General features: G+C 44.1%; 1 protein-coding gene and 1 long non-coding RNA gene across 4 annotated transcripts; one reads left to right on the plus strand and one right to left on the minus strand.

The window, feature by feature from the left end:
- Positions 1-10,243: 10,243 nt before the first annotated feature.
- Positions 10,244-14,032, minus strand: LOC125634344 (uncharacterized). 2 transcript variants are annotated; one of them, XR_012667875.1, is made up of 4 exons: positions 13,902-14,032; positions 13,001-13,138; positions 11,337-12,903; positions 10,244-10,823 (listed from the first exon to the last, which is right to left on the minus strand). It is a non-coding gene; the product is annotated as an uncharacterized LOC125634344 (long non-coding RNA). The 2 variants fall into 2 exon arrangements; XR_007355883.2 differs by having other exon boundaries at positions 10,244-12,903.
- Positions 13,364-69,157, plus strand: FDX1 (ferredoxin 1). Of its 2 annotated transcripts, none has more exons than XM_075127233.1 (4): positions 13,364-13,636; positions 43,668-43,792; positions 55,604-55,733; positions 66,741-69,157. In XM_075127233.1, exons 1-4 carry the CDS (start codon positions 13,455-13,457, stop codon positions 66,853-66,855), a joined length of 552 nt encoding a protein of 183 aa, XP_074983334.1. In that variant the 5' UTR covers positions 13,364-13,454; the 3' UTR covers positions 66,856-69,157. The 2 variants fall into 2 exon arrangements, with proteins under 2 accessions (XP_074983334.1, XP_048700872.2); XM_048844915.2 differs by lacking the exon at positions 13,364-13,636 and adding an exon at positions 14,044-14,228.
- The last annotated feature ends 58,266 nt before the right edge of the window (positions 69,158-127,423 follow it).

Raw genomic sequence — 127,423 nt, forward strand, 5'->3', positions numbered from 1 at the left:
AAAAAAATTTAAAGTAGTCCCTCTTTAAATCATAAAGCAGCAATAGAAGTATATCGAAGATACAGCCTTTCCTATCCATCCACACAGCTAGAACACTCATCATATTGTGTCTCAGTGACTGCAACATCTTTCTCTCTGGCCTTGACAAATGCAATCTTTCCCTGCTTATACCCATTCAGAATGCTGCTGCAAAGATCATCCTCCCAACATGTTCCTTTGACCACATCACACCTCTCTTTGCATCTCTCCAATGGCTCCCCTTCTCTATCCTATCAAACATAAAATGCTTGTCTTCATTTTCAAGGCCCTTCATGACCTATCCCCATCCCACCTGTGATCTCTCATTCACTATCAAGATATCTACTCCCACCTCCAGCCAGTGATTTCAGCCTTCATGCCACATTTCAGGAAATCTTGTTATTACAGAAATCCACACCTTCTAATCCATTTATGCTTCAGCAGTTAGTTTATATAATAAACAATTTCAAGTGTTATTATACAACTGACAGAGCTTGGACCCATGTTTCAGAAAACCTTGTTAGATATGCCAAAATACTGCAAACTTGGAAAAATTTATTTGAATCCAAACTTGCAACTCTACTTCATAATTAATTGTGTCACAAAGTTCGAAGCTTTACCGGCTCTTAACATGCTCCTCAAAGAGCTCTTGCCATTCTTTATGGAAGGGCCCTATCAGAACTCTAGCTAGGGTTGTTTAAAGTTAACCATATTTGAGAGGATAGTTTTCATTCTCCCAGCCAGAGATATCAGAAGAGTTAAAAGCCTACATTCAGCCTCAAGAAGCAGTTATAAATACCTCAGAGACTGAAAGAAAGTCACAGATAGATACTGATTTACAAAATAACCCATATAACTGGTAGTTGAGGTCCATGTTGTGCCTTCTTATATCCTGTTTAGGGTGTTTTGCTGGAAAAATATAGATGGCACAATAGGCCATGAATAATATTTTTGTAATTTGTCTGTTTGTTTCTGTAGCAGTACAGAAAGCAGTAAGGAATATTAAATATAAATTAACTTACTATACACATCAAATGATCAAATTCCTTAGACACACATGCTAGGCCTTTAGATTGTAAGCTCTTTGGTCCAGATACTATCATTTCTCTATATGCAGCATCTAATGGAGTCTTTACCTGGTTGACTCTAGCAACTACTGCAATATGTGTTAATACTACACCTTTGCACAATAACCATCAGCTTTCACTCATTTTTGTTCTGACATCAAATAGGAAAACAACTTTCACAAAAATATTGCGTGCGCACACACACACGATAGGCTCTTTTAGGAATGCCTCAGCCAGTGAATTTTTGTAAGGCATGCAACAACTCACTTGCATGCCTTAGGCAGTCCAAAATGGCATCCTCCATGCAGCATGACCATGCACATTCTACAAAATGGCATCCTCCATGGGGGACAGAAAGAATTATCTCATGGGCCAGATCTGGCCCACGGGGCCACCAGTTGGACAACACACAACTGGTCAAGAACGCAATGCATGCCTTGTATACACAGACGGCATGCGACTGACTAAGGCCCAATACTTGTATCATATATGTTGGCATAACTATTGGCTCAGGTGCCATTATTCCAGATATATATCTGTGCAAATAAGAGGAGAATAAAGCATTTTAAGGTAGTAGGTTGTTTTTTCAGCAGTCGTGTAGTTATATTAGTGCTATTAGCGGTGAAAAACTAGACACTGGCATTTTTCCACAATGTCTTATTAGTATTGTGATAACCCCAGTTATGGATCAGGGCCATACTGTGCTAGACATGATACAAACACATAACAAAACAAAACAAAAAACAGAGGCTGTCCCAAACTTGGATTGTAGCTTCTTCCCAAAGCGGCTATAATCCAAGTCATTTCACGTGCTCTATTCAGAGCAGGTTTAAAAGTAATAAAAATCCTCACTTTCAGTCTGGATTAGAGCTCCCATTATTGATTGTGTGATGCAGCTGTACTGTTGAGAAGAACTGCCAGTAAGAAAATTCCTCATCTAGACAAGACCCCAGGAAGTCACCCTAAACAAAGAGGACCAGCCTCTGTTCCAGGTGTTATGATGTCCCAGGCAATTTGTCAGAGCCCCTAAATAAGACTTTAATTTTGATAACATTTTACTCTATATTTCTGTTAACAAGATCATCCGGGACCTGCAAACTTGGATCTAAACTTATCCAGCACAGTCACAAAACTACTAGCTAGCCAGAAGTCATTTGTACAGCACCTAGCACAAGCTAATCTTGATGGGCTTCTAGGCACTAATGCAATACAAATACAATACTCTGAGAGTTCAATCCTGCATACCCTTAAACCACACAAGTAGTCCCATTAGTTTCAATCAGACTTACTCATTGACTAAATATTGCTGAGGTGAATTATGATTGTAGGACTGGCAGCCTAGTTCTTAGAGGTTTAGTTTGAATTCAAGATATTTAACCGGTATTCAAGCTATTTTTTAAATTCCTGTATGTAGTTACACACTGAAACTTTGTATATACTGTATAGATGACACAGAGAACCTGCTGGGCAAAGCAATTATAACAAATCTTAGTTTATTTTTCTTATCCCTATCTAAAGAAAAGATTCTCTTTGTGCAAATAAAATTAACATAATACAATATTAAGAGTACACTTAATCTATGGTAAACAATATGTCATTAAAATAACATCTCTGATAAAATTTAAGCACTCAGAGTTCCACTGAGCCAATGGAAGATCGGGAACAGAACCCAGGATTCCCAACCATTAGACCTACAAAGCTCTGCTTCCTACAAAGCAGAAAGTCTGATTTTAGGCCCTGAGCCCACGAACAATGATGCATGTGAGTAACTTTACTAATGAGTAGTCCCATCTTCTGTTGCACCGTCTAATTAAAACATAAAATCCTGAAAATTAAAGCAAGCCTTGTTTTAATATTTGCATCAACCACTGTATGATAATATCTCACAATCAAAGTGATTGTCCAGGTCATCTGGCTTTTCACACAATGGAACTGGTCATGTGAGTAAAGTTGTTCACATGCTTAAGCGTTTGCAGCATCAAAGACTTTGGCCTTTTCTACACACAAGGGTTTGTACCAATTTAACTACATTGGACCAATTTATGAAAGGATGTGATGAAAGGATGATGTTGACCTTGTCACAAGCATAGTTTTATTGGCTTCAGAAGAAAGAGAAGATAATCTGGGTAGTGACATGCCTACTATTTTATCCCTCACCAAGATCTGTCCTTTATGATACGGGGCAGAAGATTAACCTCTACTTTAGTTCCCAAGAAGAGGAGTTCTTAATGCTTGATCCTCAGCTGATGTAAGTCAGCACAGCTCCATTGATTTCATGAGGATTGTGCTGAATCTTGTGCCCGCTCAGGAACTAGCACACACTGAAGTATTATGTCCTGAGAACCTGAGGGCAATTTCTAGTAAGCAGACATTTTGGGGGGACAAGCAATGGCTAGGATGCCTGTAGAAAACACACAGCAAGATAATCCAGCGTGCAGTCTCTAATTATGCATCACTTGCTATCACACCCTGAAGTTAGTTTTACTGTTGCCTTTAGACATGTAGGAAGAGAGACTGACAATATGTTCTTATGTTGGTTTGAAGTAGTGTTCGCTGTCCACATTTACTGCCCATAGCATTCCAATCTATCAAATACTGGTATTGTTTATCTGGAACATATGGACATTATGTTTCTTCATCTGTTTTTATGATTTAGCAATTGGAGACAAGGGAAGAGATCTAGCAGCAGGTGAACTAGCCAGCTCTCTACAGACCACAGGCAAGTGCTCTACAGCAGCGGTTCTCAACCAGGGATCTGTGGCGCCCTGGGGTTCCGCGAGCCCTTTCAGGGAGGCCACGGAGCCCCGCGGCTGAAACCCGGTGCCCCGAGCCCCAGCACCCCCCACACTGAAGCTGGAAGCCGCACTGGGAGCTGCCCCTGCCCATACACAGCCCCTAGCTACCCCCTGCCTGCACCCTGAGTGACTCCCCTGCCTGCACACAGCCCCTAGCTACCCCCTCCCTGCACCCTGAGTGACTCCCCTCACTTCACACAGCCCCTAGCTACCCCCTCCCTGCACCCTAAGCGGTTTTCAAACTTTTTGAACTGAGTCCCCCACTTTGAGTTATATTTTTTGGTTGCATCCCTCCACAGCCCAGACAGATTGGGTGGCCTCCTGAGTGAGTCAGGGGGTGAAAGTGGCGCTCCCTCCTTGGACTCTGCTGTGCGGAGCTGGCTCGAGCCCCGTCAGGCCTTGCCCCCCAAATAGAAGTAAAACTATGCCTATGCCCAAGGATCCCTCCCACCCAGAGCCCCAAGTTCCCTCCCCACCTCTGCTGGGCCCTGGCATTTTTATAGCACGTTGAGGGGGCCTTAGAAAGAAAAAGGTTGAGAACCCCTGCTCTACAGGCTACAACAGATCGCTGGTGCCTCCCCGTACTTGGAGAGGGGATGGGAGCACAAACTAAAGGGGAGGACATGTGACCACCCCACATATCTCCCCTGCCCAGCGACCTCTCCCGCCCTGCACCCAGGGCCGCAGCGCTCTCCCCACCCCATGTTACCTGCAGGGAGGGAGAGGGGCTCTGTCCGTCTCTCCCTGCACCTCCCCCCGAGCATGTTTGGCTGCTCTCCCTGGCAGCCGGATGGGGAGCGGGATGAAGCCACTTCTGCCTGAGAGAGCCTGGCTGGGAGGGAGAGCTCTCTGAGACAGAAGTGGCGCCATCCCGCTTTCCCTCCCATCCCCGTCCTGGCTGCCAGCTGAGCAGCACAGCATGCCAGGGGAGAGGCGCAGGGAGAGAAGGACAGAGCCCCTCTCTCTTCCCACCCCCAGCAGGCCAATCTGGGGGGGTCACTTGACCCCCCCCCCCCGATGCCCTCCTCTACGCATCACCTCTGTTTGAAAATCCACTGCTTTAATCTAGTTATGATCAAGCCTTTGGCCTGGTGCAAATACTCCTGTTGATTTCTACAGAGACAAGTCAGAGAGACAGACATCTGTGGAAGATCTTCACAGACATGTTGCAAATGTCCTGGAGAGTAACTGAACAAAATGAAGATTTTGCCAGCCCAGTAATCCAGCACAAAGATATGGAAGGAAACTAATCCACTATTAATGCCATACTTAACTTTTCGCAATATTAGGTTTCCACTGCAATTTTGACAGTGGGAGCCCCGGATGCCCTGGGGCTGAGAGCAGGAGCCCCTACTGTCAGCTCCATGCAGCCGCTGTCAGCCTGGGTGGCCAACAGCAGGAGCTGTTGCGTTCCCACTGTCAGCCCTGGGCCCCTGCTCTCAGCCCTGAGCGGCTGATAGCAGGGGCTCCCACTCTCAGCCCCAGTTGGACAGTGTCAGCCTCGGGCGGCCAACAGCATGAGCCCTGCTCTCAGCCCTGTGTTCCCACTGTCAGCCCCAAGTCCCTGCTCTGAGCCCTGGGCAGCTGACAGCAGAAAAGTAATAATGGACTTTATTACTGCAAATAATAAGGTTCAATATTACTTTTCTGCAATTTTCCATAGTTTGTTTGCAACTTGGCTGCAATTTTTTGATAATCATCCTGCAATTCAAGTAGGACCTTATCCACTATTCAAAATCCACACAGCCAAACAGATACGTTTAGCGGTCTACACCCTAATAAATCATAAAGAGGTACTCAAGGTGAAATGAGATGAGAAACATATAGAAATGCTAGCTGACAACAAAAATAGCTGTGATCTGATTTCTGGAAATACCTTTAACTTCTTCATTGCATAACTGAAAAGTTAAGGATTCTTTCCACCCTAATAAGATACCGCTCTACTCATAAGAGCTCTTAAGTACCATAGTTTCTCACAAAACCGGGTGATTGGGCAACAAAGTGGCAGATGAAATTCAATGTTGATAAATGCAAAGTAATGCAGATTAGTTGGGATTATGTTTCCATATACATAAAACGATGGGGTCTAAATTAGCTGTTACCACTAAAGAAAAAGATCTTGCAGTCACTGTGGATAGTTCTCTGAAAATATCCACTCAATGTGCAGCGGCCGTCAAAAAAGTGAACAGAATGTTGAGGATCATTAAGAAAGGGACAGATAATAAGACAGAAAATATAGTATTGTCTCTATATAAATCCATGTTTCACCCATATCTTGAATACTGCGTGCAGATGTGATCGCCCCATCTCAGAAAAGATATATTGGAATTGAAAAAGGTTCAGAAAAGGGCAACAAAAATGATTAGGAGTATGGAACAGCTTCCATATGAGGAGAGATTAATAAGACTGGGACTTTTCAGGTTGGAAAAGAGATGACTAAGGGGGCATATGATAGAGGTCTATAAAATCATGACTGGTGTGGAGAAAGTAAGGAAGTGTTATTTATTCCTTCTCATAACATAATAACTAGGGGTCACCAAATTAAATTAATAGGCAGCAGGTTTAAAACAAACAAAAGGAAGTATTTCTTCACACAACGCACAGTCAACCTGTGGAACTCCTTGCCAGAGGATGTTGTGAAGGCCAAGACTACAACAGGGTTCAAAAAAGAACTAGATAAATTCATGGAAGATAGGTCCATAAATGGCTATTAGCCAGGATAGGAAGGGATAGTTTCCCTAGTCTCTGTTTGCCAGAAGCTGAGAATAGGCAACAGGGAATGGATCACTTGGTGATTACCTGTTCTGTTCATTCCCATTGGGGTACCTGGTATTGGCCACTGTTGGAAGACAGAATGCTGGGTTCGATGGACCTTTGGTCTGACTCAGTATGACTGTTCTTACATTCACAGACACCCTATGTAAAATCCTGGCCCCAGGAAGTCAATGGGAGTATTACTGGGTTTCACTGCAAGTCCCTATACAGTAATACAGTTTTCTGACCACACAAGCCACTAAACAATACACTGCACTCAAATATATAGGAATTTGACGTAAGTACTAGAAGTTCAGTTGTTTCTTTTATGTATATAGAGTGTAGAGATATTAGACCAAGTTTTCTGTTAGTAACGGGGCATGGCTCCATTGACTTCAGTAGAGCTATACAAGTTTGAAATAGAATTTGGCTAGTTTTCAGACTAGAATACTGCATGATTTTGTTACGACTGCTTCTCTGTATGGAAGAACAAAGTCAGAAGAATAAAGTAATAAAACAGATTGCTGCCTCAGCCGTTTTGAGATTGCAGTAATAGTTCTGTGGCTTTCTAAATTCAAAATGGTGCCAACATATTGGCAGAGAGCCCTAAAATGGTGCAAAGAATACCCAGGGTGTCACAGATATTTACAAATGCATTTCTCTACCTCTACATGAGAACTGTGACAAAGCAAATGCAATAAATTTACAGCATTGTTTTACCACTGTCTGGGGGATTGCCAAATAGTTGAGAAATATTAGAAGCAGCTGCTGTAATGCTCCAGCAGGATGAGATGTGCTGCAGAGGTTGGGCCCACACAGTGTCAGCTTGGCATAGATCAATCGACATCACACGTAAATGCTAGAGAGAAATAAAAAATGTGACAAAGTCAGACCAGACAGCTATAAGAGTTGTGGAAGTCAAGCATATCAGTCCTAGAATGGTGCAGGCCCTTTTCCTATTAACGGAAAATAGGTTACCTTAGGTCAGCGAGCCGCAACTGAATCCAATTAAGGGCTGCCTGTGACCTTTAAACCCCCCTCACCCCCTGGCAACAGGGATGAGAGATGAGACACAAGTGGCAGTAGGGAAAAAAGGCTCCTCTTCTCCGTATAGGGGAAGCTACTAAGCTCACTGACTGGGGAAGGACTGGCATCCAGAAGCTAGCATAACAAAGCAACACCGTACAGAGGGGGCAGGGAGAAGACTATTTTCCTTTCTGTGTTATGAATTTGTTTCTTTTGTTTGGTTGAAGAGTACTGCTTGAGCCTACCCTGAGGCCCACCTTGTAAATATTGAAAAATAAATACAAGGGAGAAATAGAAAAAAAATTTCTGAAGTGGGACTGATTGACTCCAGGCCCTCCCGCTGCTAGAGGAAGAAATGCTGGACCCAGTGAGGTAAAGGAAGTGCAGTGCCACAAGAACAAATTTGCTTCAAATGCCAAGATGCAGTTCTCAGTCTGAGTTTCCAATAGAGGGCTCAGACAGGCATCAGACAGCCTGTCTTGTATTGCAAGGGGCATACCCCTCAGCTGTTCTTAATCTTGCCCTAAACGGAGGGGGTTTGGGTAAAGCCAAGAGCCAAATACAGTACTGCCAACTCCAAGCGTTCAAAAATCATGAGTCAGGCCCCAGAAAGTCATGCTTCAAAAAATCATTACATTTTAAAAACAGACTTTAAGTTCTCTTTACTTGGCTTCTGGTTTGAGCCTGTAGGGTTCACATTTTCAAGCTTCTTTACCCACATCCATTAGAGCTGAAAGCTACTTTTCTTTAAACGGTTAAAGTTCTCACATGATCCCAGACTCCACGAGCTGGAGCGTTAAGAAAACATACACCAGATGTTGCAAGAATTGGCAGCACAGCAAGAACCACCATTTAATATGCTGATACCGTTTGCGTGATCCCAAGATGGTAGAGGGAAGGAGCAATCCCGAGTTACCTCCTGTTCCAATTACATCACTGATGGGACAGCCACGCCCTGTAAACTGCAGGACTGTACAGTGTCCCAAGTGTCTGTGTACTTAGTGCTGACCCTTCAGTAGGTTTTCTGAATTTTTATTAGAGTATCCACAATTAGGTAGTTATGGGTGTATTGTTTTGAATGGATCTTCAGACACTTGAGTGCTTCATAAATGAGCTCTATTGCTGAAAATATACATATATTGGGTTATGTAATGATAGCATTTTTGTTTCCAACATAGCTTTCGTGACTTTATTCACTAATAAATAACCATAAAAGTGCTGGGTTTTTTTAATTCACAAGTAGTCGCTTCTGACCAGCTATATTAATGGCAATGGGTTGGAATATCCCAGAGTGACATTTCCACTAGATGCAGGCTGTATTCCTTGAAGGAGATTTTCTTGCCAGTTCTCTCCACCCATAGTTCTCTTATGAAAAAATATACTATTTAACCATTATAAGTCTTTCATTTTCTATTGCTTGAAATTTTTTACTCCATACACTACCTCGGAAATGTAAAATACTGTTTAGGGGTGTTATGAGCAAGGCATATCCCTTTCTTAGCTGCTATGATGACCCCTGGCAGAGATGCAAACCTCTTGCATGGTAGGAGACGTCACTCATGCACAGCACCTTTTCTAAACATCTTCTGCACATATTTAATGAGCATCAGCTCAGTTAGACTAATACTGACTTGCTGCTTCCCAGATCACTATTTCTCAATAACCAGTCCGTGGACCAGCACCAGTCCCTGAGATCTCCCTGACACAATTTAGGAAGGCAACAAGCTGGTCTCAGCTTTTAAAAGGTTGAGAAACACTGCCCTAGAGGACCCTACAAGGAACTACTTTTCAGAGTTCAGTACAGCCAGGCAGACGGAGCCTGATTATTCACTTTCCTACTAAGTGAATGGAATTAAAACTGGTGTTATGGTGCAGACAACCAGATACACAGTAACTACAGTCTCCAACATCAAAGGACATTCACTTATTCTTTTTGTATTGTTTGTGTGTTTCAGTGGAGGGTTGTAAGGATTCATTTTTGTCGAGTACCACCATCACAATGGTCCCTTCTGGCCTCGGAATCTATGAACTATATCTATTACAGATAATAAGGTTTAACCAGCAAGAGAGAAATAACAGAGGAAGCATTGACAAGAGGAGTGAGCATTCGGCTGAAAGTCATGGGTTTGTAGTTCATGGCTGCCCTGCGCCCTGTGCAGTCATAAACAGGCCTTTATTGTTATTTCCACTGGAACCTCTAGGTGCTACCATAATCAGGAGTTCAGACCACATTGTGCCATTATTACATACATTTCTAATAAAAAAAAAGATGATACCAGCCCCCCAGGAGTTTACAGAGTGTGGTAGAGGTAGGACCACTGCTGGCTTCCTGTTTTCCACTTTTGCCCCCCCCCCGGCCCCCACCAATTACATTGTGCCCCCACATAATAAAATACATGTAACCCTTCTGCCCGTCAGAGTTGGCAGCGACAAGGGCTGGGTTCAGTATCTAGGGTTTCCGTTTCAATAACACAATGCAAAACTGGCTGGAGTCACCACCCAGTAACCTGGGACAATTACATACCACCCCCCTGGGCGCCTCCAAGAAGCAATACTTCCCCTCTCGCAAGCACAGAGTCTGAGTGTAGCAAAAGCCTTTTAATAAAGGAGGGAAACATTGCAGCATTATGTGGGGGAAACACCACAAACATGATTCATAACACCAACCATGAGCAAAAGACCCACCACAAGTAAGTTTGGCAATGTCCTTTTCCCCTCAGGGTCTTAAGTCCAGCAACGCAACATTCATCCCCCCTCCCCCTCCAGTTTCTGTCCTTGATCAGTTCAGCCCCCCCAGAGTTCAGAAGTTCATCTGCAGAGTTTACCTCCCAGCCTGGGTGGAAGTGGAAGGCGGTATGGGGGAAGCATCTTATATGCTCCGCTGCTTGACAGCCAAGTGCCATGCCTCTCCAGGGCTTCTGCTGCAGTCTTCACCACCAGCCACACCTCTCGATCAGCTGCCCTGCTAACCACTCCATTCGGCTAGATGTCCTGCTGTCTGCTCACAAACTTGTCTTCAGGCCCCCTGCCCTGCTTAACACAGCTCTCAGCAACTTCAGCTCTCAGTGATTTTTAGCTGGTCGTAGGAGGGAGCCTCAGTGCTGGTACACCAGTAGCCCAAAGTAGGTCTAATGCTTAGACCTAGCTGTCACTGATTTCAGCTCTGCAGCAGGTAACAAGACTCCGAATGGAGCCAAAATTAGCTCTGTTATTACACCATTGAGAAAGGAGGGGTCAAAGTAGCGTTTCAGGCCCTCAGAAGGGGCCCACATAGATATCCCCAACCTCTCTTAATTCACTGGGTTTTGGAACCCATGTCCCTTGCCTAGCAAGTGCTACTTAGTTGAGGGCCAGTCCCTCCATCATAAAATGCCAAGTACAGTTCTACTGTCCTTGATTCACATAAGCAGGATAACAACCCTTTATTACTCCTGCCCCAACAACAGAGAGACTGGGGATCCCACAGCAGCCAAAGTGACCATTTGGACAAGCAGCCCATCAAGTTAGGCAGGCTGGGTGTGCCCATGCAAACAAGAGTGCTCACGGAAACGAGATCAGCCCCTGAAGTCCTTTTCCACAGCTTACCATCAGATGTCAGGGTAGAGCTCATTCTGACTCTGCTTACATCCACACAAGATGGACTTTTAGAGGGGAAAAAAAAACTACTTAAACTTACCCAAGTTGAAATTTAGAGCTCTCCTTAATGTCTAGGTAATTCAAATACTTTTTTAAATCACAGACTCAGGGTAAGCCAAAACTGGGAAGAAGATTCTCTTGATTTGTACAAAGCATGGAGATCTTTGGAAGGAAAGGAAAATGAGGAGGATCAACTTCAGAAGGGATAATAGGACACAGCCACCACTTCACTTACTCTTCTGAGTGCCAACTATTACAGGCACTGTGAAAGCTATGTTGACATAAACAATGACGGAAGAGGTCCAAATGAAGTTTGACAGAGAAACTTTAGCACCAGATTCAGACTCTATTTGAGGTTACTGTCCCTATTTGAACTGTATAAAAGGATTCTGCCCAAAAGAAATGTAACAAGGCTTGCCCCCACTCTCCATTACCTCTAACTCCACATCTGAGAGCAGCAAAGGCACAGACCTGAATTCATAAGGCAGCCAGGGCCAAACGCTCACCAAATCAAACTTCTTGAAAATCCAAATTCAGGGATTCCTGACTGTTACCCATTCCTCTTCACTTTTGTTTAAATAAGGTATTTTGAAATAAATATTGCACTCTTTCCTCATTCACTGTCCAACCTGCATGCTGAAGGATGTAGGGAATCTGCAGATACAGTATTGTAGTGCGTGATCATGTAACTAAAGACTGTGTACTAATGCATACGCACAAAAGGTCTGAGTTAAGATTGCATAGGCAATCTCAGCTTTGACTTTTTCTGACTTTTGAGTGCTTCATTGTGCACTTTCAACATTCTGTTATCATTGTTCATATGGCATGTATTGTTTCAGAGTAGCAGCCATGTTAGTCTGTATTCGCAAAAAGAAAAGGAGTACTTGTCCCACCTTAGAGACTAACCAATTTATTTGAGCATAAGCTTTCGTGAGCTACAGCTCACTTCATCGGATGCATAAAAGTGGAAAATGCAGTGAGGATGTTTTTATACACACAGACTATGAAAAAATGGGTGTTTATCACTTCAAAAGGTTTTCTTCCCCCACCCCACTCTCCTGCTGGTAATAGCTTATCTGAAGTGATCACTCTCCTTACAATGTGTATGATAATCAAGGTAGGCCATTTCCAGCACAAATCCAGGGTTTAACAAGAACGTCTGAGGAACAGGGGGGGCGGAAGGGGGTAGGAAAAAACAAGAGGAAATAGGTTACCTTGCATAATGACTTAGCCACTCCCAGTCTCTATTCAAGCCTAAGTTAATTGTATCCAATTTGCAAATGAATTCCGATTCAACAGTTTCTCGCTGGAGTCTGGATTTGAAGCTCTTTTGTTGTAATATCGCAACTTTCATGTCTGTAATCGCGTGACCAGAGAGATTGAAGTGTTCTCCGACTGGTTTATGAATGTTATAATCCTTGACATCTGATTTGTGTCCATTTATTCTTTTACGTAGAGACTGTCCAGTTTGACCAATGTACATGGCAGAGGGGCACTGCTTGCACATAATGGCATATATCACATTGGTAGATGTGCAGGTGAACGAGCATGTATTGTCATTCCTTTGCTAAGTGGAATCAGATATCGGGAGGTTTGCTGGTTCCCACCTGGGAGGAGAAAGAGTCTGAGAATATTCTTAGTGTAACTTGTTTTATTCACAAATATATGCCAATCCTGAAATAGAAGTGGTCACAAATGGCATACCGGCAATCCCCTCTTCCAGGTATTCAATTCCAACACCAAAGCCCATGGTGCAACTCTGCCTCAATAATTGACTCTAGCTGGAGATATTAAGGCAGACAGCAAGTTCCCTTGATGCTTGCCACAGATCTCCTATAGAAACTGCAAGAGATAAACAGCACCACATCATTTTCTTCCAAGACTAAAGGTTTCCTCACAAGCAAAAATAAAGAACTAGGTTTAACTGTGCTGACCCTTGCCATAATAAGATTACATGACAGTGTGAAAAGTTTTATCAGACTGGGTACAGGAGTCTGGCTTCCTGCGGCTGGGGCTTGCCTGGTGCCCTTCCTGTAAAAGACGGGGAACAGAGCTGAGGTCAGTTTGCTAGGATCCAGCTCCACTAGGGAAAGGGCGATAATGATCCTTCTGACCTGTTAGATCCAGGGGGAGGTGAGGGCCCTGCTGCATACTAGAAATGGGGCGATGGGTGAACCGGTCACCCCTGGAAGAATGGAGAGTAAAGAGGACTGTCAGTCTCCACAAACCCTGTGACAGGGGAGCTGGGGCCAAGCGACTGAGAAGCCAGCTCCTGAGAGCTGGGGCTCATGGCGGCACTGTGCAGTGGCCAGAGACAAGCAGTGGGGGCTGCAACAGCAGGTAGGGGCATTGGAGGGGCTGCATGTGGGGGCACCCAGAGGGGTAACTGGAGGGCAGGGGGCTGGAGCATGAGACAGGGGGCGAGGCTGGGGAGGGCGCCCGGGATACGGCCTAACCCCTTCCACAGCTTCAAACAAGGAGCACGCTACGCAATTTACTTGCCCGCAGCTGTAGACTAGAGGACGGTTCTACGTACGTTGCGTATCTCCTGCACAGAAGGAGGAGCTTGCTCTGCGCCTTTTGCGTACCAACTATCACCACTCACTTGCAAGTGGAGCGAGGGCTACGCCCCGTAGAAGACGTAAGTGCCTTGGGGAATAGCCGTAGCTTGTGCCGGTTGTATAAGCGGGTGGACTTTACTCGTTGTGGACGGGGTCGGTTGTGCTTTCTTCTTGTCTACCTCTGCTATGGCTGCTCCGGGCACCGCCAGCCTCCTGCGGGCCTCCGCGGCCTCCTCCTGCCGCTGGCTCCTGGCCGCGTTCCGGGGAGCCGCGGGGAGGCCGGGCGGGGGCGGTGGCGGTGTCGTCAGCGGCAGCGTCGCTGTCCGGACACCGGGCCGCTTCTTCGGCGTCTCTGCCCGGGCGCGGCTCAGGTAAGGGCGGGGGGAGACCCGGTGGATCCCAGCCCCCCGCCGCCCTCCCTCCCTGTGGGGCTTCCCTCCCGCGCTCCCTTCCTTGGTGCCCCGCCCCCCCGGCGCCCTGCCCCTGATACCAGAGCCGTGTTCAATCTTGCCAAGGTGAAAGTGTGATAAATATTGTTCACCTATTCAGTGTCCCAACCTGTATGCGCAGGTCAAGCAAAACCTGTTTTTTATGCTCCACTTTCTAGTTAAATTTTTATAGGTAAATAAAAATTATAATCTCCTCTGTGTCTCATTAAGGCAACCTGATATTAGTTTTAGAAGTTCAACTCTTGAAGTCATGCAGACATGCTGGAGATTTGTCCTAAACAGGGCAGGCTTGATACCTAGCCAGCCAAGTAAAGCTCTAGTTAGGGGGTCGGCAACCTTTTAGAAGTGGTGTGCTGAATCTTCATTTATTCACTTTAAGGTTTTGTGTGCCAATAATACATTTTAAAGTTTTTTAGACGGTCTCTCTCTATAAGTCTATATATTCTATAACTAAACTATTGTCGTATGTAAACAAGGTTTTCAAAATGCTTAAGAAGCTTCATTTGAAATTAAATTAAAATGCTGATCTTACACCACTGGCCCGCTCAGCCTGCTGCCGGCCTGGGGTTCTGTTCACCTAGGCCAGCAGCAGGCTGAGCGGGGCCTGTGACCAGGACCCCGGCTGGCAAGGGGCAGCAGCTAGAACCCCAGACCGGCAGTGGGCTGAGCAGGGCTTGCGGCCGGGACCCCACACCAGCAGTGGGCTGAGCAGCTCAGCCCGCTGCCGGTCTGAGGTTCCGTCCACCAGCTCCTGCCAGTCAAGGTCCTAGCTGCCAGCCCTGCTCAGCCTGCTGCTGGTCTGGGGTCCTGACCCTGTTTACATACCTACCTTCTCCCTGGCTCTAGCCATTCTCTTCCTCTCTCTGCACTGAGATGAGGATGGGAGTGCGCTGAGAACAGGACTGGGGGTGAAGGAGCAGGTTGGGGTCCAGGGTCTGGCCAGGAGCTAGAATGAGGGAGGGGGCTCAGGGTTGGGGCAGGAGGTTTGGGTGTGGAGCGCTTACCTGGGCAGCTCCCATTTGGTGCATGGGGTGCAGGTGGGAATGTGGGGTGTGTGTGTGTGCAGGAGCTCCGTTTGGTGCTCAGGATGGGGATGTGGGGGGTGCAAGAGTCTGGGTGTGGGGGATGCAGGGGTCTGGGGGTGTGGGCGGCTCACAGCAGGGACCTGGAGGGGATATGCCAATTCCACCCCCCTTCCCCAAGGTCCCCGGACCAGAGACCGTGCTGCTGCTCTGTTTTTCCGCAGGGAGGGAGGAGGAGGGGCAGGAATCCAGCATGCTGGGGGAAGAGGCGCGGTGAGGGGGAAGCTTGCCTGCCCTGCAAGGAGAGAGCGGTGGGTGGGGCTGGGCAGGATTTTTAATGGCATGCTGCTGTCTGCCAGGGTCCCAGACAGCAGCGTGCCATTAAAAATTGGTTCGCATGCCATCTTTGGCACACGTGCCATAGGTTGCCGACCCCTGCTCTAGTTCTTCCCAATTTTAGAAATATAATAGCTGTACCATGGGGTGATCTTCTTGAGGTTTCATCTAAAAGTGCAAACAATGGCACTGAAATAAATACAATATTTGTTGCAATTTACCAAATGACAAGAAATTGTATTTCCACTGTTTAGATCAAAAAATCCTGTATTGACAGGACAAATATTCCTAATTGCTTTGCGTTTTAAAGTAGTACATTAAATCCACAACTTTCTTTGGAAGTAGATTTTGGAATCCTACTCTAATTAACCGCAGGCCACAACATAATACAGCCTTGTTGTCCAAAGAAACACTCTTTTGAAGCCTCCCGATGCATGGGAGAAATTGGCTTTCTCAACTTATTGTCTGTTTAGGCACAGTGCTGCAAACACTTATGCATGTCCTTAATGCCAAGCAATAGTCCCTTTGATTTAAAGGTATGTGTAAATGTTTGCAGGATTGGTGCCAAAGATTATAGTAAAAAGAAAAGGAGTACTTGTGGCACCTTAGAGACTAACCAATTTATTTGAGCATGAGCTTTCGTGAGCTACACTGAATGCATCCGATGAAGTGAGCTGTAGCTCATGAAAGCTCATGCTCAAATAAATTGGTTAGTCTCTAAGGTGCCACAAGTACTCCTTTTCTTTTTGCAAAGACAGACTAACACGGCTGTTACTCTGAAACCAAAGATTATAGTCTGATTAGAGTTTCCTGGCACTACCATTATACAGATCTCTCTTTTTTCTGATTTAAAAACAAAACTTTTAAGTAGAAGAGCATTCTGAACACTTGATTTCACAAGACATGCAATTATAGCACCATCTACTGTTTGGTCAGCTTTGTTGCATCTAAATATTGTTAATTCCTAACTTCAAGTTGCAGAGTAGCAGCCGTGTTAGTCTGTATCCGCAAAAAGAACAGGAGTACTTTACAGCTCACTTCATCGGATGACGAAAGCTCATGCTCAAATAAATTGTTAGTCTCTAAGGTGCCACAAGTACTCCTTTTCTTTTTGCAAAGACAGACTAACACGGCTGTTACTCTGAAACCAGTATAATGAGAGTGATCAGTTAAGGTGAACTATTGTGAAGAGAGTGGTCACTTTGGATGGGCTATTACCAGCAGGAGAGTGAGTTTGTGTGGGGGGGGCGGAGGGTGAGAGAACCTGGATTTGTGCTGGAAATGTCCCAACTTGATGATCACTTTAGATAAGCTATTACCAGCAGGACAGTGAGGTGGGAGGAGGTATTGTTTCATGGTCTCTGTGTGTATATAATGTCTTCTGCAGTTTCCACGGTATGCATCCGATGAAGTGAGCTGTAGCTCACGAAAGCTCATGCTCAAATAAATTGGTTAGTCTCTAAGGTGCCACAAGTACTCCTTTTCTTATTACCAGCAGGAGAGGAAAAAAACCTTTTGTAGTGATAATCAAGATGGGCCATTTCCAGCAGTTGACAAGAACGTGTGAGGAACAGTAGGGGGGAAAAATAAACATGGGGAAATAGTTTTATTCTGTGTAATGACACATCCACTCCTGAGTCTTTATTCAAGCCTAATTTAATGGTGTCCAGTTTGCAAATTAATTCCAATTCAGTAGTCTCTCGTTGGAGTCGTCTTGAAGTTTTTTTTGTTGTAATATTGTGACTTTTAGGTCTGTAATTGAGTGACGAGGGAGATTGAAGTGTTCTCTGACTGGTTTTTGACTGTTATAATTCCTGACATCTGGTTTGTGTCCATTTATTCTTTTATGTAGAGACTGTCCGGTTTGGCCAATGTACATGGCAGAGGGGAATTGCTGGCACATGATGGTATATATCAGATTGGTAGATGTGCAGGTGAATGAGCCTCTGATAGTGTGGCTGATGTGATTAGGTCCTATGATGGTGTCCCCTGAATAGATATGTGGACACAGTTGGCAACAGGCTTTGTGGCAAGGTTAGGTTCCTGGGTTAGTGTTTTTGTTGTGTGGAGTGTGGTTGCTGGTGAGTATTTGCTTCAGGTTAGGGGGCTGTTTGTAAGCAAGGACTGGCCTTCAGGTTGTTTGCCTTCCTTTGATTAGATCTGTGCTCAAGTTTAAAAGTTAGGTTATGGCATAATCCCGAAGTGCACTTATGCACTTAATTTATTTTATGCATATAAATAGTCCCATTGAACTTCAACATGTGGAAAGTTTGTGTATGTAAGTGTCTGCAGGATCAGACTTTAGGATAAAAATCTGCTTTAATTGTCAGTCACTGACATGCCCATTCACATTACAAATACATGTTTACGTTTTAAAGTATTTGAAATTCAGTTTTGGCCTTACTTAACCAATGTACGTTATGGAATTCGTGACATTCTGATTAGAGAGCTTAGTTTTACTATTCGAGCTTTTGCCTTAGTATTCTAGGCTTCCTTTTCCCCATCTGGGGGAAGTCCTGAATTTTCTCCTAGGAAGTTTTATTAAAACTTAGAAAGCTTGTTATCTAGTAAAATTTACGTAGAATCACACAATACCTACCTCTTACATAGTACTTAACATCAGTAGATTTCAAAGCACTTCATGATTTTTTTTTTTTTTAAATGCATAGTTCAAATTTAGCCTTAATCCTGCAAATCCTTGCAGGTTCTTTAAGTGCAAAAGTATTTCTGTTGCCGATGGGACACTTTGCATAGTTAAAGTTTGCAAGATTTGGGGCCTAAGATAAACTTGTGCCCATTAAGAGGGTCTGTGGTCACCTCACCTAGATTTGTCTAGCTTTAGAGTTGGACATCAGTCACTTCTGTGGCATTCAAGAACAAGATTGTCTAGTTCAGAATTTCTCAACCAGGAGCAGAGGCAGATTAAGATTTCCTGGGGCCCTGGGCCAGAGCAAGTGGGGGGGCCCTCCCCCACCCTTCTGCTCCTTCCTCGGGGTCCACCCCAGTTCCACCCAGGGTCCCCTCCATTCTGCCCCCCCCCCATTGCAGCCCGGCAACCCCTTTGCTCCTTTCTGCACCCGCCCCCCAGACCGGAGAAGCTCTGTCCCCACAGCCCTGGCGCCACAGTGGGAAGTGAGAGCTCCTCCAGTCCCAGGGCTGCAGCACGGGTCTGGCTGCTGGGGCAGACTTCGCTAGTGCTTTTTATGTAGCCTGTAGTAAAACTAGGCAAATATCTAGATGAGTTGATGTACCCCCGGAAGACCTCTGAGTACCAGGACCACTGCTTTAACAAACAAGTGATGTAACTGACAGTTACTGAGTTGAGCTAAAAACCAACTTGAGACAATTCACCTTATTTCCAGTCTTAATCCAGATAAGATTTATAGCCTCTGTTCTTTCCAAGGCCTTTCCTTTCCTTATCTTCTCTTGTCCCCCACCTGGCTTGCTTACCAGCAGAACAGTGGGAAGGTTTGGGTTTGTTTCTTTTAAGACACTTTTTCTTTGTCTTTTTACTGTAATTCTTTATTTTATTGATTGAAACCGTAACATCCTTCCAACACTACAATAATACTACTTATTCTCATGGCCTTCTTTTACTTGCTGATTAGGACCTCCTTTACTGCCTATATATCTTCTATTTTATACTTATTCTACATTTCCCACCTTAAAACCCTACATGCTATGTTGGTTTTATTACATTAAGCATGTCAAATATACTTGTACAACTAATAAACTTGTACTGTCAAAATTAAAATTACAATTACCACAATCACATTTTGTCATTTAGAGCTTTGGTTGTTATCCCTCTTCATCATGGATATAATCTCCATGTGTATACTTGTTCCCACCACGAGGGGCTAGTTAACTCTTCAATTCCCTGTTCATGGCTATTGAGCTTTTAAGATCTAGGTTCAAGGGAGGAATAGGATGCCCAAACTTGGGTACTGCTTTTAAAGTGCACTTCTGTAATCTCAATTCAGCCTGTAATTCAGTTACATTATGAAAAATGGGTATGGGTTGCAAAGTCGTTCCATTTATCACTGCAGTGAATTTTGGTGTGAAACAAAACATTGGTTAATTGGATCCACATCAACAGTGGTTAATTCTAGCTACCATTTAAAATTTACCATTCATAGCCTAGTGGTTTTCACCAGTTCCCCAGCATCTCAACTGTATTGTGCAGTTTTCCCCAGTTGAACTGACATGCCAGCAACTCCATCGGTAAGATAGTACATCTGCACATGTAGGTGTCTCCCAGGTGCAAGCAACAGGAGACCCAGGACTTTCCAGACCTTTGCATTGTCTTGCAACAGTATTTGAGGAGGAGAAACAAACTCTTTTAAAACCTTATGGGTGCAGTGTCTTCCAGTACTATTCCTGGTAGTAGCTGTAACAATGGTTTGAATGGCCTGGTGTTCTGCAGTTACTGGGATGGATAGTGTGAGTGGTTTAAGGAGTCCTGTATGGTGGTAGAATGCGTCTTTGGACGTTTAAAAGCTCACTGGCGCTGTTTGCTGACTAGGTCAGACCTCAGCGCAACCAACATTCCCATTGTTATTGCTGCTTGCTCCATAATATCTGTGAGAGTAAGGGGGAGATGTTTATGTTGGGGTGGGAGGTTGAGGTAAATCGCCTGGCATCCAATTTTGAGCAACCCGACACCAGGGCAATTAGAAGAGTACAGCTAAGCACACTGCGCATCAAAGAGGCTTTGAAAACCAGTTTCATGACCGGTCAGGCTACAGTGTGACTGCTGTGTGTGCTTCTACTTGATGCAAACCCGCCCCCCGCGGTTGATTTTAATTCTGTGTAACCAAACCACCCTCCCTCTCCCCTTTGAAATAAAGTAACTACTGTTTTGAAACCATGCATTCTTAATTAAAAAAAAAAAAAAAAAAGTGAGATAACTGACAAGGTAGTCCAGGTGGGGTGCGGGAGGAGGGAAGGACAAGGCCACATTGCTTTTGTAGCCACACTACAAATCAAACTGTTTGAATGACAGCCTTCTGTTGCTTGGGCCATCCTCTGGAGTGGAATGGCTGGGTGCCTGGAGCCTCCCCCGACGCGTTCTTGGGCATCTGGGTGAGGAGGTCAGGTGGCTATACAATGGATGCAGCGGGGGTCTGTGCTCCTGTTGGCTTTTCTGCAGCTACACCAGATGCTTCATCATGTCAGTTTGCTCCCCCATTAGCCTCAGCTTCGCACTCCTGCCTCTGTTCTTCATGCTCACTTAATGCTTTCCTGGCCTCGAACGCTGAATGCCTCCATACATTAAGCTGTGCCCTATCAGTGCGGGAGGACTGCATGAGCTCGGAAAACATGTCATCGCAAGTGCGTTTTTTTTTTTTTTCCGCTTTCTAATCTGTGATAACGTCAGGGATGGAGATGATGGGGGAGCGTAGAAACATTTGCACCTGGGGGGATAAAAAGGGAGTGTAAAATTTAAGATGATACATTTCTGAGAGCAAAAGGGATACTCTTTCACAGTGAATCAAGCAACTCACAGCAGACAGCACATGTGCGTTAGGTACAAGGTTGCATTTTGCCTTTTATATTGAGCGCCTGCTGGTATGGTGATACATCACACATGGCTGGGCAACAGAATTCAGTTTCTAGGCAACCATGGTAAGGCACAGGGTACGCAGGGTTGGCTTCTTACGCATAAGATGTGGGAATGGTTTCAAACTGCAGTGCCATCCTTTCCCATAGCAAGCAATGGGTTGGGTTTCACATTCAAAAGGAGGGGCTGCGGTTTTCGGGTGGATGTGCAGCACACACCTCCCACCACCCCCCCACGTGGTGGGAGGTGTGTCTGGGATGATCCCTTTTACCCAAGCGCAAACAGCCCAGCATGAATGGGGTCCTTTTACTCTTCCCTTACAAAAATTCTCCTATTTCAACCAAGTGACCATGAATGATATCGCTCTCCTGAGGCTAACACAGAAAGATAGAGACCGAATGTTGCTTGAATGCGACCAAAACCCAGGACCTTTCGCTGCCATGATTCCAGAATACTTGCTACTGGCTTGCTGTGGTAAAGTGTCCTACTGTGGAGGACAAAATAAGGCAGCACTTCCCAGAAACCTTCTGCAAAGGCTTTCAGAGTACCTCCAGGAGAGCTTCATGGAGATGTCTGGGGATGGAGCGGGAATCCTCCAGGGACATGTGAACAGACTTTTCCAGTAGCTATACTGGCCGTGAATGCATCCCAATTCTTCAGGACAAGTTAAACATTATTGCTTTTAAACCCTGTACTGTAGTTACAAATGTGTACTCACCAGAGCTGCCTTCTCCAGCTTCAGGGTTGGGGATTCTGCCTTTGGAGGGTATTGGGTCCAGGGTGATGAAAAGGTTCTGGCTGCTGGGGAGAATGGATTCACCGCTTGCCTGCTGCGCATTCTCTTCCTCCTCCACCACAAAATCCTCCTCCCTGTTGCGTGAGACCTCCTTCCCCCCCCCCCCGCCCCCTTGCAGGTGTCCACGGACAGTGGTGGGGTAGTGGTAGGGTCCCCCCCCCCGCCCCTAGAATGCCATGCAGCTGATCATAGAAGCGGCATGTATGAAGGTCTGACCCAGAGCGTTCGTTTGCCTCGTGTGTCTTTTGATAAGCTTGCCTGAGCTCCTTAACTTTCACATGGCACTGCTGAGTGTCCCTGTTGTAGCCTCAGTCCATCATGCCCTGTGAGATTTTGGCAAATATATTCGCATTTCTTCTTTTTGCTCGGAGTTCTGCATGCACAGATGCTTCTCCCCATACAGCAATCAGATCCAGTATCTCCCTTTCGGTCCATGCTAGAGCTCATTTGTAATTCTGGGGGGGACTGCATGGTCACCTGTGCTGCTGAGCTCACCACGCTGACCAAACAGGAAATAAAATTCAAAATTTCCTGGGGCTTTTCCTGTGTACCTGGCTAGTGCATCGGAGTTGGAAGTGCTGTCCAGAGCGGTCACATTGGAGAACTCTGGGATAGCTCTTGGAGGCCAATAATGTTGATTTGCATCCGTACTACCCCAAATTTGACCCAGCAAGGTCGATTTTTATCACTACTCCCCTTGCCGGGGAGGAGTACAGAAGTCGATTTTAAGTTGATGGAACGGGGTTGGTTGTGTGGATGCATCCATTTTAAAATCGACCGAACGCGGCTAAATTCAACCTCACCCTGTAGTGTAGACCAGGGCTCAGAGCTGGGTGGAACCTCAAGAGACCAACTCACAGAGGTCACAGTGGCAGCAGACAATGATGGTATAGGGCCACTGGCAACAGAGCGATGGAGTGAACGGTGGCACAATGAAGAACAGTGGCCAGAGCAAACAGTGAGTAGCTGGAGGAACGAACAAGGTGCTTTCTTGCCCACCACCTGGGAGGTGAACTCATGTGAAAGCACCTCTGAACTCTGAGTCTCCACTGACCCAGGACAACACCAGGGAGTGTTAATGAGGCTGTTAAGAATGCTAGAGACACAACACAGTTCATGCGAACAAACATGGCATCATACTTTCTATTTAAGCAAGAGATACCACACACTACAAACTGGAGGCCAATGTTAAGTGCATTGTCACTTGTTCATCCTGAAGTTGAACACTGGTTCCAAACAAGACCAGCAAACGCTCACTATCTTTCTGCAAGAAGCTCAACTGACTGGCTAGAAGCATGTGGTGCAACAGTGAAAGACTCAACAGTTGAAAAAGTGAAGAACTCTCTCATCACGTTCAAAAAATTTGCATACATGGCTGATGAATGCACTGATGCAAATAGGCATCAAGTATTAAGTCATTGTGTACATTATCTTGATGTCAATGGTAGGCCAGTAGATGCATTTCTATATCTTTAAGTTTATAGAAGACACATCGGCTGCATCTGTGACAACCCACATCTTAGAGTTAAATGCTTGTCAGTTGGACCCCAAACATATGGCTGCTTGTGCATTTGATGGAGCTGCACATTTCTCTGGAAGACATGATGAAGTACAAGCTTTGCTCAGAGAAAAGTGTAACCCTAATCTCTCCTATACACATTGCAGAGGCCATCTACTCCAACTAGCGCTAGTACAAGCTGTAGACTCTTCAAAAGACATCTTTAAAAAGCTATACATTTAATGTCGTCTTTGTATTCTTCTTTCAGAAAAGTCCAAAAAGACTGAATATCTTGGAAAATATAGAAGATACACTGGGACTGAAGTTCAAACTAGTCCAACCTGGGAAAACCCTCTGGCTTTCTCATGAGCAATCCTTAGCTGCTGTCTTAAAATTACTCCAGCCATTATTACTGACTTAAGTATCTACCAAGATGGGATGGATCTAAGTAGTGAGGCTGGTGAATTACTTTTGCTACTACATTCAGAGAAGACTATTGCCATTCTCTCTCTTGTAAGTGTCCTGTTGAAACCACTTGGGTCATTAAACAATGCTATCCAGGCATCTGCTACAACAGTAGTAGATCTTTGTCTAGCAATAGAAGCTACATTTGGATGAATCAGAGAGCTATCCATTGAAAAAGTACTAGAAGCAGCAAAAACTTCAGTCCAGAAACTGACTAATGAAGGCATTTATATTGATTCCTTAAGTGAAGAAGACAAGAAGTGTTTTTGTTAAGACAACTGAAAGTACACAGACTTGATTCTTAAAATCTACAACAGCGACTTCTAGATTCTACTCAACCTCTATATAGCTTTTACAGATCCCTGTCCAATAAAACACTGACAGTTGAGTGGAGTGAGTCACTACCAGCAATGGGGCTTCCATGTGCTCAGGATAGAATAGAGAATTTGAACACAGTGGAATTTCATACGACGAATGAATGAAGATTTGACTGCAACTTCTTTTTTTATCATCACTAGTGGCTCGACCAAATCTTTATGCTATGTGACTGGGAGTAGCAAGAGATGAATTCCTACTTCTTTCATCCCAGGAACAACAGTTACAGTTGAGTGTTCTTTTTCATCGTTGAATAGAATTTTGTGTTCTGAAAGAAGTTGCCTTCTGCCTGATCATGTGAATGAACTAATGAGCATATCAACTGAAGAAATGGAAGTACCGGACACACAAGAAGCCACCAAAGATGAATGCATTGCATTCAAGAAGTTCATTAACAGAGTTGTGCAAAATTTTATAACAAGAAACCAAGAAGGATGTAGATGTAGTGCTTCACAGAAGGCTTGAGTAGCCAACTTTTAATTTGTGCGTTTTTTAAAACGGTCATGAAACATTTTTCAGATTTTACTATGGTGCTATACAGCACACCACCCACACACCACCGTAAATTCAACCCCCACCCCCAATTTCAATTCCTGGGGAAAGCACTGTGTGTGACAGCCCTTCTCTGGAGTCACTCTCTCTAGGGGGTTAGCCCTAGCATCCACTGCCTTCTGCAGCTGCACCTCTGAGCCTTCAACAGGCCTGTCTGTCTCCGTGGGCCCTCCTTGGAGAGTCCACTCGCTTTGGACCCCCTGAGAGGGCCTCCATACCCAGAGGGAGCACTGCAACCCTGATTTCTAGACTAGAATGACTCTGTCAGCTTAAACAAGAAGGGTTTATTGCACATCTGGAATACAGCACAGAAAGTTCTCAGGGGCCTTGAGCATAGTCCAAAATAGGACTTTCCAGCATCCAGGTGGGCTCAGGCTGCTCTTTGTCCCAGTGTAGAAGTGACCACTTCTTCCAGTGGCCCACGCTGTACCACTTCCAGAGCCCCTGCTCGGTTTGTCGTCTTTTTCTGGGCAAACAGATCACCTGGGATGTCTCCAGCCCTTAGTTCTCCTGCTGGTCGAAACTGGCTGGCTCCCAAGATGGAGTAGGCCTTCGGGCCATCAGTTGCTAAGTTACAAAGTGTGCAGGCTGTCTGGGTCCAGGCTACTATGTGGGACCACACTTGGTCCTCTGCAACAATAAACACCCTTTCCTACCACCTCGTTAAACATGCACATAGAGGAAACTAAGGCGCGCGCACACAGCATTCATACAAATAAATTCCCCACTTCGTGACACAGTTCTTTATTTTATTTGTTACTTTTGAAACCATACATCCTTCCCACACTACAGTAATACTACTTGTTAAGGCTGTTGATTAATCGCAGTTAACTCTTTAACTAACTAACCTTGGATTTAATTGCACTGTTAAACAATAGAATACCAATTGAAATTTATTAAATATTTTGGATGTTTTTCTACATTTTCAAATATATTTATTTCAGTTACAACAGAATACAAAGCGTACAGTACTCACTTTATATTTTTATTATAAATATTTGCACTGTGAAAATTATTTAAATTTTTTTCACCTCATACAGGTACTGTAGTGCAATCTCTTTATTGTGAAAGTGCAACATACAAAGGTAGGATTTTTTGTTGTTGTTGTTGTTACATAACTTCACTCAAAAACAAAACAATGTAAAGCTTTAGAACCTACAAGTCTACTCAGTCCTACTTCTTGTGCAGCCAATTGCTAAGAGAAACAAATTTGTTTACATTTACGGGAGATACTGCTGCCCGCGTCTTATTTACAATGTCACCTGACAGTGGGAACAGATGTTCGCATGGCACTTTTGTAGCCGGCATTGTAAGGTATTTACATGCCAGGCATACTAAACATTCGTATGCCCCTTCATGTTTTGGCCAGCATTCCAGAGGATATGCATCTGTGACGCTCTTTTAAAAAAAAAAAAAAAAAAAAATGTGTTAATTAAATTTGTGACTGCACTCCTTGGGGGAGAATTGTGTGTCTCCTGCTGTGTTTTACCTGCACTTTGTCATATATTTCATGTTATAGCAGTCTTGGATGATGACCCAGCATGTTGTTCTTTTTAAGAACGCTTTTTCACTGCCGTTTTGACAAAACACAAAGAAGGTACCAATGTGAGATTTCTAAAGATAGCTACAGCACTCAACCCGAGACTTTAAGAATCTGAAGTGCCTTCCAAAATCTGATTGGGATGGGGTGTTGTGGAGCATGCTTTCAGAAGTCTTAAAAGAGCAACACTCCAATGCAGAAACTACAGAACCCAAGCTACCAAACAAGAAAATCAAGCTTCTGCTGGTGGCATCTGACACGGATGATGAAAATGAACACTGCTTTGGATTGTTATCAAGCAGAATCCATCATCAGCGTGAATGCATGTCCTCCGGAATAGTGGTTGAAGCACAAAGGGGCATATGAATCTTTAGCACATCTTGCAACACCGGCTACAACAGTGCCATGCAAATGCCTTTTCTCAATTTTAGGTGACACTGTAAACAAGAAGTGGGCAGCATTATCTCCTGCAAATATAAACAAACTTGTTTGTCTGGGTGATTGGCTGAACAAGAAGTAAGACTGAGTGGACTTTTAGGCTCTAAAGTTTTACATTTTTGTTTTTGAATGCAGGTTGTTAAGTTTTTTTGGGGGGGGTATTTTTATATAATTCTTTATCATGAAAGTTGAACTTACAAATGAGATTGTACTACAGTACTTGTATTAAGTGAATTAAAAATACGCTTTACAGTGCAAATATTTATAATAAATATAAACTGAGCACTGTACGCTTTATATTCTGTTGCAATTCAAATCAATATACTTGAAAATGTGGAAAATATCCAAACATTTATAAAAATTTTTTTTTTTTAATTGCTTGACAGCCCTACTACTTATTATTCTCACTGCCTTATTTTACTTGCAGATTGGTGCCTTCATTTCTGTCTCTTTCTTTCTATAACTATTTCTCCTTAAGCTAACTTCAATTCTTTAATTTTATACTTATAGTAGAAGGTGCTCATCAAAAAGCCTAAAGAAAATGCATCAAGTCCCAAAACTGGGTGCTCCCATTACATGGATCTTCACTAAGTCTGTTTAAATCTCCCATGTAGTCTTTACTCAGACCTCTATCATGGTACAAGCTGTACTGAGAGTTTTGCCTAGGAAAGGAGTACAGGGTCTGGCTCTAAAGCAATATCCAAGATACATGCATAGGATTATACAGAATTTATTTATTCTAGAGGTATTCACCCTTTGACTAAAAAGGATTACAAGTACACTAACTGTTACATCATGATATTAAGATTTCCAGTAAGACTTCTATGTTATGCATTATTCACTATTCTAGGCCTATGTTTGACCTGTAAGTAAGAAATCACTGCTAATGACAGTGTTTCTCCTACTGTACGTAATTTAATCAAAACTAAACAATTAGAACTCTTAAATTCAAACTGTGATATGTACCTTTTTGTAGTAAAATATTTTGTATACATCTGAATACCAGCACACCAGAAAATTAAATATTAGATAGATAATGAAGACTGCACTAGCAATACTCAACTTTAATTCTAGGTCTTTAGTGTTTTCCTTTATCAAAATACTTATCTCGATTAGCATTCTGGATTTTTTCCCCATGTACACTGGACCCCAATGAAATCTCAAAATATATAGGATTTCCCACCATGGGTAGATTTTAATTTTGCTGGACATATGATAAAGGCTTCTGTTCCTTTAGTCAAATTTGTTGTTTATTATTTTATTGTAGCAAGGTCTCTTCTCCTAGTCTTAGTGTTAAAGCAGAGATCTGGAAAGAAAAGCAATTTTACAACTTTAATCTCTGTCATTAAAATAATGCTGCTCACACTACTAAAACTTTTTACCGGAAAGATAAAATAGTGTTCCATAGATCTGAGTCATCTTTATTACTTTCTTCATAGGGATGTTGGTAGGTCTTTTCATGAGTAGCATCATGCAGTGGGGGAATTTGGACCAGATGAGTGGTCCCTAAGCCTCTTCATAGGCCGCCCTTTTTGTCACAACCCCTGATGTACTGCTTTCCTATGTTGATAGAAGGTCCTTGGGCTTTCCTGCTCTGAGCCATGAGCCACTATATACCCGTTCCTTCTCAGTTTGCTTTTCTGTAGCCTACATTTCCTAGAGTTCTTCTGGGAACCATATCTCCCAAAATTTGCTTGCTTTAAAGGGCCAAGATAATGGGCAGGCTTGAAGCTCCTTTCCTTAAAAGGCACTCTCCTGTTACACAGCCCGTATTCACTGTTATGCCATCTACATTCAAACCAACCAGTTTTTATCTTATTCTACCGTGATCCCTAAATTTTCTAAAACTGTTCTTTTTTCCTTTTGCAATACCATCAGCTGCACCAGTTTCCAACTCTACAATAAGAAAAGGAGTACTTGTGGCACCTTAGAGACTAACCAATTTATTTGAGCATGAGCTTTCGTGAGCTACAGCTCACTTCATCAGATGTTTACCGTGGAAACTGCAGCAGACTTTATATACACACAGAGAATATGAAACAATACCTCCTCCCACCCCACTGTCCTCCTGGTAATAGCTTATCTAAAGTGATCAACAGGTGGGCCATTTCCAGCACAAATCCAGGTTTTCTCACCCTCCACCCCCCCACACGAATTCACTCTCCTGCTGGTGCTAGCCCATCCAAAGTGACAACTCTTTACATAATCAAGTCGGGCTATTTCCTGCATAGATCCAGGTTTTCTCACATCCCCCCCACCCCCATACACACACAAACTCACTCTCCTGCTGGTAATAGCTCATCTAAACTGACCACTCTCCAAGTTTAAATCCAAGTTAAACCAGAACATCTGGGGGGGGGGGGGGGGTAGGAAAAAACAAGAGGAAACAGGCTACCTTGCATAATGACTTAGCCACTCCCAGTCTCTATTTAAGCCTAAATTAATAGTATCCAATTTGCAAATGAATTCCAATTCAGCAGTTTCTCGCTGGAGTCTGGATTTGAAGTTTTTTTGTTTTAAGATAGCGACCTTCATGTCTGTGATTGCGTGACCAGAGAGATTGAAGTGTTCTCCGACTGGTTTATGAATGTTATAATTCTTGACATCTGATTTGTGTCCATTTATTCTTTTACGTAGAGACTGTCCAGTTTGACCAATGTACATGGCAGAGGGGCATTGCTGGCACATGATGGCATATATCACATTGGTGGATGTGCAGGTGAACGAGCCTCTGATAGTGTGGCTGATGTTATTAGGCCCTGTGATGGTGTCCCCTGAATAGATATGTGGGCACAATTGGCAACGGGCTTTGTTGCAAGGATAAGTTCCTGGGTTAGTGGTTCTGTTGTGTGGTATGTGGTTGTTGGTGAGTATTTGCTTCAGGTTGCGGGGCTGTCTGTAGGCAAGGACTGGCCTGTCTCCCAAGACTTGTGAGAGTGTTGGGTCATCCTTTAGGATAGGTTGTAGATCCTTAATAATGCGTTGGAGGGGTTTTAGTTGGGGGCTGAAGGTGACCGCTAGTGGCGTTCTGTTATTTTCTTTGTTAGGCCTGTCCTGTAGTAGGTAACTTCAACACCACCCTATACCGGAAACCTACTGACCGCTATTCCTACCTGCATGCCTCCAGCTTTCACCCTGACCACACCACACGATCCATCGTCTACAGCCAAGCTCTGCGATACAACCGCATTTGCTCCAACCCCTCAGACAGAGACAAACACCTACAAGATCTCTGTCAAGCTTTCTTACAACTACAATACCCACCTGCAGAAGTAAAGAAACAGATTGATAGAGCCAGAAGAGTTCCCAGAAGTTACCTACTACAGGACAGGCCTAACAAAGAAAATAACAGAACGCCACTAGCGGTCACCTTCAGCCCCCTGGTTTAACTTGGATTTAAACTTGGAGAGTGGTCAGTTTTAGATGAGCTATTACCAGCAGGAGAGTGAGTTTGTGTGTGTATGGGGGTGGGGGGGATGTGAGAAAACCTGGAATCTATGCAGGAAATAGCCCGACTTGATTATGTAAAGAGTTGTCACTTTGGATGGGCTAGCACCAGCAGGAGAGTGAATTTGTGTGGGGGGGTGGAGGGTGAGAACCTGAATTTGTGCTGGAAATGGCCCACCTGTTGATCACTTTAGATAAGCTATTACCAGGAGGACAGTGGGGTGGGAGGAGGTATTGTTTCATATTCTCTGTGTGTATATAAAGTCTGCTGCAGTTTCCACGGTAAACATCTGATGAAGTGAGCTGTAGCTCACGAAAGCTCATGCTCAAATAAATTGGTTAGTCTCTAAGGTGCCACAAGTACTCCTTTTCTTTTTGCGAATACAGACTAACACGGCTGTTCCTCTGAAACAACTCTACAATGTCAGCAAACAAATTTTTAAAATTTATTGAAGCTAATGTTAATACACAGTCTGAAAAAAGTGTCTGTACATCTGGGTATAGTGCTTAGATTATCCACAAATACAAAGTTTTGTTTTTAAAGTGATAAGATACTGCATAATCAGCAGTAACCCAAATTTAGGTGAGTAAATTTAAGAATACAGTTTAGATATTAGCATCCAAGTATTCAGGTTCATCACTCATGGAAAGTTAGACAGAGTGTTGGTTGTGGAAAGCACATATATCAATGAGTGAAGATTGTCTCACAGTAATTGAGAATTTAGGGTAGATTATCCATTTAGAAAATACAAACCATGAGGTTATAAAATTACTATCCTGACCCAGTCTGATGTATGCACTCAGTTGCAGATCTGTCAGTGGATCAAACAGCAAGCACAGTGACAGATCTATCTATCAGCCTTCTTGAGTGTTTCCTTAGTGGTTTTGCAGTTGCCTTTCTGCAGTCTTTCATTCTGTCTATTAATATAGATTGATCAAACAAACATTCAGACCACTTTTGACTTGAAAACTACAGAACAGTTCATTTCTAAAATTCAAATGTTTAGCAGCTGTGTAAGCTGTTAAACAAAATGGCATTTTATTTCTTTCCTTATGCTGTATTTTATGGATCAAAGTGACACATTTCTATTTCTGTGTGTTTCACAAGAGCAGCTTGCCTATGTATGTATGGTGAATAAGAAGTCTAATACTTATAGGAGGACAGCACTTTATCAGAAAGCTTCTCCTGCTTTTTGCAAACCCACAGGTACTTATCCTTCTATGAATTCTGGAATTGTTTATATATTTAATACCCCTTATTGTTTTCTGAGCCACGTACTTCATTTGTCCCAGGGCCTTTCCTCTACTGAGTTAGGACGAGGGTTTTTCACCCAAAAGGTTCCCAGACATTTTTCAAATTCTTTTAAATCCACCTAAACTATATGTAATTGTTTATAAAGATGTGTTTTTAAATGTTGGGCTGCAGTCCTGTGACTATTTACATATGTGCTTCACTTGAACATGTGAGTAGTCCCATAGACTTCAAAGTTAAGCATATACATACATCTTTTTAGGATTGAGGATTTTTTTTACATAATATACATACATTTTTTTAGGATTTTAGGTCTTAGTGTGTAAGTCTGACTAATTTGGAAATGAAATGGCCTGGCTCTGATCATAGTCGTAGTTAAAATTGTGATTGTAATAGTCTCTAATACTTATCTTCCTACTAAAATCAAGTTAAACTGTTTTACTGCTGCAGCAAGTAATAGAATCATAATTTTTATACAGTGTCCTCCAGTTTGTTGGCAAATTGAGCTCGTGTGCATTGTTGACAAAAATGATTAACTTCATATCTGTAGCTAAAAATCCCAGATGCAGCCTCTCCCTGCCTCATTTACTACTAACAGGTGACACATTCAAACTGAGATGGCTTCAGACGTGTTCAGTTCAGCAGAGGGCTTTTTCCTTAGCCTCACCCCCTTCTCACAAGACATTACTTATGTGGCTGACATCAGCTGAGCTCACCACCTTCCCTGCTGACTAGCGACATACCTACAGTTGTTGTCTTTAAAGCCTTTTTTGTTGTTGTTGTTGTCCTCGTCCTCTCCTCTCCCCTCAAGGTGGCAAGCAGGGGCATGGGGTTCCTTCAGCCCTGGGGCTGTGCGGGGAGAGCTGACAGTGTTTCTGGCCCTGGTGCCACACAGGGGCACAGAATGTGCCCCCACAAGAGCCGTCAAATTTTTATTCCTGCACACGCCCCTGTTCCCCTCTAATTGGTTGCCCAATTTTCTTTGCTCCACTCCCATTCAGCCCTTCTGGCAATTCTACTTGCTGACTGGAAGCTTAATGCTGTATGCAGCCCACTCCCAAGTTCCCTATTGTCCTAGTCTAGTAGACAGGAAGACTGACACTTACCTAGATATCCCTTCTGGGCAGCAGAAATGCTAAGCCAAGCAGGAATTTTACCAGCCTGACATCATCAGGAAGAATGTTCTTCAGAGGCTTAATGCCTTATAGCCGTGTGGCCTGAACGGAAGAACGTCTCCCAGATGCAGGGCCAGATCGGTAGGAGCCAGAAACTGCTCTGAGCACTGCTGGAGCTGCTGAAAAACTGGTGTAGGCATCCAAAGGCCTTTTTGTCCTTCCTTTTGATGTTGGGGGCATGGAACAGAAGATGGTTGGATAGTGACCATGGAAGGGTGAATGAGAGTTTTGTTTAAGGGAGCACTTTTCCTTGAAAGACTTGGCATATTTTGGAGAAAGAAGCCTACATAACTAAGTAAGCCTAAATTTTTATTTTTGTAACCTCTGTCCCGCCAACCTATGACTTGCCCAACTATTGTTTCTCTCCCACACTTGTTGCATCATGTCTGCTACTGGATTTTGAGCACATCAGGGCACAGAACGTATCCATTCTAGATGGCCTGGCATGCGGTTGGCACTCTGAATAAATAATACTTTACATTTAGCACACTTACAAAGTAGTTCCATAAAAGCAGTCAGATCTGTATCTCCTTCACTTGCTGGGATAAAAAAGTATTCCAAATAGACTGAAACATGCTTTGTCTGTCAGAATGTATGCACTTCTGTGTTCTTAACGCTAAACAACTTTATGTCCAGAAATTCAGAAACCCCACTAAAGTTAATGTAGTACATGCTTCACTTGAATTTTGCAGATTAACAAGGTCAGTCTTTCATCACTGATCATATTTTTTTGGATTAATTCATTGTTGAAAGTAGCTTGTAGCTATCTTCTGGAAAATGGACTGAGGGAATATTTGAGAAGAATTGAACATGGCATCATAATGAATCATGCCACATATTGCTGCCAAAGTTTTTTGCAGTTATGGCAAATATAACAACTCTTTTTCTCAAGAAACATACAATTTTATTTAAAAAAAAAATAAGTATAAGGATACTTCTAAATATATCATTGTATGACCTGTTTGAAAATCTTTGATTTAATGTAGTCGTTATTAAGGCACTTAAGGTTTTAGTCTAATTGTATAGTAAATGATATGTTTTGTGAGGAATATTAAAATACATTTTGGGGGAAAAATGTAAATTTCAGTATGAAAACTTTCATAATTTTGTTTAGCATTGGCTGTGCAGCTTAGACTTCTTATGGATTGGCTTCATTTACAGGATTGGTAATTATTATACATAGCAGGTCATCCAGAGCCTGTATGCATTAGAGGTAATACTTGGATTTAATTTCTTGAAGCTAGATGTAATTTTAAAGCAAACATTGTATTGGTCTGCCTTTTTGCTGGTGGGAGCAGTCCTGTTGCCAGTCCAAGGATAATTCTATTTACTAGTTGACACACGTGCGCATGCTCTCATGTATACAAAATAAAATAGCGGGACCTCCAGTGAAGAATCTGATCCTCTTGGTTTGATTGATAATCCTTAAAGTATGGTTCTGCTCTTTAGAAGTGACTTTAAAATAGTATTCTTGAATGCCTAGTTGTTGTCTTTATTTTTTATTGAAAGTACTAATCTCACAAATAAGGATTTTTTTCCCTCTCAACCATGCAAACCCAAAGTTAAATGGTGTTCTTTCATGCACATCATTAGTGGTTTTAAAAAAAAGTTATTGCAGACACCTGTGCAGCCATATTGCGGTCACTGGTGTTGCCGGCACCCAGTGTCGAGAGGCAAAACAACAGCAGGGGTTGCTTCGCTACCTGGTGTGCTTCACCCAATAATCACAACGGGGTGGAAAAGCAGAAAAGTTTATTTGAAGCTTCAAAAAGGTACAGGGAGAATAGAATCTCAAATTCTGCACACAGAGCAGGAAGTTACACAGGCTTTTATACATCCTTTCTTCAGCATACTTATCCAATAGCAAGCTGCCCTAATTATCCATATAGCCAGCCAATCCAGTTACCAGCTAGTTCCCTTGTTTTTTGTATCATTTGTTAAACTATACATAAAGCTGCTTTATTCAGCATTTTTCTTCCATATCTGCCCTGTTTGCCCTTGTTTAGTTTCAGGCAGTCTGACTCTGCAACATATTGTTGCAGATCCTCAGCATACCTGCTGTGAGTGCCTCCAGGCGGGGGGGCTAAGGACACTTGGGCCTAGTACGCAGAGCTGCCGCGAGTGCCCCCAGGCGGGAGGTGGGGGCCAAGGACACCTGGGCCTAGTGCGAGGGGGCTTCATCGACACTCGTGGTCTTCCATCCCCTCGAGTTACCTAGTGGCCATGCCCCACTGTCCCCAACAACTCCCTCCTTTGAGGGCACTCAACAGCCTTGGCTCTTAGTTTTCTCACTTGGGCTATTTATTTATTTACAATAGGACTTTGCATAAGCACTTTGTGATAGCCCCGAAGAGAATGACTTATTAACTTTTGCAAAAGGGCCCTGACACATGATACTGCACAGCATAATACCATTAATACAAGCAATACAGGAAAGAGAAATTTCAATAACAGGCTAAATAAACCACCAAGCCAACCACCAGCCTGAAAACAAGGTTTGCAAGCAATCGCTCTCTGGGACAGTATAGGCAACCTGTGCTCCGGCTCGGGCATGGGTCTCAGCCTGTACCACCTTTTCATAGATCTCATAACTGCTATCATTTACATATACACAACATCGGGGCCCAACGAGGGCACAAACCCCTCCTTGGGATGCCAAGAGATAGTCCAAAGCCAGCCTGTTTTGGAGGGAAAACGTCCTGAGCTGCTGTACCTCTTTATTTAATGTTTTTACTTCTGACCCTAAATCACTAACCGAGTCCTCTAACTCTAAGGCAACTTTCTCAAGTACCATTTGCAGCCTTACAGTATAGCAGTCTATGCATGTGTCAAGGTTCCTCCCCCACTCTGAACTCTAGGGTACAGATGTGGGGACCTGCATGAAAAACCTCCTAAGCTTATCTTTACCAGCTTAGGTCAAAACTTCTCCAAGGTACAAAATATTCCACCCTATGTCCTTGGATTGGCCGCTACCACCACCAAACTAATACTGGTTACTGGGGAAGAGCTGTTTGGACACGTCTTTCCTCCCAAAATACTTCCCAAAACCTTGCACCCCACTTCCTGGACAAGGTTTGGTAAAAAGCCTCACCAATTTGCCTAGGTGACTACAGACCCAGACCCTTGGATCTTAAGAACAATGAACAATCCTCCCAACACTTGCACCCCCCCTTTCCTGGGAAATGTTGGATTAAAAAGCCTCACCAATTTGCATAGGTGACCACAGACCCAAACCCTTGGATCTGAGAATAATGAAAAAGCATTCAGTTTTCTTACAAGAAGACTTTTAATAAAAATAGAAGTAAATAGAAATAAAGAAATCCCCCCTGTAAAATCAGGATGGTAGACACCTTACAAGGTAATTAGATTCAAAACATAGAGAACCCCTCTCGGCAAAACCTTAAGTTACAAAAAAGATACACAGACAGAAATAGTTATTCTATTCAGCACAGTTCTTTTCTCAGCCATTTAAAGAAATCATAATCTAACACGTACCTAGCTAGATTACTTACTAAAAGTTCTAAGACTCCATTCCTGGTCTATCACTGGCCAAGATAGACTATAGACAGACACACAGACCCTTTGTTTCTCTCCCTCCTCCCAGCTTTTGAAAGTATCTTGTCTCCTCATTGGTCATTTTGGTCAGGTGCCAGCGAGGTTACCTTTAGCTTCTTAACCCTTTACAAGTGAGAGGAGCTTTCCCCTGGCCAGGAGGGATTTCAAAGGGGTTTACCCTTCCCTTTATATTTATGACAGCATGCCATGGCTGGCCTGGAAAACAGTGGCGCTATTTCCAGTACAGAGCACTCTACAAGCTTCTCGGTTGTGAAGGAATTTTTCATATTGCCCTCCACTGCCATAGTCAGTCGCCGCAGGGTCTTTTCTCGTGACTCAACAGAGGTGTCTCGGGCATTTCTAATCTTTCCTTTGGGCATTGTGGCAGTTATTGACAGATGAGGAACTCCATGAGCTATATAACAGTTACCTGTCCAGTTGGCTGGCAGTACCTTATAAGCCTTTCGGCCACATACAAAATAGTGACCCTGTAGGACCCAGTAAGGACTGTTTCTTAAGGGGATTCCTAGGATATTTAAGGCTGTTTTTCCAAACAGTTCATATGCTCCTAAGGGAGCATCCCATCCTCCTGATTGGGTACAAGTGGGGGCGTTTCTAATTGTGCTGTTCAAATTACACTCGCCATAGGGACCACTACAAACCCACCGTTGGCTTGCTACATTGGAGATATTAACTGGACGGCAAGTTATATTTCCAAACCCCTCTTTTGTGAGAGTTTGTAAGAGTTTCCCTAAAAGGGGAGGAACCATTACACCCACACTGCTAGCCTCCCCTTGTGGTCTTTATCCAATACTCATCAGCCCACTGTGTAATAACACAGGAGCTTTTTCCCACAGGACGCCCATAGTAATCAGATTGGTTTCGGGTAAAACTTAACACTCCCTCAGTGAGTACTGCAGCTGAATACTCCTGGTCCTGATAGGTGGCTTGCTGTAAAGAGGTCTTATTTCAGAACGGCGAGTCCGTTCTTTCCTGCTCTTTGGTGGCGGCTAATTCTGCTAGGGTCAGGGGCAGCATGTCAAGGGGCATTCCCGTTTTGGGGGACAGTGGAGTTGGAGCACATACTTGTCAATCAGTCTGGTTTGTTAAAGTAGCAACATGGTGCGCAAGCGAAACAAAGGAGTTATGCTCCTGATATGCACAGTTTGGAAATACCAATACAGAGAATAATGATGTTACCCAATTAATTATCACCAGAGTCTTCCCAACCCAGGGTCTCCAGTACCTGGGTGGGCCCATTTTAGCATTAAGGTGCCCGCTATTTGTGTCTTTTAAACAGTCGCTTTAGCCCGAGATCGTCACTAGATGAGGAGTCAGCAGGTTGGACGGTCCACTGTTCTGCTGACGAGGGGGGCGGGTACTGCCTTCAGACAAGAGTGATGGATCCAGTTCTTGTGTCCCTCGATCTTTGCCGCTGTATGGGAGACCAGCAGGACGGTATAGGGTCCTTTCCATTTTTCCTGGAGAGGCTCGTCTTTAGGGTCACCAGGCTATAAGGAGCGGACGGGAGAGTCCAAGGGGAGAGGCTGGGAATTCCTGGTATAACTGTGATGAGACAAGAGAACAGCAGACGGGGAACACATATACTGTTACAAAAAAACATTACCCAGCTACCATTCCCCTGACAGAACCAGGGTGCCATTCATAGGCCATGCCTTCCAAACATAATTTCAAAGGGACTAAGCCCTAATCTATCCTTAGGGAGAACGCAGATATGAAGTAGGATGAGGGGCAAAGCATCAGGCCATCGCAGTGAGGCTTCTTGGCACACTTTTGAGAGATACCGTTTAATGGTCTGATGGGTACGCTCCACTACACCACTGGCTTGCAGTCTCCAGGGCGTATGGAGTTTACAGGAAATCTGTAAGGCATGTGAGATGCTTTGAATGATTTTTGACGTGAAATGTGTCCCGTTGTCAGATTCCATCCACAGGGGGAGTCCAAAGCGAGGAACGAGCTCCTTAACAAACTTGAGGACCACTGTTCTGGCAGTGCAATTACGGCAGGGGAAGGCTTTTGGCCATCCGCTGAACCGATTCACTATGACAAGGAGATATTTGAACGCTTGGGTCCGGGGAAACTCAGTAAAGTCTATTTGCCACACTTGTACGGGGCCCGGAGTGGGTTCTAGGGCAGCTGGTGGCACAGGATGTCCCGGTTGGGGGTTATTCTTTTGGCAGACTAAGCAGTCCGCTTGTACCTGGTCAGCCAGAGATCAGAGTACGGAAGTGATAAAGTATTTTCCCATTAGATGGATAAGTGCTTCTCTGCCAGCATGAATGGTTTGATATAGTTTCTGCAGCACTGGCCGGATCAGGCCCTTTGGTAAGAGGACCTTCCCTTCCGGGGAATGGAGCCATCCCTCCTTTTCCCGGAGACCGAGTTTGTCAGTTAGCTGTCTCTCCTCCCCAGAGTACTGAGGGGTTGGAAACTCCCCTACTGATGGGATAAGGGCATGCATATAGGCGTCCTCAGACTGAGGAGATGGCAGGGTGGCAGCATGCTTAGCCTCTCTGTCTGCCCGGGCATTACCTCTTGCCACATCTTGATCTTCCCTTTGACGGGCTTTACAGTGTACCACTGCCACTTCTGAGGGAAGTTGTATGGCATCTAGGAGCCGGAGGATTTGGGGCCCATACTTGACTGGGGAGCCTTGGGCTGTCAGCATTCCCCTTTGCTTCCATAGGCCAGCATAAGCATGTAGCACACCAAAAGCGTATTTTGAATCAGTAAAAATGTTGACGCGCTTTCCTTTTGACAGTTCAAGTGCACGGGTCAGGGCTATTAGTTTGGCAAGCTGGGCAGAGGTCCCAGCAGGCAAACCTTCAGCTTCCACAGTGTCATGGAGGGTCACAACAGTATAACCCGCCCTCCTTTGCCCATCTATTACAGTACTGCTACCATCAGTGTACCACTCATAATCTGCATTTGGGAGGGGTACATCCTTTAACTCCGAACGGCTGGAGTACTGGGCATCTATGATCTCTAAACAGTCTTGTTTCTGTTCCTCTGTTTCTGGCAAGAGGGTGGCTGCGTTAAGGGAGGGGCAAGGCTGTAAAGTGACTTCAGAGTTCTCCAACAGCTTAGCTTGATACCAAGCAATCCAAGCCTGGGTGAGCCAAAGCCCTCCCTTTGCATCCAATAAGGCTCGGACTATATGGGGAGTATAGATTTGCATAATCCCTCCCAATGTTAGCTTCTTGGCTTCCTCAAGCACTAGGGCAATAGCTACAACCGCCCGTAAACATGCCGGCCAACCCTTTGTAACCTGATCCAGTTGCTTAGAAAAATAAGCCACGGGACGTCTCCATGCTCCTAACAGCTGTGTGAGCACTCCTAGGGCCACCCCCTTTCGTTCATGTACATACAACTGAAACGGCTTAGAGAGATCCGGCGGGCCCAGTGCCGGGGCTTCCATCAATTTCCTTTTCAGGATTTTAAATGCCCTGTCAGCCTCTGGGGTCCAATAGAAGGGGTCATGATCTGCTCCTTTTACACAGTCGTACAGGGGTTTAGCCCACAGTCCAAACTCTGGGATCCATATCCTGCAAAAGCCTGCCATACCCAGAAATGCCCTGAGCCGCTTACGATTACTTGGGGTAGAAACTTGACAGATAGCTTCCTTTCTTTTTTTTTTTTTTTTCGCTTGAAAGCTGACGCTCCCCTTGCCTTAGCTGTAACCTGATCCCTCTCCACCTCAGACAACAGGGCTCTCAGGAGGACATTTCAGTCGTCTCAGTCCGGCTTGTGACTACTGAGACACCCCTCAAAGACTGAAATAAACCGGCCTGGGTTCATGGAGAATTCCCCAGCCTGTGCTTTAAAAGCTGCTAGGTCTATTGGATTGAATGGCACATGGGTGTAAACTTGCATAGTGGTAGCCTGACGTCCGTCTGCCCCTGGGCAAGCCACAACAGTCTCAGTAATCAAAGGATAGAGTCCCACCGAGGGGGCAATCTCTGTAACTCAAGGCATCCTACCCTTATAAGGTGGGGAGTGTGGGGGGCCGAAGGGGACACCAGCTCTGCCATTACAGTGGGGGTGGGGGCCTGGGGACTAACATTAGCTACTACCGAACCAGTCGGAGTCAAATTACAGCTCTGCAGAATTACAGCTCTGTTCTATTTCTTAAAGCCATAAACGCTTGTGCATACAAATGTTCATTCCATTTACCCATTCACTGACAAAACAAAACTAATTGGAGGATCATGTTGTAATTAATTGACCCTCCTGGTGGCCACCACTCCTGGTCCCCTAGTTGATATTGAGGCCAGTCAACTATACAGAAGCGTTTTAATTGGCTTTTAGTCATCGGATCCGCACCAAATACCTTCCAGTTTGCTAGAATGCACTCTAGGGGCATACACCGTGCCCTAACCCCAGAGCTCTGTCCCTGTCCCATACCTACAGGGTAACTCTGGGCGTCCCCAGGTTCCAACAGAGCATACAATCCGGATTTCAAAAGGTTCCTACCTTATTCAAGGGACCGGTTCCTCACCGTCGTCCGCAGCTGCTTCTCCACTATGAGTGCATTGCACCATTGTGCCCTCCGGGGTCGATCAAATCGCGTCTCCTCTGAGGCCCCCGATGAACTCACCGGTGTGCGCTGGGCGTCGGTTCTCGCCGCAATCCTTGACCTCCAGGAGGGGTCCGGGCAAGGCTAAATAGCAGCCTCGTCGCCCACCCAGGGACGCCAAAAGCTGTTGCCAGCACCCAGTGCCGAGAGGCAAAACAACAGCAGGGGTTGCTTCGCTAAAACCCGGTGTGCTTCACCCAATACTCACAACGGGGTGGAGAAGCAGAAAAGTTTATTTGAAGCTTCAAAAAGGTACAGGGAGAATAGAATCTCAAATTCTGCACACAGAGCAGGAAGTTACACAGGCTTTTATGACAGGTTTCAGAGTAACAGCCGTGTTAGTCTGTATTCGCAAAAAGAAAAGGAGTACTTGTGGCACCTTAGAGACTAACCAATTTATTTGAGCATGAGCTTTCGTGAGCTACAGCTCACTTCATCAGATGCATACCGTGGAAACTGCAGCAGACTTTATATATACACAGAGAATATGAAACAATACCTCCTCCCACCCCACTGTCCTGCTGGTAATAGCTTATCTAAAGTGATCATCAGGTGGGCCATTTCCAGCACAAATCCAGGTTTTCTCACCCTCCACCCCCCCACACAAATTCACTCTCCTGCTGGTGCTAGCCCATCCAAAGTGACAACTCTTTACATAATCAAGTCGGGCTATTTCCTGCATAAATCCAGGTTTTCTCACATCCCCCCCACCCCCATACACACACAAACTCACTCTCCTGCTGGTAATAGCTCATCTAAACTGACCACTCTCCAAGTTTAAATCCAAGTTAAACCAGAACATCTGGGGGGGGGGGGGGTAGGAAAAAACAAGAGGAAACAGGCTACCTTGCATAATGACTTAGCCACTCCCAGTCTCTATTTAAGCCTAAATTAATAGTATCCAATTTGCAAATGAATTCCAATTCAGCAGTTTCTCGCTGGAGTCTGGATTTGAAGTTCCAGACTCCAGCGAGAAACTGCTGAATTGGAATTCATTTGCAAATTGGATACTATTAATTTAGGCTTAAATAGAGACTGGGAGTGGCTAAGTCATTATGCAAGGTAGCCTGTTTCCTCTTGTTTTTTCCTACCCCCCCCCCCCCCCAGATGTTCTGGTTTAACTTGGATTTAAACTTGGAGAGTGGTCAGTTTAGATGAGCTATTACCAGCAGGAGAGTGAGTTTGTGTGTGTATGGGGGTAGGGGGGGATGTGAGAAAACCTGGATTTATGCAGGAAATAGCCCGACTTGATTATGTAAAGAGTTGTCACTTTGGATGGGCTAGCACCAGCAGGAGAGTGAATTTGTGTGGGGGGGTGGAGGGTGAGAAAACCTGGATTTGTGCTGGAAATGGCCCACCTGATGATCACTTTAGATAAGCTATTACCAGCAGGACAGTGGGGTGGGAGGAGGTATTGTTTCATATTCTCTGTGTATATATAAAGTCTGCTGCAGTTTCCACGGTATGCATCTGATGAAGTGAGCTGTAGCTCACGAAAGCGCATGCTCAAATAAATTGGTTAGTCTCTAAGGTGCCACAAGTACTCCTTTTCTTTTTACAGGCTTTTATACATCCTTTCTTCAGCATACTTATCCAATAGCAAGCTGCCCTAATTATCCATATAGCCAGCCAATCCAGTTACCAGCTAGTTCCCTTGTTTTTTGTATCATTTGTTAAACTATACATAAAGCTGCTTTATTTAGCATTTTTTTCCATATCTGCCCTGTTTACTCTTGTTTAGTTTCAGGCAGTCTGACTCTGCAACATATTGTTGCAGATCCTCAGCATAACTGCTGTGAGTGCCTCCAGGTGGGGGGGCCAAGGACACTTGGGCCTAGTACGCAGAGCTGCCGCGAGCGCCTCCAGGCGGGAGATGAGGGCCAAGGACACCTGGTGCAAGGGGGGCTTCATCGACACCCGTGGTCTTCCATCCCCTCGAGTTATCTAGTGGCCATGCCCCAGTGTCCTCAACACTGGGGTTGCACAGATATAACTATTTGGAATTGAGTAAACAATTCAGTTGATGCGGCAAAGATTCCTGTGGCACCTTATAGACTAACAGACGTATTGGAGCGTAAGCTTTCGTGGATGAATACCCACTTCATCGGATGCATGTAGTGGATGCATCCGACGAAGTGAGTATTCACCCACGAAAGTTTACACTCCAATACGTCTGTTAGTCTATAAGGTGCCACAGGACTCTTTGCCGCTTTTAGAGATCCAGACTAACATGGCTACCCCTCTAATTCAGTTGATGTACTTCTGAAGCCTTTCCAGACCGTCGGATGTCATGTAGGCAGTGAATGAGGTTCCACCATTCCTGTCTGTCCTGGGCCACTCTTTGCATATCCTCTGTTGGAAGTGGCGTTCAGTGAAGGGATTTTGTCAGTTAGCCTGTGTCTGAAATAAAATAACTCTAACTTTTATGGAAAAAAGGGAAATTCAGGATCTAATACTCTTCCCTCTCTCTATCATTCGTGATGACAAAACACAAAACTTAGCTGTTATTCCTTATTTCTTATGTTGGTGCGGTCAGCACTGTACAAGATGTAGCAGGAAATACTTTCTTTGTCATGAAGAGTTACAAACTTAATTATTGCCTGGGATTTTTGTGCTAAAAACTTTTGGTAGTGTTTAGTGTTTTATTGGTGCTTCTTTAAAATTGGTAGACTACCATAAAGCTCTAAAATTCTTCTGCCAATCACATTATATGCTTTAGTAATAGTTAACAAGGATGTGCTTTTATTTTTCAGCTCAGAAGATAAAGTAACTGTCCACTTCATAAACCGTGATGGTGACAAACTAACAGCTGAAGGGAAAGTTGGGGACTCGCTGCTAGATGTTGTTGTTGATAAGAATCTAGACATAGATGGATTTGGTAAGTAAAATCACTTGAATACTGTACTTAATTTTTTAAAGTATAAATGACCAATTTTCTCATTTGCATGGGATGTGTCTAAAAACATAATCTTCTTTGGAACTTCAGAATTTGTCTAACTTTTCTTTTTCTGTCTGGGGCTGCATAGAATAGTTAGCATTTATTTAATATACAACATAACTTTTTGGAAAACGGAAACATTTGCTTTGAAGTTATTTAAAAATTTACACGAGATCTCTGCAGACAGATCTCAAAATGGAATTTTAAACATTAGCTATAGAGCTTTCTCTGAAGGTGATGCACTCAATCTGACTGCTCTCTTCTAATAACAAGTAGTTTTTGCCGTGAAAATTTTCACTCCTCTGTCTTTCAAGCAATCTGTCTGGAGCCCGAGTCTTTCTCTGTTTTGCCCACTGTAGAGATGCTACACAGATAGTTGATCTCGTAATGGCAGTAGCTATTTCTACAGGTGCAAAATCTGTAGAACTCGCATATTCCCATCAATGGCAAGTTCCTTCTGCCTCTACTGTCACTATAACTCCTCTTCATCTGTTGTAGGACTATCTGTAACACCCATCACTGTTGAATGTAAGTGCTGAGAGGAGGAACCAGCTAAGGCCATCTGCAGATATGGGCACACAGTTTAGCTTCTGTGCACAAGGGTAGAGGGAAACCCTTTTACTTATCCCAGTTCAATTATTTCAACTTCATCCTATTAAACTCTGCCTTCCAAGAAACCATATCTATTTTTTAGAGGGGTTGGGGCGGAGGGGATAAAAAACCTCCTTTCCCTTCCTCCCAAGGGAAGTGTGGTCAGGAGTATTTCCCCTTTTCCACAAAGTTTCATTAAGGGAACCAGAGTCCCTATTCCCCTCTGTCTCTCCCAGTCTGTTTCACAAATGCTCTGAGTAGTCTTCTAGGTACATGTTTTTGCGGGGAGAGAACTCTCACACTTTTCTTCTGTTGGCTTCTCCCTCTCCTTGTCTTTCCCAGTTTGTTTGTTCAGGACATGGAATAAGCAGTCTCCACCTGTTAGACTGGGGTGCCAAATGGTTCCTCCAGATGAGTGCTTCCACAGAATGAAACTTATCTCCTTTGCCCCCTTCCCCCCGCCCCACTGGAAAAAGCCAGATTGCTCACCATGTAGGATTTAGAAGTTGCCTCTTCCATTTGTTATTTGTTTGGGGCAGAGTCTAAGGATCAGATAATCCCTTGAAAGGGGCTGTTGAAGTTTAGGGAGAATTTTTCACAAGACCAAGAAGATCAGTAATATGGAGTTGGGGCAGGGGGCAACACACAATGTCAGATATTTGCTCCTGAAAGTGTCAGTGAATCTTGAGCATTCTGGCATGACTTAGCACAGAGGTGACTTCAGTAGAAAAAATTTATTCCACTCTTGGAAAAGGTGTGTATCCCAAAAGAATCTTGCAACAGAGAAATCTTGCAAGAGACTCTAAAGCAGAGATTCTCAAATTGTGTTCTGTGGACCACAGTGGTCCGCAAGCTCCATTCAGGTGGTCTGCAGATAGTTCCCTCTAAGATGAGTGTCTGAGCGGCTGCACAGAAGAGAATGAAGGGCCACGCACCTAATTAGTGGAGCCATGCCTGCGCGGCTCCACCGATTAGGTGCCTGGACCCTGGAGAAGATGCACATGTAAGGTGAGGTAGTGGCCTTGGGGGGAACAAGGGGTAGGTGGGAGGGGGAAGTGGGTGAGAAAAGTGGGTGGGAGGAATTTGGGATGTGCAGGGCTGCGGTGGCCAGAGAAAGAGGTAACTTTCCTCAGCTCCAGGGCTGCAGCTGCCAGGGAGAGACAGCCCTCCTTCCCAGCCTCAGCTCTGTGGCTGCTGTGGCTGGGGAGAGAGGGCACATCCATCACATTAGAAAGGTAAGATTATTGATATTGAAATATGAGTTGTGTGCTTTTATTTGTAGAACCAAAAAAGCTTATTAAGGTTTTTTTTAGATAAAAGCGCTTTACAATAGTTAGACCATCGTGGTCATCTGTTCTGACCTCTGGCACATTGTAGGCCACAAATTCACCCACCTGCTCCTGTTATAGACCCATAAACTTTGGAAGAATTACTGAAATCCTCAAATCTTGATTTAAAGATTTCAAGTTATGGAGAATCCACCATTTACTCTAGTTCAAGCCAGCCGGTGATGCATGCCCCTTGCTGCAGAGGAAGGGGCAAAAAACAATACCTCTGGATTTCTGCCAATCTGACCTGGGGAGAATTTCTTCCCAATCCCAAATATGGTGATCAGTTGGACCTAGACCATGTGGATAAGACCCACCAGCCAGACACTTGGGAAAGAATTCTCTGTAGAAACTCAGAGCTCTCGCCATTTAGCGTCCCATCTCTGGCTGTTGGAGATATTTGCTAATAGCAGTCGCAGATGGGCCATATGCCATTGTAGGCAACTTCATCATACCGTCCTTTCCATAAAGTTATTGATCTCAGTCTTGAAACAAGTTAGGGTTTTTTTGCCCCAATGCTGTTCTTGGACGGCTGTTCCAGAACTTCACAGAAACCTTAATCTAATTTAAAGCCTAAACTTGTTGATGGACAGTTTAAATCAATTTGTTCTTGTGCCAACATTGTCCCTTAACTTAAATAACTCCCCTCCCTCCCTAGCGTTTGTTCCTCTGATGTATTTATATACAGCAATCTTATCTTCCACCGTTCTTCATTTGGTTAGGCTAAACAACCAAAGCTCCTTAAGCTTCCTTTTGTAAGGCAGGTTCTCCATTCCTCTGATCATTCTATTAGTCCTTCTCTGCACCTGTTTCAGTTTGAATTCATCTTTCTTAAACATTGGAGACCAGAATTGTGGTCAATATTCCAGATAAGGTCTCATCAATGCCTTGTACAATGGTAATAACACTTTCCCAACTCCTGGAGGAGTTGGAGTATTTCAGAATTCAGGATTTGATTTGACTTCATAATTTTGGCCTCTGCTTGATCCAGAGGCAGTCTTGGAATTGTTCTTTATGAATAGTAAAGCACCAAGCTCCTTTATGATGCTGTGGAAGTATTACTAATCCGTTACATTAGCCACCAGTCAGTATTGCTTTTTGAGTCACAGAAGTAGGAATAAGTATCAACAATAATGGAGGCAGTGTCAATAAATCTGCTCTGTTAATGTACTAAAGTAGCAGTTTAGGTTTCATTTTAGAGATGCAGTACTTAACTATGGTGGGGGTGAGTTTGATGGCAGATGTAAGGGGAAACTAAGTTGTCACACATTTTTTCCTTCTCCCTCAGCCAATTGTACTGGAGAATTTCACCTGTGTGTCTCTAGTCTACAATCACATTTTATTTTTTGTACAAAAGTATCCAAGCCGTTGAAGTAACATGTCTTAGCTTTTCCATATTTTTCAGGAAATGCTATATATTTTCATTTAATTTACTGAATTAAAACTTTTCTCTTTCATAAAATATCCATTTTACAATATTCAGAATGTAATATTCTGTAATTCCTAGATAAGAACCTTATCTATTGTTTTCCTGTTGTCTAATCATCTTGCAAAGTTTAGGTACATATTGCTTTGTCTGCATATGCAATAGTACATCAAGTCACTGGCCAAAAGCGAGTAATTTAGGACCTCATCTAGTGCTCACTGAAGTCTGTGGGAAGATTCTCCTTGATTTCAGTGGAACTGGATTGGGTCTTTGGCAAATAAATCGTAATTTTAATAAGCGTCCTGTGCAGATCCAAATTAATGGTTTCCAGTTTTTATAAGAGCATCCAAAAGCCCGTATCAGATTGGGGCCTTGTTATACTGGGCACTGTATAAACTAAATAAGAGCTGGTCCTTGCATTGAAGGCCTCACAATCTGACCCCAAACTGCAAGGTTGTCTACGTACGCAAACCACTGAGCTCCACTGAAGGCAAAAGAGCTCTGCATGACCAGGGATCTGCCCAGACAAATCAACTTTCCGGATTGGGTCTTGAGACTAGAGCTAGAATAAACAAAAGGAGGGAGTGGGAGAAGATGGATATGAGTGACTGAGATAGGAATACAGTAATTAGAGAGGAACAAAATAGAGTTAAATAGACTAGTGAGGTGCACAATTTGCAGGATTCAGTCTTGTTTAAAAAGCATGTAAATAAACATATTGGTGATGTCAGTAATCCGAAAACTCCTTGGTACACTTGTAGAACCTCTGTTCACTTCAATAGAAACTGCATACATATTGGAGAAGAATAGACTCCTAACATGATCATTTAAAACTAAAATGGTTGGCTTAGTTAAATTTGTAACACATTCCAAAATATTATAGTTATTCTATTAAGAATTATAAATACCATCTAATACCTTAAATACCACAGCATATAGGTCTGTGGCTACTCTGCTTGTATTCTATATAAAAATATCCCTTGTTAATCTTGAAGCAAAAAGTGGTGGTCTGTAGGTTAAGAAGCCAAAATAAATATGTGAGCAAATTAAACTGGGGTGGGGCGGGGAGGAGAATCACAATCTGGCTGTGTGAGGCTACCCTACATAATATTTAAAGAAATTCTGTTTTATTAAAACAGTCCTATGTATCGAAGTACTTGGTCTTGTAAAACCTTTGCTAGGAGTGCAGTTTTGTCACTAGGGGGCAATCCAGATGCAGCAATCGTGCTATAGGGATAATTAACTATAACCACCTCACTTAATACTACTTGTTTAACAAAATTAATTATTTAAATAGAATGGTCAGTGTAATGAGATCACATAATCTCCACTGAAAATTTATTTCCTGTATTCTTGTGGCTAATTTAAATAACTTGTTTGGCTGGCCAGCCAAACAATTTTTAGTATTATTTCCTAACTGTGAAGTCAAATAGTATCTAGAGGCATAATGCTTCTTTTTACAGAATGGAAAATCTGTTCTATTTAATGATCATTCTTCCCAACAGCATTTTAGTTTTGATGGGTGATTGCTCTGTGGTGCCTTCTAGACCCTGGGTGATTCTTCAAGTATGTGTCAGTGTGGATCCCACTCTGGCGCACATGAGGTGCATTCACAGCTAGATTGGAATATTTCGTACCGCAGTGTCACTGCAGTCATATGTGGCTTGTGCCATCTATGCTCCAATGCGAGGACAAAGGTAAGAGCAGCCACTATCCTCTTAGTTTCCTCTTACTGCCAATAGCAGCAAGATGGAATGTAGCAAGTGTCTGACCAGGTATTCTTTTGAGAGCTTCAAAACTTGCATTTTTCACAAATTTGAGAAGTACTTTGTTTTCTACCCTTCTTTTAATTGGACATTGTCCCCTGTACAAGTTGGGATACCTGGTATCAACTGCAACACGTCATGACAGACTCTAAGCTGTTGGGTTCAAACCCTGCTTATCCCCCTTACTAACAAATGTAGCGGATGCTTGTTCTGCTTGGGAGAAAGCCACATCCCAAATAGGTGTTCTCTGTGCTTGTCTTTCTCTGCAAGGACTTGCTAGTCCAGAAACTCTTGGCTCAAGCTACATCTTTTAGAGCAGATTGTGTGAGTCACTTCTGACCCAGAGGAAATGTTAACCACCAGATAGAGCCAAACATCTAATCAGCCAGCACTCCTTTAAGTGGACACCATACTCCCAGATCTAGAGAGAAAAAGGTATCAGAGAAAGTACTGGCAGCCTCTGAGCCAACAGTGGCAGTTCTGGCACCTGTGCCCCTGACACCAGAGGGCAGCTTTGAGAGATGAGGCCAGATGGAGTATAAGCTTGGCTCCAGGTACCATGCAGGACGGTCCTGCAAGGAGGACTCTAAGCATTACTCATCCAGAGACGCATCCTCCCTGGCTTGCAGTCTGAACATGCACCGTGCAAGGAAGAAGATCGTGTGCCAACCTGGGTACCGATATTGGTGACTGTACCCATCAAGGGCCTGAGATGCATCTGTTACAGGTCTGGGCAAGTGCCTCAGTTTGGCCCCTCATCAGAGTGCTGTGAGGGGATCCAACAACTGAATCCTTGGGTATTTTAAGCCTTTGGAGTCTGAACAGGAACCAAGCATTGTCCCCATCTTGAGGCATCTAGGCATGCTTTCAGGGTGCAGATTGTTTGGCACTTTTCCCTCCTGAGACTTGCAACCACTTGCTACAGCTTCCCAGCCCCTAGAGCAGGGGTGGGCAAACTTTTGGCCCAAGGGCCACATCGGGACGCAAACCTGTATGGAGGGTCGGGTAGAGAAGGCTGTGCCTCCCCAAACAGGCTGGCCGCTGCCCCCGTGACTGCCCCATCCAACCCTCCCCTCCTCCAACCTGCTCCTTGTCCCCTGACTGCCACCTCCAAGGACCCCCCCACCCCTAATGGAACCTCACTCCCTGTCTCCTGCCCGCCCCCAGAACCTCTGCCCTATCCAACCGCCCTCTGTTCCCCGTCCCCTGACCGCCCCTGCGCCCCATCCAACTGCCCCCTGCCCCTTATCCCAACCACCCGGCCGCCTTACCATGCCACTCAGAGCGGCATGTCTGGCAGCCACGCCGCCCAGCCAGAGATAGACACGCTACCGCTCTGCCCGGCAGGAGCACGCAGCCCAGAGCACTGCCCACATGGCTGCGGGAGAGGGGCAACAGCGGGGGAGGAGCCGGCGACTAGCCTCCCCGGCCAGGAGCTCAGGGGCCAGGCAGGACAGTCCCGCGGGTCAGATGTGGCCCACCTCTGCCCTAGAGTCAGTGCTGACTCCCAGACTCTTCCCATAGCTTAAACACATCCTTCCACAGAACTCCAGCATATGGTGGTAGAAGTCCACAGTTTACTACTTCAAGGGGCATATGAATAGTGTAACACATGAAACATGCTAACACTTTGCACAGGATTCTACAACACTATTCTTTCTTTAATAGCATGAGAAATAAAGAGATCTGTACAAAAATAATAAATCCAATACACATTTCCCTGGACCCTACCTCAGTATTGTCATAGCTTCAGAGTACTTTTTGGGCAGGGTCAGAGTCATCTGGGGCTGTCCAGTGTCCTACCCGGGCAATGCCTGACATGGGTTCTGAAACATGGAGCCTCTCTCCAACATATTCTTTTCTTTCCTTGGCTGGTCTGTTCCCTTGTGGGTCCCAGTCTTCCCTCCTAAGTTTGTTTATAACCTCCTGCTTTGTCACCCCCATCTCTTTGTCCTTCTTGGGGAATTTCCATTCTTTCCGCTATCTCCTCCCTGCAGATAAGTTGGAGAGAAGTGTTTGCCCCAGATACTGATAGGTCTTTAACAATTGGCTATTATCCCAGGCCTGGGAGTTGTGCTAAAATATTTTTCCGCAGTGATGGATACACAAAGACAGAGGTCATATATGACACAGCAGTTTTCATGGTAACAACTGCATAATTTCATCTGATCAAACACAATTCATAAGTTGTAGATCGGTTTATCAAATCATAACGTTGCTGTAAAGGAGCCAGATGCATCATCTACACCAGAATCTGCAGCTGGCACTGAGGCTGTATCACTCTCCAACCCCCCTGTTTGAGGAAGGATACGTCTCACCAATTTTACCACAGTGGATAGGGATCCCTTTTCTCTACATTTTGGAGAGCATCCCCAGGGAGGGTTCCAGGGACCCTCAAGTGAGACTTGAGCAGCACTGGATCAGCCATCTGCAACCTGACCCAGTACCCTTACAGCACACCTTCTTGGCCATTTTGGCCTGATTGCAAACTATCATCATGTAAGTTCTGGAGCAGATCTTGCTTTCCAGCAGCATAGTTAGCCAGCCCATCCACACCAAAGCTTGACGTCAGCCTCCAGGAGCAGGCAACAGAGGGACAGCAGAAACCTCCATCAACATTGTCACTATATGAAATGGAGGCAGTGCTATTGGCTCCAGTACCAACAGCTGATCACTTCCAGGCATACCAGGATCTCCAGTTCTAAATCTGAGGCCCTTGGCCACCTCCTTCCTTTGGTAATGTTTGCCCCAATGTTGGCCGTCCCACTATGGCCATCTTCTCCATCTCCCACAACTGTCCCTGCCACCATCTCCTCTCCCTCATGCCACCATTCCTAACCCCACATCTCTCTCCCCTCCCTCACCATCCACGCCGCTGTCTCTGGAACACCGATTTCATCTCTTTTAAACCAGCCATCCATGGCTTCTTCATGTCTCATACAAATAATAATAAACACTGAAACAATGGTGATACAAGTTAAGTCCCACAAGCTATTTGGCATACTGAGTTCTATGAACCCTGGCATGATTGCCCTGCTGATCAACAAGGGATCCTGTCACCTGCCTTTGTCCCTGTGTACTGCATACTTGAGCCAGCGAAGGGACTGAGTCAGGCCCCGGCCACTCTGTTTGGCACATGTAAACAAATGGAAAAAGTTACCAGCTCCTTCCAGAGGGTTTTAAACACTTCTGTGCTGGCTTAAATCTAGAGTCTCTGGTGTTGGCAGTACAAGGTGCTCCACGAAGGGCACCCTAAAATAAAAAAAGATTAAAAAACTGGATATCTTCAGGCGCAAGGCACATTCCTCCACTTTGTTGCAGATCTGCATTGCAACCTATCAGGCCCTGTTTGCAACATACAGCTACTTCATCTAGGAAAGAGTCACTCCCTTTCAGTTCCTCCCTGTTCTCCTGTGGAATTGTGGATAGAAAGATTACAAAGAAGGGTCAGATGGTGGCCAGAGCAGTGTTACAAACAGCCAAGGATGCATATGATGCTGCCTCATGGGCCATGGTTACAGCCATCAAAATTAGAAGATCCTCATTGCTGCTAGCATCAGGCATCTCAAAAGAGGTCAAGCCACCATAGAGGACTTGCCCTTTAAAGGGATGGAGCTCTTTAGAAGCAGAACAGATGAAGTGCTCCATTCACTAAAAGCCTCTCAGTCCATTCTACATTCCTTGGGAATCTACACAAATGTAAAAGCCAAATAAAACCCAATTTCAGCAGAGGACACGGTCCTACTCCCAGTGTTTACAGCCCATGTACCTGAGAGGAAAAGGCCCCAGTATTCCAGGAGACCCCATTTCTTTTGTGCTCCTTTGGTCACAAAGGAGGTGACAGGTTTGGTAGGAATGTTGAGAGCCATTTTAGCACTTACCACCACCTTGCCCCCTTCCACCAGACTTGGACTACTATCACAGCTGACAAGCAGCTGGTGGATATCCTCATCCAGGGCTACCCCATTCATTTCCATCCTCTTCTCACAAGCTCATCACAAAAAGAAGTGGCCTCCTCATTGCTTCCTCTAGGTGCCACAGAGGAAGTACCTCAGGAATATAGGGGAAGAGGCTGCTACTCCTGGTATTTCCTTATCCCAAAGAAGAAAGTGTCTTTGTCCTATATCTAAGACATGGGTAGGACTGAACAAATACATATGCTACCTCTGATTCAGGAGGGTAATTATCTCTTCAGGCTCAAGATTGATTCATTCCTGTTGACTTACAGGATGCATAGTTCCACATATCTCTCCACCAGAGAGAGGTACACAAGGAAGTACCTCATATTCACAGCGGGGCCAGAGGAAGTACCTCATATTTACAGTGCGGCCAAATCATATCTGTACAAGGTACTGCCATGTAGACTCTCCATGGCTCTGAGTCTTCACAGAATTCTTAGCAATAGTGCTGGCCCACATGAGCAGTAGGGGCATTCTTATGTATCCTTTTCTGGATGGTTGGGTGATCAGAGGCAGATTCCAGCAGGAGACAGTGGCAAGTCTAGAATATGCGCTCGTGCACACACGCTCTGTTAGCCCAACTAGCCCCGCTGGTGAACTATCAAAATATCTTCTCATATCCCATCACAGATGATCGCGCTCATAGGAGCTATGATTGAGTCTTCAGGTCTGAAAGCGTGTATCTGCCTGAGGACAGATTCCTGCTAGTGCAATTACTATTACTTGAGATAAAATCAAACCAGACCATGATGGTACAGACTTCCTTAGGGTGTTAGGCTATACGTCGGTATTTATGTATGAAACGTCCCTTACCAGACTCCACCTCCTGCTCCTTCAGCTCTGGCTCAGGTCAGTCTACTCCCTGGAGAAAGATGAATAAGAGGGTCTTAGTGCCACCTCATGTGATTGAAGAGCTGAGATGGTAGCTAGAACCCAAAAATACACGAGGAGGTGTACCGTTCTCTGCCCCTTCCTTTATAAGGACATTCATTGTGGGTGTATCACACAGGCTGGGGAGCCCACCTGATCCAATGCAAGGGACCTGGTCCCCCAGAAGACATTGGACTTCACAAAAATGTCCTGGAACTCAAAGCATCAGGGTAGTGTGTATGGCATTCCCAAGTGTCCTTTGAAATTCCCTGGTGTAGATCCTGACAGACAACACATCTGTGCACATAAAAAAGCACAGAGGAGCCTGCTCATCATCCCTCTGACTGGAAGTCATCAAGCTGTGAAACATGGTGCCACTGAAATGGGATTACTCCAAGGGTCGTCTCTTGGAAGTCAACAACAATTTGGTGGACTTCTTGAGCAGAAAATCTGTTACCAATCATAAAGGGTCACTTGTGAACCATCACAGAGCTGATTAATTCCATTGTTGGGGGGAAGGAGGGAATTCCTGTGAAAGACCAGTTTAGCACTGAAGAGAATATCAAGAATCTGAACCTTTCTTCCAGAGGGGGTAGGAGGAGCCCAGAAGATTATCATCGAAAACCTTCCTTCTGTAATGGAGTCAAGACCTCCTATATGCCTTTCCAACAATCTTCCCAGGGCACTATTCATAGTTAAACCACACAGAGCCACAATCCTCCTCATAGCTCCCCTACTCATTCCCAGCAGTTTTGGCTGACAGACCTGCTCCAGATATTCATTCAGCTCCTAGACTGCCTGGACTTGATTTCACAGCACCATAGTCAGATAATCCATCCAGACCTGAAACTGTAGCATCTGGCTGCATGGATTTTTGTCTGGAGTACCATGGATGGGGACTGTTCTTGGCAAGTCCAGGAGATACTGATACAATGTGGAAAGACATTACCAGAGGGACTTAATTATCAAAATCGGTTTTGCTTTGAGGGCCTCGACAATATTGGTGTTTTGAAGCATTCTGGTTACTGGGCTTATTCTTTGGGCTGGTGGGCCCTGAGTGAATTTTTCAAGCCCTTTATATATTTGAAATAAGATCTAAATATCACACATTTTTAAGTCGTTTAAGTAACATTCACATTCCTGTGATAGGGTACTTCTTATTCTTTAGCCCTGCCTTATAGTTCAATTTCTTCTTTTCACACTGGATACATAAATTCAACAAAACTACAGTAAATATATTTGTACATGTGGCTTGTGATGTCTGAGGAAAAAGTGGATGGATCAAGTAATGCTCTCTATGCTGCCTAATAAGACTTCTGATTAACACAAGAATTTGTTGGAAATAAATAGCATGTCATATCTTGGCACTTTAACGTTTCTTATTACTCAGTGGTTGACTTTTATTAACAAGTAGTTCATTGTTTAGTAAGGGATTCTACTGAAATTGTGCTATAATGCAGTGGCAGATGTAGTCTCCCAATTCAGTGGGTGAATGAAAGCAAGAGAGGCCCCGCTCTGCATCCAGACCTGGCTGCTCAGAGGAGGGAGAGGCAGTGAGTGCAGATGAACCCATGAACCTCTGCTAGAATATAAAACTCAGGTTTCAGAGTAGCAGCCGTGTTAGTCTGTATTCGGAAAAAGAAAAGGAGTACTTGTGGCACCTTAGAGACTAACAAATTTATTTGAGCATGAGCTGTAGCTCAAGAAAGCTTATGCTCAAATAAATTTGTTAGTCTCTAAAGTGGCACAAGTACTCCTTTTTTTTTTATATAAAACTCAGTATTTCTATTAAACTTTTGTCTGTCTTCCAGGTGCATGTGAAGGAACATTGGCCTGCTCCACTTGCCACTTAATCTTTGAAGATCACATATTTGAGAAATTAGATGCAATTACTGATGAGGAGATGGACATGCTGGACCTAGCCTATGGACTGACAGAAACGTAAGGCACAGACTTTTCAAGTATGCCAGCGGGCTGAAAGAAAGGGATGGAGAAAGGGGCAGGAAAGAATTAAATGTTGCTAGAATAACTTAATCAAATGAGAATAAATAGTTGGGATCTATTACATAGAAAGGAATAGTAGGTTAGATTTTCTTTGTTAGCTGAAGTTTACTACATAGGTGGCACCTGTGCCAAACTAAAGACTGTTTGCCAGTCCTCAGTAGTATCCTTTCAGCGTACAGATGATCTTGCACAGAGCTGTCATGTAGCTCAGTATAAACAAAGCATCCTACTAGTAGTTCTGCTACTGCTCTCCTGTTTATATTCTTTCTTCTGTTTTTCTGGACCATATTAACTTTGTCTGTAGAGGTTCTGAACAACACCATGTTGCCATTTTGGAACAGGTAATTAGCAGCCATCTATAAAAGCAAAAGCAAAAAATATTTGATTGTTGTTTAGTTTTAAGCAAATTTCTTTGTCTGCCGAAAACCTTTTCCTGTTAACCTTTTCTAGTGTTAGTCTGTTATAGCATTCAGGTGAACACAGACAAGCACTCTTTAATACAGTGCTTCAAAAAACCCAAGGGAATTTTAAAAAAAAGTTTTGTGTTCAACATATGGGGTTCAGTCACTCACCCACACCGAGGAATTGTGTACTACACATTGAGGGAGACAACTACCCCTTAAAGAGCTATTCTAGAGAAGCTGCAAATCAACTCCTCTCCCCCTACCTCCATATATGTGGAGCCCTGCACGCATACAAATTTAAATCCACGGATATAAATCGGTATCGGCGGAGCTGCAGGACTCTCCCAGGATCCGCACCAATGAAAGGAGCAGAACAGGGGGCCATGACCAGTGCCCCATGCCAGCAGCTGTAGCACCCCAGTCCCGCCCACTGGGACGGGCACCAGGCTCGCTGGCAGCTGTCCCTGATGGCACTCTTGTGTTCAAATGGCACTCATGCCCCCAGACAGGAGACTCAGACAACTGCGTGGAAGGGACAGGGTCAGGGCTGCAGGCAAGGGTGTGCTGGCTCCTGAGAGCAGTGGCCCCACATTCTCCTTTCACCACTGCAGTTCTCAGGAGAGCCCTCCGATTCTTGCAGATATAAATTTATATCTGCACAGGGCTCTACACATATGAATACATTTTCCCAACTGTCAAAGGCTGTTATATGATCAGCTTTTCCTTGTGAAGACTCAAAGACAGGAGAACAAGGTAGACAAGCACTTCATTTAATGGTTTTAAAGGCCTAATTCTATCTGAGGTGGGCCTCACAAAAGGCCTGATCCAGAGCCCATTGATGTCTTTGGGAATCTTTCCATTGATTTTTTTTGTTTTTGTTTTTGTTTTCTCCTCCCGCTCCCTCCCAGTGGGCTTTGGATGTATCCCAAAACAGTTTTTTGACGCTGCAGAGAGGTGGGTCTAATTCAAGCATCCTTCCTCCCTGCAATCAATGGGACTTTTGAATTAGTCAGAGACATTTCCTCACCCTCTGCCTGGCTTTTGGTCAGCCAAATATTTTTTTTAATTGCTATTTGTTTCTAGGATTTGTCTCCTAACTAAGACATTAAGCTATGAGAGAGTTGTTTTTGCTTCCTTTCCTTCATCCTCCTCCCCATCCCCTTCCCTAAACAGAAAATTAAAAAGAAAGGATGAAGAAAATGTAAGACTGTTAAACATAGTTACTTCACCCTTACCATCTCTGTTTACTTCCTCCATTGAGAAAGAGGTACTTTAGACTCTGGGCCAGAGCTATTTGGGGAACAGACTCCGGAAAGAATGTTCCAAGACCATATGTTTTTGATTTAACCACCTTTTATTTAAGGCTTTAGAGCAATGTTCTTTTAATGACTAAGGAGCAGAATGCCAAACAGATAGCTCAGGCAGTTTAAATAAAAAAAAAATCTGAATGAGAGGAAGCAAGATGGTGAAGTTTCAGAGTTTCTAAAGCAAGCTATACTTTATCAGTTTACCTGTCGTAGCTATTGCTTCTCTGGCCAAGGATGCTATGGTCTACTCAAGAGGGTGGCTTTTTATGACTAACCAGACCAACATTAGGAAAGAACTTTTATGTCTCTATTGCATTTGCTATAGGTTGTCTGGCCTGTTACAGCGATATAATTGTTAGGTAAAGAGAAAAGCCTGCTAACTTTGCTAGGATAATATTATGCATGGGTTTTCTTCGCAGGTGAATCTCTAGACTGGGAAAGTTTCAGCAAGGGAAATATATTTGGTTAAAGATAATTGTTTGAACCATTCACAAAGACGCTAAAAGAATTGATAGAGGAACTTAATGAGAAAACTGTTAAATATTTTCATTACAGTGTACCCATCAGATTGGGGCTCTGTTATGCTGTGCACCGTACAGACAAACAGTCCCTGTCCCAAAGAACTTGCAACCAACCTGAGATCAATTTATATCTTAAATTATATCCCTGTTTAAAGCAGACACCTATGATGTTCTCAGAGTTAAAGAAAAGGAGTACTTGTGGCACCTTAGAGACTAACAAATTTATTTGAGCATAAGCTTTCGTGAGCTACAGCTCACTTCATCGGATGCATTTTTGCGGATATAGACTAACACGGCTGCTACTCTGAAACCTGTCAGAGTTAAAGGTGATTCTCTAGGCCAGGAGCCACATGAGACCACTACAATTCTTCATCTAAAGCATTAGACCAGTAATCAGAGCTTCATCTGGTTTCTTCTTGGCTTCTCTGACCCCCTACCCCAGGGGTGGGCAAACTTTTTGGCCTGAGGGCTGCATCGGGTTTCAGAAATTGTATGGAGGGCTGGTTAGGGAAGGCGCTGCCTCCCCAAACACCTAGGTATGACCCAGCCCCTGCCCCCTATCCAACCCCCTCTGCTTTTCGCCCCCTGACAGCCCCTCTGGGACTCCTGCCCCATCCAACCCCCCCACCCTTCCTGGCTGCCCCTGGCACTCCTTCCTCTCCTGCCCCCATTCAACCCCCCTGTTTCCCGCCCTCTGACCACCCTGACCCCTATCCACACCCCCAACCCCTGACCTCTATCCACCCTCCCTCCCTGCCTCCTTACTATGCTGCCTGGAGCACCAGTGGCTGGCGGCACGCACTGCGCAGCACCGAGCACCGGGTCAGGCCGGGCTCTGCAGCTGCGCCGCCCCAGGAGCTCGCAGCCCCACTGCCCAGAGCATTGTGCCAGTGTGCTGCGGGGGAGAGGGGACAGCAGGGGAGGGGCAGGGGGCTAGCCTTCCGGGCCAGGAGCTCAGGGGCCGGGCAGAACGATCCCGCAGGCCGCAGTTTGCCCACCTCTGCCCTACCCCCACAACTGTGTATCTGTGTATTTTTTCACTGCTCGCTACTGCCCTCTAATGAAGATTGGCAAATAAGTAACATTAGACTGAGAAGGACATTTAGCCTGGTTGTTTTTATTTACTATAAAGAACATTGCTGATTTAACCCACCATGTGGATTTTTGAGGATGAATCTTCCTAAAGTTGTTATAGTCTCTCAAATTCAAAATAAAGTTACTAGTTGGTGTTAATCTTTAACCTTGAGTATTATAATATATTCATCTAGTTGGAAGTGAAGAACAAGTGTCTTCGTACTGCCCCCCTTGTTTGCTCTAGCTACCTCAGTAAAGCATGGGAAAGGATGCCACCCTCTTCTGATTGTCATTATGAGCCCATTTCTCTGAAGTGCAATTCACCTCGAGGGATATACTGATATTCCATTGATATGAGGATTAAATTTCACCTGTGTTGTCTTTCAAAATTAAATTAATAGAACTCATTAATTTACCTGTTCTGTCTCTTCACGAAACCAGTCCATAAAATCATCCTTAAATGGGAGTCTTTCCTAAACAAAAGTTTTTTTTCATTTAAAAAAAAAATCTTTCTTTTGTTCCAGCAAACCAAAAGGGAGAGAATAATTTGCAGGATATTTTTATTAAGATAGCAGAATGATTTGTTGTGCTAATGAATGTCTGGCTCCTTTGAATATCTTTGCTGGTTCTGTATCGTTGCTCTAGTAATTGGAGCTGGATTTCCCATGTAATGATTAAATGAACTGAGTTAGTGAATCTGAGCATCAGAGTTACTGTAATTGGTGGCAGGGACTGTTTTGGTGGAGTTAGTTACTTTTGGTCCAGTGAAACTAAGCTAAAGTCAGAGACTGTCTATAGCTTGGCGCTGCAAAAATCAGTATATCTGAAATAGATGCAGTGTGAATAAAGTTAATGTTGGTCCTACGTGGAAGGTTGCACAGGTAAAATTGATGTTTTTATTGGTCTAAAATGATGCTGGAGGTAACTTTTTTGACATGTCAGGTGTCACTTAGTCTCTCTAAAAAAAAAAGTGGTGTCTTAATAAATGCCTTTATTTGTGAATGAACTTGAAAATTATCTTGCTAATGGTATTGCTAAATTACAGGAAGAACATAATGAAATGCTTAAATAAGAATATTAAATGCTATTTTTATAGGTGTGTGTTTCCCCTCAGTCCTTAAGTGAAACTGATATGAGTTCTGTTGCAGTACAGTAACTCCTCACTTAAAGTCGTCCTGGTTAACGTTGTTTCGTTGTTACATTGCTGATCAATTAGAGAACATGCTCGTTTAAAGTTGGGCATATAACATTGTTTGGCAGCCGCCTGCTTTGTCCACTGCTTGCAGAAAGAGCAGCCCATTGGAGCTAGTTGGTGGAGGCTTGGAACTAGGATGGACCGGCAGCCCCCTATTAGCTCCCCTAAGTTCCCTGTGCGGCAGCCGCCCAGCAGGTTATGAATTGCCGGGCAGTTTGGCTGTCCCTCCCCGCACTGCCCTGTGCTGTCCTGCCCCTCTGCCTTGGAACTGCTCCTGGGAGCCTCCTGCTTGCTGTGCAGAGTGGGGGGAAAGAGGGGTGCTGATGTCAGGATGTCCCCCTTCCCTCCCCCCACTTCTGTACCTTATCCCCACAGAGCAGGGGGCAGACAAGACAAGTCTCAGGATGGAGGGAGCTTGCTGGCAGCAGCTGCTGTCTCAACTTGCTGATCTGCTTAAAAAGGCAGTGTACTTAGAATGGGGTCAGCATACCGAAAGGGGCAATGCGCGTCTCTCTCTCTTTCACACACACACACACACACGCGGCGTGTGTCACTTTCTCCCCTCCTTCCATTCATGCTGCCTTGTAGAGTGTGAGGCTACCTTAACAACGATGTGTTAACCCTTGAGGGCTCAGCTGAGAGCTAGTTCATCATTTAGCAGTAAGGCATTCCCACCCTCTTCCACCCTCTGACTTCACCACCTCAACCAAGCTTCACAATCATTTGCTGTGTACAGTATTAAGTTGTTTGTTTAAAACTTATACTGTGTGTGTGTGTGTGTGTGTGTGTGTGTGTTAAGGTATAGTCTTTTGTCTGGGAAAAAAAATTTCCCTGAAACCTAAACCCTCCTCTCCTCCCCCCCTCCCCCATTTACATTAATTCTTATGGGGAAATTGGATTCGCTTAATATAGTTTCGCTTAAAGTAGCATTTTTCAGGAACATAACTACAACATTAAGTGAGGAGTTACGGCATTGCCCACAAACCCCAATCGGGATCACTGTGCTTGGTACTGTGCAAACACATAGGGTGATATGGCCCATGCCATGAAAAGCTTATAGTCTGAGGCCTTGAGCTTGCAATGTGCAATGCATGGGCATTGCTGTGCCTGTGTATTGTACACTGACTGAGAGAGAATAGAAGGGCAACAGTCAAGCAAAATGTTTTGAGGTAATGTTAGATGCACGTCTTAATTTTTTTTTCTTTTTAATCCCTTGCCTGTTTACTCTTCAGTTTCTTAAATCATGTATTTTTTTTTTAAATTTCCTTGCCTGTCTACTGTTTTTGTCTTAATCCTTCCCTATATTTTTAATGTCATTATTAACCCTACATAATTGTATCAATTATTTTCCAGATCAAATTCACTCCATCACCTTTCCTTTCCTTTTTCCAACCTTAGGATCTGAGCTATTCAACCCACTGCCTTCCTTCACTGTCACATATAACCCAGAATTCCTTGCTTTATATGCTTTCTTTCTCCGTTATACTGCTGAGGTGTAAAGAGAAAATATGTATTAATAGCACAACTGACCCTGGAAATCATTACAAGTAATCACAGATGGATGGGAGAGGTTTGCATCATCAAACTCCTTTGTATGCAGAGGAAAACTGCTCTATAGCTCTACCAAACACCACTGAATACATAACTTCATGTCCTCTTTATCTGAAGTTCTGCTTCTATGCATATATTTTTAAATTATTTTCAATTTTTTATAACCATTGTTACATAAAGAAATGCACCTTTTTGCTCTTGCAATTTTGGCACTAGAACTTCTAGCTATAATTACAAGCCAAACTCTTACATTTGGGGTACCTTGCTAATTATTGGGGGGGGGTGTTACTTTTAAAAGGTTTTAGGAATTTTCTTGATGCTCTGCTTCTCCCCCCATCCCAGGTTTCAAAATTAAAACTACTAGACAACTAGGCTTTCAGTAGTGCTTATGAGCAGCTGAAATGGTGTTTTACTTTCATATTTTATTATTAGAGATGAACTACCTGTTTTGTTTTCCAAACTTAGCTTTTTAAATAAAGAGTAAAAGCCAACCTAATTGAGTAAAAGCACAACTGAAAGCCTCAAAAACTGGCTTCAGTATTTAGACTATCTGTAGTTCTTCAGATGATTGTTTATATGTATTTTTCCTCAGTTGCATACATACTCCATGCACTTCAGATTGCAATCTTTTGGCTAGCAGTGTCCGTGGGGGGGTCATGTGTGTGCCCTGAGTACCCTTGCACCCTCCCATTCAAGAGCATAAAGGGCAGGGGAGGGCCAAACTTCCCTCAATACCTTGCTACAGGTCATGGCTGCGAGATGGAACTGTGAGCAGTTTTTCTATTTATTGCCTACTTGGCTACCTTCAGTTATCCCTTAGTTACATTATATTTAGATCAGTGTGTAGATAGTTAGCATAGGGTTTTGGTTTTTGTTTTTCTTATATCCAATACTGGTCTTCAGTCCTTATGGCTAAGTCTTAAATATTGCCCCTTTTATGAGGCAGCTATGCCCCTTAGTGATAGATCTCAGATGTCTCTGTTTTGTCTGGGAAAGGGCATATCCCTGAAAAATATCCAATCTGCAGATTGTTTTCTAAATGAATACAGAGGCAAAAGAAGCTCTCCTAAACAGCTCTTCTCATGGGCTTGTCTAGTAAGACCTTTTTTGATCTGGATAAACAAGACTCTTGTGGAAGAGAGCAGGTTTCCTCTGAACGTGTTTTGGTAAGTTCTTGTTCCATTGGTAGCACCCAGGCTCCTGCTCCTGAAAAGACTATCCAGTGTTCCTGCCTTCAGGTCTTTGTTGTCGGCTGCTGAGGAGGATATGAGAAAGCACTGCTCTGGGAAAGCATAGGAAAAGGTCACCTTCTAAGGGAGCTGCTAAGAAAAAGAGGCTCAAATCACCTTATTTTACTGCCTCTAAGGGTATGTCTACATAGCAGTTAAACCCCTGCAGCTAGCCCGGGTCAGGTGACTCCAGCTGTGGAGCTGTAAAATTGCTATATAGATGTTTAGCCTTGGGCTGGAGCCTGAGCTCTGGGCTCCTGTGGGGGAGGGAGGAGGGTCCCAGAGCTTGGGCTCCAGCCTAAACCTGAATATCTACATAGCAGTTTTTAGCCTTGCAGCCTGAGCCCTACAAGCCCAAGTCAGCTGACCTGGGCTAAACACAGCTGTGCCGCTAGTCTTTTATTTCACCCCAAGAATACCATGTGTCCCAAAATATGTCTGTCTGGTATCCTCAGGATCCAGTGACTGAGTTGTGGTACTGTCTAAGGAACAGTTTCAGCCTGTCTGTACTGAAACTGTGATACCATAATTGGTGCTCTTGGTACTGGAACCAGTCTTTTCAGTGTCCACATCATCAGCGTCTGCCACCCTGGTGCCATTAATATCTAGTGTCCTATTCGGGATACCAACCTTTTTGCCTCTGAGTTCACAGTATTGAGTGATCTCATGGTACGATGCTTCCTGAGTCAGTACTGTTATGCGAGGACATGCTTTGCACTGGCCACTACCTCAACTCAGGCACCGAGTATTTCCACAGTACAGTTGAGGGAGTTCCCTATGCCTCACCCTGGGACTCTGGTAAAATCAGCACCTCCACTCGAGGAGTTCAGTTGTCCACCCTTTGCCAAGAAGTGATTCAGCTGTCAAATTGGTGCAGTGGGCATCAAATCACTTCAGTAGCTCTGAACCTTCTGGGATTACAAAACACCCTAGCAGATTACCTGAGCAGGCTATTGTCCATATGCAATCACATGGCAATCAAGGACTCAAGTCATTCACATTTTCTGCAAATAGGGTCATGGATTTATTTGCAACAGAAATAAACATTGTCCAAATTTCTGTTCAGGGGAGAGAGTGTGTATGCATGCTCATGTGAGCCCTGGCTCTCACTTAGATGTTTTCCTCACCAATCCCTCTAATATTGAAAAGCTCAGGCAAGATAGTTAATGATCCTAATAGCACTCGACGTTCCTAAGCAATCTTAGTATCCAGATCTTCTGAGCTATATATCTGACCATCAGTAACGTTACCTCAGATCCTGCACACAATTTCCCAGAACAATGGACAGATCTGCGGAAAAGGACCTAGGGGTGACAGTGGACGAGAAGCTGGATATGAGTCAGCAGTGTGCCCTTCTTGCCAAGAAGGCCAATGGCATTTTGGGATGTATAAGTAGGGGCATAGCGAGCAGATCGAGGGACGTGATCGTTCCCCTCTATTAGACATTGGTGAGGCCTCATCTGGAGTACTGTGTCCAGTTTTGGGCCCCACACTACAAGAAGGATGTGGATAAATTGGAGAGAGTCCAGCGAAGGGCAACAAAAATGATTAGGGGTCTAGAACACATGAGTTACGAGGAGAGGCTGAGGGAGCTGGGATTGTTTAGCCTGCAGAAGAGAAGAATGAGGGGGGATTTGATAGCTGCTTTCAACTACCTGAAAGGGGGTTCCAAAGAGGATGGCTCTAGACTGTTCTCAATGGTAGCAGATGACAGAACGAGGAGTAATGGTCTCAAGTTGCAGTGGGGGAGGTTTAGATTGGATATTAGGAAAAACTTTTTCACTAAGAGGGTGGTGAAACACTGGAATGCGTTACCTAGGGAGGTGGTAGAATCTCCTTCCTTAGAGGTTTTTAAGGTCAGGCTTGACAAAGCCCTGGCTGGGATGATTTAACTGGGAATTGGTCCTGCTTCGAGCAGGGGGTTGGACTAGATGACCTTCAGGGGTCCCTTCCAACCCTGATATTCTATGATTCTATGATCTTTCATCCCAAACCAGCTTCACTGCATCTCTCAGCATGCATGCTGTCTGGTTGATTATAGTGAAAAGGAGCTGTTTTGCTGGTATCAACATTTGATCCAAAGCAGAAAAGGCACAACAAATTTGATACATGAAGCTAAATAGAAAAGATTGTCCATTTGGGCAGAACAGAATCGCATTTCTCCCTTGGAAACTCGGGTTCCTTTTTTTTCTGGATTATTTACTATTATTGTAGAGCTCTGGACTGTTCATTAGTTCTATTTAGAGTACATCTGATAACAGCTTCAGCATGTCATCCCCCCATCCAAAGGCACATGGACCTTTCACTTTTTCTGCCTGCTCACTAATCCTTTCTTTGCTTGCTGCCATGTGACCATAGAAAAGAGGCACTGTGTCACAGTCAGTAGGATTCAATATGGCATCTGGTGATCCAGCACTCCGACAGAGAGATTGAGAAGAAGAGAAGAGTCTTAGGAAATAGTCATTAGTGAGGGCACCTCTTCTAATGAGGTGGAGAGCAGAAACTAGGCTGGCGGGATGAGGAGAGTGGATGTCAAAACATTGGGAAAATACAGTCTTCCTTGGTTAATCTTGAGCAGGCTAAACAAAGTTTTATTTAGGATATATGCAGAGGGGAAAAGAGGCAGGGGAAATGAGGAGGCTGAGACGGGGAAAAAAAAGAAAGGTGCATTGAGAGAGAGCTTCCGAGTATGACAAAGGATCAAAAGGACAAAAGCAAAGCCTAATAACCCGTGGAAAATATTTACTCCATTCAGTCTACTTGGGTGCCAGATCTATTCACTCCACTATTTCTATTGGTTTTTTTTTTAAATAAAGTTTCTGAACTGACAACAATGAAGAGTGAGGTCCTAGCTAAAGAATAGGTAGAAGTACAAATAGAGGCTGATTTTTCTCTCTCCACGCCCCCATGCATAGTTCTGTGACTATTCACTAGTTGTGATCTGCCTGAACCATCAGAAAATGTAGCCTTTTTTTATACCAGTTGCTATATAATGTGATTTAGACTTTCCACTAGAAACTGGACTTGAGAATACCAACTTGTGTCACATAAACCACCTGAGAAAATCTCAAATTACTAGTGATTTAAAACCAGTTACATAAGCTTAGAAGAAGTTCTGTGGTGCAGATTCTGAGATGGTGTAAATTGTCATAGCTCATTGAAGACTTCATTAGAGCTATGACAATTTAAGCTAGCTGAGAATCTGCTCCATAGGTTTTAACTACCCCATGCTGCTGATTTTCAAACTTAGACCCCTCTCCTTAAAGCTATCATGTGCATACACCCAGGCAGAACCCCATTGATTTCAGTAAACATAATGGTTTACTCATGTGGAGCAGCTTGCAGGATCAGAATTTTACATATAAATTAAAAACCAATTTCCCTCCCTCTAAGGTAACACAATCTACCAGTTCACATTAAGGACTACATTAAATGTGTTTTAGCTGTATTATTTTGCATCTTCATGCTACAGTATTTACAGCCTGCCAGCTTTTTACAAATGCGCTTTTTGGAGGGGGAGAGAAGGGTAAACGGTACTAAGTCTCATGTGAATAGGTTCTGAAAGATCAGATTTTAAACCCCATGCTTTGTGACTGCAGTGTTATAACACCATCAGCATAAGTATATGGCTAGAACTAAACATAGTGTTGTTCTTCGTTACAGATCACGTTTGGGCTGCCAGATCTGCTTGAAGAAATTTATGAACAATATGACTGTTCGAGTACCTGAAGCTGTTGCTGACGCTAGACAATCCATAGATATGAGCAAGAATTCCTAAAATAAAACTTATTCGGAGCGTCTCATGAAATTTTTAACTATTTTTATAACTTATTTCTAAATGTTTAAATGTGAACTCACATAATCATGGGAGTTATTTTTTGACTATCAATGTTAATTCTGTTCTAATTTTCTTTATGAAACCACTTATTTTGATTCTTAAAAAGAGGTAATACTTTTTAACAAGTTAAAGCTGAACTGTAAAATGTTGGCCAAATTATACTCGGAGAAGTCATTAATGGATTTATTTGTGTAAAGAAGTCTTTTCTTTTTCAGCTGTATTTGAAAACCAGACTTTTTCACTAAAATAGTATGGGTTGTTTTTTTTTTAATATAGATTCAAAACAATTTGTTTTTTAGGGTTTCAGGCCTAGAAACATTAGGGTGCTGGACAGATGACAAATGTAGCACAGACTGTGTTTCTGTTTAATTCCTTGTGTACTTCATGTGGTGGAGTAGAAACAAGTGTATCCAAAGAGAGCTAATGTGCTGGTTGATGGTATGGTGCCTTCACAACAACTGGAAGTGTAATTAGGAAGACGAGTGGAGCTGGCCTATCCTAAATCTGGAAATCTTGATAAAATATGATAAATACTGTTGAGATGATGTTTCCGTCCGGTCCAGTCCTGCTGATGATGATGTTTAATACCTGATAAAAGCTATTTTCTTATCTTCCCATTGCCCATTATGGGAATTTTACAGTTACTGTGTGCATAGGATTAAGTCCTCACTAAATATTGGACCCTTTCTAGATTTTTTTTTTTTCAGTATGGTTTAAAAAAAAACCTAACTCCATGCTTTTACCATCACTGTTTACCTTTTCAGTTTTCATTGCATACGTTATTAGGTGAGTCAACTACCATGAAATACAATGGTCATACCATTCGCTTATAAAGTCATTTTAAGATTTGGATGAAATCTTTATTTTGTATATAGCCTAACATTAATTTACATTTGAGTACTTAAGTATAGTCATCAGGTGCAGTATCTGAGCTGTCAACACTGACCCCTAGATTTTTTTTTTTTATGTAAAAGGTTCTTACATGTTTCATTTATATGTGAAAAAGAATTACTTTTCTTACTATGCAGTACCTGTAACTCATAAACTTAATTTGCCATGTCTGTTACCCAGGATTGACTAAATCCTTCTACAGCTTCTTACAGTGAATCAACATCTTTTTACATAACCAAGGAATTCCTTCTCTTCTAAATATTTCAAAAACACTCATTCTACTTCTGATTTTAGGGGTCCTCCTCTACACTAACCTTTTTTTTATTATAGGGATTCTTATTATCTAATCCATTTTTAATCTATGTAGGACTTTATCCCTTACCCTATAGGTTCTGATGAGAGAGTTCATTTACTTCGATTTTCAAAAAAATACTTGGTTGAGTGGTCTGACAAAAAACAGCAGGAGTATATTCATTCTGAAGCCTCATTGGGACATAAGCAGAACAAAAAGAAGGGTAAATTAGGGAAATATATTTAAGATAAAATATAAATAGATATTGAGCTCTGTCTTTTCCTCTGTTACTGCTCTGTGAATAACATTGTAGGATGGTGGGAGTGTAGTATCAAAGGGAGTCACACTGTCCTCCTCCTCCCTGAATGCTTTTATGTACTGCAGTACTATCACTTAAAATACTTTTTTATTGAATAGCAGCTCTTTACATTTGACTAAGGACACACTTGCAATTCAGGTCACAAGAATGGATGTCGTTTGTTATACTGTCTACGTGTGCTGTAGAAAACTGAACTTTTTAGTAAGTTTTATTTAAGGTACAAGGCACTTTTCATTGTGGTTACCTCAAAGCACTTAAACACTGTGAGCTAGATTCACAAAGGGATTTAGGTGCCTGACACTTTATGTGCCTAACTCTGAAATGTAGGTAGTCATAAAATTCTGCTCACCTGACACTCAACTCTGTAGGTGCCTAAACTCACTTGACACCTACATTTCTGCAGAAAAGCTCACTAGGTGTCTGTCTGTGCCTCTGTGCATATACACTGCTGATTTCCTGTAGGCATCAAGACACCTCTCTCCCAACCAAGCTCCAGTGTGATGTGCAAACCAGGGGAAGATCGTCATTCCTCTGCCGAATTGGCATGTAGCGCCTGATCCAGTAGTTTTACTGGATCATGCCTTGCAGGTGAGCTCACCTCGTTCCACACAAAAGAGGTGGCAGAGAAGGAGGGCTTCCCTCAAAACTTTTAGCCCAGTGGTGAGGGTACTCATCTGGGAGGCAGGTGAAAGGTGTGAACATAAGCCCATCACTGTCCAACATTAAACAATGTTAAACAAGGTCTATGGTTTGGTATACAGAGACCTCAGCCTGCTTAGTACCATGGCAAACACACCATTAAACATTCTTTGTATCTTAAGGAAAAACTGTTAAAGCATTTGAAATATAAAGTATTAAGTAAGGCTTTCATTTTAACGTTTCTTGTTCCTTTTCCCTGGAGAACATTTCAGACCTTAAAAAGGAATGGTGCTAGTACTGATCTCTGTGGGAAGCCATTGTGCAGACTCTACTTTTTGCTAACGTGAATTGCGAGATTATGGAACGGTCTGTCCAAAAGCATTGACCTAATGAGTAGAAATGCCCGGTCACACTGAATTAGGTTGGATAGCGTCAGCTCTGAGTCCTTGTGCAAGAGTGTCAGGCTGATGACAAGTTGATAAAAGCTGTGTGCCTTTTAAGCTTCTGCTGGAAGCCAGCCTCAATATGTGTAGTCAGTGCAAGCACTGGCTCTGAGCTTTGTCCTGCCCAGCAGCGTTTCCTTTCAGGGGGTCTTACAGGCTCTAGGATTGGGGTCATCCTTACCAGTATCGTCCACTCCAGTAATTGGTATTACATGCTGCAAGATCATTTATGCCAATGACCTGGTGCCACTGACACAGGCTACAACATTCAAGGATGTGAAAGACGTCCTTTTTGCTGATCTGAAGAGGATGAAAAATTTACATTTCACTACTGGCGGATCAAACCCAATCCATCAAAAATGGTGTCAGCTTTCCATCTCAGCAGTTCTGAAGTTAAGAAGATGCTGAATGTAAACTTCTGTGGCAAAGTAATTGCCCATGATCCTACCCCCACTACCTCAGAGTCCTTCTCAGTCACAGCCTTACCTATCAACATTTGAAATAGGTAAGCCATAAAATGAGGAGTTGCACCAATATCATGCAAAAGCTAGAAGGTTCTAGCGGGGTTCATAGATTCATAGATACTAAGGTCAGAAGGGACTATTATTATCATCTAGTCTGACCTCCTGCACAACGCAGGACACAGAATCTCACCTACCCACTCCTGCGAAAAACCTCACTTATGCCTGAAGTATTGAAGTCCTCAAATCGTGGTTTAAAGACTTCAAGGAGCAGAGAATCTTCCAGCAAGTGACCCGTGCCCCATGCTACAGAGGAAGGCGAAAAACCTCCAGGGCCTCTTCCAATCTGCCCTGGAGGAAAATTCCTTCCCGACCCCAAATATGGCAAGCAGCTAAACCCTGAGCATATGGGCAAGATTCACCAGCCAGATACTACAGAAAATTCTTTCCTGGGTAACTCAGATCCCACCCCATCTAACATCCCATCACAGGCCATTAGGCCTATTTACCATGACTATTTAAAGATCAATTAATTACCAAAATCATGTTATCCCTCATACCATCTCCTCCATAAACTTAATTGAGTTTAATCTTAAAGCCAGATAGATCTTTTGCCCCCACTTCTTCCCTTGGAAGGCTATTCCAAAACTTCACTCCTCTGATGGTTAGAAACCTTCGTCTAATTTCAAGTCTAAACTTCCCGGTGGCCAGTATATATCCATTTGTTCTTGTGTCCACATTGGTACTGAGCTTAAATAATTCCTCTCCCTCTCCAGTATTTATCCTTCTGATATATTTATAGAGAGCAATCATATCTCCCCTCAACCTTCTTTTGGTTAGGCTAAACAAGCCAAGCTCCTTGAGTCTCCTTTCATAAGACAGGTTTTCCATTCCTCGGATCATTCTAGTAGCCCTTCTCTGTACCTGTTCCAGTTTGAATTCATCCTTCTTAAACATGGGAGACCAGAACTGCACACAGTATTCCAGGTGAGGTCTCGCCAGTGCCTTGTATAACCATACTAAAACCTCCTTATCCCTACTGGAAATACCTCTCCTGATGCATCCCAAGACCGCATTAGCTTTTTTCACAGCCATATCACATTGGCAGCTCCATAGTCATCCTATGATCAACCAATAATCCAAGGTCCTTCTCCTCCTCCGTTACTTCTAATTGATGCGTCCCCAGCTTATAACTGAAATTCTTGTTATTAATCCCTAAATGCATAACCTTACACTTCTCACTATTAAATTTCATTCTATTACTATTACTCCAGTTTACAAGGTCATCTAGATTCTCCTGTATGATATCCCTGGTCCTTCTCTAAATTGGCAATACTTCCCAGCTTTGTATCATCCACAAACTTCATTAGTGCACTCCCACTTTTTGTGCCAAGGTCAGTAATAAAAAGATTAAATAAGATTGGTCCCAAAACTGATCCTTGAGGAACTCCACTGGTAACCTCCCTCCAGCCTGACAGTTCACCTTTCAGTAGGACCCGTTGTAGTCTCCCCTTTAACCAATTCCTTATCCACCTTTCAATGTTCATATTGATCCCCATCTTTTCCAATTTAACTATTAATTCCTCATGTGGCACGGTATCAAACGCCTTACTGAAATCTAGGTAAATTAGATCCACTGCGTTTCCTTTGTCTAAAAAATCTGTTACTTTCTCAAAGAAGGAGATCAGGTTGGTTTGGCATGATCTACCTTTTGTAAAACCATGTTGTATTTTGTCCCATTTACCATTGACCTCAATGTCCTTAACTACTTTCTCCTTCAAAATTTTTTCCAAGACCTTGCATACTACAGATGTCAAACTAACAGGCCTGTAGTTACCCAGATCACTTTTTTTCCCTTGCTAACATAGTTCCTATTTTTAAGAAATTCTCCAATCATACAGTACAACTCCTGAGTTTACAGATTCATTAAGAATTCTTGCTAATGGGCTTGCAATTTCGGATGCCAATTCCTTTAATATTCTTGGATGAAGATTATCTGGGCCCCCCTGATTTAGTCCCGATTAAGCTGTTTGAGTTTCGCTTCTACCTCAGATATGGTAATATCTACCTCCATATCCTCATTCCCATTGGTCATACTACCATTATCCCTAAGATCCTCTTTAGCCTTATTAAAGACTGAGGCAAAGTATTTGTTTAGATATTGGGCCATGCCTAGATTATCCTTAACCTCCACTCCATCCTCAGTGTTTAGCGGTCCCACTTCTTCTTTCTTTTTCTTCTTATTTATATGGCTATAGAACCTTTTACTATTTACTATTTAATTCCCTTTGCAAGGTCAAACTCTACTTGACTTTTAGCCTGTCTCGCTTTATCCCTACATGTTCTGACCTCAATAAGGTAGCTTTCCTTGCTGATCCCTCCCATCTTCCACTCCCTGTATGATTTCTGCTTTTTCTTAATCACCTCTCTGAGATGCTTGGTCTACAACTCCTGCCTATGAATTTTTCCCCTTTCTTGGGATGCAGGCTTCCGATAGCTTCTGCAGCTTTGATTTAAAGTAATCCCAGGCCTCCTCTACCTTTAGGTCCACATGTTCTTCAGTCCAATCCACTTCCCTAACTAATTTCCTTAATTTTTGAAAGTCAGCCCTTTTGAAATCAAAAACCCTAGTTGCAGATTTATTTTTGTTAATCCTTCCGTTCAGTTTGAACTGAATTAGCTCATGATCACTTGAACCAAGATTATCCCCTACAACCATTTTCTCTATGAGGTCCTCACTACTCACCAAAACCAAATCTAAAATGGCATCCCCTCTACTCAGTTCAGCAACTACTTGATGGAGGAATCCATCAGCTATCACATCTAGGAAAATCTGAACCCTATTATTATTACTAGCACTCGTCCTCCAGTCTATATCTGGGAAGTTAGTCTCCCATGATCACGCCGTTTCCATTAGTATTTACTTCATTAAAAAGGGCTCTATCCATATCCAAATTAGATCCCGGCGGCCTATAGCACACCCCAAGCACTATCCCAGGGGAGGTTCTAATAGTTTTCTTCCCCAATGTAATTTTTGCCCAGATGGACTCTGTCTTATCCATTCCATCGCTTCTAATTTCTTTACATTCTACCTCATCATTGATATACAATGCTACTCCACCATCTTTACCTTTATTTCAGTCTTTTCTAAACCGCACATACCCTTCAATACCTGTAGTCCAGTCATGACTACTATTCCACCATGTTTCTGTTATCCCTACAATATCTGGTTTCACTTCCTGCACCAGTAGCTCTAGTTCCTCCATTTTATTACCAAGGCTCCTCGCATTGGTGTACAAACATCTTAATTTTTGCTGTTTGGCCTCACTCACATTCTGTACCCTATTAGGCACAGTCATTCTACAGCCAGTATAACCTATTAGACTGGTATCCACACTGCCCTTTCTCCTACCAACGGCTGTATCCTTTCTTACTTTGTTTTCTTCCCTCCCAATGCTAAAATCTGAGGTGGAGATTACCTGGACATCTCCCAACCATCTCCCCCAAATTCCTAGTTTAAAGCTCTCTTAATCAGTTGTGCCAGCCTCCATCCTAGAAGTCTATTTCCTTTCCTACTCAGATGAAGTCCATCCCGAGAGAACTGTCCTCTGTCCATGAATGCCTCCCAATGGTCATACATCCCAAAGACCTCCTTATAGCACCACTGCCTAAGCCATCTGTTGATAGTCATAATCTTGTCACACCTTTGTTGCCCTTCTCTAGGAACAGGCAGAATCCCACTAAAGATTACCTGAGCCTCTATTTCCTTAAGCGTCTTCCCCAGCCTAGCATAGTCTCCCTTAATACTTTCCAGCGAGAATCTAGCCATATCATTTGTTCCCACATGAAGGATAATTAGGGGATTCTTTCCTGCTCCCTTTAGGATCCTTTTCAACCTCAGGTCTGCATCCCGTATCTTAGCACCTGGAAGACAGCACACCCTTCTATTCTCTGGATCAGCTCTGGTTACAGGCCTGTCTATTCTTCTCAGTAAAGAGTCCCCGATCACATAGACCTGCCTTTTCCTGGTGATGGTGCTATTCTCCAGTCTATCCCCTGTTTCCTCTGGCTGCAAGTTCTTTCCATTCCTATTCTCCCTTGTAATCCTCTTCAACCCATCCTGTATCCTCCTGGGGCTCATATTTGGTGTAGTCTCCATTGACTCTTCCCCTTTTCCTATAGGACTAGCAGCTCTTCTCTTCTTCCTTGCCCTTCCACCTTCAGCGACTACCTGCTGAGCCCCTTCATTTTCCAACTCTGCAAACCTGTTCTTGAGCTCTATTTCTCCTTCACTAGCCCGTCTTTTCCTCTGCCTGGTTCTTTTAGTCACATGCTTCCACTGACCACTTTCCTTACCCAGTCTCTCCTCAGAATTCCCCAGCCCTGCTTCCATCTGCAAGTCTGAGCTTTTCCCTTCAGATACCTCATGTCTTTGCTCCATAATCTGCTCAAACCCCTTCCTAAACTCAACCAGACTTTCCACCTGCATCTCCAACCCTTGGATCTTTTCCTCCATCAGCTCTATCAGATGGCATTTCATGCAGACAGAACTCTTATCAGGTACCCCCTCCAGGATCATGTACATACCGCAGCTTCCACATCCAGTCACCCTCATTGCATCTTCCACTACATGGGTCACTCCCACTGCTGCCTCTGTATCTGTCATAGCCTTCCCACCTAAATCCTGTTAATCTGGGAAACACAAACCACACCAAAACACCACCACCCACAGCAAAACCAAATCCCAAACAAGTACCACAATACAAACTCCCCTGTTTACAGCTCTGTTTGCTGGCTCCTGTGCTGCTGCAGCTGTCTGAGTTCGTGGTGCTCGAATGCTATGAACAGCAACACTGTTTATTCCATGTCCAAGTATTGCACACCTATTTGGGGAGGACATTCGGATACAGACCTTGATATCAAGCTAAATGGGGCTGGCACCCTGAAGTCCATTCTGCTGCCTTGGTTTCAGTCCTCACAGACATCTTCGAACCGTCTGGTGACAGCTGGCTATGTTGCATGAGTACAAGAAAGCTCTCACTAATCAAAAGCTGCTGCTCCATGACAACCTTGTTCACTTGCCTTACACTTGATTTAATGCCACCAACCATTCAGGGCAACTGAAGAAACTTTTTTTTTTTCATCCAGCTTCAACTCAGAAGACACCTGGTGCCTGCAACGGGCAGGGAGTGATGTAAACAACAAGCACCTCGTAGATGATTCCGCTGTTGAACTGCCTGGTTTCTTGTTCTACCAAAGACCGTGAACGACCATCAACTGTATTAGGATGTTCCATGGAAGATGTGTGCATCCCATGCACAAATGGAGAATCGAGGATTTGCCACAGTGTGAATGTGGAGACCTCCAAACCAACAAACAACTGCTTCATCTTTTCATTTCCAATAGCTATAGAAAAGATGTACTCTGCATCTCCTGAAGCCCTTGAATTGGTTGCTGGCCTTTCTGTGAACTTGTAAATGTTTCTATGAAAGAAGTTTTGAAAGGAACCCCCCCCCCTCTTGTTTGACAGTCAGTCAGTGTCCAAGATGGTAACTGTCTTTTTGTGTAAAAGAGAAGAAGTTAATGAGCTGGAGCTGATAGTCTGCTTCTATTTTACTCCATGTGTTGTTTGGGATTCAGCTGGAGGTGGTGGTGGTGGTGATATTCTCTCAGTCCCTCTCTCTGGCCTGACCTAGTAAAGACATTTCCTCAGGATTAGGATGCAGAAGGTCTGGGGTCCGAAAAGACAGTGTGGGGGTGGCATCCAGCTCCAGGAGACTCTGCTCTTCTATATTCCCCCCTCATCCCACCCTCTGAAGTCTTTCTTTACAGACCCAAAACGGGAGTGATGGGAGCAATAGCCCATCCCGTCATTATTTTGTCTACCAGTGAGGTCTTAATATCTGACACACCAATTTTGGTTAGTCAATTGCCAGTTCCACATCTTATCTTTTTACCAAGCATGATTTCAGCTGACTCCTTTAATCATATCAACCTGCCCCTTATTTGATTGAATTAATTTAGTCTCTCGGCTTCTCTTCCACTTGTTTATAACCTTCATTAGTGAAAGCAACTTAACCTGTTTTCCATCATCATTTGTTGTTATAGGTTTCATCTTGTTAATCCACAATTTGGACCTTAGGCACTCCCGTAGTGATTTGCCTACAATTATGCAATTTATTCCATCCAAATGGGTAATAAGGTGTTGGCCCGCCCTAGAGTTATTACCAGGGGTTTGCCTCTAGCCCTCAGAGGCAAGGCATGGAGCAGGCTAATCCTGCTAATCCCTTGGAAGGACACTGATACAGCCCTCTGCTCAAAGGATTGACATGCAAACAGTAAGTCTTTGAAAACAAAGTATCATTTATTTAAAGGAAATAAGCAATTATAATATATTTAATAAAGCAAGAAAAGATACACTCTATGGGATATTCTGGTGTGGGGCTCCCTCACTCTCTCCTGTTGAAGCTGTTCTGCTTTGGATAAATGGGAGATGGGGAACTGGTTCCTAGGTCTCCTACATCCTAGGTGAATGCTCTATGCAGGCTATAAAGTCGTCATTATGCTCACATATGTCCACTTGCGCTCTCTGGCCCAGTGATTCTAATTATTTATCCAAAGTGGACCAGCTTTAACAGCAGTGATTGGGGTAGCACAGGATATTCTGATCCAGGAACCCAGTGATAGGATACTTACCTAAGAAGTGGCAGGTACTTCTCTGCATTGTGGGTGGGGTCCTTCCATAGCTAAGATGAATATTCTAACCACGGCTAAAAGTTATGAGAGCTTTTCTACCCCGCCCTCCTCCCCAACAAGAGAGTGTGCACATCTGATAATCCCAGCAGCTGTAGGTGCCGCTGTCCAGCCTGAATTTAGGTGTTGAATTCCCCTTAGGCCACACTCCCCTCACATTGGCTAGTTTAGACAGGGAGCTGCTTAGTGTGCTGGCTTCTGTGAATCCCATTCTTAGGTGCCTATGTCCCTCCCTTCACTGCACAGGAAATCTGTGTGCATAACTCAGGCACTGTAAATCCCAATGATTTTCTAGGCATCTAAAATATAGGAACAATGATGTTCAATCTTGCAGTGTCTGAGTCCCTTTGTGAATCTAGCTTTGTATCACCACACAAATGTGAAACCACCAATGTGCAACTGTCTTTGGTATAGCTAGAGCAGAGCTGTTCTCATGTGTTAGCACTTCACAAGAAGGCCTCCTGCAGCGTGAGGGGTTTTTTCTTTTGGATTTTGTAAAATATGATTATTGGAGGAATTCATTCAGCAGAGAGAGGCAAACGGAGACCGCAAAGTCCATTTTGGCTTCTGTGCGTGTCCTATGTTGTATAGGAATGTGGATCTGAGGAAGGGTGAAGGAATTGCCATGTACTTCAGAAAATACATAACTCAGTGTATGGTAGGATATTTGGTACCATATATTGATCTACTGTAACCTTGTTGACTTCAGTAGGAGTACATACAGTAGGGACAACTTTGGCACATGGTATTTTCTAATTTCCCTATTAAATGACTTCATTATTGTGGATGACTATTTAAATAGCAAAATATATTACTGATCTAACTGTATTGTGGAAATAAAGACTAAGGAAAGGATTTACAATTGCATTTATCTTCTGACAGAAATTTAAGGGGTGAGAGGGGTCACAGCTTAATCCTTAGGTAACTAAGGCAGAGTATACTACACTCATCCTTAGTTTTCCTATGTAAGGGAAGGAGCTGACTTAACCTGATTCCCTCTACTTTCATCCTTTCTTCATTATGCTAAGGACTGCAGCTCCCATTATGGTGTGCATGTGCAGGTAGGGGGCAGAACCATACCTGGCAGCAGTGGAATGCCTCACCTCTAATCTAACTTTCAGGATTGTATTTGCCTTTTGTGGAGTTTGTCCCCTCACCTCTGCTTTCTGAAGGGTTTGGTGCTATAGGTGCCCTTGCAGTCTTCAGGGAGAGAGCTAAGCTAAGAAATTCCAAAGGCAAAAGGAGAGGATTTTGTCTCCTGTTTCACTTCTTTGAGTGTCTAGTCAGGGAGCTCGGCCAGCTCTCAGGTCGTGTGATGATCAACCATCCAGCCCACTCTCAACTGAGTTGCCTCAGCCTCCTTGCCAGGGAAGGAAAGGAGCCATCCAGGACTGCAATAATTGGATTCAGGAGCATGAAATTCCTCCATCTCCATGCAGCAAGCAATCCTAGAAGGACTGTGTGCCAGGTGGAAAATGAATACAGCATCCCTAGAGCTCCCACCAGCAGCCATAGTTCTGATTGGAAGTTTGCTGCTCCTCCTGTTCCACCTCCCTGCAGATTGTGGATGGAAGCCACTGGATACAGCCTGGACCCTACTAATGTTTCAAAGTCTAATAAGGGCCCAGCCCTGCCCCTAGTCTGCCACCTCTATAAGAGGACTGCTAGCCTAGGCCCCAGGAGAAATACAGAACAATCTATACTTCATACAACAGAAAGGGGTAGAGCTGCTTACCAGTCCATTCGTAATTCACAGTACCATCCCTAAGAACACAGGCCACAGAGGTGGAGGGGATAACTGGGCCATGGCCTGACCAATTTTTGGCCTGCCACAGTCTAGCTCAGAGCAAGCGATCCAGCAGTACTCTGGCCAGGAAGAGGGCAGAGTGCAGTGTTGCAGGGAGCGAGCCTTACCTGCATGCTGTGGCAAGAGCCAATGGGCAAGCATGGGGAGCTGGTACCAGCCTGGAAGGACAGGAGCTGCTGTGGGATGAGTGGTGAGGATGGGCTCACTCTCCAACCCCAGCCAGGGCAGGACCCAAATATGCATTCCACTACATCACAACCCCTGGTGGTGGGATGCAACACACCCCCCCATGCCCCATCTGGCCTCCCCCTGCTTTAAATGGTGCTCCTGCCTGATGGGGCCCCTACTGGGGAGACAAGGTCAGCCCCTTTGTGGGGGGCAGTGAGGTTGAGCCACTTGAACTATATTTGGTGCAATGTCTGAGCCCCCTCAGCCAGGATTATAGGGACAAACTCCCAAAGCTACTATAAATAACTCAGCACTGGTTCCCCGCTCACTTTATAGAGTGGAGCATGGTAGATAAGCCTCAGCACCCAATTCCCCAGTTTACCTTCATAGTATGCAGCATGGCAGATTAATGCAGAACAGACCAACCCAAAAAGCCATGCAGATTCCTCTATGGTGCACACTTAATTTTTTTTTACGAAGAAGATGTTCGTCCTTATGTGAGGAAGGCCAGCTGGCCAAATCAGAGTTAGGGCTCAAATCATAAAACAGGATCAGCAGAGCACTAAATACTGTGAAACAATACTTAGGAGGGCTAGAGCTGCTCTAAACAAGCTGTAACTGTCCCTCCTCAAGTGTTCTGGAACGATATAATAAAGGACTGGGGATTTCCTGCCACTCCTAAAATACTAGGAAATGGGCTGTGATCCTCTTTGGGTCACCACACCCTAAAGATTGGGCTGCTGTCCCCTGGTTGCAGTGGTGGGCAACCAGGCCAGATTAGCTGCTGCTGCATGCTGCCAAGCTTCACCTCTAACTCTGCCTTGAAACTGTTCTCCATAGAGTCATAAGGAGAGTAGCCCAGATGTGGAAGAACAAGCAGGCACTGAGGAGTCTCTTGGCTCACCATTTCCTTGTTTCTAATGGTGCCTGGCCTCCATTTTATAAGGTCATACATTTTTTTGGAGTGCACTAGTCCAAATTCAATATGGTGTCACTTCCAAAGGTAAATGTGATTATCTTCTCTGGTGGCCAGGGACTCAGCATTTTTAACTGGGGGAGACTCTTGTACCTGAAACAGTGGCCTCTTTACTATGGAGGCCCTTTGCAGGCAGCCAAGTCTGGGCAGGTATCACTTTAGCTCCCTCCCTTGGGCATGAAAGGTCTGTAGGCCACTGCCTACCAACAGAAATAAAGGCGCAAAATGACATTCAACAGCCTCCACATGCGTGCACAAGCAATGCTTACATGGGTGGTCAGCATTGCCACATCACCTCTCTGATCCTAAAATAGCTCGTAATCTAAGGGCTGCACCCTGACAAGAAACAGTGGGGCACAAAGCTGTTTCATGCTGGTTTGAGGGGGCCTTTGCCATTGAGATCAGCTGCTCAGGCAAAACAGTTTCCAGTTCTTCATGTTGCAGTGGGGATCGTTACAGAAAGCTGGAGCTGTTCATAGACATCAGAAAAGAAGTTTTACAATCCTAGCTCCTGTCAGAGACTACAGAGCATGTGGCAAGTTGACGAAGTTGCTGTAGTGTGACAGAGAATACCACTTTGGTGAGGGAAGGTCAGAGCATAACTTCTGACCAGCCCTACCAGGAGTTAAACCTGAAATTAGTTCCAGGTTCTTTCAGTTTGGTAGAAAATTATCTACAGCTTTGGTCAAAATGAGGTCCCTGGATATCCAGAGGGAGCACTCTATGGTACTGTGCAAGAATTAGAAGCACAGTTTTGTCCGATTCCCAATTTCACGCACCCCCCTGGAAATGCCAAGACATCCATCAGCTACTTTGATCAGAGTGCTATAGCAAGCACCCTGTGGATTTCTCAAATGCAAAATAACACAAAACAAAAGGAAGTAAAAAATGACAAAGTGAAAAACCTCACCTTGCAGCAGTAGCTCCCCACTCCCCAGAGCAGGCCCGGGCTGGGCTCCCCACTCTGGGAGTTGTGACCTAGGGTACACAGTAATAAGTGCGGGACAGCCAGGCCAAATTTGAGAGAGTGGCATTGTGACCTGGCATATGTGGGTCACAGCACCACTCACTCAAATTTGGCCTGGCTGCCTCGCCAACATCATGAGAAAGGGATGGTCAGGCCAAACATGACCAGTGCTGCGCCAGGTCACAAAGTTTGGCATTGGGCCAGCTCCACAGACAGGAACCACTACTGCAGGGTGGGCTTGCTCTGCAACCCTCCTTTCCCCCTCCCTCCCCGCCCCCCCCCAGCCAAGGACCTCCACCGCCCTGGAAGCAGGACCTGACACCCTCTTCTCCTGGGGGAGCAGGGCTAGAGGGGTGGGGTTAGGGGTTCAGTGAGGCAGAGGGAATATATAAAGGGGTATAGAGGAGGGGATCCCTGGAACTCAATGCAGGATGGGAAATATTAAAAGGGGGAGGGGTTAATGGGGTGGGTAAGGTTCAATGGCAGAGAGGGAATATAGAAAGGAAGATGAGGGTGCCCAGGGAGCGGTCCCTGACTAAATAGAGTGGGAGCAGGTGGGAGGGGGGTGCTGGAGAAGGAACCAGTAGGGTTTGGGAGGATCTGCAGTGTCCCATGGGGTTTGTGGCACCAAGTGGGGAATGCAGTATTGGGTAAATTTTGAGGAGGAAAACCCTAAAGAGATGTCCAGGGTATTTTGGGGTGGTTAACTATGGTGTGTGGGAGGGAGGGGTGGTTGGTGAATGTCTCAAGGCATGGAATAATGATTAATGCTTAATAAAATGATGTAGTATAAATAAGTGGCATTTTTACACTGTTTTTGTCTATACACGGTCATTTGAGGTACAGTATTTTATTAATGCAAATGTAATAAAAAGAAAAAAACATTTTTGACAGCTAAAACAAGACATGATTTCTGGAAACATAAAATGGAAAAGTACAAAAACTAAAAAGAATTTAATGGGGCTCTAGAAATAACCCATTCCCTATCGAGGGCTGGTCCTTATTCTACTTCTAGCTGCAGGGACTCAGGAATAAATGGAGCAGGACTCAGTCTGAAACATCTGAATAAGTTCCTAAAAGAGGCCTGTTTTCAAATTTCCATTTTTCCATCCCACAGACAGTTCTCCCACTTTGCATTTGGCTGATGGGAATAATTACCATTTGATCTGACAAGTAGGCCCAGGGTCTCTTCTCAGCGGAATGTTAAAAGATGAAGATGAAGCCATGATGAAGATGGCTATAAACAAAAACAAGTGGTGTCACAGAAATGAAAATCCAATTCTTAGTGAAACCTATTGGGAATGCTAACCTCATGCACAGACCTGCTTCAGAGAACCAGGGTTCACATGAGGCCTACCCAGTAAATCCTGTTAGCTCCTCCACATCGCACCCTATCACATCCATTGGCAGAGGTCAAGATCCAATTATCTATTCTTGGCTCCCTCAATCCATGAATGCAGAACTTCAGATTTTTTGAAAGGATCCACACATTAGTGAACCAGACAGAGAAATCCTTATGTCAAATGCTAGCTGGGGCTAATGGGAAGGGCTCTTTCTGTCTGGTACCCATGAGCTCTATTTCATTTTCTCAGCCAACCATTCAGGGCTCTAATGCAGGTATATGAAAGTGTTCAGGCTAAAGCTAGAACTTGCTGTCAGTACTGATGTCCTCAGTAGTTCCTAAAATTATCCTTTAAACTGGTTTAAAAAAAAATCAACCCTTCTCAAACCTTTTCCAAACAATGGTTTTGCTATGTGGGGGACCCTATTGCTTTGTCTAGTTATAATTTCAGGAAGACTTGCCATTTCAAGGGAAGGCTAGTTCATTAACACTGGTAGGCAGCTGATGAATTGAAAGTAGAGCTGGGTGTAGAAAAGTAATGCTGTTTTGTAGAGGACTTCGATATTATGACGTTTGGTTTCATTTTGGTTTGGAAAAAAACCCAAACATTTAAAAATTCTTTGTGAAAAGGAATGGAATCCAGGTTCGATGGCAGTCTGCCTGAGGGACTGCCATGGACTCAAGAAGCCCTGGGGTGCCGAACTCAGGGACAGAGTGCCTGGCAGACTGCCCCAGAACAGGAGATTGGAAGCCCTGGGCTGCCAAAGATCTGCGTATCGGTCCACCAGGTGGGCTGATGACGAGCATGGAGCCTGAACTACCCAGGAGCTGGGCAGGCGAGTTGGCAGGAAACTCATTGGGTTTTTAATGGAACCTTGCCTGAGTTCTTTTGGAACTTCACTGGAATCAAACTATTTCCATAAAATGTTTGGATTTTGAAGAAACAAAATCCAAAGAAAAAATGTTTAGTTGGAATTTTTTGTACCAGCTGTAAATGAAAATCTATGCCAGTGTCACTAGCTTTCTTTCCTCTAGTGACTAAACCATGATCACAGCATGAATGAGCATACAGCTACAGCTAGGAGACACCCATGGTCTTTGAGCTTATGCTTTTTTCATTTTAAAGAAACCTCAATTCTTTTTAAACTTTCACTTTAAATAGATTCTTTTGCTTATGTAGATTAAAGAAAAAGTTATTTCTCACAATATTGTGCTATATATGATTGTTTTCATTTCTCTGTTTGACCTGGGGATTTCAGATATTCAGTTTCATGTGCGGGTAAGGGGATTCGCTGGAAAGAGTGAGATAGTGCATGTCTCTTGTATGGGTTACAACAATCAACAGCTAGGAACATTATTCATATTTATACCTCATGCAGGAATTTCTGAAAACTGAAGTTATGAGATAAAAAATAAGCCATAACTGAAAGCTATTTATGATTCTTAAGATATGAAACCATTGTTGCTAATTGACATTTGCTGCTTGTTCGGTGTTGTATTACTCAATAGGAAAATTTACCTGTGCTTACCCAAATCATAGCCTGGAGTTCCTCCAGGAGGGCACTATCGCTGGTATATGAAAGTGTTCAAGCAAAAGGTCTAGGTTTTGAATGATAATTTTCTCAGTATGTTCAAGAAAAAGATGCTTTGTACAAACACTATTGTTAAATACTTCCTTAGGACATCTACTCTGATTCCAGTCACACATGGTTATAGACCACAACCTTGGAATCTCATTCTGGTCCTGACCCCACTACACCAATTGAACCCCTGTGGGAGATGTCATTATCCTTCTTATCCATTAATGTAGCCCTACTGATAACTACTATCTCCAATCAGATAAGTTTATGAAGTTGGGAGCTTTCTCGGATGAGACCAAGTAGTGTACTTTTAATTCAGACAAATAGTTCTTACAGCTGCCATAGCATTAATTCCCAAAGCAGATTCAAGAAATATTCTTCCTTCTGTCAGTCATAAAGTCCAATCTGAAAGAGCAGTGACACATCTCAGGATAGAGAAGTAATTTCTCCTGTAATGAGATTTGCTAGGCTGCCATATGACATCAGTACATACATTCACACTATTCTGCATATTCATCCAATATTTAAACAATACCATTTTTCAGTAGCAGTCTTCTCCAAACCTAAGTGAGGTTGAAAGATGGAGGATATATAATTCACCTTATTATAATCCTGCTTTCCCACATAGTTGAGAAAAACCTCATTGTGATAGCTCTGTGTACTTAAGCATGATGAAGAATAGGAAAATTTATCTTTGCTTACCTGAAAATTTCTTTTCTCTGAGTAATAAGATTGACAGATCTAGTACAACCTGGAGAACAGAAATGAAAATTGACATTCAAAGGTTCAGGTTTATTTCATTAGGGGAAATTATCGCCAGGGTCTTCTGCAATAGGAGATGTTTTTATGGTTTTTCTTCAAACTATACTTAACAAAATTGGTAATTTAGGAAAGTTGAATGGAATTATCCTGGTTGTGGAAGTTATCAGCTACAGGGAACTTAATGGGCTGGGGCATTCCCCTGTTGCCAGTGACTGACTTGTCTGGTTCTGCCCCCTAAGTACAAGCAGGCTGAAGTACCCATTTTAATGGATCTGTGGACCTTTTATTTGAAGAAAGGGCTTTTAAGATACTAACACCTTTAATTTCTTTTGCAGGCTTGCTTTGTCTAGTAGGCTGCTGAGCTTTCCTGCAACAGGAAATTACTGTATCTGCTTGAAATATGGGACCTGATTCTCTACTGCCTTGCCCCTTGTTTACAGGGTGGATTGATTTAAATTAAAGCAATTTAAATCACTGATTTTAATCATGATTAAAGTAGGAAACCTTGATTTAAATAATCAATTTTAATTGTGTTTTGCATATGTACTGTTTAGTTATTTTCCTCAAGAACGGTTGATTCTCATTCGCTGGTAACCATGAAAACATGTTGTTTAGCAATAATTGCCAGGCAGGCGACACTGGCAGTAGAATCACTGTACCCAATTGGGTGAGGAATGTGGGCAAAGCCAAGGAGCAACAAGTAAGATGTTTGTACACCAATTCAAGAGCCTGGATAACAAAATGGAGGAATTAGAACTACTGGGAAGTGAAACCAGATATTATAGGGATAACAGAAACATGTGGAATAATAGTACAGGTATTGAAGGCTATGTGCTGTTCATGAAAGACAGAAATAAAGGCAAAGGTGGTGGAGTAGCAGTGTATATTAATGATGAGGTAGGCTGTAAAGAAATTAGAAGTGATGGAATGGATAAGACAGAGTCTGTTTGGGCCAAAATTACTTTGGTGAAGAAAACGACTGAGGTTCCCCTGGCCTAAGTGCTGGGGTGTGCTACAGACCTCCAGGATCTGATTTGGATATGGATGAAATAAATACTACTGGGAATTATGTGATTATGGGTGACCTTGACTTCCCCGATATCGATTGGAGGACAAGTAATAGTAGGGTCCTAATAATAGTAGGGCCCAGCTATTCCTGGATGTGATAGCTGACAGATTTCTTCACCAAATAGCTGCTGAACCAACAAGAGGTGATGCCATTTTAGATTTGATATTGGTGAGTAGTGAGGACCTCATGGAAAAACTGGTTGTAGAGGACAACCTTGGTGTGACGGATTGGGTCACAGAGACCCCCTTGGGACTGTCACCTGATGTGCTGAGACTGCCTCTGAGCCCGTTTTCTTTGCCAGCTTGGGATTTTAGAACCCTGCCTTGTTGAGCCAGACACACTAGCCGGCTTGAACACAGATGCAGGATCTGAAACACGCCCCCAAAGCTGCAGACTAAACTGAAAACAGCTCAGCAAGTGCTCCTGTCTCCAGCACCCAGACACCCAGCTCCCAATGGGATCCAAACCCAAAATAAATCAGTTTTACTCTGTATAAAGTTTATACAGGGTAAAGTCATAAATTGTCCACCCTCTATAACAATGATAGAGAGAGATGCACAGCTCTTTGCTCCCCCAGGTATTAATCACTTACTCTGGGTCAATTAATAAAAGTGATTTTATTAAGTATAAAAAGTAGGATTTAAGTGGTTCCAAGTAATAACAGACAGAACAAAGTAAGTTACCAAGCAAAATAAAATAAAACACGCAAGTCCAAGCCTAATACATCAAGGGTATGTCTACACTATGAAATTAGGTCAAATTTATAGAAGGCGATTTTTTAGAAAGCGATTTTATACAATCGATTGTGTCTGTCCCCACACTAATGCACTAAGCACATTAAGTCGGCGGAGTGCATCTACAGTACCGAGGGTAGCGTCGACTTTCGGAGCGTTGCACTGTGGGTAGCTATCCCACAGTTCCCACAGTCTCCACCACTCATTGGAATTCGGGGTTAAGCTCCCAATGCCTGATGGGGCAAAAACATTGTCGTGGATGGTTTTGGGTACATGTTGTCAGTCACCTCTTCCTCCGTGAAAGCAACAGCAGACAATGATTTTGCAGCTTTTTTCCATGCGGGCACCATACTGCTTTCAGCAGATGGTGCAGTAGGACTACTAATCATAGTCGTCATCCACCATTTCCACTGCCACTCTGCTCTCCTGATGCTATGAAGCCACCTTGCAGGTCCTCTGTATGACCATCGTCATCCACTGCTTCCGCTGGCACTCTGCTCTCCTGGTGGTCTCGCAGGGCCGCTTCCTCTGCAACTCTGCTTGGCTGCTCTTGTCTCGCCATACCACGGCAAGTGTGCAGCCCGCTCAACTGTTGTGTCCTGGCAGCAGACGGTGCAGTAGGTCTGCAACACTGGTCATCCAATCACCGCTTCCCCTGCAACTCTGCTCTCCTGCAGACGCCATACCACAGCAAGCATGGAGCCTGCTCAGATCACCGCGGCAATTATTAGCATTGTAAACACATCACGCATTATCATGCAGTATATGCAGAACCAGAACCTGCAAAAGCAGGTGAGGAGGCAATGGCAGCATGGTGATGAGAGTGAGGAGTACATGGACACAGATTTCTCCCAAAGCACAGGCCCTGGCAATTTGGCTATCCTGGTGGCAATGGGGCAGGATCATGCCATGGAATGCTGATTCTGGGCCCAGGAAACAAGCAGAGGCTGCTGGGACCGCATAGTGTTGCAGGTCTGGGATGATTCCCAGTGGCTGTGAAACTTTCACATGCATAAGGGCACTTTCATAGAACTTTGTGACTTGCTTTCTGTTGCCCTGAGGTGCAAGAATACCAAGATGAGAGCAGCCCTCACAGTTCACAAGTGACTGGCAATAGCCCTCTGGAAGCTTGCAACGCCAGACAGCTACCGGTCAGTCAGGAATCAATTTGGAGTGGGCAAATCTTCGGTGGGGGCTGCTGTGATGCAAGTAGCCAATGCAATCACTGAGCTGCTGCTATCAAGGGTAGTGACTCTGGGAAAAGTGCAGGTCATAGTGGATGGCTTTGCTGCAATGGGATTCCCTAACTGTGGTGGGGCGATAGACGGAATACATATCCCTATCTTGGGACCGGACCACCAAGGCAGCCAGTATATAAACCAAAAGGGGTACTTTTCAATGGTGCTGCAAGCACTGGTGGATCACAAGGGATGTTTCACCAACATCAACGTGGGATGGCCAGGAAAGAAACATGACCTTTCGCATCTTCAGGAACTCTGGTCTGTATGAACAGCTGCAGCAAGGGACTTACTTTCAGACCAGAAAATAACTGTTGGGGATTTTGAATTGCCTATAGTTATCCTTGGGGACCCAGCCTACCCCTTAATCCCATGGCTTATGAAGCCATACACAGGCACCCTGGACAGTAGTCAGGAGCTGTTCAACTATAGGCTGAGCAAGTGCAGCATGGTGGTAGAATGTGCATTTGGACGTTTAAAAGTGCGCTGGTGCAGTTTACTGAGTCGGTTAGACCTCAGTGAAACCAATATTCCCATTATTATTACTGCTTGCTGTGTGCTCCACAATATCTGTGAGAGTAAGGGAGAGATGTTTATGGCGGGGTGGGAAGTTGAGGCAAATCGCCTGGCCACTGATTATGTGCAGCCAGACACCAGGGCAGTTAGAAGAGCACAGCACGGCATGCTGCACATCAGAGAGGCTTTGAAAACCAGTTTCATGACTGACCAGGCTACAGTGTGACTGTTCTCTTTGTTTCTCCTTGATGAAAACCCGCCCCCTTGGTTCACTCTACTTCCCTGAAAGCCAACCGCCCTCCCCTCCCCCCTTCGATCACCGCTTGCAGAGGCAATAAATTCATTGTTGTTTCAACTTCATGCATTCTTTATTAATTTGTCACACAAATAGGGGGATAACTGCCAAGGTAGCCAGGGAGGGGTGAGGGAGGAGGGAAGCACCGGATGGGGTGGTGGATGAGGGGAGGAGGGAAGGACAAGGCCACACTGCACTTCAAAACTTATTGAATGCCAGCCTTCTGTTGCTTGGGCAGTCCTCTGTGGTGGAGTGGTTGGGTGTCCGGAAGGCTTCCACCCACCACGTTCTTGGGCATCTGCGTGGAACTTGGGGAGGAGGGAGGTTGGTTACACAGGGGCTGCAGTGGCAGTCTGTGCCTTTCCTGCACCTCAACCATACACCGGAGCATATCAGTTTGATCCTCCAGTAGCCTCAGCATTGCATCCTGCCACCTTTCCTCTTGATCCCGCCACCTCTCCTGTTGCTCCAACCATCTATCCTCTTGCGCGTCGCTCCTGTCCTTACGTTCATTTTGTGCTTTCCTGTACTCTGCCATTGTCTGCCTCCATGCATTCTGCTGGGCTTTTTCAGTTTGGGAGGACTACATGAGCTCAGAGAACATTTCATCACAAGTGTGTTTTTTTCACCTTCTTATCTGCACTAGCCTCTGGCATGGAGATGCTAGTCACAGCACTGAAACATTTGCAGCTGCAGGTGGAAAAAAAGGGAGATTAAAATTGAAAAAGACACATTGGCCATTTAAAAGGAGAGGCTGATGCTTTCGGGTTAACGTGCAGCACAAACTCAACTAACCCTCCTCCCACACCCAATTCTCTGGGATGAAAGCTTCACCCCTCCCCCCACCACGTGGCTAACAGTGGGGATGATTTCTTTTCAGTCACAGGCAAAAAGCCCAGCAGGAACAGCCACCTCTGATGTCCCCTTAATAAATTCCCCTATTTCAACCAGGTGACCATGAATGATATCACTCTCCTGAGGATACCACGGAGAGATAAAGAATGGATGTTGCTTGAATGCCAGCAAACACCGGGACCACACGCTGCCATGCTTTCTTATGCAATGATTCCAGACTACGTGCTACTGGCCTGCCATGGTAAAGCGTCCTACCATGGAGGACGCAATCAGGCTGCCCTCCCCAGAAACCTTTTGCAAAGGCTTTGGGAGTACCTCCAGGACAGATTCATTGAGATGTCCCTGGAGGATTTCCGCCCCATCCCCAGACACATTAGCAGACTTTTCCAGTAGCTGTATTGGCCGCAAATGCATCCCAAGCCTTCAGGGCAAATTAATCATTAAACACACTTGCTTTTAAATGGGGTATTATATTTACAAAGGTACACTCACCAGAGGTGCCTTCTTGCCTTCAAGGTCTGGGAGCCCGGATTGGGAGGGTATTGGCTCCAGGGTGATAAACAGTTCCTGGCTGTTGGGGAGAATAGTTTCTCCACTTGCCTGGTGTGTGCTATCTTCAACCTCCCCCTTCTCATCATCTTCCTCATCCCCAAAATTCTCATTCATGTTGCGTGAGAGTCCCTTGCAGGAGTCCACATACAGGTGTGGGACAGTTGTAGGGGCACCCCCCTAGAATTGCATGCAGATCATCATAGAAGCGGCATGTCTGGGGCTCTGACCCCGATTGGGCATTTGCCTCTTGGGTTTTTTGGTAGGCTTGCCTGAGCTCCTTAAGTTTCATGCAGCACTGCTGCGGGTCCCTGTGATAGCCTCTGTCCTTCATGCCCTTGGAGATTTTTTCAAATATTTTGGCATTTCATCTTTTGGAATGGAGTTCTGATAGCACGGATTCATCTCCTCATACAGCGATAAGGTCCAGTACCTCCTGTTCCGTCCATGCTGGAGCTCTTTTGCGATTCTGGGACTCCATGGTCATCTCTGCTGATGAGCTCTGCGTGGTCACACCATGGTGGCCAAACAGGAAATGAAATTCAAAAGTTTACAGGGCTTTTCCTGTGTACCTGGTCAATGCATCTGAGTTGAGAGTGCTGTCCAGAGCGGTCACAGTGGAGCACTGTGGGATTGCTCCCAGAGGCCAATACCGTCAAATTGCGTCCACACTAACCCAAATTCAACCTGGCAATGTCAATTTCAGCGCTAATCCCCTCATCGGGGAGAAGTACAGAAATCGATTTTAAGAGCCCATTAAGTCAACAAAAATGGCTTTGTAGTGTGGACGGGTGCAGGGTTAAATCGATTTAACGCTGATAAATTTGACCAAAACTCGTAGTGTAGACCAGGGCTAAGAAACTGAATACAGGTAAATCTCACCCTCAGAGATGTTCCAATAAACTTCTTTCACAGACTAGACTCCTCCCTAATCTGGGCCCAATCCTTTCCCCTGGTACAGCCCTTGTTAGTTCCAGCTCAGGTGGTAATTCAGGGATTTCTCATGACTGGCAGCACCCTTTGTTCTGTTCCACCCCCTTTTATATCTTTGGCACAAGACAGGAATCCTTTGTCTCTCTCTGGGTTCCCATCCCTCTTTCTGAATGCAAAAGGATCAGGTTAAAGCTGGATTCAAATTCAGGTGATATGATCACATGTCACTGTAAGACCCCCTTCTTCATTACCTAGCAGCTGGAAGACACTAAATAGGAAGGCTTGCTGGTAAACAAACCCATTCACAGTTCATTGATTCTGAAGCACCCTTAATGGCTTCCACTTAACATGCAAATAAATAGGATGAATACACTCAGTAGATCATAAGCTTTGTGATGATACCTTATAAGAGACCTTTTGCATGAAGCATAGTCATTCCAGTTACATCATATTCACGTTTAGAAACATATTTCCATAAAACATATGGAGTGCAACGTCACACTTGGTTTGAGTGATCATGAGCTAATTCAGTTTAAATTAAATGGAAGGATTAAAAAAAATAGATTTGCAACTAAGGTCCTTTATTTCAAAAGAGCTAACTTGAAAAAATTAAGGGAATTTATTAGGAAAGTGAACTGGACCAAAGAACTCAAGGATCTGAATGTGGAGTTGGCTTGGAATTACTTTAAGTCAAAGTTGCAGAAACTATCTGAAGCCTGCATCCCAAACAAGGGGGGAAATTCAGGGAAGGGTTGCAGACCAAGCATCTCAATCAGGTGATTAAGAGAAAGCAGAAAGCCTACAAGGAATGGAAGATGGGCTGTATCATCAAGGAAGGTACTTCTTGGAGGTCAGAAAGTGTAGGGTTAAGGTGAGGACTGCCAAAAGCCAAGCAGAGTTGGACCTTGCAAAGGGAATTAAAACTAATAGTAAACTAATAGTAAAAGGTTCTATAGCTGGATAAATAAAAAGAAAACAAGGAAAGAAGAAGTGGGACAGCTAAGCACTGAGGATGGGGTGGAGATTAAAGATAATCTACAGAATGGAGGAAAAAAAATACCAAGCAAAAGGAGTAAATCAGTGTAGAGTCCCAATACAAAGTGACTTTAGGAGATTTGTTATGGTAATTCATTGAGACACCCTCAGCTAATCAATACTGCCAGTTCCCCCGACTTGTACAACTCTCAATTTGCCATAACTGCTCTGTTGAATATAAAGAATGGATTTGTTACAGTTGTGGCTCCAATCAACAACACAGAAACAGAAGTTACTTTATAATGGCTCTAGAACCATAATAATGGAATCTCATAATAATAGCTTTCCTTCAGGCACTTCTTGGCTTTTTTTCAGTTTAAGGAAATTTCTGACAATCTCAAAGTCCTTTGCTAGCATGTGAGAGGCTCATTGGTGGATTATTCACTGGGCCCATGGGGCCTGTGCCCAGGGGCCCCGGAAAATTGGGGGCCCCAGGAAAAATGGGCACCCTGCCCCCAGTAAACAAGTGCCAGGGTGGGGTGGGGTAAGTCTCCACACCCCCGGCAGCAGTGCTGGGCGGGGAGAGGAAGGGGCAGGGCCAGAGCTTCTGCAGCCACACTGGGATGCTGCCTGCAGCTGCTGCCTGGAAGAAAGCCTGGCTGTGGAGGGGTGGCAGCCCATTCCCTGCCCAGGATCAGCTTCTGGGGACATTGGGAGCCCCTTCCCCTCCACTCCCCTGCCCTCCGGCATGTTCAGCCCCTGTCCGCAGGAGCCAAGCCTGGGCAGGGAGTGGGCTGCCGCCCCTCCCGAGCCAGGCTCTCCCCCAGGCAACTGGCTATGCTGCATGGAGCAGAGCCTGGGAGTGGTTCCGTTCCCATTCCCCACCCGGGCCTGGCCGCCAGGGATGGCGAGGGGCAGCCAAATGTGCTGGGTGGGCGGGGAGTAGCCAGAGCAGCAGGAGGACAAAGCCCCTTCCCTGCACAGGTAACATGGGGCGGGGAAGAGTCCAGGCCCTGGCTGGGGGCGGGACAGGGAGGAGACACCTGGGGAGGTCACATGTCCTTCACTTTCGTTAGTGCCCCCACAGTATGGGGAGGCACTAGTAGGCCTGGTGCTGGGCAGGCAGGGCGTGAGAAGCCCCAGCGCCCTGATCCCCATCCCACACAGAAGTACGGGGTGGCAGGGAAAGCCCCAGTGCCCGGACCCCTGCTGTGGTCCCGGCCCTGGAGGAGCTTTGGCTCCCTGCCGCGGCCTCAGGGCTGCAAGAGTTCTAACTCCCCGCTGAGGCCCCAGGATCTTGGTGTGGGCTGGGGGAAGAGCTTCTCTGGTCTTGGGGCCATGCGGGAGGGGGGGCAGAAAGGAGCAAATGGAGGGGCCACAGTGGGGGTGTGTGTGGAATGGGGCAGGACAGTGGGAGAAAGAAGGGTGGGGATGCAGAGGGAAGGGGCAGAACAGTGTGGGGTTGTGGGCGGGGCCATAGGTGGAAGGAGTGGAAAGGGGGCGGGGCCACAGGCAGAAGAGAGTGGGGAGAGAGCCTCCCATTTGTTCTGGCCCAAAGCCCCACGAAACCTTAATCTGCCTCTGGAGAGGTTCATCACACCCATGATCACACCTAATATAAATCTGCATCAGACTTTATGATTTCTGAGTACCCCATTGTGGATCTCACTGCTAATTTAATTCACTGGTACCTGAATTATCACTTGGAAAAGATGCAGTTAGTGGACTATGGAAATCAATACAAACAAGTGTTTTTCATCCTCCTCAAAAATATAAAAATAAATTACCGTCAAGAAGACACAATAAGGTCAGAATCCTGCAACCATGAAGTCTGTGAGTATCTTTACTCCAGTAAGTAGGCCTATGTAACAACCATGAAGTCTGTGAGTATCTTTACTCCAGTAAGTAGGCCTATGTAATTTAATGGGACTACTCAGGAGAGTAAAGTTACCTGTATGTTTCTTCAACATCGAGCTCGAAATCTCTGTGTGTTAACCCTGTTGTTTCGGTAGGTCTTTGGGAAGGAGAACCACCGCAGCTTTACTCTACCTTGCTTCCCCTGCTCTCCAAACAAAACAGGCCAATGTTTCTGCAAACTTTAACAAGAATCGTGAAGGAAATTACACTGGATAAAATTCACAACAACGTTTGAGAGCTAAGTGGCAACGCAGTGATATTCCTTTCAGAGAATCGAGAATATGTATGTATAAAAAAATACAGTAAAGCCCCAATTCTGCAAACAGTTTGTTTTCTGTTTGTTCTCTTTTGCTTCCTAAGCTTCTTTCAGTGAAGTGCTGAAGTGTAAACTTCTACTGTCTTTCCTGTTTTGTCATCTGCAACTCCTTGCTCCCATTTCAACACCTTTCAGCTATAGCATTTACCTATTTTTGTTCATTTAGCTGCTTTTTTATATATACCATTTTTAATTGTGTCAAAAGACACACAGAGATAGACAACTTGCAAACATTTCCTTCTTATCACACTAGTCAATATTTGTGTGTTAAATGTAAACATTGGGAGGGTTTCATTGTATTCTTAGTCTTATAAATGCATATATTGCTGATAAAAGGACCAAAATACTAAGTTCCAGTACACGGCTAAGCCAGCAAAGATCAGGTTTTTGCTGGAGAAAAGAGAGAGAGGGAATGTCACAGAGCTTTAGTCTTATATCATTCCTGTGTTATTGCTTTTGACCCTTCCTAACTTTGCTAATAGCGACGCAACCTTTAAAAAGAGGATTTGAGAATATAGCTGTTGTGTAATGCTTAGAGGCAGCTCAATATATCTGGCTTTAATAGCTCAGCTAAAATGAGTCCCTGTGTTTTGGCAGGGCTTTTCATTTCTTGTATCAAACATGGGTCTCAAAAAAACAATTTCACTACTAGAGTCAAACATCCTAAGTAAAAATATGCGTATGGAACATTTTCCATAGTCGTTAGTTTTACCATTATTAGGTGGGAAGTCAGAAACAAAAATCTAACCACTCGGCCTCCTGTATGAAGCACATACAGTTTAGAATCTGTATTGCCACCTCATCCTTCCAATTTTCTTCTCTGTGACTTTTGCCAAAGCCCATTGTACAAACTGCTGGAAAAAAAACCCTTGGATGGTTGATCTGTAAGGTGGATAGACAGCTGGCTAGACTGGCGGGCTCAACGGGTAGTGATCAATGGCTTGATGTCTAGTTGGCAGTCGGTATCAAGCGGCGTGCTCCAGGGGTCGGTCCTGGGGCCGGTTTTGTTCAACATTTTCCTGAATGATCTGGACGATGGGATTGCAGCCTCAGCAAATTCGTGGATGACACTAAGCTCGGGGAGAGGTAAATACACTGGAGGGTAGGGATAGGGTCCAGAGTGACCTAGACAAATTGGAGGATTGGGCCAAAAGAAATCTGATGAGGTTCAACAAGGACAAGTGCAGAGTCCTGCACTTAGGACGGAAGAATCCCATGCACCGCTACGGGCTGGGGACCGACTGGCTAAGTAGCAGTTCTGCAGAAAAGGACCTGGGGATTACAGTGGATGAGAAGCTGGATATAAGTCAACAGTGTGCCCTTGTTGGAAGGCTAATGGCATATTGGGCTGCATTAGGAGGAGTGTTGCCAACAGATCAGGGGAAGTGATTATTCCCCTCTATTCGGCACTGGTGAGACCACATCTGGAGTACTGTGTCCAGTTTTGGGCCCCCCACTACAGAAAGAATGTGGACAAATTGGAGCGAGTCCAGTGGAGGGCAACCAGAATGATTAGGGGGCTGGGACACATGACTTATGAGAAGAGGCTGTGGGAACTGGGCTTCTTTAGTCTGCAGAAGAGAAGAGTGGGGGGAGAAGGGGGTGGGATTTGATAGCAGCCTTCAACTACCTGAAGGGGGCTTCCAAAGAGGATGGAGCTAGGCTGTTCTCAGTGGTGGCAGATGACAGAACAAGGAGCAATGGTCTCAAGTTGAAGTGGGGGAGTCTAGGTTGGATATTAGAAAACACTATTTCACAAAGAGGGTGGTGAAGCACTTGAATGGATTACCAAGCAGTTTTTAAGGCCCAGTTTGACAAAGCCCTGTCTGGGATGATTTAGTTGGTGTTGGTCCTGCTTTGAGCAAGGGGTTGGACTAGATGACCTCCTGAGGTCTCTTCCAACCCTGATATTCTATGATTCTATGATCTTAAAACAAGAGGCAATTTCTCTAGAAAATGGCTGCTCTAAAATCCAATCTGAAAATAGTTTACTGTGTCTGTGGTACAGTGCACGTACTCTGCTCTGTTTTCTGTTAAGTTACTATTAACTCTGAAAGCAAAAACATTCTTTCTGCACAACTAATGTGGAAAGCAGCAGAAACCCTTAGCCCTTTTCCTATTGCTGCTTCTTGCTTATCAGCATCTGAGAATCTCCCTGCTGGTGGTATGCATCCTCTCTACTTGTTTCATCCGGCTACTTTGTATATTAATGCTTCTTTGGAATTCCCTATTGCAGAACCTATAGAAATAGGTTCTGGCTATGAGCTTTCAAACCTCAGACCCACCATTTGTGGAGTTTCAGGCTGTTATTTTCACAGACCTCACATTATATATCACAGAAAATGTGAAATTAACTGTTTCCTGCTAAACACCTAAACTCTGGAAAAAACATAAAATGCAAACATCGCTGAAAATCGCTCATTTAGAAGGTACATGCAAGAAATCAGTTCTGTCAGGCCGAATGAAAAACATCATCATTCAGCTCTGGCAGATTTCACAGAATGTTTTCCAGATTTGACAAATATTGCAGTTGTCTTTGAGTCTGTTCCCAGTGCAAGAGCTGAAAGATCCTTTTCACGTTATGCTGGACTGCTAAAGGATAAATATAGACACACAAAACCAGGGTGTTTGTCTATACAGCATGCTGTAACATAAACTCAGTCAAACAAACAACACCACCATTTTGAAAGTTATTCTTTCCTGTTTAGAGTCTCATTTAAGTTGATTTTATTGAAATTTGTTGTGGTTTTGAACACATCAGACATAAATATACCCCTTGAGTTCTGGAATGTTTCAAACCAAAGCTCCAACAAACTAAAAAGTACCTGGACATTATTTTTATTTTGTTAGCTGGATGGTGAACCATTTCTGTCACATTATAAAGCATTGGTTGGTTGATACTAACCATTAAAGTACATTTATGAACTTTAATGTTGGCCTATGAGATTTTGCTACTTTGGTCCATGGTTGCTGTAGTTAAAAAAACAAAACATTAAAAAAATAAAACCAGCCTTCTTTAGTGCAGGTGAGAGAGATCAATCACCTGAGGCTGTACCAGGCACCTGGTTTCCTGTGTGGTAGCTATAACCCTTATGATTAAAGTTGCCACAGAAGTCCATTGGCCAGCTTTTTAAGTCACCTATTGGTGGTACAGGGAAGGAAGCAACCATGATTATCCTGCTATTGCTGCACATCATTCTTCCTCATGTCATGTATGTTTAACTGGGGAATCCATCTTATCTGGAATAGAGCACCTGGGGCTGTCCTTAGACTGGATTTAATGCAATTAAAAGATCTGACAATACTGGATGCCTTATCACCAAGCCTAGTGAGTGTGACAGCCATCAAAGAAACTTGTCAAGAGATCTTACAAATGGTACCTGGTATACTGAAGATAGAAAATAGGGGCTAAGTGATAATACTGCTAAAGCTGAAGACTTACAGGCTGTGGGGTTGAAGGCAGGAGCTAAAAGTCTGGACCTTACTAGGTTTGGTCACACCTTGGGACTACTATTGAAGCAAAACTCTATAATCACCTTCTCAGGCTGAGTGTAAGCCAGGAGCCTGCTTTTGCGCAACATATGTTCATGGGAAGGCAGAGACCATGCCAAAGCTAAAATTAGCCCCAAAATATGTCCAATACCTTTGCTCCCAATTGTGTATTGGTGACTTTGGGGGGGGGGTAATTATAATGAAATCTTTTAACCCATTTTCTTCCAGGGAGCATGTTTCCCTCCAAATTCGGCACCAAACCCATAAGGTTGTTATTCTTAGTGCGGAATTTTTGGCAACTGGAGCACAAACTACTGTGCTCTACCCTGCACAGTCTGAGTTCTGCTATGTGGTGCTCAAATAAATATTTCTGTGGGTAGCATGTTGTTTTAAGATGCAAAACGTTGATCATGGCTAGAGCAAGAGGCTGAAGAGGATCTTGGCAGAGACATATTTGATAATCTCACTAAAATCCACATAGCTCTAGTGAAGACAATAGAATTATGTCAATTTACAACTCCCAAGCATCTGTCTCTTTATCTTTAAGATTCTCAGGTTTGGGTTGTTGGGTGATCAACTTTGTTTTAGTAATTTACAGTTAGAGACTCAGACACTGTATGTGTCTATGTTGTAACATCCTTGTTTTCATACCTACTCTATATGACACTTGAATTTCACTTTATAAAAGTCTCTTGTTTGGGGCTGCTTAGACAGATGTTGCATAACGAACTGATTGTGAGATTTATTGTAAGTCTCATTATCCTCTCTCTCTCTCTCTCCCCCACCAGAAAGTGAAATCGCAATAGTAATGAAGAGTGAGGACTTCTGAGATGCATTCTCCTATGTTTAGGTTTTCCCCTTTTCTGTGAGCTGAGCCTAGGGAGACTTTTTTTAACCTAAGGAAATGGTGTGACAATGTTTGGAGCAGGACTGGTGTACGAGGGGGTCCTGCTTTCTAATATTGACCTTACCTCTTGTCATGTGTCCTCACTGACCCACTTATCCTTCCTGTGCATCAGTTTCCCTATCTGTAAAATAGAGGTATTTACTCACTAGGTAAGGCACTTGGACATTTGCATGAAAGGAGCTATATAAGTGCCAACTGCTACTATTATTACATTTTCAATCTATAAATGAAAGGAAAGTATAATGGACAAATATTATCCAGATGGAATGTAGGACAACTGAAAATTTCACTGTAGCTGCCTGTGACCCAAATATCCTGACAGTGTCTTCTGGGAACTCTCAGGTGTGGATTTAGAGAGGGAGAGACAGGGCTGGATTAAGTCAATGCAGGGACCTAAACACAACATGCACCCCCACCCATACACTTGGAGTGGTGATGACAGTGGTCCCCACCCCCAGAGAGTCACAGGCAATGGCATGGTGCCCCTTTCCTCCCCGGCCCCCAGGAGTAGGAGCAGGTGCCACCTTCTCCCTCTCTAAGATTGGCACCAGGGACACCTCAGTACTTACACCTCAAAGGCTGGAATATCTGCTTGGGTGGATGGGATGGGATTGATGCACTCGTCTCTTCCTGCCAGACACACAGTCCTCTGTTGGAGAGGTGTTGGTAGGGCCAACTAAGAGCAGTGAGTATTGGTGTTAACATCCTATTGAGATGCCTGGGGCAATTCATACTGCTCAGAGCTTTTGTCTCAGACTCTCTGCAGACCCAGGTAAGTTACAGTGAAACTTTTCTTCACAACCATTGGGCTAGAGACTTGCTTTTTAAAAAAAAATGAAAATTGATTCTGATGTAATTACATGACTTCAGGAGTTGTGGTCCTAGACATGAGCCTACAGTTTGTAATGCTCAATCCAGACCCGGAGAGAGAGATTATTTTTATGGTGAAATGAGTTTTATTCTGCCTCCTGTTCTGTGCACAGGAGTTCACAACTACAAAGACAACAATGGAAAGAAAACAATGACTGTGATATCCAGAAAACAGAGATCACTCAGAAAATAGGCTTCTAGCTTTCCACTGGCATTATCTCCTTTTGCTTGGGCTTCCAGTATGGAACTTGTTCTTCCTGGTTCTGCAACCCCAGGCTAAGCGAAGGAAAGATTTGCCTTTTTTCTCATTACTGCCTGTGGACTGGCAGGCAGGAAACTTAGAAGCTGCTATGCTATACCATCCAACTATACACCTCCAGGAGCCAACGTGCTTCTAATTCCCAAGTACCCTTGCTCAGTCGGGACCACAAAACTTGTCAGTAGCACGGGGTTATATATGAAACTGAAAAGCAGGCTTATTGGAATGATCACGTTTAGGGCTTAAGCAGTGGCACATGGTGTTTGCAGCCATGCCCTATTGGCGATTCATCCCTGGTGAGAGGGCAGGGGGTGGTAGCTCCATTTCTCTTCAACAAGGAAGGACAGCTTTGATATTTGGCCACGGAGCTGTAGGAACCTTGATGATGGAAGCGTCTCATAAACCCTGAATCAGCACCACATCTCCCAGGCTGAACGCTGCATGACTGGTCACTTTTATGGACTTTTGTGGCTTTTTGTTCCTTGGGTTCGTTTATGGTGATTGATGCTTTCATTTCCTGGACCTCTTAATTTAAAAGATTTTTTTTAAAAAACCAACTTCGTCACAGACTGTGTTCCCAGATGTCTTGATATAAAGCTTTGCCCATCAGATGTAATCTGAACATCAACCCAAGTTTACTTCCAAATACTACGAGGAGTCTGGTGGCATCTTAAAGACTAACAGATTTATTTGGGCATAAGCTACCCACAAAAGCTTATGCCCAAATAAATCTGTTAGTCTTTAAGGTGCCACTGGACTCCTCGTTGTTTTTGTGGATACAGACTAACACGGCTACCCCGCTGATACCTGACCCCAAATATTAATCTCTTAGCTTGTCTTGTACTAAGCTAATACTTTCACTATGCTGTGAGGTGTCTTTCTTTTAATGCTATCTTGTCATCCAGATAATAGGTCAGAACAGCACACTCTACAACAGGCTAGTTCTGTCTTGGGAAATGTACGTCACAGGGATGCTCTGAAGGGCTACACTTTTAAATATGAAGGAGCTGGACAGAATACAATTGTAACATTTATTAACCAGGCCAGACATCAAACAACTGCAAACCATGCAATAAAAATGGGATTATAGGGCAATTATGTTATTAAAACCTATCTAGTGGGTAATGTTGCTGCTATTGGAAAGCTTTTGTTATAGGGAAAGATAAAAATAGAATTAATAGCTCTTACAAGCACTTGAAAATCATGGCTTGTTTTCTGGCTTAGGAGCTCACTGAGAACTTGGAGGTGTGCATGTGTGTGACTAGAATGGTTGAGCGAGAATAAATGACCCTTTGTTCTCATCCTGTGTTTCTTTCCTCAACACCTGCTACCTCAGCCTTTTCTAGCAGGGGAGGCCCAGCCAAAAGGTTTATCTAGTCTACTTAAGGTATTTATAAAGCATCAGTTACTTTAGGATCTAGTCAGACTGCAGCCATCCTGATTAGTTCATTAACCAACTCCTCTCCCCTTTTAACAAGCATAGGGTTTATATAATCATCAGTAACTGACCCCACGATGTGTGGTGGTATAATATGTGACCGGCAAACTGACCCCCATACTCATAGGTAGTCAGACTTCTCAATCATTGGCCAGGACACTTATGTCTAGAAAAGCTATTTCAGGTCATTTTTAGAGGATTTACGGCTTGCTTTTTCTGAGCCTTGCACAGTTGGACTGGAAATAACTAAGACACCTGGCTTTGCAAAGGGCAGGATACAGAAATAGTCTGCCATACAAAAATTTAAAAACTCTCCAAAACGTTCCGATAATTGTTTTGCTGTAATGGATGTGGAATGTACCAAACACATGACAGAGTGGTATACCATAAAGGTTACATTAGCTCTCATTTGGGCTTGCCTGAGTAATCTGCTCCTGGACACGTGAGTAATGTGCCATTCCATTCGCATTAGTAAATAATAGCCTGGAATTGTGCATTGTGTGTCACACAGTTTACCATCCCGTCAGTGTTGATATGCAGAGCAACCTTTGCTCATTTGTATTTTAGTCTCCTCCTTTGTATTATTAAATGGAGAATTTTCAAACGGAATCCTAGACTATCTTAGGGGTTGTCCCTTTTCTAGCCTGTAGCATTTTGTTATCCTACACCCAAACTTCTTCACTGATTTCTTTTACCTTTTATAAAATGTACAATCATCATGTATTTCCCTTGTCTGCTAATGAGTCATATTACGAAAGGATTTGGTAGGTCAACAACACCTCTCTTGTATACATGACAGTCAGCTAGCTGTAGGCCAGTTCTGCACTGACAAGGGTTAATATAGTTTGATACTGAAGCAATCAACTGACTGATATTGAAGCTGGCTATCCTCAGCTGTTAAACAGGAACTGTCTAGCTTTTCCCTCTGACCCTTGACCTCCTGAACTGCTTCCCTGAATGTTAATGAGCACAGATAACAATTCAGACTGCACAGAGTCCTGAAGCCACCCCTGAAAAAGTAAAATGTGCTGCTAGCCTAATGAGGAGACAGATTGAAAGAATCACAGTTCAATTTTCTCATTAGCCTAGGGCAGAGAGAGATGCAGCCAAAGATTCACTTGGCTAATTTTCCAGCCAGCTGCCAGTGCAGTATTCCTGCTGAGAGAAGGACAGGGGCTGAGAATTATGTAATAAATTGGATTGACATGGTGAGGTAAGGGCATGTTACAGGACAATTGATGCTACCCTAGAATTATCTTCATTTAGCAGTTCAAAACTTTCAGCCATTGCAATGGCTGGCAGGCAAAGGGGTAAGGAGCTGTTTCTGAAATCAATGATTGTTTTCTCTGGCACAGCAAGACCTCCTGTCAGGTGACGTGCAAATTTCTTCCCAGTTTTGTTTTTTCGCTTTTGTGCAAAGAAGAGTAAACACTCCCGCCGAGGACGCACTTGAGTGACTGACTGTGACAAAAAACTCCTTTCCGCCCTCCCTCCCTCAGCCCTTTTCTGCTATTTATAAAAAAATTAACTCTGAACTAGGGACAATAAATGTGATTCATATCAAGGGGGGAAGTGGAAAGGAAACTTCCCATTTTCTACTGAAGATTAGTATTGGTTCCTCTTAGCCCAAAGTTTGCACAAGCTGTAACCTTCACAACATTGTGCAGTGTTACTTATACCAATAGGGTGATTATGGCATCAGAAGGTGTGTGGGCTTGGATCCTGTAGACTATTCCAAAAAAGCCTGCTTCTGATCACTGCTGTAACGCCATTGCCTTCAAAGTTGTTTAGCCTGGTTCATACCAGGCTAGGTGAGATCAGGTTGAGGCCCATAAATTTCAGCAGCACTGTAGAACTTGTGTGATGCCTGTCAGTCCTGTTCCCACCCTCGAGCATTGGGGGAATTAGCAGCTTGGCTGGCGTGCACTGCACTATGACTGCTCTCTGCTTCTCAGTGCTCAGGGGCCAGGGATTATTCTAACTTACAGCAGGGTTGTGTAGGTCCCTACATAGCTTCAAAATTCAGGGAATGCAAAGGTGACTTAGAGATATCAGTGTCCATCCCCCAAACACAGGGAGGAACAACTGAAAATCAGGCCCATACACGTTGTGTGTGTAAGCAGGGTCTGTATGAGATCTCCCCTGAGAGCTAGCTGGGAGGGGGAGAGACTTCAGGAGCAAACTGTATTTATATGAACATACCTACTCTGCCAAGATAGGCAGTAGAAAGAGTGGTGTTGCTCAAAGTGATCCACTTTGGCTGGTGTTGGGTTACAAATCACTTTAGTACTGAATGCAGGAGTAGTGAAATGTTATCACTGTTGTTGTCTTTATTGTATGAATAAAGGGAAGCAGAACTGTGCTTAACCTGTCCCAAATGAGGGGGGTTATCCTCAGCTGAAAGGACCTTGTTATGCCAGGGGCTCGAATGCCAGACCCCCGTGAAAGTAAGAGGGGTGGGGTCAGGCATTCCCACCAGGAGGTGTGGATGCTCCCTAAGGGTCCCCCAGTCTGGTTCAACATATTGCAATCAAAGATAAAGTTAAATAAGCTTCAATAGGAGCCTTTTGTTATTTTAGTACTCAAAAAGAGCTGAAATCACTTGGGGTGGGGAAGTGTTTCTGTCCAGCCTGCTGAGAGCTAAAAATCACTAAGAGACTGACCTACAGAGGTCACAGCAGCAGGAAAGTGGGTTTGTGTGTGTGTTTGGGGGGGGGGGGGGACCTGGATTTGTGCTGGAAATGGCCCAACTTGATTATCATACACATTGTAAGGAGAGCGATCACTTTAAATAAGCTATTACCAGCAGGAGAGTGGGGTAGGGGGAGGTATTTTTTCATGCTTTGTGTGTATAAAAAGATCTTCTACACTTTCCACAGTATGCATCCGATGAAGTGAGCTGTAGCTCATGAAAGTTTATGCTCAAATAAATTGGTTAGTCTCTAAGGTGCCACAAGTACTCCTTTTCACAAAAGCAATGACATTTTTACTTCTCTCAGCTTTTTGCCGCCAGAAAAATTTGTGTCCTTTCTAGTTGCTTAACCCTATAAAACGGAAGTTTAAAATGTGCAACTCTATAAAATCTTCCTCTTTTTCCTCATTAGCATGGGGTCGGGGGGGTCTGGATACTTTACCATTTTCATAATCATGTAAGTCACAATACAAGACCATGTAAAGAGAAAACTCTGGACAGAAGCCTTCCAGTGTGGGGAGGAATTTGGTATTTTTAGGAGAACCTCTCCCCTAGTCATAATGATTAGACTATCTGCATTGAAGCACAGAGACAGTATTGACAAAAATGACGTAATGAGCCAAGTTGAGCCTGCGGCTAGTGTGTGTTTTTGAGAGAAAAATAGCGAGTGAAAAATGAAGGGAAATTATAATGGCCCTGAGCTCACACAATCCTTTAACTGTTTCTCAGAAAATGAAGCAAATGGCTGCTGCTTTGTTTGGAATTTAATTAATGATAGTAAATAATATTTCTTTGTGCTAGGAGTACATAGCGCTCTTCATCAGAGGACCTCAAAGTGCTTACCAAACCAATTAATTAAATCTCACAGCTAAAACTGAATTATTCATTGCAAATAAATTATCTGAAGAATACAGCCCTTTTTGCTGTTTGCAAACCAAACCCGATATCTGTGAATCTATCTGATAAGGCTCATCTTCATGGGGAAGCAATTGCAAAGTAAGCTGGGCTATAAATTAAAGCCAGTAGCTATTCCATGTTAGCCTTGGAGTAGAATAAGAGTGTCCACACAGGGACCTATGTCTACACGATGAGTTGGGGTATGATTTCCCTCCTTGTGGAAACATACTGGCTCTAGCTCTCAGTGAGATCGCGTGAGTACAAATAACAGTATAGCCATAGTAGCAGTGGGAGCAGCAGCGGAAGCTGAGCTGGACCGAGTACAAACGCACCTGAAACTGGTGGGTAAGTAGTTGGTCCAGCTCAGACATGCCTCTGCTGCCTTTACCCACACTACCCTGGCTACACTGCTATGCGGACCTGCTGCTGCACACTAAAAGTTCCCTAATGCGCTTTGATCTGTTCCCATTTCAATATGGAAGTAGATCAAAGCAACTAGTGAACTTTTCGTGTGGGGCAGCAGGGTCTACATGGACAGTTAGTGCACAGCCAGGCTAGTGCAGGGTAGATTTATTTCCAAGCCTGCTGTGCACTAGCTGCTCATATAGACAAGCCCAAAGTTTCATAGTACTGTTTCTTGTTTTCTGATTGGATGAGTGAACCGTTTAAAGCAAAATAACGAATGGAGAACAACAAATACTCATCATGCACAAATACATTTATTCACGCATGTATATGGGTGTTCAAGTGGTTGCAGTGAACTCAACCAAGGCCTACGCACCACTTAAGTCCTTGAAACAGGGCTCATGGGGGATTTAAGTGAGGCATATCCCTTACACGGGTCCTTTGTACAGGGGTCAGTTTCACCCACAAACATCAGCCATTCTCCAAGTATTCAGCTGAAGAAAAAACCTGTTTGCATAAATAAAAAGGCACACAAATATAACAATGTTCCTGCCTGGGGCATCGAACACCTCTGTATTTAAAAGCATGGAATCACACTTGCTCAAGCTAAATGACTCATTCCACTCCCTTAACACTATTAACAGACTCTTCACATGGTTCAGCCACTTGAGGTAGACAAAGCCCTGCACTGAGTCAGTCTGGGTAACAAATGCATGATCGAACCAAACGGCTGTTCACAAGTCAAACATCTGTTGACTCTGTATGTACATCTTCCAGCCAGGTCTTTGCCATCATGACACACATGTTAGGGTACTAAAATGAGTTGGCCAAGACCCCACAGGGAGGCGGTGGCAGAGCTGGGACTAGAAACCAGTGCTGTGCTCTAAGCACACTGTCTCACCACTCTCTCCCACATGTCTATTCACACTCAAGGCCAAGCTGGGAAAAAAATATTTGCTCTGAAATTCCATGAGACATACACTTGTCAGACCATTCATCTACCTTACATGCACACTGAGCATTCCTAGGCAGCATCTGTGCTCGCATTTTTCAGCATTGGTCCAACTGCTCCCTGGATACCGATAATGCAAGTGCTAGCTTTGACAGCACTCAGGCGGAAAATGTTGGAGTCCCATCTACACTAGCACTTGCCCCACTGGTAACAAGGTGCAGCTGGACAGAGGCGGAAAAATGGGCACTACATTTGCACTGGCAAGGCACCCTTAAATGAGTTAAACCACCTTCTTTGTGGCTAAAACCAGTTTGTGAGAGTGTTCAACACCCCAGTGCTTTCGCTTCATACAAATTACCCTGCCCACAGGAAAACCCGGGGACAAACAAACCTTCAGGTGGGCTTTAAAAATCTCTCTCTGGGGGGTGTTGTTCAAGATGTGACAGGAGTCCAGGCAGTACATGAAACCCTGTCAGTGCAGTACCACTGCTAATTTCTTTTCACAGAGGAAAGTCCAAATCAGTGTTACTTCCACATGCTTTTCTCAGCCGCGTGGCGCTTCAATGCTACCTAATGAGCACTGTAAAGTCACAGTAAATGTGTCGCAGTAGGTTTGGAAACACCCACCTCTCTGCACTATAGCAGCTAATGTCATCCACTCTAGCCTTCCTTCTCCCCATCTGCCACTGCAAGCAAAGTATCAGGAACAAAAATAATGGTAGCACCTAATTCCCTCCCCATCTTCCATTTCTTCCACAAACTTCAGGGAGCTTTTGCAGTGAACTTTCTATTTCATTTGATTTTGTTGGAGTTGATACTAAACTGGGAGGAGTGGTAGATACGCTGGAGGGGAGGGATAGGATACAGAAGGACCTAGACAAATTGGAGGATTGGGCCAAAAGAAATCTGATGAGGTTCAATAAGGATAAGTGCAGGGTCCTGCACTTAGGACGGAAGAACCCAATGCACAGCTACAGACTAGGGACCGAATGGCTAGGCAGCAGTTCTGCGGAAAAGGACCTAGGGGTGACAGTGGACGAGAAGCTGGATATGAGTCAGCAGTGTGCCCTTGTTGCCAAGAAGGCCAATGGCATTTTGGGATGTATAAGTAGGGGCATAGCGAGCAGATCGAGGGACGTGATCGTTCCCCTCTATTCGACATTGGTGAGGCCTCATCTGGAGTACTGTGTCCAGTTTTGGGCCCCACACTTCAAGAAGGATGTGGATAAATTGGAGAGAGTCCAGCGAAGGGCAACAAAAATGATTAGGGGTCTGGAACATATGAGTTATGAGGAGAGGCTGAGGGAGCTGGGATTGTTTAGCCTGCAGAAGAGAAGAATGAGGGGGGATTTGATAGCTGTTTTCAACTACCTGAAAGGGGGTTCCAAAGAGGATGGCTCTAGACTGTTCTCAATGGTATCAGATGACAGAACGAGGAGTAATGGTCTCAAGTTACAGTGGGGGAGGTTTAGATTGGATATTAGGAAAAACTTTTTCACTAAGAGGGTGGTGAAACACTGGAATGCGTTACCTAGGGAGGTGGTAGAATCTCCTTCCTTAGAGGTTTTTAAGGTCAGGCTTGACAAAGCCCTGGCTGGGATGATTTAACTGGGAATTGGTCCTGCTTTGAGCAGGGGGTTGGACTAGATGACCTTCTGGGGTCCCTTCCAACCCTTATATTCTATGATTCTATGATTCTATGATTGATTAATTTCTTCAGTCTTAATTTCCTGCTGCAAAAGATACAATTATTGCCTGTATTCATCAGCTGCTTCCCTTGTCCAGCAGAGCGTTACAAATCACTATGGGTTACATTCTGGGCAAGGCTGGATGAGACGTACCAGGAATTCATGCTCTCTGAAAACCCACATTATCTCCTGAGGGCAAATCATCCTGTCCCATGATAAAAACCCACGTGAGGGGTCTTCAAGGAGGAAATATCTGAATGTCTCTTTATGAGGATCCTGCCTGATTATTTCTGTGAGGGAGTGTAGGGATTACTCCCCTCTGGAACAAGCCACGGGACCCACCCAGAAATCCTGGAGATCCTGGGGGATCCACGGAAGGCCAGGGCCATCCACACAGAGTCTATGTTGCCACACCAGTTCTAGCTCTGCATTTGCCCCCACTCTACGGCTGCCGTGACGCCACATTAGCAAGTACTCTTTTGGTTGCAACTGGCCTTCAGACACTGCAAGAGTAGGTTCCCTGGTAACGATTATCTGTAGGGGTGGGATGGGTGTGTGTGAATGATGTTCACTTCCTCCCTCAGCATACAGCCTGACCCACAGAGGAGCCTCTGAGGGTGCTGTAGGTGAAGGGGGAGAAGGATGGCTCCTTGCTCTGCCTGGATCTGTGGATGATCCCACTCCTTGTAAATTGACAGTATTTTCACATCCTCTCTTTGAACTTTGTCACTTATTTGGTGCCAACTGTAGGCTTAGCCCCCTGCACACAGACAGAAAGGAAGACATTGTCCCCAAGGACTTTACAATTCAAGGGCCCAATTCTGCAAGGTGCCACACTCCCTTAGTTCCCATAAGGTCAATAGGACCACAGACCTGATTGAGTACTACTGCTTAATCCATTCAAAGTCATCTCAGATAGATATCCCAACAAACTGAGTGACATTTGGATTCCATTTTCACCCTAGACCTTAACGGTTACTGTGGAGTTGCTATGGTATATTGTCCTTAATGAGAAAACACTGTAGTATATTATGTTCCATAGTGTTATGTGCCTTTAGGACATTACATGGGTAGACGTAAAACATCTTCAAGCAGTTCATGAGACCTATTATGAAACAGTTATATATTGCAGAATGAATCTCATGGTATATAAAGATATGTTCTGTTATGAATTTCATGACACTATATGGGTTGACTATTGACCAGGGCATGGCAAGAAAGCAGCAATGACAATAATTATATACATACAAATAGCATCTTCATCCTGAGGGATTACAAAGTGCTTTACAAACCTACCTCTGAAATGCAGCACTCTCTGGTCTGGAATGTGGCAGCCATCTTGTGACATTACCATAACACAAAGTAGTTTATATGTATATAACTTTTGTTCTTTCTCTATTACTTTTACTGAGAAAATATTTCAAGGGGGTGGAGGACGGGAGAATGGATCTATGTGGAAATTGAGCACTTGGCTAACAGTCCTATTATTAGGGAAAGGACCATGGGATTTTTAATGACAACAGTTGGCCAGAACCTCTGTTTTATGTCCTGTTGCAGGGCAAGTACACCCCGTCACCCTTTGGAGCAGGAGGAAGGGCGTTATAGCCCCATGGCTGAGTCCAAATGACCACCCTTAGCTTCAGGGTAATAGGGCCCTAATGGCCTGAGTCAATTAGGTATTCCATCTCCTTGTGACCTAGTGGCCACAGTGAATGTGGCTGTCCTCCCTGGCAGGGCCGGGTGGCCAGTGGGGAAGTGGCACATGTGGGTGGTGGCCAGGGTAGGGGGATCCGGACCCTCCCTACTCCACCAGCTGCCAACCCAGGGCCCTGTCAGCAGCAAATAGGTCCACCGCTAGGTCAGTGTGGATCTGTCTGAAACACGTTGCCTTTGTCCTGGTTCCACAACTGGACCAATGTCTCATTCCCCTGGGTTACTTCCTACACTGTCTTCCAATGTGGGTGTCCACAGGTTTCCTGGCCCTCAGGTTGTCAGCTTGCAAAGCTCCCGGCAACTCTGTATTCTCTTGGGCTTCTGCGGGCAGGCAAGTGTCCACTTAGGTCTCGGTGCACTTCAGCTCTGCAATTCGAGGCTCCAGCAGCTCCTGAAAGGGAGCCAGCAAAATATATCCTCTCTCCTAGGTGGTCATACCCAACTGAGCTGGGCTGCTCCCATTTACACTTACGCTGCAGTTGGAGCATGCCCAGCAGTGGTGAGGGGGTGTGGCTTCCTCCACCCACAATGTAGGATTAACCCTTTCTTCTCCAGTGTGGGGCAAGTACACCCCGTCTAAGTCCCTTCACAAATAAATGCCTAATGAAAAATCATCAGTTAGTCAAACTTTTAAGATAGAAGGGGTTGTGTGTGCTTGGTTTATTTATTTATTTATTTTGAAGAATAACGTCACTTTTTAAGCAATGTTTATTTTTCAGTTCAAAAGTATCCTTCTAAGACAGGTTTTCCCTTAGATAGAGCTAGACTCTTGCAAAAGAAATCTTAAGATACATGCTTTTGTCAACTCCTTTACGAATAACACCTACCTTTTAAAAAAAGGGAAAATCAAGCATCACCAATGGAACATGATGAATCCATAACATTTGGGCCGACCCAGTTGATAATCATATTTTCTGAAAGAAAAATAAGCCTGAGTAAACCAATATCTTGTCTCAAACTTGATTTCACCTTGTGTGCATCAGGCGAGCTCTTGAATGCCTCCACAGACCTCAGTTCAGCAAAGAACTGAAGCACATTAGCCCCACTGACATCATGGATCAGGACATCAAATGGACAGGGCAGTGTTCCACTATTCAGTAGTGAATCTTCTAATCTAAACCTACTCAACAAGTCCTTTTTCACTATGCCAGCGTGCAATGTGAGACGTTTTCATCTTGACTTGCAAACACATGGAAATTAATGACAAACTTAACTGTGTTTTCTTTCCATGTACCTCCCTACTAAACTTGGGGGAGGAGGGGATAGCTAAATTTGGAAATTCCACACATCTTATGGATTTGAGTCCCATAGTATTCACCTTGGTAGAAGGTCAATGCATTAAAGATTAATGGAAACTACAAATTGCAGGACACTTAATAAAGAGAGATTTGCAAATACTTTCTATGAAGCATTTTTGTTAAGCAACTGAAGACAGCATCTGAGCCTCCATGTTACTGTCACTGCAAGTAAAAGAATATTGCAAACATCTCTTTTTTTCCTGGACCGCCTTATTTGCTGTTGTTAATGATTTACACAGCAGTTATTACTGTTGTTATAGTGGCATCAGCTGTGCTTGGTACCCCATTGTGCTAGTCACTGTACATATGCATGGCAAGAGCCAGTGCCTCTCTCAAAGAGTGTTCAGTTTAAACAGACAAGACAGAGGGTAGAAGGGGAAACAGCGGCACAGAAAAAAGAAGGAAAGTGATTCATCCAAGGTCATCGAGCAGGCCAGTGTTGTGAACAGAACCCAGGTCTGACTCCCAGTCCACTGTTCCAGCCACTAGACCACTCTGCCTCCCACAAGGCAACTTCTCTTAAAAATAAGTTTTGAAATAAAATAGCTCTAGAAAAATTGTTTATCATTTAAAAATGAATTGGGAGCTATTGGGATGCAGGACTCTGGACATGTATCAATGAGTGCTTCTTGTGGAGCCATATTTCTTATGATCCTGGTCACTTCTGTCTCCTCCTGGTCTGTGTGTCTGTGCATATTTATAAATGTGTGTGACTGTCTGCTCTTCTGTTCTATCCCCTCCCCATCCCTAGGAGCCAAACATTGCCAGTGCCGACTGCCATGGTACTTTGGGCATATTCTATAAATGCAGATCTTAAATAGAAGTGGAGTTCCCAAGCCAATCCAGGTAAAACATTAGAGCCTTTCAAATGCAGTGAAGAGAGACACTCTGAGGAATCAAAAAACAGACAACAAAGCGCTGAAACATTTTTCACTGGTTTCACTGCAGAAAGGTAAAGCGGCAGCTCTGCTGAGTATCATTATTTCTCTGCCTATGACTAGTGCTATACTACTGCCATTGTGATCAGTTCTAGTTTTCCACTTTGCCTCCTATAGGCTTAACTCCGATTGGAAGGGACCAATATTAAAAGGCGTAAAAGGAAGCTAAATTTCTCAGCCAATTCAGTCTCTATTCAGCCTCATTCTTAAGCATGATTAATTTGTCCTGCACATTCTGGTCTAAGCTGGAATCTCCCACCTCTTATTTTAAGACAGCATGACACAGTTTGAAAGATCCTAGATGAAAGAGTTAGAGCTCTGGGAAATGAACCACCAATCCTCCACAGACAAATATTTCAACACACGCAGAACAATTTAATGCAAATAGACTCACGGGATGGGGAATCAGGGTTGAAGATCTAGGCCAGGCCTACTCTAGAAACCTTTGCAGGTATAATAGGGTCACTTAAGGGGTGTGATTTAAAATTTTCAAGAAACAATCCGGGTGTGGATAAAAATGTAGTTGTAGGTGTCAATATGCCCTGCTAAAATAGTGCTGCAGAGAGAAGAACTTGGAATAGATCTCAGATGGGACAAACCAGAATAGTCATATGTAGAAAAAACCACAAAATAGACAAGGGAGACAGCGCCTCAGGTGGTATAAAGCCCCATAGCCTCACTGAAGTCAATGGAACTAGGATACTTTACCCCAGCACCTCTCTGGCCTCACCCCTGGCCAGGGCCTGCAGCTGGGCTGGGAGTGGAGCGGGGGCTGCGGGCCAAGAGTGGGGATCAGAGGCGGGGGCTGAGAGTGGGGGCTGGGAGCCGAGCCACTGTGGCCGGAGGCAGGGAGCGGAGCCAGGGCCTCAGCTGCGACCAGAGGCTGGGGCCACAGGTGAGGCGAGAGAGGTGCTGGGTAGTGCTCCCTCCTTGCCCTCCCCAGCTGGGCCCTGTTGCATCCCCCCTCACCCCCCGCAGCATGTTCCTCCTTGGGGGGGGCATACCCTACAGTTTGGGGACCACTGCTTTACACCATTTGAGGATTTGGTCCTCCAGACTGTTCAAGGGAGGATGATGCTAAAGGCAGCCTGTCCTAATGCAGATGAAGGATGTGGCATTCTATATAAAAAAGACCTAAGAATGTAAAAACTTCCAAAGAACACTGGTCCTTCCTGTACATTTTTCAACATGAACGTTGTCAGAATGAGGGGAAAATGTATCACAGACTTGTTTTACCCGTATTGTATTAGGCTTTATCAGAGCTATGTGAAATTACTACAAATATGAAAAATATGTTCTATTTAAGAAAAGATGACTTAGAAGTCCCTTGATAGCTATATAACTTACAATTTACAGTTCCACTGTATCATTTGGATGAAATGTGAAATATACCATTGAACCTGTGAAACTGTGATAGATTAAAAGGGAAGGTGGAATATTTATAACCTGCAGGCTATGATGAAACAGACGGAACTGGGCCAAGTACTTTTGGAAGAAAATTAATTCATAATATAAAATGGCAATGGAGCAGCTTAGCAGCTTTGATTTCCATTCATCTGGTAATATTAACAGAGATTTCTGGCTGCAGCAAAATTACATAAATCCAGGAAACTAATCAAGCAGATTAAGAGAATTAGCATTACCAATATTAAAATCTGTAGTCAATGGGAAGTAATACCATGCATGTAACATATGAATAGAGAAAAGTTAAAATCACCTGGTGCTCAATTCTGCCACCATTACTCATGGTGAGCAATACTTTCTCATGTGAGTAGTTGCAATGTGAGCAAGGGTTGCAAAATCAGGTGGGTAATAACACTGTGTTACTGTAAGTAATAGTGGCTCATTTCTGCTCCAGAAATGCAAAGCATTAACAGGTGGAACGGTCTACAGACTCGGGGTGCTAGAGGGCCCCCCCCAACAAAACTTGCTGCTCTTGGGTATGTCATCCCATCAAAAAAGCACAGGACCCACATATAACAGACCTGTGCTAAAAGGTCCAGATTCTGACACCACTTCAGGAAGCAGTCACTTTTACTGCATGAGCAATCCTATTGATTTCGATGGGACTACTCATGGAGTAACACTGGCAGAAGCTGGGCCATGGATAAGGCACGTTTTGATTGGAGGTGGGATGTTTTAACCCTAAGTTCCGATTGTTCACACACTGACATTAATATCAGGGTACATTTTATTACAGTATATTACACACACACACTTTTGCATGGAGACTATACTGCACCTTGTGCACTGTAGGCTCAGGGATTTGTCCACACAGATCCATTTGCGGGGCTGACTGCTTTGTGTGCTCTGTAAAAGTGAAACCAAATGAGGATTGCCAAGTAGTTTTATGAGGTACAAAGCTGAAACCTGCAGTTTCTGTCCAATAAGTTAATTATTATGACACTGCCTTTCAGCATATTACATTTACACTCCTCAGAGAAGTATACTGTAAGCTTATATCTGCAGGTAAAGAATGAAAGCAATGCAGACTTTGACATTGCCAAGGCCTGGAAAAGGCCTGGGTAGAGACCGTCAAATCGTGGAAGTCAACGAATGGCTATGCAGGTGGTGTCAGAGAGAAGGCTTTGGATTCTTTGACCATGGGATGGTGTTCCAAGAAGGAGGAATGCTAGGCAGAGACGGGCTCCACCTAACGAAGAGAGGGAAGAGCATCTTCGCAAGCAGGCTGGCTAACCTAGTGAGGAGGGCTTTAAACTAGTTGCACCGGGGGAAGAAGACCAAAGTCCTGAGGTAAGTGGGGAAGTGGGATACCAGGAGGAAGCAGGAGCAGGGAGCGCACGAGAGGGCAGGGCTCCTGCCTCATACTGAGAAAGAAGGACAATCAGCGAGTTATCTCAAGTGCACAAATGCAAGAAGCCTGGGAAACAAGCAGGGAGAACTGGAAGTCCTGGCACAGTAAAGGAACTATGATGTGATTGGAATAACAGAGACTTGGTGGGATAACTCACATGACTGGAGTACTGTCATGGATGGATATAAACTGTTCAGGAAGGACAGGCAGGGCAGAAAAGGTGGGGGAGTTGCACTGTATGTAAGGGATCAGTATGACTGCTCAGAGCTCAAGTATGAAACTGCAGAAAAACCTGAGTGTCTCTGGATTAAGTTTAGAAGTGTGAGCAACAAGGGTGATGTCGTGGTGGGAGTCTGCTATAGATCACCGAACCAGGGGGATGAGGTGTACGAGGCTTTCTTCCGGCAACTCACAGAAGTTACTAGATCGCAGGCCCTGGTTCTCATGGGAGACTTCAATCACCCTGATATCTTCTGGGAGAGCAATACAGCGGTGCACAGACAATCCAGGAAGTTTTTGGAAAGGGTAGGGGACAATTTCCTGGTGCAAGTGCTGGAGGAACCAACTAGGAGCAGAGCTCTTCTTGACCTGCTGCTCACAAACCGGGAAGAATTAGTAGGGGAAGCTAAAGTGGATGGGAACCTGGGAAGCAGTGACCATGAGATGGTCGAGTTCAGGATCCTGACACAGGGAAGAAAGGAGAGCAGCAGAATACAGACCCTGGACTTCAGAAAAGCAGACTTTGACTCCCTCAGGGAACTGATGGGCAGGATCCCTGGGAGAATAACAGGGGGAAAGGAGTCCAGGAGAGCTGGCTGTATTTTAAAGAATCCTTATTGAGGTTACAGGGACAAACCATCCCGATGTGTAGAAAGAATAGTAAATATGGCAGGCGATCAGCTTGGCTTAACAGTGAAATCCTTGCTGATCTTAAAACACAAAAAAAGAAGCTTACAAGAAGTGGAAGATTGGACAAATGACCAGGGAAGAGTATAAAAATATTGCTCAGGCATGCAGGAGTTAAATCAGGAAGGCCAAATCACACCTGGAGTTGCAGCTAGCAAGAGATGTTAAGAGTAATGAGAAGGGTTTCTTCAGGTATGTTAGTGACAAGAAGAAAGTCAAAGGAAGTGTGGGCCCCTTACTGAATGTGGGAGGCCACCAGTGACAGAGGATGTGGAAAAACCTAATGTACTCAATGCTTTTTTGCCTCTGTCTTTAACGAACAAGGTCAGCTCCCAGACTACTGCACTGGGCAGCACAGCATGGGGAGAAGGTGACCAGCCCTCTGTGGAGAAAGAAGTGGTTCGGGACTATTTAGAAAAGCTGGATGAGCACAAGTCCATGGGGCTGGATGCGCTGCATCCGAGAGTGCTAAAGGAGTTGGTGGATGTGATTGCAGAGCCATTGGCCATTATCTTTGAAAACTCATGGCGACCGGGGGAAGTCCCGGACGACTGGAAAAAGGCTAATGTAGTGCCCATCTTTAAAAAAGGGAAGAAGGAGGATCCTGGGAACTACAGGCCAGTCAGCCTCACCTCAGTCCCTGGAAAAATCATGGAGCAGGTCCTCAAGGAATCAATTCTGAAGCACTTAGAGGAGAGGAAAGTGATGAGGAACAGTCAGCATGGATTCACCAAGGGCAAGTCATGCCTGACTAATCTAATTGCCTTCTATGACGAGATAACTGGCTCTGTGGATGAGGGGAAAGTGGTGGACATGTTGTTCCTTGACTTTAGCAAAGCTTTCGACACAGTCTCCCACAGTATTCTTGCCAGCAAGTTAAAGAAGTATGGATTGGATGAATGGACTATAAGGTTGATAGAAAGCTGGCTAGATTGTTGTGCTCAATGGGTAGTGATCAACGGCTCAATGTCTAGTTGGCAGCCGGTATCAAGCGGAGTGGCCCAGGGGTCGGTCCTAGGGCTGGTTTTATTCAAAATTTTTATTAATGATCTGCATGATGGGATGAATTGCACCCTCAGCAAGTTTGCAAATGACACTAAGCTGGAGGGAGAGGTAGATACACTGGAGGATAGGGATAGGGTCCAGAGGGACCTAGACAAATTGGAGGATTGGGCCAAAAGAAATCTGATGAAGTTCAACAAAGGACAAGTGCAGAGTCCTGCACCTAGGACGGAAGAATCCCATGCACCGCTACAGACTAGGGACCGAATGGCTCAGGACCAGTTCTGCAGAAAAGGACCTAGGGGTTACAGTGGATGAGAAGCTGGATATGAGTCAACAGTGTGCCCTTGTTGCCAAGAAGGCCAATGGCATTTTGGGATATATATGTAGGGGCATTGCCAGCAGATCGAGGGACGTGATCGTTCCCCTCTATTCAACATTGGTGAGGCCTCATTTTGAGTACTGTGTCCAGTTTTGGGCCCCACACTACAAGAAGGATGTGGAAAAATAGGAAAGAATCCAGCGGAGGGCAACAAAGATGATTAGGGGACTGGAACACATGAGTTATGAGGAGAGGCTTAGGGAACTGGGATTGTTTAGTCTGCGGAAGAGAAGAATGAGGGGGGATTTGATAGCTGCTTTCAACTACCTGAAAGGGGTTTCCAAAGAGGATGGATCTAGACTGTTCTCAGTGGTAGCTGATGACAGAACAAGGAGTAATGGTCTCAAGTTGCAGTGGGGGAGGTTTAGGTTGGATATTAGGAAAAACTTTTTCACTAGGAGGGTGGTGAAACACTGGAATGCGTTACCTAGGGAGGTGGTGGAATCTCCTTCCTTAGATATTTTTAAGGTCAGGCTTGACAAAGCCCTGGCTGGGATGATTTAGTTGGGGATTGGTCCTGCTTTGAGCAGGGAGTTGGACAAGATGACCTCCTGAGGTCCCTTTCCAACCCTGATATTCTATGATTCTAAGTATGTTATGGTGCAAATTCCACATTTTTTCACCCATACAGAACACACAAGCATTGACTGCATTTGCTTAGTTTTCACCATTCGCTGGAAAAAACAAATGAAACATATCTATTCTATAGATAGAGTTAAAATTTAATCAAGTCATTTGATATGAAGCAATTTATTAGCAAATCTAGTATGCAAAGTAAATCTAATATTGTACATACAAAACAGGAGCACGGACTCCAATCCAGCAAAGCAATTAAGCACATTGATTTTCAATGAGACTACTTATATAATTAGAGCTAAGCACATGCCCAAGTGCTTTGCTGGACCAGGTCTATGCTATGAACTGATTAGTCAGAATAGAGAAAAAGTGCTTTCACTACGGCAGTGGACATTTAAAGAACACAGAAAATATTTTACCCTTCCAAGATGTCTGATTACATCTCTACCAGGAAAGTATAATGCACGGTTCAGCTGTTAAATATTGGAATATTTCTTAGGCTTGTGGCAATTTATCCTCTTCTACGATACTTAGCGCTGGAGTCAATAATTCATAGCAAATGATGTATAGAATAAGTGTAGGGTAAAATTTTCAAGAGCACCTAAGCAAGTTAGGGCCAGATTTTTAAAGATATGCAGGTATCTAAATATGCAGATAAGTGGTCTTGAAAATCTCATTAGCCACCTAGGGCCTAGTTCCCTTTCCTTGGAGGTTCAGTGCCTAGGTGCTTTTGAAAACCCCAGTAAGCACATATCTGCAGCTTTAGCTGCCCGAATACGTTTAGAACTCTGGACTTTAAGAGCCAACATTTCATTTTCAAAAGTGAGTTAGGCGCTTGGGTGCCCTACTTTCTATTCAATTTAGGCTCCTAAGAACCTAAGTTACTCTGGAAATGGGATTTAGGTACTTTTGAAAATTTTACTCTTTTTTCTTTGCCCATGAATTGACCACAAGCATCTTATAATTTTTTCTTATTTATTCCTCATTCAAAACTATCTGCTGACTAATTTCTACAAATAATTCTTGCTTTGGAGATGGCTCAAATAATTTCTACAAATAATTCTTGCTTTGGAGATGGCTTATGGTGGGGATTCCTTATTCAAAATTTCAGCTGCATCGGTTAGTTTTGATTGGGTACACATGATATTATTTCTGTTCCCTGATTGGCTGAATCAACATTTTAGAGTCTAGTTCCTGATGCAAATACTCATTCACAAGTTCAAAATTTGCTTGCTGGGAACACTGAAAAATGTTTGCTTAAAATGCATTTGTGAGTATACTGCCAGTAAATTGGTTGACTAGAATCGTGTAAAGGCCTGGGCCATCCCCATGCATCCCTTATGGCCTGGTGGGGTGCCAAGGGTTTGTCCCATTTTAATTTCCCCTGAGTGGGGCAACAATAGATTCACTGTAACATCCTGGAGCAAAGAAAGAGCAACACACACTCATATCATGTCCCTTTTTAATAAGGTTTAGGGACAGGAGTAATTACAACGAACAGCTCACCAGCACCCTCGTTCAGATCTCCCAAACCTAAATGCCTTAAAACCATGCTTTAGATTAGAATCAGGTTAGGCTGACCTTCGAGAGCCTCAGAGAGAAACCACCACTGCTACAGCCTACATAGCCTCTACTCCCCCATCCCTGGTTCAACTTCCCGTTCCTATTTAAATAGCTCAGTCCCAGGGTGAAGCAGGGCTTCCTTGAGTATCCCCAGGCTGCAGACTCTAGCCTGTCCCTTAAAGGGGTAGTACACCCTTCAAATAATCACAGAAAGCAAACATGAAAGAGGTGCAAACACAGCTGAAGTGAATTACCTGTTTTTGTAAGCAAATATTCGCAGAACATCTTCTGAAGTACCTGCCCAGCTGTACTTAGCACTTTTCATCTTCAAACTGTTTTAACTTTAACTAGCTAATCTCCACAATATCCTACTGAGGTACATTTTATACATGAGTGTCACAGAGTCTGTTCACCACTATGCACGCCTCCTCATGGCCAGGTGCAGCGTCACAGCTCTCTCACAGGATAGTGTCCCCCCCCCTTGACAGTTGCTGTGGTGGTTTCTGTCAGGTAACATATCCAGTGACTCAGTCCTCTGGCTAGGACACACTCTTTAGTTCATCCTTTCTGGGATCCCAACTGTTCAAACTAAAAGTCCAAATTGTCATTAACTGAAACAAAATCTTTCTGACCTCTCTGGCGCTATTCCTCAGCCTCTTTCCTGTTTGAAAGTCTCTCCAGCAGGGAGGCCTGGGAGAGACCCTGATCAATTTGTGACACAGAGGCCTATGGGTGGTTGACTACTCTGTGTCAGCAACTCTTGTCAGGCCTGACATACTCACTACACCTCAAACTCTGATGGCATGATATATACCCCAAAGGTGGCAGGTAATAGATAATTAGAAAACTAATACCACACTGATCAGTAATAATATTGCATGCTGGTTGTTGTGATAAGTGAAGCAGGGAGTAGCTCCCTTTATGGACACCCAGCCAGCCAGTTAGCTGTAAAATTGCTCTTTGTAGCTTTCTCTACTTGCTTTACCTGTAAAGGGTTAACAAGCCCACAGGTAAAAGAAAAGGAGTGGGCACCTAACCAAAAGAGCCAATGGGAGGGCTAGAACTTTTTAAAATTGGGAAAAAAAACTTCCCTTTATCTGTTGTTGTTGTTCTCCGGAGAGCAGAGACACAGAGCAGCAATGTTGTAAGCAGCTTAAGCCAGGTATGATCATAAATCGTCAGATCAGACCTAGAACTACTTATCTGGAACTCTCAAATGTGTAAGTAGATCAGGAATGTTTAGAAAGACGCAATTAGGGTTATTTCTGTTTATTTGTTATGGCTAATGGACTCCTCTGTGATAATCCCAGATGCTTTTGCTTTGCTTGTAACCTTTAAGCTGAACCTCGAGAGCTATCTTGATGCTTAATTTTTGTAATTGTTTTTTTAAGAGCTAGCAAAAAGCCTAAGTTCCAGATGTATTTTCTTCCTTTTAGTTTTTAATAAAATTTACCTTTTTTAAGAACAGAATTGGATTTTTGGTGTCCTAAGAGGTTTGTGCATATGTTGCTTAATTAGCTGGTGGCAACAGCTAATTTCCTTTGTTTTCTTTCTCAGTTCTTCCCCAGAGGGGGAGTGAAAGGGCTTGAGGATACCTCACAGGGAGCAATTCCCAAGTGTGCCTTCCTAGGTCTAAGGGGGCGTTTTTGCATTTGGGTGGTGGCATCATTTGCCAAGCCAAGGTCAGAGAAAAGCTGTAACCTTGGGAGTGTAATACAAGCCTGGAGTGGCCAGTATTAATTTTTTAAAATGCTTGCCAAATGCTTCAAAGTGCCAGAGTGGGGATTCAGTCTTGACATGTGTATACAAAGAGCCATGGATATGCACTAGAATTCTGACCCTGCCAAATGAATGAGGTCATCAAGCAGAAACAATGAAGGAACATCTATATGAAAGGTAAACAAAGCCATCAACCTAGTGAGTGGGGGAAGATAGTCTCTTAACTAAAAAGACAGGAGGTCTGAACCTCGAATAATAAGTAATTGACTCAAATTGTATACAATATTGCTGTACTATAAAAGTGTATCAGGTAAGGTCAATGAAAGCTAATGACATACTGGTGATGAATATAATTGTAAAATGTGTGCATTAATACTATATGAGGAATTATGAAGCCTCATTAATATTATGCTTTAAAGTCTGTAACCAAACAAAGGGAGAAACAGCTTTTCCCCCAGACTTGAAGGAAGGCAATTATCTACCTGTCTCTGGTGAAATTAAGCAAGATGTGACCAAAAACAATAGAAGCTCTATTTACATATAAATCATCAGGAGGATGCGAAGTCCACATGAAGGGAAGAACAGCATAAGGTCAACCTGAGTCTGGGAAAAGTTAAGGAGAGATGAAGCCATCTAGGTATCACTCACTGGACAGACATGGGGCCAGGGCTCTTGTGAGCCAAGAAGGCTGGGTCCTTCAACCAAAGGTGTTGAAGTCTCTGGGAACTGAATATATGAGAGAAACTTGCATAGGCAAACGTCTTTCACCTAGGAAGACAAGGGAAACCAGCACCTTGTATTTCTGTGGAAAGTCCTGACTGAGACAAAGTCAGTCATGGCTGGAAAGAAGATTTGAAAGAAATCTACCTTGAACCAAGGCTGTAGCTTCTTAAGTATTAGCCACTAGAAAGTGGATTTTACTTTTATGTACTTGTAACCACTTGTGTCTTTATCTCTTGGGCTTGAACACACTTAAAATCACTCTTCTTTTGTTAATTTGTTTTACTTTTAATCCAAACCAACCTAGTGCTGCATTTGAATTGAAGTAATTGCTAACTTCAGTTAAAGTAACATGCTGTTCTTTTGTCTCTTAAAGGAGCAATGAACCATATTTACTTCTGAGTGGTCCAGGAGAGGGCTGGACACTTCCTGGCAGACTGTTTTGGGGAAATTCCAGACTGGGACGGTGTTGGGGTCACCCTGCAAGTAGTAACCCAGGCTGGTGGATACCAGGGTGTGGCTGTGGTGTCATAGGCAGACTGCTGGGGTCAGAGCACTAAACCAGGGCTGCATAGCACAGACACTTGGGGAACTGCATGCTTGTCTGCTGGCTGTGGGTGTCCAGGCTATGAGCCACAGCAGCAGAACATTTAAGGCTCCCAGGATTACAGGGCAGGTGGAGATACTAACCTCTCACTGGTTATATTACACCCTAAAATGTCACCCAGTCCCTTCCCAGCTTTTAGTGAGGGTCTCTCCCAGGCCTCCCTGCCTGGAGAGCTTTTCCCTGGTCTCTCCGGGGCCTTTTTGCCCTCTGCAGTCTGTGCAGATATCATGACAGTTTCCTGGGCTTCCCCACCCCCTTTCATGGCTTCTTCCTGCCTTCACAGGAACCTCCCTCCAACTCTTTCCCCGGCTGGGCTTTATTACTACTTAAAACTGGTTCCTTCTACACAGGAATCACTTGATTCTTCTCAGGTGACGCCCATCCTATGATCAGGGTTAGCTGAGCCCAGGCTCTCCCGTCCATGGGGCAAGCATCGCTGTTACAGTGAGGAAACAGCAGCAAAGAGGTTAAGTAACTTGCCCATTGCCACAAAGAGATTCATTGAGAGAGGTGGGATTAGTTCCTTTCTCCTAGCCCTACTCTCAGACCTCTCCCTGGTAAGTTCTCTTGCCCTCTGAACAGAAAGATGTTGGGATTTCCCACAAAAAAGAGGTGATTTAGAGTGACGATAGCCCTCCACTTACATGTTAAGCCAGCACTAGAGCCATGTTTGAAAGAGTGACTTTACAACACAGACTTTGATTGAAATCATATGTGACAGCAGGATCAAGTGAAGAGCAACAATTTCTGTATTGAAAACACCCCTCTTATACACGGTCATTGAATGGCTACATTCTGAACTAATTTACTTAGCTACTGCCAGTTGTGCCTCTAGACTACTTGTCCTCTAGGAATGGTTGAAACGTGCAGTCAAGCTGCTGAAGAACCTGGACAAAAATAAAGCCTAGAGCAGTCCTTGTATTAAGAAAAGAATCAGTGTATCTTGTGCAGTACACGTTTATAAATACAAGTGAAGCACCAAACCTTTTAGGGCTTACATGGCAAACACACCCTAGAAGAAATCTTCAGCACCTGAACACATTTAGTATTCTAGATTTCTATGGATCAATTAATGTCTATTTCCCTCATGGCATCAATACAGCAACAGTATTAGCTACTCCGCGGAATAAGTGAAATCATGCGCATGCTTCTCTGGATTAAAGAGGGTTGTTCTATATTTATGTAGGGCTCCATTTAGCCTTCAGTTGCTGCACAGTCCTTGCCCTTTCACACTGCAGTGGTGAAGGCAGCTTCCCATTCCAGGGCGGGAAGTGGGTCTGCATGAATGCCTATATAAGGCTTTATGCAGCTGCTCATGTAAATTCTCTTGACCAAGGGCAAAGATACTCCACCCCACTCAGTGCTTGGTAATGACGTGAGGGGGAAGCACTGAGCATGCTCAGATCCTCACGGGGGAAAGTAGGTTCTTGGGTTCTTCCCAAGATGATTATCAGAAGCTTCTGTCTACAGCCACAAAGAGATTACCCAGCAGTGTCACCAAAGTCACCCCAGTGCCATGGACTATGCTGGATATTCAGTGTAGGTGGTGGGAGAGGTTAAGAGTTGCTGGAAATGGTCATCTCTTTTTCCAGTTACTTTTCCAATAAAGGGAGGCCAAAGATTAGTATCCACATTGGTTTCTTGAGAGTTGTCTGGATTATTGCAAACTTTAGGGAGGTTGCCATCTCTAGAGGAGGCATTCCTGATTTTGGTCCTCAGACGTCCTTTGCTGGATTTCACGACCCATGGTGTCTGACTCCTTCTGTGCTGCTAGCTGGGAATGAATTCTGGGGTTGTCTTCTTGCCTACAAACACCACAGTCATAGACCTGCAGGTACATGTTAGCTACAGCAGAAAATGATCAAAGGGACATGGCCCACACAGAGGAAGGGAAGCAATAGGCACAGGACTGACCTTCCATCTTAATCCAGAAAAGGAAGTAAGCAGAAAGGCCCAGTTGCAGCCTCTCAGCAAAATGATGATTGGAAAATCTCAGAGAAGCAATGGGCAGGTAGTAAAACAGCTGGAATCCTCCACAGCCAGCCAATCAACCAAACTCTGCAGGTTTCATAATCCAGTGGAGTGAGCAGTAACTCCCAGAAAAGCCGAGTCAGAGAGAGGGAAAACACATTTACAGGCTTGGAAAGCGACAAAAAAAAAACAACAAAAACCCAATATATAACCCAGCTAAGCAGAATCTGACTCATTCTGCCATACGCCCCCACTCTAACCATCCACCAACTGAGCAGAGAAATGCCTCTAAACTTGTGGCTTGCCCTTCACGCATCATGTCCCAATGTTCCCCCTCCTCATAGAATCATAGAATATAAGGGTTGGAAGGGACCCCAGAAGGTCATCTAGTCCAACCCCCTGCTCGAAGCAGGACCAATTCCCAGTTAAATCATCCCAGCCAGGGCTTTGTCAAGCCTGACCTTAAAAACCTCTAAGGAAGGAGATTCTACCACCTCCCTAGGTAACGCATTCCAGTGTTTCACCACCCTCTTAGTGAAAAAGTTTTTCCTAATATCCAATCTAAACCTCCCCCACTGCAGCTTGAGACCATTACTCCTCGTTCTGTCATCTGATACCATTGAGAACAGTCTAGAGCCATCCTCTTTGGAACCCCCTTTCAGGTAGTTGAAAGCAGCTATCAAATCCCCCCTCATTCTTCTCTTCTGCAGGCTAAACAATCCCAGCTCCCTCAGCCTCTCCTCATAACTCATGTGTTCCAGACCCCTAATCATTTTTGTTGCCCTTCGCTGGACTCTCTCCAATTTATCCACATCCTTCTTGTAGTGTGGGGCCCAAAACTGGACACAGTACTCCAGATGAGGCCTCACCAATGTCGAATAGAGGGGAACGATCACGTCCCTCGATCTGCTCGCTATGCCCCTACTTATACATCCCAAAATGCCATTGGCCTTCTTGGCAACAAGGGCACACTGCTGACTCATATCCAGCTTCTCGTCCACTGTCACCCCTAGGTCCTTTTCCGCAGAACTGCTGCCTAGCCATTCGGTCCCTAGTCTGTAGCTGTGCATTGGGTTCTTCCGTCCTAAGTGCAGGACCCTGCACTTATCCTTATTGAACCTCATCAGATTTCTTTTGGCCCAATCCTCCAATTTGTCTAGGTCCTTCTGTATCCTATCCCTCCCCTCCAGCGTATCTACCACTCCTCCCAGTTTAGTATCATCCGCAAATTTGCTGAGAGTGCAATCCACACCATCCTCCAGATCATTTATGAAGATATTGAACAAGTATCCTCCCAATGCTTTCTTCAGGTTTATTAATTTGCACAGCTGGAAACCAGATGTAATGTGGGTCTAAGTGGTTTTCTCCAAATGACCTTGGTTTAGTCAAGGCTCCATGTGTAACAGATGAGCTGTGACACTTCACTGTGGGTATGCGGGTGAAACTGTAAACATAGCACAATGGCTACAAGAAAGTATTTGCTATTTCAATCCAGCAAGATCTATCTGGGTCAAGGAGCTTCAGATACTTCCACCCTACCCTCTGCTGCTCTGCTGTACAGAGAATCATAGAATATCAAGGTTGGAAGGGACCTCAGGAGGTCATCTAGTCCAACGTCCTGCTCAAAGCAGGACCAATCCCCAACTAAATCATCCCAGCCAGGGCTTTGTGAAGCCTGACCTTAAAAACTTCTAAGGAAGGAGATTCCACCACCTCCCTAGGTAACGCATTCCAGTGTTTCACCACGCTCCTAGTGAAAAAGTTTTTCCTAAGAGAAGGGGCTTTCCCAGCTGAAAGAACACAGTCAGTGGGGCCCATCAATCAAAGGTTTACTGCCTTCTGCTCCATGTGACTCAAATGTTACAACAAACAGTTGGGCAATCCCTTGTAGTCTAAGAAATCTTTTGCATGCATGATGTGACGTACAACGTCACATTGCACTGAGAACATTCTGCTGGGTAATTACATATGACTCAGTGTCCCTGTCATGGCCTAGCAGTGGAAACATTCTTGGAAAAATTTTAAAATGAAGAAAATGTCTTTCTCCAACACATGGCTAGAGATCTTAGGGTTTTTTTACAATAAGCTGTTGAGGAAAGATCGGAAAGTTTCCAACACCTGGTTCGGGAATTATTCATAAGAGTTTCCCAGGTGATGATTGGTACTACCTACAGATCTGTATTTTCTTTGTTCCCAAAAAGGAGTGGATATTTCAGATCTGCCACTTTTCTGATCTACCCAGATCAGATACACATTTCCATAACTATGCTTTTATGTCATATTTGCGCTATTTATTAGCTGAAGCAGTTTGTGGCCCTCAGGGCTAGGGCTTTTGACAATTTTGCATCCTCTTTGGTTTCATTCATCAGTCATCAGCAGTGAGAGCTCTGGGTTATGAGCATGTTTCTGCATCAGGCAGAAGGCTGACAAGTTGATTCCTTATTAGCTCTTGCAAGTTGACCCTGCAGGGCTGAGTGTGGACACATTTGTTTTCATTAGTAAACTGAACAAACATGACATGGAAGTTAAAAAAAATAGTAAAAGGGACATGCACACAATATAATTCAGTTTAAACCTGACATCTGCCAAATATTAAATAATTGTTCCCTACCTGTGATTCTCCCATGCGTGATGCACATCACTTACAAGAAGAAAAGGAGTACTTGTGGCACCTTAGAAACTAACCAATTTATTTGAGCATAAGCTTTCGTGAGCTACAGCTCACTTCATCAGATGCATACTGTGGAAAGTGTAGAAGATCTTATTATATACACACAAAGCATGAAAAAATACCTCCTCCCACCCCACTCTCCTGCTGGTAATAGCTTATCTAAAGCGATCACTCTCCTTACAATGTGTATGATAATCAAGGTGGGCCATTTCCAGCACAAATCCAGGTTTTCTCACCCCCGCCCCCCCCAAAAAAACCACACACACACATAATCTCACTCTTCTGCTGGTAATAGCTTATCCAAAGTGACCACTCTCCTTACATTGTGTATGATAATCAAGGTGGGCCATTTCCAGCACAAATCCAGGGTTTAACAAGAACGTTGTGGGGCGGGGGGGGGGGGTAGGAAAAAGCAAGGGGAAATAGGCTACCTTGCATAATGACTAAGCCACTCCCAGTCTCTATTCAAGCCTAAATTAATAGTATCCAATTTGCAAATGAATTCCAATTCAGCAGTTTCTCGCTGGAGTCTGGATTTGAAGTTTTTTTGTTGTATAATAGCGACTTTCATGTCTGTAATCGCGTGACCAGAGAGATTGAAGTGTTCTCCGACTGGTTTATGAATGTTATAATTCTTGACATCTGATTTGTGTCCATTTACTCTTTTACGTAGAGACTGTCCAGTTTGACCAATGTACATGGCAGAGGGGCATTGCTGGCACATGATGGCATATATCACATTGGTGGTTGTGCAGGTGAACGAGCCTCTGACAGTGTGGCTGATGTTATTAGGCCCTGTGATGTTGTCCCCTGAATAGATATGTGGGCACAGTTGGCAACGGGCTTTGTTGCAAGGATAGGTTCCTGGGTTAGTGGTTCTGTTGTGTGGTATGTGGTTGCTGGTGAGTATTTGCTTTAGGTTGGGGGGCTGTCTGTAGGCAAGGACTGGCCTGTCTCCCAAGATTTGTGAGAGTGTTGGGTCATCCTTCAGGATAGGTTGTAGATCCTTAATAATGCGTTGGAGGGGTTTTAGTTGGGGGCTGAAGTATGCATCCGATGAAGTGAGCTGTGACTCACGAAAGCTTATGCTCAAATAAATTGGTTAGTCTCTAAGGTGCCACAAGTACTCCTTTTCTTTTTGCGAATACAGACTAACATGGCTGTTACTCTGAAACCTATCACTTACAAGATCCACTGAGATTATTCCTGTATCACCCCAGATCTCAGAAA

Source organism: Caretta caretta, chromosome 1 (genome assembly GCF_965140235.1).
Source record: "Caretta caretta isolate rCarCar2 chromosome 1, rCarCar1.hap1, whole genome shotgun sequence".
NCBI classification, from domain to species: Eukaryota; Metazoa; Chordata; order Testudines; family Cheloniidae; genus Caretta; species Caretta caretta.

What these genes read in the sequence shown, in the direction of transcription:
- FDX1 (XM_048844915.2), top strand. Translation starts at nt 14,044, where the DNA reads ATGGCTGCTCCGGGCACCGCCAGCCTCCTGCGGGCCTCCGCGGCCTCC. An exon ending in TCTAGACATAGATGGATTTG is followed by an intron (nt 43,793 to 55,603) that starts GTAAGTAAAATC and finishes TCTGTCTTCCAG; the next exon opens with GTGCATGTGAAGGAACATTG. An exon ending in GCCTATGGACTGACAGAAAC is followed by an intron (nt 55,734 to 66,740) that starts GTAAGGCACAGA and finishes TCTTCGTTACAG; the next exon opens with ATCACGTTTGGGCTGCCAGA.